At 45.8% G+C, this 143,108-nt stretch overlaps 3 protein-coding genes and 1 non-coding gene across 10 annotated transcripts; 2 read left to right on the forward strand and 2 right to left on the reverse strand.

Moving 5' to 3' along the window:
• Positions 1–16,769: 16,769 nt before the first annotated feature.
• On the reverse strand, positions 16,770–50,235 carry LOC119825330 (protein POLR1D-like). The gene is made up of 3 exons (XM_038346150.1): positions 50,110–50,235; positions 25,282–25,356; positions 16,770–17,462 (listed from the first exon to the last, which is right to left on the reverse strand). Exons 1-3 carry the CDS (start codon positions 50,133–50,135, stop codon positions 17,204–17,206), a joined length of 360 nt encoding a protein of 119 aa, XP_038202078.1. The 5' UTR covers positions 50,136–50,235; the 3' UTR covers positions 16,770–17,203.
• Positions 48,758–50,242, reverse strand: LOC119825329 (DNA-directed RNA polymerases I and III subunit RPAC2). Its single transcript, XM_038346149.1, has 2 exons — positions 50,110–50,242; positions 48,758–49,314 (listed from the first exon to the last, which is right to left on the reverse strand). Exons 1-2 carry the CDS (start codon positions 50,133–50,135, stop codon positions 48,939–48,941), a joined length of 402 nt encoding a protein of 133 aa, XP_038202077.1. The 5' UTR covers positions 50,136–50,242; the 3' UTR covers positions 48,758–48,938.
• A 1,014-nt stretch (positions 50,243–51,256) lies between these two features.
• Positions 51,257–112,303, forward strand: Lnx2 (ligand of numb-protein X 2). Of its 7 annotated transcripts, none has more exons than XM_038344756.1 (11): positions 51,279–51,413; positions 80,024–80,204; positions 86,569–87,035; positions 96,873–97,114; positions 97,982–98,181; positions 102,308–102,676; positions 104,005–104,145; positions 105,333–105,510; positions 107,193–107,424; positions 109,476–109,634; positions 110,598–112,303. In XM_038344756.1, the coding sequence occupies exons 3-11, from the start codon at positions 86,626–86,628 to the stop codon at positions 110,731–110,733; spliced, it is 2,067 nt and encodes a 688-aa protein (XP_038200684.1). In that variant the 5' UTR covers positions 51,279–51,413; positions 80,024–80,204; positions 86,569–86,625; the 3' UTR covers positions 110,734–112,303. The 7 variants fall into 7 exon arrangements, with proteins under 7 accessions (XP_038200685.1, XP_038200684.1, XP_038200687.1 ...); XM_038344758.1 differs by having other exon boundaries at positions 51,284–51,394; XM_038344755.1 differs by lacking the exon at positions 51,279–51,413 and adding an exon at positions 53,943–54,078.
• LOC119825849 lies at positions 104,671–104,831 on the forward strand. The gene has a single exon (XR_005287312.1). It is a non-coding gene; the product is annotated as a U1 spliceosomal RNA (small nuclear RNA).
• Positions 112,304–143,108: the final 30,805 nt, after the last annotated feature.

Raw genomic sequence — 143,108 nt, forward strand, 5'->3', positions numbered from 1 at the left:
CTTTGCTCATTTGTTTGTTTTTTGGGGGGTGTGCCCACGTGTGTTGGTTGCTGGGTTTGTTTGTTTGTTTTGTTTGCCAATTTGATACAATCCAGGGTCATCTGGACCTAGGAAACTTCAATTGAGAAAATGCCTCCATCAAATTGGCCTGATTGTCTTGATTAATTAATTGATTGATTAATTAATCGATTAATTGGTGTGAGAGGCCCAGTCCTCTGTGGGCGGTGCCTGAGTGGTACAAGGAAGCAGGCTGAGCAAGCCATGGGGAAGAGCCAGTAAACAGCTCCTCCATGGCCTCTGCAACAGCTCCTGCCTCCAAGGTCCTGCCTTCAGCTCCGCGCTCCCTTTTCTTCATGACAGACTATAACCTGTATGCCAAATAAACCCTTTCCTCCCCAAGACACTTTTGGTGTTTAACACAAACAAAGAATCCAGACCATCACAGTTTGGAGCTGAAATGTCTCCCATAGGTCCATGTGTTTGACGTTTGGTCTCCAGTAGGTGGTGCAGTTCCCAGAGTTTATAGGACAGACCTAGAGTCTAATTGGCGGACACAGGCTATGCATGAGGGGTGGGGCTTTGAAGATGACAACCTGGCCTTGCTTTGAGTCTGGCTTTCTTTTCCTGAGCCATCACAGTGTGGCTTAGATGCCTCAGCTACAGGTTCTTGCCCTCCATGAGCTCCACCGTACCTTTCCTACCACCATGGGTTCAAAACTTCTGTAGCTGTAAGCCCACACTTTTCTTCCTTGAGCTGTTCTAGCAGGCATTATGTCATGGCAACCAGAAAAATAGTGAGTACACAGACCAAGCCATAGTTATATTATGGAAAGGGGGGAGGGAGAGTGAGGGGAGAGGGGGAGAGAGAGAGGGAGAAAAGAGGAAGAGGGAGGGGAGAGAGAGAGAGAGAGGAGAGAGGGAGGGGAGAGGGGGGAGGAGAGGCAAGGAAGAAGGAGGGGAGAGGGAGGGGAGAGGGAGGGGAGAGGGAGGGGAGAGAGAGAGAGAGGAGAGAGGGAGGGGAGAGGGAGAGAGAGAGGGAGGGGGAGGGGGAAGGGGAGGGGGAGGGGGAGGGCAGTTACTGTTCTGCAGAGGCTCAGGTTCAGTTTCTGACAGGCACATGATGACCCACAGCCATCTGTAACTTGAGTACCAGGGAATCTGGTGTCCTCTCTTGGTCCCCATGAACACTGCATGCACACAATATACCTGCATACAGAAAAACGTTTGTACACAGGAAATAAATAAATAGAAATGACATGAATACTTACGTCAGCAAAATTTCCTTTCTTAAAAAAAAAAATCCAGGTGTGATGGCAACATGTTTGTCTCCTTAGCTGGAGATGTAGAGACAAGTGGGTCCCCAGGGCTTGCCAGCCAGCCAGTCTAACCAAACTCGCAAGCTCCAGGCCAGTGAGAGGTTCTCTCCCAAAACACAGGGTAGGCAACATCTGAAGAATGACTCCCAAGATTGGCCTCTGACCTCATGTGGACCTGTACTCTTTCTCTCTCTTTGTTCTCCCTCCCTCCCTCCCTCCCTCCCTCCCTCCCTCCCTCCCCCCTCCTCACACACATACTTTCACACACACCTTTTATAAGGTTGAATTCATGATCACGATCCCCTAATAGTGATTTAACAAAACTGAGTTTGAATTTCTAATAGGTCTTTCCACGCAAAGCCTAATGTCATTGACAAGGGAAGATAAGCCTGAACAAAAGCACTGTCACCTCAAAAATTTCACACCAGGTACATGTGGGACTGAGGTCCCCAAACACAAGCAGAGGTACCTCCAATGAGTTCGGTTCTGAGCCTGTCTTCCTGGGGACAGCATGGGTTTCCATATTAGTTCTGTGACTCTGTCCCCCACTGTAGAGGGTGGGGTGGCCCCAAGTATTTTTATCTCTGTTTACATCCAACTGACTATAAATCAGGGTTCCCAAGACCCCTCTCAGGTCCAACTCATTTATAGGATGGCTGAAGATATTCAGATAAATAATTATTGATTTTCTAAAAGGACTATTATTAAAGATATAGATGAAGCTAGGTATGCAGACAAGTGTGGCACCTCAATGCCCCATCTTACTAAGTTGCCCAGTGAATTTGTTTGTGGCAATACTCCCTCAGCCTTTTGGGATTATAACGTGAAGCCACAGAGCCCAGATTTGGTGGGAACTCTAGCCACAATCCAATGAGCACTGATGCTGTTAAAAATGTAGAGGTCCTAAGACAACATAAATGCTCACTTGGGCAACTTGATAAGACTTCATTCTGATCAACAAACCAACCAACCAATCACCTCTAAGCACTTCTCACCCCCTGCCAAAGATCAGTGGACGAAGCTGGAAACTTCAACCTACTAATAATAGGTTGGCCCTTAAAACAACTAACCCCAAGCTGAGGCTGTATAGGAATGGTGCCGCTTGCTAAAAATTCTTAAATTATTTAATTCTTATTCATGCACATCTATGTGTCATTGCATGTGTGTGCCTGTGGGGGCCAAAAGAGGGGCATTGGTTCTTCATTCCGGCCTCCCCATCAGGAGCTGGGACTGTGGGCACATGCCACTCTGCCTGGCTTCCACTGATGGCCACTTCTTTACTTCTGCAGTTTCTCTGTGTAGACCAGACCAGCTTGGAACTTGTGGTCACCCCCTCCCCGACTGCTCCATTGATGGCTTTCAACAGAAACAAATATTTCCAGCAAATGAGAATTCATTCCCTTTCCCAATCATCCTTTCTACACACAAACATTTTTCAAAGAGGTATCAGGGGGAAAAAAGTTGAATCTAATTTTGGGGCAAGAGAGGTAGGTGGCTCAGCAGTAAAGAGTACATATTGCTCTTACAGGAGACCTGAGTCCAGTTCCCAGCACCCACATGGTGGCTCACCACTGACTGTAAGTCCGTTCCAAGGGATCTGATGCCCTCTTCTGCCCTCTGCGAACCAAAGGCAGGCATTGTACATATACATACACAGGCACCCAGTAGACAAAATAAAAACAGCTCTTTTTTAAAAAGCTAATTTTTACTGGGTGTGGTGGCACACACCTTTAATCTCAGCACTCAAGAGGCAGTGGCAGGTGGAGCTTTGTGAATTCAAGGCCACCCTGGTCTATTTAGTGAGCTCTGGGCAGCCAGTCCTACACAGTGAGATCCTCTCTCTCTCTCTCTCTCTCTCTCTCTCTCTCTATATATATATATATATATATATATATATATATATATATATATATTTTAAGTGACAAAGTTTATCATCTATTTTCAGTCTTTCTAGATCTATGTTCCTGTCAGACACACCACACTGGCAATCCTTACTTCAAGAGCCAGTATCCCAATTGTAGTGTGACTGCTATCCTAGCTTAGAGGCAAGAGAGGGCATAATTGACCAGTAACAACCACATGAATAGAGAGTCAAACCAAATTCAGAGGGACCTAAGGCTGTATTCTTTCTATAGTTTAAATATTAAAGGGTCTGGAGACATGGCACAACAGTTAAGAGCACTGGATAGTCACCCAGAGGACCTGTGTTAGAGTCCTAGTACCTGCATGTTGGCTCACAATGGTCTGACTTCAGTCCCGGGAGATCTAACGCCCTCTACTGGCCTGTGAGAGCATTGCATGCACATGGTGTGCAGCCATACATGCAAACACTCATACACATAAAATAAAAAATGAGGAAAACTAAATATTAAATCAAACCAAAGAATATATTTATCAAAAAGAATAAACCTAGCAGAAGAGTTCAAGAATTTTACAAGGTATAAACCCAAAGTTAGAGAGTCTCCCAATTAAATAATCATTTTGTATTTATATGCAAAGTCGCCCACTTAATATTAATTAGATTGAGATCATTAATCACTTAAAATCATAATTATTTATAAATTATAGTTTATTATAATATATAACTACACTGATTTACAATTGTGAGCCCTCTTTTTTGATTTTTTGTTTTGTTTTGTTTTTGAGACAGGGTTTCTCTGTGTATCCCTGGCTATCCTGGGACTCATTCTGTAGAGCAGGCTGGCCTTGAGCTCACAGAGATCCACCTGCCTCTGCCTCTTGAGTGCTGGGGTTAAAGCTGTGCACCACCACCGTCTGGCTTTTCCCCCCCTTATTTCATGTGAAGAACCAGTTTCACATATTACTGGAGGTGTATCTCAGACAGACCACTTGGTCGGCATGGGTAAGGCCCTGGTTCTCCCTAGAACTTTAAAATGACAAGGGAACCACAACAGCGAATTACAAGACTGTCTTGAAGACAATCACAAGCAAGGGATTAAATCTCCAGGTTGGTGGTTTGGTTTTGTGTTGCACACGGTGTTTCAGGAGCATCTAGTTGTGCTCTGGACCCATTTTCATCCTGACTGCTGCCCTCCCTGGTGTATTACGCAGGGAAGGGCTATTGTGAAGTAGCTGTTCAGCCTCTTCTATTGGAAACAGTCAGCCCTGTGCATCCATTGTCAAGTTGACCATGTAGCGGAGTCATTTGAATGATCACTGTAAAATAGGATATAAGAGGGAAATAAATAAATAAGGAGAAAGTAAGTTGTGGGATCTTTAAAAGCTCTAAAGACTTGGGCCCCGGATGCTGTGACGTAATTATTTGACATGGGAACAGTGTATGAATTTTCTTTGGGGGAAAAAAAAAATCTGCCTTCTAAATCAAGGGTCTGCGGTCAGAGTAAACACTTAGTTGAAGACCATGCTTGAGAAACTGTGTAGCACCAGTGTAGAGGTATTGACCAAGCAAGGAGCTGGGATACAATGGCCATAAGTGTTGTGTTGGAAGCATCCATCTATCCAAGGTCAGGATCCGGAGTCCTCTCCAAGGACGTCCTGGACCTTAGGCATTTTGTGATTGTCTGGAAAGAAGTAATTATTAGGAGTTACCTCAAATGAACAAAATAGTATCGGTGACTAAGTTGGAGACGCGCGCGCGCACATCCACACACACACACACACACACACACACACACACACACACGCAACCCTGCCGCTGATTGTGGAGAGAGACACAGCCCCCTCCTGCTACTTTATTCCATTGATGGAAAACATTTACATCTCCTTTGTCAGCTGGTTTTCTGGAGTTTTCTGATCACAAGGCAGCTCTCTTTGGCTGCTCTGTTCCCCCGAGGAGTGTTGCTGAGGGAGGGGCGAGGCAGGCACATGTTTTCATTCCAAAGCCAAAACGTTGTTGTTGTTTTGAACTTTAGTCTATCATACATCAGACCTGTCAAGCCTTTTCACTAGAGTTCATGGTTTTTAAGTTCATTGTAAATAACTCAAATTGATTTTTCAAAAGAGGGCAGAATGCTTTGCCCTAATGTTGCCCATTACAAACTGTTGTAATATTCATTGTCAAATGGGCATTCTCAAGTGGATTTCTCAAGAGAGGAAAAGGGTATTTAAATAAATAAAAATACTTTGAGATTTAAATCAGTGTTTTGTGGGTTGCCTTTTTTTTTTCTTCCCCTAAGTCTAGAAGTTTTTGTTCAGTTAACAACAGCAGCAACAGCAAAGCCAGTGGCAAAGCTGGAGCAATGGCTCAGCAGTTGCAAGCACTTTCCGGTCGTGCAGAGGACCAGGATTTCATTCCCAGCACCCACACGGCCCCTCACAACTGTCTGTAACTGCAGTTCTAGGGTTTCCAACGCCCTCTTGTGGCCTCCTAGGGCACTAGGCATGCATGTGGTATGCATACACACATGTGAGCAAATACTTAAAAATAAATCTTTTAAGCCGGGCGATGGTGGCGCACGCCTTTAATCCCAGCACTCGGGAGGCAGAGGCAGGCGGATTTCTGTGAGTTCGAGACCAGCCTGGTCTACAAGAGCTAGTTCCAGGACAGGCTCCAAAGCCACAGAGAAACCCTGTCTCGAAAAACCAAAATAAATAAATAAACAAACAGACAGACAGACAGACAAATAAATAATAAATAAATAAATAAACAAATCTTTTAAGAACCCAGCGGCAACGTTTATCAAGAGATAGGCACTGAATGTCCTCTGACACCTTTAAGAGTCACTTGGTTGGAGAAGGTTGGAAGTGGCTTTCATCTGCATAAGAAGAGCCGTGGATTTGCTAATAACTCCGAATATATTTTCAAAGTAATCAATAGCTTGCATGTCCTTTCCCAAAAGCATTTCTCGGAACGTGGTCATTGCGGCTTGGCCACTTAGCGTCAATTATCATTCACTTCCGGAAACAGAAGCTCCATGGCAACACAGAGTAAGAGCCTCTTGGCACCATGAGAACAGGTGAATGCTCAGGGATGGTCACTGCCTCTGCGTTCTGAAGTTGGGGAAACTTCGGGAGAGTTGGGGAAAACCTCAGGTGTGAAACAGACGCAAGCAGCGGGCCACAGGGACGAGCTTCTTCAGTTTGTAGCCACTGGGGTTTCCAGGTCTCTGGTTGTTTCCTTTCCAAGCCTGGAATACAACAACGCAAGAGCAAAGCCAGGGAACTAACGACTCTCTCGTTGCTCCTTGGATCCAGAAGATCCCTTGGCCGTGGGACTTTTCAGAGGCATGGTCTAGTGGGAGGTAATGGGGGTGTAATGTCACAGAGGATTAAGACACACACACTTTGCCATTTGCCATTTCTTATTAGACTCTCAGTGGTTCTTTTTTTTTTTTTTTTTGAGACAGGGTTTCTCTGTAGCTTTGGAGCCTGTCCTGGAACTAGCTCTTAGCTCTTATAGACCAGGCTGGCCTCGAACTCACAGAGATCCGCCCGCCTCTGCCTCCCCGAGTACTGGGATTAAAGGAGTGCACCACCACCGGCCCGGCCTCTCAGTGGTTCTTAACCTTCCAAACACTGCAACACTTTCATAGAGTTCCTCATGTTGCGGTGACACCCAACCATAAAAGTATTTCGTTGCTATTTCAAAACTGTAACTTTGCTAGTATTATGTATCATAATGTAAATAGCTGTGTTTCCAGTTGGTCTTCTTGTGGTCATGACTCACAGCTAGGCGTTGGTTATTAAAAGGAGCAGGGTGAGGAGGGGGTGGTCCACAGATGGCTGGTGCCCCATTAAAAACAAAGAGGGGTAGGGGTCTCAGCCAAACTATAAAGCTACCTGCCTCGGGCATTTTGCAATTACACAACTCTTACTTGACTTTTATTTATTTATTATTTATTTCTTTGGATTTTCAAAACAGGGTTTCTCTGGGTCTCCCTGGCTGTCCTGGAACTAGCTCTGTAGACCAGGCTGGCCTCAAAACCACAAGGATCTTCCTGCCTCCTGAGAGACGGGATGAAAGGTGTCTACCAGTTGACTTTTAATCTGCTTTGCAAAATTAAAGTTTATGATGGGTTTGCTGATACTGGTGCCCAGCTGGTGTGTAATTGCAGTAGTAGTTACCCAGTATTGAGAGAACACCGATTAGCCATAAATATGACTATGATGTGATTTACTATATAACCATTTCTGGTAAAATGCCGCTTTTGTGTGAGTCTGTATAAATATGTTTTTGGGATTGATAGTAAACACCTTTGCCTAGAGAGAACAACATCTGTTTGTGGCTCCCTGCACCTTTAATTTCCCAGTCCCCAATGATTCTCTTTCCCTGGCTTCAGAGCTCAGACTTGACAAGTGCTTGCCCAAAGGAACATCCAGTCATTCATGGAAACAGCTGTGCTCAGAGAGAGGGAGCCAGGTTTTCTCTAATAATTTCATTTTAGGAACTCGTCATGATGGTGGGGTAGGACTGGCAGCGTAATGCTACTGGATGATCTGTGTATGCTGTGTATATGTGTTGCTCTCCTTGGTTGATAAGTAAAGCTGCTTTGGCCTATGGCAAGGCAGGATAGAGCCAGATGGGAAATCCAAGCAGAGATACAGGTGAAGAAGAGTGGAGCCAAGGAGATGCCAGCCAGTTGCCAACGAAGCAAGACATGTAGAAAATGAGGTAACAAACCATGAACCATGTGGCAAAGCATATAAGAAATATGGGCTAATTTAACTGTAAAAGCTAGCTAGTAGTAAGCCTGAGCCATTGGCCAAACATTTATAATTAATATAAGCCTCTGAGTGGTTATTCAGGAATTGGTGGGCAGGAGAGAAACCTCTGATTACAAATGATGTACCAACGTGAGGCTCTCAAATTTCCATAGGGCCTAAGAAAGCTTTAAAAAATAGATGAGAGGCAGAGGCAGGCAGACCTCTGTGAATCTGAGGCCAGGCTGATCTACAGAGTAAGTTCCAGGACTGGCTCCATAGCTACTGAGAAACCCTGTCTTGAAAGAAAAAGAAAAAGAAAATAAAAACAAAAACAAAACCAGAGGAGATGGCTCCTTTAAGAGTTTCTGCGGGACAGTGAGCTCTTGAGCAACTAGTATGTTAAACTAAGTAAAAATGCCTGCCACAACACAGTCATTGGCATCTAAGAGCTCTAGGAAAGATTTATCACAACTGAGAAATGGGTGGAGCCAACTGCCAAAGCCTTGGGCAGAGGTCCCTACCACTTAGCAGTTTAAAGGTTTGTTCACACAGTCAAAAAAGATGAAAGGTAAACAGTACAAGAGGTCCAGACGGAAAAACCTCTAAACAGGTTCCAATGTGTTTTTACAATGTGTGTAGGCTTAAGAAAGAAATTAAAGGGTATCAATAGTTACAGAAAAGAATACATAGTTCAAAAAATATAATAAAGTCTTTAAAGAGAGAAATAAAACAGTGAAAAAATAAGCTATGTAGAGATGGAAAATACACAGTGAATCTGGATCCTGTGTGTTATTGTGTTGATTTTGAATTTTTTGATGGCTGATGGGCAAGAGGCAGCTGCTGGAAGACATGGGACTAAAAGAGAAACTGATAAAATACACCAACTGAAATATTTTTTAAAATGCCTTAACTTTAAAACAGAAATAAAAAAAGTTATTGTAAGCAACCTTTAAAACTCTAGAGTTGACAGAGACGTCTTACTGCCTGGACAGTCACCCAAAGTTTTTTGTACTGTTGTGGGCATCCATCTTTATTTAGCCTATTGGCCCATAGTATCTGGCAGACTTTTTCATGAAGCAGCAAATTTTAAAGACGGTTTTGCCTATATTGACAGTTTGTCAGTCATTTTTTTTTTTGTGTGTGTGTGTGTGTGTCCTGCAGAATGTCTTGTAGATTCTTTTATAAAACAGGAACCCCGAAGAACAGTCTTACGTTTTTCGGGCAAGTTTAGCAGTCATTTTTTGTGGGTCCTGCATGTTTAGCTTATACAGCATAGCATCAAGAAGTCCAGGCAAGAACAGTTTCTTACCCAAATGGCTAGCAAACACCATAAGGAGCCTCTCTGATGCCCTAGTGCTGCCAGGAGCAGATGTGTTTCACTGTCATGAAAAGTCTCAAGTTTTAAAAACATTTTAATTGCCATATTTTGTTAGTCTTTGAAAAGTTTGAAGAATGAAGCCGGGCGGTGGTGGCACACGCCTTTAATCCCAGCACTCGGGAGGCAGAGGCAGGCGGATCTCTGTGAGTTTGAGACCAGCCTGGTCTACAAGAGCTAGCTCCAGGACAGGCTCTAAAGCTGCAGAGAAACCCTGTCTCAAAAAACCAAAAAAAAAAAAAGTTTGAAGAATGACTATCCAACTAAAATATATCTCTATACATCTAGGAAACCTAACTAACATGATTACAAACTTGACTATTATAGATGATTGTTTATTAACTTGTATTTTTAATTATATTATAATTTTAGATGAGCTATACAAACACAACACCTTAATCAAGAGCAGAAACACATATAAGATTGACCTAAAATTTGTATCAACAGACCAAGATCCATACCAATGCCAAGTATCCCTCTCTATAGCATATTTCCCTTTAAATGTAAACAAACATTTATAAACAAAAGGACTTCCCACATCAATGCTATATAAACTGGACAGGTAGGACCCACAGGAAAATGACTGCTAAACTTTGCCAAAACAAGGTGGGATAGTCCTTCAGGTTCCTGATTCACAGAAGAAGCTGCCAGACATTCTGCAAGACACAGAGGAAAGTGACTGATAAACTTTGCCAATATAGGTAGGACAGTCCTTCAAATTTCTTGCTTCACTGAAAAGTTAGCCAGACACTCTAGGCTTATAGGCTGAAGATGGATGCCCCAACATAACAGAAGAACTTTGGGTGACTGCCCAGGCAGCCAGACGTCTCTGTCACTTCTAGTGTTTTGGAAGTTGCTTGCAATGCAACAGTGATATAATAATTACTCAGGTAATATTATATCCTTCTAGGGCCTTTGATGGAGCTGAAGACTAGATAGTTATAGTTTTCCTCAGTTATGATAAAAGATAAATTAGATATGAACCTTTAGATTCACAAAGATAGGATAGATGATAGAGTATTTTCTTTAATTTTGCAAAATACAAATAGACTAAATATTATAACTAATTCTTACTTGATAAGTGTTTTGTTATATGTAATTTTAATGTTAAAGTAAAAACCTTTCTTTTTGAATAGACAAAAAGAGGGAAGTGCTGTGGGTCTTTCTATATGTTGTGAATATGTGTTGCTCTCATTCATTGATAAATAAAGCAAATTTGGCATATGGCAAGGCAAGATAGAGTCAGGTGGAAAATCTAAACAGAGATACAGGTGAAGAAGAGTGGAATAAAGGAGACACCAGCCACCAAGGAAGCAAGACATGTAAAAAATGAGGTAACAAGCCACGAACCCTGTGACAAAGCATAGATAAGAAATATTGGTTAATTTTAATGTAAGAGCTGGCTAGTAATAAGCCTGAGCTATTGGCCAAATATTTTTGGGGGGTTTTTCGAGACAGGGTTTCTCTGCAGCTTTAGAGCCTGTCCTGGAGCTAGCTCTTATAGACCAGGCTGGTCTCGAACTCACAGAGATCCGCCTGCCTCTGCCTCCCGAGTGCTGGGATTAAAGGCGTGCGCCACCACTGCCGGCTCAAATATTTATAATTAATATAAGCCTCTGAGTGATTATTCAGGAACTGGTGGGCAGGAAAGAAACTTCCAATTACAGTGTAACCTCAGGTTTTCTCAGTTTGCCTCTCCTGGCATGGAACCATCTCCTATGATCTGCTGGCATAGAATCATCTCCCATGAACCAAGGAAGTGATAAGGAAACTTGTTGATGCCAAGATGCATGTAGAGCCTTGTTCCCATCAGTGAGGACTGGATGGAATAAGGGCATGCAACTTCTTGGACACATTTGCCTGCAACAGTCTCAGTTTATGGTAGATGGAGATAGGATGACAAAGCCTGTGTCCCGCCTCATTAACGGAGCAGATATATTCTCTAGGATGCTCAGCTGGGGATCATAGTATGAGAAGGCAAGGTACCAAATACATTAGTGGATGTGTGTGAGCAACAAAGCTGTGTACAGGCAATGCTATTTAGACAACAAGGCAAAGACACAGACATCGAGTATGAGTCAGCTAAAATGTGGTTGACAGAGCACATCTAGAGATCACGAATCGGTTAATAGTGTCCAGGGAAACCCCAAGGTAAACGGTGACGTAATCTGTTATAAAACAATTTCGAATGCCACTTTTGTGTGGGTTTTGTCAAAATACAACCTTGAGCTCAGAAGCCTTTGCTTTTGTGTCTGTCTGTCTGTAGACCTGTGTACCCACCTCCTTAAGACCTGTGTATGTGTCATCTATGCTTATGTGTGCCTGGATACCTGCTGGCATCTTTCTTTATAGCTAATCAATAAAGTATGAGATATTTCCCAGCCCCTAAAATGCTCCATCCTGGCCTCAGAGCTCTCCACAGCATGCTCTCAGCTCAAGGCTGTGAGCACATCCTGCGGATGCTAAAAAGGCAGACAGACGTCCTCCCGATCCTGTCCGGCTTTCTAGAAGACTTTAGCTGAACAAAGGAAAAGGACATCTTGAAGGTGTAGTGAGAGTTTACCCCCAAAGTTACCCGCATTGCTTAAAGACAAAATAATTTTTTTAAGGAGGGCTCTTACAGCCTTGACCATGACTCTCAGGCCTGTTTCCACTGTGTCTCCTGGGTCTCCAAGTGTTCTCTTGTCACCTAATTCATCTTCCACCACTGGTAGTCCCTCTTCCACCTGATCCACCCTCTTGAAGATGATTTCTACCGTGTCTCTCATTTCTAAACTTTCAATCTGCATTTTCAGCATTTCCTTTTATTGAATTGTCTCATCTTCTGTATCGCTTTATTTCCTTCTGCTGCTTCTGTACATTCTCCTTGAACGGCAACTTTATTTGTGTCTACTTTGACTTCACTAGGCAATCGTCACCATTCTTTTAAAATTCCTCTAGAAATTTAATGTAATTTACTCTTAAAAACATTTTTTAGGCCAGGCATAGTGGTGCAGGCCTTTAATCCCAGCACTCAGGAGGCAAAGACTCCTGGGAAGATCTCACTGAGCTCGAGGCCAGCCTGGTCTACAAAGCAAGTTCCAGGAGAGCTAGGGCTACACAGTAAAACCCTGTCTCGTAAAACCAAAAAAGAAAAATATATTTTTAAAATGTATTTATTTGTCTGAATGTTTTACTTGTATGTCTATCCATATGCCTGGTGCCCATGGAGCCCAGAAATGGCATCAGGTCCCCTGGAACTGGAGTTATAGATGGTCATCAGCCACTATACAGGTGTGGGGAACTGAACCCAGGTCCTCTAGAAGAGCAGCCAGTGCTCATAACTGCTGAGCCATCAATCCAGCCCCGAAATCCACACGTTTTGGGAGATATTACTGTGGAATTGGTATTGGGAAGCAGAATTGTTCTGCTTGATTTTTCATATTAATTTATTATTACTGGGTATGTGTGCTTGAGTATGATGAGCGCACATGTGTGTGTGTGTGTGTGTGTGTGTGTGTGATGGGAATGTTTATGGATGGGTGTGTGCCTTTCTGTCTACACATGCACCACGTGTGTGTAGTGCCTCTGGAGACCACAAGAGGCCATCAGATCCTCCTGAAACTGGAATTACAGGTAGTTGTGAGCTGCCTGATGTGGGTGCTGAGAATCAAGTCCAGGTCCTCTGAAAGAACAGCTAATGCGGTCAGTCTTTAAGCCAGTGGTTCTCAATCTGTGGGCTGCAGCCCTTTGGGGGTCAAACAACCCTTCCACAGGGGTCACATATCAGATATCCTACATATCAGATATTTACATTACAATTCATAACAATAGCAACATTACAGTTAAGTAGCAGCAAAGATAGTCTTATGGTCACCACAGCATGAGCTGTCTTAAAGGGCTGCAGCATTAGGAAGGCTGAGGACCACTGCTCTAAGCCATCTGTCTAGCCCCACAGTAAACTTTCTTTTTTCAGGGTCTCTCCATGTAGCTCTGGCAGTCCTGGAACTTACTCTTTAGATCAGGATAGCCTCAAGCTAACAGAGATCACCTGCCTTCCTAGTGCTGGGATTAAAGGAGTGTGCTACCACACCTGGTGCCCACAGTAAGCTCCTTCAAAGTTCTGGTAGCTACTCAGTTCTTAGTCAATAGTCCCGGAAGACACGACAGTGGATTCTTTATGAAAAAAAGCATGTCAACTGCAAATCAAGAGTTTAAATTACTCTATTCTGATATCTTACTAAGTTTTATCGGGTTAATGCAGCACTGGGCTAGACCCTCCAGAATGGTATGTAATGGCATGTAGGAGGAATGTACCTCAGCTGGTAGGGCACTGAGATGTATAGAGCTCTTAGCACTGCATAGACCAGGTGTGGTGGTGCATGTCTGTAATTCCATCATCCCATCATTCAGCAAGGGAGGCAGGAAGATTATAATTCAAGGTCATTGTTAGCTACAGACTTTGAGACCAGTTTGGTGTATATGAAACTCTGTTTATAAAAAAGTACCAAGAATTTGCCTTTTGAAATTTTGTATTAAGAGTGTGATTTATCTGTTCATCTTTTTCTTTGTCTCTTAAGAAATAAAAACAATGTGTAAATTTTGTAACAAAAAAAAAACTGTAAAAAAAAAAAAAAACTATGTGAAAAGAAAATTCCAAGACTACAGTGCCTCTCTGTGGCTCTACTCAGTACTTCCCCACACAAGTCACAAGGGGCTCAGGCTGGTGGCAGCTGTGCCTGGAGCTGGGATTCTTGGATCATTTGAGGTCTTTTGTGTGCAGTGGCTGGGGGTGAGGGTGGGGCTAGTGAAGGCTTAAGACGAGGGCATTATCAAAGACATTTGACTTTAAAAAATTCTTCATCGGGGTGGCGAATTCTGGGCTGACAATTTTAATTTTCTCTCTGTATTTTGGTGATCCTGGCTGTCTGTTTCTGCTGTACTGATGACATTTTGTCTTAAGACATGGTCACACTCTTGTAGCCAGACTGGCCTGGAATTTACAATGTAGCTCCAGCTGACCTCAGTCTCATGGTAATCCTCCTGCGTCAGTTTCCCAAGTCCTGAGATTTCTTGTATGAGCCACCACATGCAGCTATGATATCCTTTCTCCTTCTTTTTCTCTGAACGGACTGTATTTTCCACTGGCTGTTTTCCATGTCTTGCCACCGATGGTTTAAAGCTGTTTGGATTTTAGTCACTGTATTATCAGACTGTATCACTGAGATACAGTAACTGAGCCAGATGCAAGGAAGCCAAGACTTGCGGAATCAGTTTTAGAGTTCAGTTCACTGTGGTGGGGAGGGTAAGGTGGGGCAGAGTTTGTTTCATGGGAGCCAGGAAGAGAAAAAAAATGCCTGCACCCACAGGGTTCTCCTTTTCCCATCGCCCATACCCCCACCCCCCCTACTCCCGAGACGGTTTCTCCGTGTCTCCCTGGCTGCCCTGGAACTCGCTCTGTAGGTCAGGCTGGCCTGGAACTCACAGAGATCCGCCTGCCTCTGTCTCCTGAGTGCTAGGATTAAAGGTGTGCGCCACCACCGCTACCACCTTTTCTCACTTTTATTCTATCCAGGTCCCTAACCTGTGGGGACCCTGTGTTCTCCTGTGTCTCCCTGTGTTCAGGGAGTTTCACCTTTTAGTCAACCCTTTCTGGAAACATCCTCCCACACATAGTCAAAGGTAAGCACTGATAATCTCCCAGGGGCTTCTCAAATCAATCTCTTTAATAATCCAGTGAGAGAGAGACACACACACAGAGAGAGACAGAGAATATGAAAACGAGACTAAATGAGTTGCCTTTCTGTGGGCTTTCCCCTTCCCCCTGTACTGCTGTCTTATCGGGTCCTCAGCTGCAGGATGGTACAGCCCACATCATGGTGGACTGCTCCCTTTAATCAGCCACCTCTGGGGCCGCCCTCACAGATACACAGAGGTGTGCCTCAGTAATCTCCTGGGCACTTCTCAATCTACCGAGCTGACAAACAAGATTATCACGTGTCTTGCTGTGGCTTTCTTCATGCCCTTGTGTTTCTTATTCTTAGAGTTTGTTGAGCTTTTTGTGTTTGTGCATTTACCATTTTTATTATTTGTTTTGAAACAGTGTCTCACTTATAGCCCAGGGCAGATCTAGAACTCACTATGTAGCCCAGGCTAGCCATGAACTTACAGAATCCTGCCTTATTTGCCTAAGTCCTAAAATTATAAGCATGAGCCTTCAATTTGGCTTTGATTTTGTTATATTTGGAAAACTTTTGTGATCATTTATGCAAATATTTTTCTCAACTTAGCCCTATCTTTAGAGACACCAGCTATCAGTGTATTTGGTCATCTGAATTTGCCCCAGTGCTCGCTGCTCCTGTTTCTTTCTGTAGTTTATGCTAAACATTACCTATTGCTATGTCATCCTAATACAAAGTCTTAGTCCCCATTTACTGCATCTCAGATGTTATTGTCATGTCTTTTGGTAATACTCTGGAGATGCACATATGAGTCATTGATTAGAATTTGTTAAATTGAAATTTTTGTATTTTAAGAGATTTTAAAAATTATCTACTAGTGTGTGTGTGTGTGTGTGTAGAGGTCAGACACCAAATTTGCAGGAGTTGGCTCTCTCCTACTGTATAGGTTCTAGGGATTGAACTCAGGTCATCGGGGTTTGTGGCAAGCACCTTTACCCGCTGTTATCCCGCTAGATCAAAAGATGTGTGTTTGCTTGTTTTGTTTTCTATTTTTTTTTTTCCCAAAATGAAAATGAGAGAATCCATAGCCATTTACTGGACAGCTCACGAATATGGAAGGTGGGAACCCTGGAGTGGAGGGGGGTTCGGGAGGAAGCAAATGTTGTGCTGAATAAGTCCCACACACCTTTAAAAATGGCACACACACACACACACACACACACACACGGCCTAGAAGATCTGGGGACGGTGGTGAAATAGTGCATGTGGCACCGTGTGTCGCCCGCTGGCTGAAAGGATGAGAACATAAAGGGCGGGGCTTCACACGCTACAGGACTGCCAGAGTCTTGCTGGTCTTCCCTGGAATTGGTCTGTTTAGCCCTAGTTCCCAGGCCCAGCACCCGTCATCTTCCGTTCAGCTGTGCCTGCTGCATAGAGAGCACAGCCAGGCTTGCTATCAACTGGTAAAAAAAAAAAAAAAAAATATATATATATATATATATAAATACACACACACACACACACACACATATGATATTCCTAACTACTGAGGGTTCTTTGAAAAGAACTGTCCAAACCACGTGTATTTAAAAGTCAGTACAGAAAACTAAGGGATGAGTTTGAGAATGGAACAGCCATTCTCTTACCCTTTGTGAAGTGACAGGGAGCATCAAGTCCAAACTCACGTGAAGACGCCTCCCCCTCATCACTCAGAGAGCACACGGCACAGCTGAGTTTCACCAGGATGGAGCTAGTCAGACCAAGCTTAGCTTTTGACATCTAAAGAGGAAAGCATGGCGTTTCTAAGTAGTTTATTTTGAGAAATTCTGGGAAATGACCACAAAAAGTGCAGTACATCAAAATACTGGGACTAGTTTTTAACAATCTGAAAATTTCGAATTCCAGAATTGCCTGTTTTGAAACTAACTTGCAAACAAGCTAAGGTAAAAACAACAGGGATGCGCATGGCAACGCTAAGTCAGCTCGCTCTTGCCATGCCACCTTCAGGACAAGGTAGGTAAGGTTTGTTTTAGTAAAGGCTTTTTTTGTTTCTTTTGTTTTTTATTTTTTTTGCCTGTCAACAACAACAACAACACAGTAACAACAGCCACCGTGGAGCAGAGGACGCACTGGAAAGCCATTCTCAGGTGTCAGAGGCTGCCACCTCCCTGTCCTCACTGCATCCAGTGGAAGGAAGGTGCAGTACTGGGCTGGCCCAGTCTCTCTGCTCATCGCCTGCTGGCTCGGGAGTCGCGTTTGTCCCGGGAGGCCCGCTTCCTTGGGGGTGAGCTGCGGGCTGAGTGCAGGCTGCGCTTAGAGGAATGGCTTCTGTGCTTCTTTGAATTTGTTTCTTTCTGGTCTTGGCTTTGGCCAGGTTCCTTGCTGCCCTCTTTTTGTTCGTGGTCTTGCTCTTTATGGGAGGGCAATGTGTTCTTAATTGTGTTAATTAGGAATCTTTTATTTGTACCAGCGAGAGGACACTTCATCCTGTGGAGGACAAGAGGGAGGAACAAACCATCATAAACAAGAGCGGTACATTCCCTCCCAATGTGACCCACTATCCGGATCAGTACAAAAGAATTCAGCTCCCAAAGAACCAAGTTTCTGCGTTGGTTCGGCTCTCCTTGCCACGCAGTGCTGGGGCAGGAGGACCGCCATGAATCTGAGGTCAGCCTGAGGCACATGACAATTCAAATACCAGGTTGAACTGTCAGGGTGCTACATACAGCAGGACCCTGGGAAGACGGTGCAGTGGCCCTGTGCCTGAGCATTGCCATGTCACCTCAGGAGACTTCAGACACCACTGTGGCAGAGCCAGCCCTCACACCACAGCCTGGGCACTGCAGAATCGCGGAAAACTCACTTCATTCTAAGCAGCTAGTCACCAGCAACCAGGGAAGCAACCGCAGCTGGAAGTGCATCATTGTGCTCAGAGCTAAGGTTCCTCCGTCTGGCAGAAATGAACAGAGGCACACATAGCTAAGGATGGCTGGCCACTCAGGGACACAGGCCAGTCACAGCAGAGACAGTGTTGGGGCAGAAGCATCGGCTGGCTCTGAGGTGCATACAGTAGGACAAGCACCCGGGGACTGGTGAGTCACAATTATTTTTATGGCAGACAAATGCCTTGGTCGTGAAGACAAGGCTGTGTGTGGTGCAGTTCACTGCCCCCTGGCGTAGACAAATCCATCCCCACACCCGCAACTGACTGGCAGTCCATCTGCTCCACAAAAACCCTTCACACTACAGAGGCTACAAGACTAGAATGATGTCTCTGGAAAGACAGACCGCAAGCCCTCGGTGCAGAGGTGATAGTTATCTTGATGCTATAGTTGATTACAACTCATGTGAATGCCATCACAGCTACCATGATCAACCACGGGAGTGCAGTTTATAGTCTAGTAATCAAACGCCTCAGCATGTGGCCATCTGAGAAATGATATCCCTTAATTACCTTTCATACGACACTCCTGAAGCTTACTGTGCCCCAACACTGTACCTAAAAGTGATGTGAAATAGTGGGTGCATGTGTGCAAATATGTGTGTGTGTGTGTGTGTGTGTGTGTTTTATTTTCAAAATCCAAGTCCCTTGCATCTGCGGGACATTACACTTGGCCTGTGTGGCAAAGACAAACCAGGCTATCAGTCGGCACATCTCCTCTATGTAGGAGAATACTGAACAGAAGCTGGTAGGCACACACGGGTCTGCTGAGACCCATTGACGGAAGATTCCAGCGCCTAGCACACCCTTTGTCCAGACTATGATCCACAGGAGTCCACACAGAGCCAATAAGCGCTGCAGCACAGAGCATCATCAGGCAGTAAGAGAAGAGTGGTGGCTCAGCACAGGAGCAGGCAGTGTGAGGACAGAAAGTCAGGTGGGGTGGGGGTGGGAGTAAAGTCTCAGGAAACTTCTCTGGGCTCCATGATCTTGAAGTATAAAGAAAGTATAAAGGTTTGGATCTCTGCAGTTCTAAAATAAATACTGCAAAGGGTGGTATTTCTGTGACAAAGGCACACCCTACCAGCCTTTTCACTGAACTGGGATCACCTCTGTCTATCCACCACCAGTGCGTGCCAAGCTGCCTGGACTACCTACAGCAAGTAGCAAGTATAAATGGATCTGGAAAACTGTATGTCTGCATAGAAACTGGGGAAGTGATTTGCTTTCCATAATCAACCATTCCCAGCAGTGCTGGGAATGTCGCTGAGCTGTGTGTGAGAGGCCCTGGGTCAACTCCCAGCACTTGCAAGTAGAAAGCTGATGGCATAAAAGGCAGCATCATAATGTAGATGCTCTCCTCTCTGTCTCCAGACTGACCCCAACCCCTTCAGGAAAGGAGCCAGCATTTACCACAGCACAACCATGCTAAGAAACTACATGGAGCTGCTGCTCCATGGACCCTTGAACTGTCGGTTCTTCCCCTCGGGCATCAGACTTGGGAAGGACCCCGGGCTGCTGAGAAGCTAAAGTGAATGGGGCCAGAACAAAAATGGCTTTGCAGACAAGGAAGCTAGGCGAGCACAAATGTGTGTTTGCTGAAACACATCCAAGGCCATGCACAGCACCAAATGGTCCCTTTCTGTAGAAAATAAAAATGGTGTCTCACTCCTACTTCTCTAGTTCAGCAGCCTCTGGTGCCTGCTCAAGTTCCTAGGATCATTCTTAAGGAATAATCCCAAATTAAGCAATCCCACCCAAGTCCTATTTTAAAAATTTAAAATCATTCTGGGTAAACACAGCCTTTCTATGCACTCTGGAAAACAAACCATGGTTTATAAGTGAGTAGTAACTGGCTCTCTTTTCCTTTACAGTCTGTGCATGGAGAGCCGTTCTCTGCTCTCCAGGCAAGACCTGGTGTCTGCACACCCAGCCAGGCTACTTCAGTGTAGAAGCGCTGGCTGCCCCTGGGCTAGGTGCAAGGTCATTTGAGAATTTGCCTAGCAAGTAGTTACAATTCTTTTTAATAACTAGGATTAGTGTTTTGTTAAACTACATGTGTACTTTTAGAATCACTTGAGTGTGTGTTTTGAGTAACAAAGCCCAGATCCACTCCAAAATCCTAACAGGGGACATAAACAAACATCAGCAGTTTTAAAGCTTGCCGGATGATTCCAAATATGCAGATAAAGATAAAGATACCAAATTTATTTGACTTGGCAGGTGAAATGTTTGCTATACAAGACTGACAGCATAGATCCCCAGAACCAGGTAAAGGTGGGAGCAGAGAACTGACTCCACACAGCTGTGCCCTGACCTCCAGAGTGGGCCCAAACTCAGACATCATAGATTCATACATTAATAACTTAAAACAGCAAACCATTATCAAGACTAAAAATATATCACAAATTTTCTTAGTATCTTCAAATATTCCTAACTCTTTCCTATTTATTTTCTTTTTAAGTAATGTGTATGCACGTCTGTGTACCTGCAAAGGCATGCAGTGTTCACAGAAGCCAGAACAGGGGATCAGAGTGCTTGAAGCTGGAGTTACTGGTGGTTAGGAGCCACTCAGCATTGGTGCTGGGAATCAAACTGGAACCCTGGGCAAAAGCAGTCATACTTTTAACAGCTGAGCCATCGTCTCACACCCTCATATGTCTTTAAAAGGGGTAAGGGGCAAGTCCATATGTGTACACATGCATACAGAGGCCAGGCGACAACCTTGGTTGTCAGTTTCTGAAGGTCTCTCACTGGCTGCAGCTCACCAAGCAGATGAAGCTGGCCGGCCAGGAAAGCCTATCTCTACTCCCCAGCCCACTGCCACCCAGCAGCTGTTCCTGGGTTCTGGGGCCTGAACTCAGGTCCTCAAGCTTGCAAGGCAAGGGGCCTGTCCATCTGAGCTTGTCCATCTCCTAGCCGTGAAGTGTCTTTTAATAGTTGCCTTAGTTTTCATGTGTGTAAATGCTCTGTCTGTATGTGTTTGTGCACCATGTGTGTGCTTGGTGCCCGAGAGACCAGAAGTGTGCATTGGATCCCCTGAACTGGAGTTAGGGTTGTGAGTTAGCTGCTATGTGGGTGCTGGGAACTGAACCTGGGTCCTCTGGAAAAGCAGTCAGTGCTCTTAACCACTGAGCTATCTCCAACCCCCAATAGTCATTTTAGACAAGGATTCTGGTTGTGGGATAGTTTGATAGCATCGCGATGCTCCCAAGACTGCCAATAAAGTTTGCTTTGAATCAGAGGGTGGAGCTAGCTACTAGTTGTCCAAAATTAGCCATAGAAGTTTTGGAGGACAAAGGACATAGAGACACAGGAAGTAGTAGTGCAGGGCTTAGAGAGAAACACAGTCTTTTTGGATTGAGGAAGAGAGAAATGGAAGGTCACTGGTCACTTCTCCACTGCTTCTCTGATTATTTAGGTTCTTACCCCAATACCTAACGATACCTAACTCCCCAGTTTTTACTGATAAAGAATAATTAGATAACTGCTTCAGAGCCTAACAAAGTATTATTTGATATGCTTCAAATCTATTAATTCACAGGATTCTTCTTTTCCTTGTAATCCGTTTGTTAAAGGTATTGCATCCTTGACCTGTGAAACAGTACATCTTAGATGCTGTGATTACAGCCTTTAGAGATGGACCAGACCCTGGCTCAGGGCTGACTAGGGTGCATGCGTGCGTGCGTGCGTGCGTGCGTGCGTGTGTGTGTGTGTGTGTGTGTGTGTGTGTATTCTTTTCATTGTAGCTTTTTTTTTGTGAAGAATCACCAATGTGAGGGCTGTGGCTGTGGATCAGGAAAAGAGAGCTTGCCTAGCATTGTGTAAGGCCATACACAGGCTCTAGCCCCAGCACCATAAAAAGTCATCACTAATACAGTTGGGTATGTCACAACAGCAGAAAGTGACACAAGCTACAGTTATCCAAAAGGGAACTGCAATTGAGAAAATGCCTTTTCGGGCAGGACTGGCCTGGAGGACGTTGTCTTGATGGATGACTGATGTGGAAGGGCCCTGCACACTGTGCCACTCCTGGGCTGGAGGTCCTGGGTTCTATAGGAAAGCAGCCTGAGCAAGCTTCTCCCATGGCCTCTGCATCGGCTCCTGCCCTGATTTCTATGGGACTGTGACCTGAGAGCTGTATGATGTAATAAACCTTTTCCTCTCTAAGTTGCTTTGGATCACAGTGTTTTATCACAGCAATAGAGACCTAAAATAGTATTCTACCACTTTTCCCCTGACAGATTCAGCAGCCACTGATAAGTCTTTGCATGGACACCATCAGATGCTGTCCTGGGAAACCAAACACACAACTCTACATCTGACAAGCACTTTAGCACCGCGCTAAGTCCCCACCTTCCCTCTTTAAAAATATGGTTTATGATGGCCTAATCTGAGTACAACTTATCTCTTTTTAAAAGATGTATGTGTATGAGTGTCTGCCTGCACAAGTGTACGTGCACCATGTACAAGTCTGGTGCCTATTAGACCAGAAGAGGGTACCAAGTTACCCCCTCCCCATAAGTGGCATTTCGGGAGGTTGTGAGCCACCGTGTGGGTACTGGGAACCCAGGTCTGGAAGAACAGTGCTCCTAACCACTACTCCTCCTATCCAGTCCTCCAATTTATCTACTCAAGTGACAAGTTTTCTGGACTTTGACAAATGCAAGGAATTAGATTCTATCACAGTCAAAACACAGAGCATTCTGTAGGTCCTCCTCTAGCCCTCTATCTCCCAACAACTGTTATCTATACTGTGTTCTTAGTTTGGGGTCTAAAGCCAAGCAAACAGAACCATACACTGTTATGTTGTGTGTCTCCTGAGATTCATCCAGGCAGTTTATTTATCTCAATCATTCTGTTTCTCCAAACTCTTGGGCAGTGTGGGTTTAGGGGTACAACCACAATTTGCTCATTCATATGTGAAGTGACAGCCATTTTGATGGCTTCCAGCTTGGGGCTTGTGATAATCTGAAAGAAAATGGCCCCCCAAAGGAGTGGTTTTGTTGGAGGAAGTGTGTCACTGTGGGGGTGGGCTTTGAGGTCTTTGCTCAAGCTTCTCTCAGTGAGACAGTCAATTGACTTCCTGTTGCCTGTAAGATGTAGGCTATTCTCCCAGCAGCACCATGCATGTCTGCATGCTGCATGCTCCCCACCGTGATGATAATGGACTGAATCTGTGATATTTCTTACACACTGTCTTAGTCAGTGTTACTATTGCTAAGATAAAACATCATAAACAAAAGTTGGGTAGGAAAGGGTTTATTTGTCTTACACTTCCACATAACAGTTCATCATCAAAGGAAGTCAGGAGAGGAACTCAAGCAGATGCAGAGGTCATGGAAGGGTGCTGCTTACTGGCTTGTTCTTCATGACTTGCTCTGCCTGCTTTCTTATAGAACCCAGGACCACTAGCTCAGGGGTGGCACCACCTACAGTGGACTGGGCCCTCCTCTATTGATCATTAATTAAGAAAATGCCTTACGGGTTTGCCTACAGCCTGTTGCTATAGAGGAATTTCCCAACTGAGGCTCCCTCCCTCCTCTTTGATGATTCTAGCTTGTGTCAACTTGACATAAAACCAGCCAGCACACAACCTTAAGGGTTTCAACATGTTTTAGGTGATTCAATCATTATACTTTCATATTTTTTGATCAAATTATTCCATCTTTGACTTCAAACTGGTTCCAGAGACTTCCAAACCTGATATTAGTCTTTGATAGTTTCTTTGCTTTCTGGCATGACAAGATTTTCCAGACCTCACAGTGTTTGTTCCTATGGAGTAAGAGTTTGGCTTGATCTAAAGGGAGGGTGGCCTTTGCCTTTAGCTTCTGGAAAGTAATCTACATCATACGTGATAGAAATGTCTTTGTTGAGGGTGGAGCTGGCTACACCTTTCAGTCTTAGGAGAGGGCTGGCCATACAAGAAAGATTAACTATGTTGACGTAAGGTGAGAGCTTTAGGTCATGTGATATGGGTCAACCTGGAAACTAAAAATCAACCACATAATCAACCAGTCAACGACGAAAACAATCAGTCAAACATGCCCTAACTCCAGTTCCAGGGGATCTGACACCCTCTTCTGGCCTCCCTAGGCATCAGGCATTTATATGTGGTATGAAGGCAAAATACTCACACATATAAAATAAGAAAAGTAGGCATATTTAAAAGTAAAAATTAAAAAATGGAGAGGGGTACTGTGAAATGCTGTCTTCTGGACATGACCTGGCATCCCAGTCATGAGCTCCAAGCAGCTGTGGCCACCGGCACAAGGGCAGGCCAGCCCAAATCCTAGCATAGGTGGGGTAGGTAATCTAAGTACCATACCTCACTGAGGAGCTACAGGAAGCTGACAGCTACTGGAGAAGGGGAAGGTGTCAGGCTTCTCATGCCCCAGGGGATAGTCCCAGCCCATACACATATGGGCAGCACTAACTAGACTTAGTGAGTTATTTTTAAGAGAGAGAGAGAGAAAGAGAGAAGAAGTTGGGAGGGGGAAAATGAAGTGGGTTATGGGGGAGTTGGAAGGGGAAAATTAGAGACAGATATGATCATATTTCATTGTATACATGTATGAAAATCTCAAAAAGAAGAATTATACAAAGTGTGTGTGTGGGGGGAGGACAAAACACGAAACAAGATGTAAAGGAAACTCATACTTCTGTTCTTACCCATGCTCCACCGTGGTGAGCTGTTATTGTAGAGAGAGGACCCAGCATCAGCACGTTTACAGAGCAGCTACTGGATGCCGTACTGAAGGCATGCCTAACGGACTAGAATCGGGTCTTATGGTTCAATTTTTCTGCTGCTCATATTATTTTACATTCTATTTATTTTGTGCGCATATAGAGGTCAGAGGACAACTTGAAGAAATGTCTTCTCTCCTTCCACCATGTGGGTCCCTGATATCAAACGGAGGTTGGCAGGCAAGAAGTCCTTTACCCACTGAGCCATTGCACCCACTCCCTATTATTACATTTAAACAAACTCTAGTCTGCATAGAGACTCCAAGCGTAGATGCTGGTTCTGCTGACTAAACCGATGATGGTCACAGGTTTAACACTGCTATCTGGGCCCAGAGGTATCCCCAGATCTCGGGCCGCCCTGTGAACCAGATCGTTGCTATAAACCCACCACATGTTCTCTAAACACCCCCACCACCCACTATGCTTATCTCCCAAGTGTTCTTATCTTACACTGGGATTTCCACAGCACCCAAGACTCTGCAACCTCTATTCACATTCTGGCATCTCCAGTCAAGACTTACAGGCTGGTCTCATCCTTGTGGCAATCCTCCTGCCTCAGCTTCCTGATTTGTTTTGCTTTGTTTTTTAAGTTTTAAGAAGGCTTTCTCAAGAACTTACCAGCCCATTGGTCCCATCGTCTCTGCTCTGGTTTTCCCACGCTTGGCCTCCTTTAGCAACTCTTCTATGGCTTTCCTGTTGGGAAAAGGGAAGATTTCTGAAAAGCAGCCACCAAAGCATTTCTGGAAATCATTATTGCATGAACAGAACCTTGCTGGGATCACGATCTAAAAATGACTAACAATCTTCAATACAAAACTGAAACAGAAACTCCTCTCTCTCTCTCTCTCCCTGTGTGTATGTGCATGCATGCATGTGTGCATGTGTATGTGTGTGTTGCTGTAGATCAAACTTAGGGCCTCACATGCTAGGCAAGCACTCTACCCTAAAGCTACATCTCCAGCCCTGAAAAACAAAAGTGCTTTATGGGGAATGGTGGTGGGGACAAACTGGAAATTGCAATATAAATTATTAAATCATATATCCTTAATAAAGAAATCTGTCTTGTCTCAATTTGAAATATAACCAAAAGATGTGAATTGCCAGATGAATGTATGTGTGCATTCGAAATTTTCATACTAGTAAAAAACGAGAATCTGAGGCTATAGCTCAGAGCCAGAGAACCTGCCTAACACGCATAAAGTGCCAAGTGCTAGGTTTGATCCTGAGCACTGTTCTTACACATGCACGCACGCGCACGCGCACGCGCACACACACACACACACACACACAAAACTGTCAAGCCAGGTGTGGTGGAAGGCTGCTGTGAGTTTGGGGCCAGCCCAGCTACAATGAGGCTGTGTCTCAGAAAACAGAGACCAAGAAACTAAACAAGCCTGTAATGTCAGTTGAGCCAACAATGGCAATCATTTCTGTCCATCATTAGCGAGGGTGTACGCTTTTCTCCACACATGAAGAAAAGAATTGAGGGGGGCAGGGCACGGTGGCATACATCTTTAATCTCAGCACCAGCTGGTCTACATAGGGAGTTCTACATTGGCCTGCACTCATTTTAACCTCAGGCGCAATACTACTAAGTCTTCTATGATGGCAGCCTGGCCCCTTCACTAAAGAGGAGACTACCGTGTCAGAATCACCTAACACTCAAAGTCAAATCAATTCATTTTGAGATAACTTGGTCTGTTTTTCTTTTAAAATATTTGAACATTTATTTGTGTGTGTGTGTGTGTGTGTGTGCGCGCGCGTGCGCGCGCGCCAGTACCCCAGTAATGATCAGAGGACAACTTGTGGGAGTTGGTTCTCTCCTCCCACCATGTGGGTTCTGGGGATCCAACTCAGAACAGGTTTGGTAGGCCTTCCTCACTGAGCCATCTCACTGGCCCCTCCCTTATTCCTTGAGTTAGAATGATGTCAGTCTATGCAGTAGTAAGTATTTAAGGCAACTAACACGAAGAACCAGAAAATAAAGAACAAGGAAAAAAGAGAATTTACAAGAACTCAAGTTGGAGCAGCTGTAGTGCAAACAATAGCTCAGAACTAAGTCAGGTGACCTGCAGACATCCAGAGCCGAGGGATAGCAAGAACACAGGCTGCACACACAGCACTTTCCCTGCTTGTGCCTTTGATCAACTAACTAGAAAGTAAAGGATATGTCACAGGGCGGATGGAAAAACAGGTTCAGATAAAGGATGTGTTCAAACAAGCAAGGCTTAGTGACAAAACACAGGTATCTTAGAGAAGTGGCAGAAACTGCATCGCTCACGCACACTGAGGAGCTGCTGCGAGAGGAGTTTCGCTGTTGCCATCTGCCTTTCTTCCCAGATGGAGAGGAAGGGACAATCGCTACATCTTCCAAAAAGGCTGGACGGGGGAGGGGAACTGGGTGTTGTGGCTCATGCCTGGAATCCCAGCACCAGGGTCTGAGACAGAAGGAGCCCCACAATTCCAAGGCAAGTACTAGACTGTTTGGGCTACAGAGAGAGGTCCTGTCTTGAACAAACACAAAACCATGAGCAGATGATTGGATTTCCAGAGGACAGCTGCAAACAGCTGCCCACAGCTACTGACAAGCCAGCAGCGACAGGTTGTTTAGTGACAAGGTTGTGTGGATCTGTAGAAACAAGACAGAGTATGGATTCTTCATGTTTTACTGTCTAAAAACAGGATATTTGAACTTAATTTCAGAAAACCATTCGATTATCTGGGGGGGGGGGGGAGTCCCCTGTTAGCAGCCAAGGAGGAAAGTTTACATCAGGGAGGTTTGGAAGATGCGGGGGTGGGGGGTGGGGGGGAGAGACACTTAACTGGAACACTGAGGTAATTTGCAAAGAGAAAAGAATTATTCAGAGATACAAGATGATGGTCTGGGCATGGTGATTCGTGCCTGAGGCCCCAGAATTCAAGAGACTGAGAAAGGAAGTTCCAGTCCAGTGAGTGTGAGGCTAGCTTGGGAAACATAATAAAACTCTGCCTTAAAAACACTTTTAATCTGTGAGTTCGAGGCCAGCCTGGTCTACAAGAGCTAGTTCCAGGACAGGCTCTAAAAAAGCTGCAGAGAAACCCTGTCTCGAAAAACCAAAAAAAGAAAAAAAAAAAAGAAAAAACACTTTTAATTCCAGTATTAGGTAGACAGAGGCAGGCGAATCTCTTTGAGTTTGAGGCTAGCCTTGTCAACAGAGCAAGTTCCAGGACAGTCAGGGCTACACAGAGAAACCCTGTCTCAAGAAACCAAAACCAAACTAACCAACCAAACAAACAAAAAACCCCACAGGAACAAATGAATAAAGCGCACACCTATAATCTCAGAATTTGAGAGGTAGAGGCAGAAGGAGCAGGAGTTCAAGGCCATCCTCAGCTATGAGGACATATATGAGACCCCAACTCATAATCCCCTAAAATGACCAAAAAATGAAGCACAAAATAATTTCTGTAAGTTGTATTAAATTTAGTCATTAGTTGGTAAATACTACAGATTCCAAGGTAAGCCAGGCCTTTCCCTATGAAGGCTATCAGGGGTACTGCAAAGGGAGACCGACACATGAGCTCTAAAGCTGAATGTAGTGTGCACTTAGGAAAAGGAGGCAAGAGGAACAGGAGCTCACTTTGTAGGCGCTCCTTGTAGCCCTGGCTGCCCTGAGCTCCTCATGTAAAGCAGGCTGTCTTCAAACTCAGAGATCCCCCTGCCTCTGGTTCCTGGGTGCTGGGATAATAGGTATGTATGCCACTGTGGCAGACCTGGTTTTTAAAATACTTGTGTCGTGAATTTGAATGCATACTTCTGAAACCCTTTCATTCATGTCCATGTGGCCCAAAGAGAAAGAAGAAAAGTACCATTTAATCAATGCAGAAAAACCAAACAGAGATATAGAGAGAGGGCTGCTTTTTATAATGATGATGATTGTCTCAGCTGCCTCACAAGGTGGTTCATTTGGATCAAACTGTCCTGGATTTCACAGGAAATATGAAGGCCAATTTTTTTTTACCTTCCTCGGGTCAGGGGACTCACCTCTTACAGCTGAGCTCTCCCTGAGCCTGGTGTGTGTGTGTGTGTGTGTGTGTGTGTGTGTGTGTGTGTGTATCGGAATCTCAGTTTGATATGAGCAATTTGAATTAGGACATGGTAAAATACAAAATTCACAAGAACTAAAATACCTCAGAAGCAGGACCCAAAGAGACACTTCCCTAAGAAAACACGAGAGCTAGGAAGACAGCTCAGTTGGGAGAGTGTTTGCCAGGCAAATATGAGGATGGAGTTTGGATCCCAGCACTATGTGAACAGCCAGGCTGCTTGTGCTGTTTTGGGGGAGGTTATGCAACCTTTAGGGGTTGCAGCCTTGCTGGAGGAAGTATATCACTGAAGGCCCCACTTCTTATTCTCTCTCTCTCTCTCTCTCTCTCTCTCTCTCTCTCTCTCTCTCTCTCTCTCTCTCTCTCTCCCCCTCTCCCCTGCTTTCTGTGATCTCTCATCTTTCTGAGTGATATGGGAGGTGATGTATACTGTGAATATGTTTTATTGCCATTGTTTAATAAAAAAGCTGCTTTCGGCCAAAGACTTAACAGAGTAAAGCCGGGCTGAAAGAGATACATAGAGAGAGTAGGTAGAGTCAGTGAGTAGCCACCACCAGGGACAGATGCCTCTGCTGGAGCCTGCTGAAACTTTGCTGGTAGGCCATGACCTCGTGGTGATACACAAATTAATGGAAATGGGTTAGTTTAGGATATAAGAGCTAGCTAGCAATACGCTTAAGCTATTGGCCAAGCAGTGTTTTAATTAATATAGTTTCTGAGTAAATATATATTTCTGGTCTGGGCATCCAGGAGCAAACGAGTAGCCTCCACCCACACCTGGGTCTGCCACCATACCTTTTCCACCATTATAGACGTTTAACCTTCTTGAACAGGAGCCAAAATATATTCTTCATAGCACCAGAAAAGTAACCAATACATTCATGCTGAGAAGGTAGCTCTACCCACATGCTCAGTACAGAATTTTTTACAATAGCTAAATTTTGAATGTAATTTGTGCTCATCCAGTGCAAAAAGGGACAAGGAAAACTGTGTGTGTGACACACGTTACCCACACAAGAATTCTCAGTTTTAAAAGAAGGCATACTGCTATTTGTGACAACACAGGGAAGACGCTGACCAGGAAAATGGGCAGGGCAGCCAGGAGCAAATGTTCTGTCATCTTATTTACACTGGAAGCTAAAAAAATTAAATTCAGAAGCAGACAGCAAAGTGGTGCTAACCAGGGATGGGGGAGGAAAGGAGGGAGAGGAGTCTGGGAGATGGCACAGAGGAAGAGTTCAACTGAATCCTTGATCTCAAGAGTTCTCATAAAAAGAAAAAAAAATCACGTGAAGTAATGTGCAGCTAATTAGCTTGACTGCACCATTCTACAACTTTCCTAACGCTGTGACCCTTTAATACAGTTCTTCACACTGTGGTGACCCCAACCATAAAATTATTTTCACTGCTACTTTATGACTGTAATTTTTCTACTGTTATGAACTGTGATGTAAATATCTGTGTTTTCTAATGGTCTTAGGTGACCCCTGTGAAAGAGTCGTGGCCCACAGCTTGAGAACTACCACTTTAAAGCATGGCATACAAAATGTTTTATAATTTTTTTGTCTTAATAAACTATTTATATTTTATTTATTTAAATAAATATTGTATCTGTAGTAGAATAGTGGACAATAGGCAACATGGAAGTAGCGGCAAAGCAGACAGTGAAATCATGGGCCAGAGATGAACAACCGTGGCTGCTGGCCGAGCAATTGACTACAGTGGCCGTGTATGGCAGCCACACAACCGCATCACTGATTCTGGTGACTACAGATGCAGAATGAGGCCGAGCTAGAGTTCTTCCTTCCATGGTAAAGTATTCTGATCTTCTAGGGCTGTCCAAAAGTCTCAGCAAGAACACAGAGGACCACCCTTTTCCTGGCAAGTGAGAGACCCATGACAGAGAACGGGTCTCTGCTTTGGTTTAGCTCACTATACAGAAGTGGAAGCCTCATTTATACATGCAGACACTCCCCAAACTCCATTTCCTAGAGAGGCTGCTAATGAAAAGCAAGCATAAGGCATCAGCTGACTTGTGACAGTCCAGGAGCCCAGCACAGCTGTGCGGCCTTGGCTACCTGCAGCACTGTGCCTGCTGTCACGGCAGGTCCTGCTGCTCTTAGGTCCATGGGAAGTGGCACAGATGGTGACAGCAGGCAGTAAGGCACGGTGAAGCAGAAAGAGAAAAGGAAGGGACTCAGGTCCCAGCACACCCCCATGGGGGTACCACAACCCAGTTTCCACTAAGCTCCATCTCTTAAAGGTTTTTCCACCTCCCAAAGCACCAAGCTGGGAATCAACCCTTCAACAGGTGGACCTCTGTGGGGGCATCTAAGATCCAAACCATGCTGTATATTAAGTCATGTGTACCTCCGGGACTACGAACTACAATGGCAAGAGAAAGAAGGCTGGTACTACTGAGAATTTCTTTCCTTTTTGTCTCCCCACCCCACCCTACCCCCAATACATTATGTAGCTCCAGCTGTCCCAGAACTCACTAAGTAGACCAGGCTGGCCTTGAGCTTACAGAGATCTGCCTGCCTCTGCCTCCCTAGTGCTGTGTTAAAGGTGTGTGCCACTATGCCTGGCTAGTAATGTTTTCTTAATATAAAAGACTCTTTTCATTCAAGGATACAGATCAAAATGTGAGGGGCCACACAGTTTTGGATGCATTCTATCTTGATTAAAGGTTGAAAGTTCTCCTCAAGAACAAATAACAGGATGTTTGTCCAAAGGCTACTGGATGTCTTGCTCCTCAAAGGCCAGACAACAGGATGTTTGACTTAGGGCATGGTTACCAGGTGTTTTGAGATGTTAGGAGGTAATTACGCTTGTTTTTTGTATCATGGAAGTCTTGTGCCCTCCCCTTTTGATTGGGGGTACATAAGGACGGTGAGTAATAAACTTGGGGCTTTTGTCACAGTATTCACTGGAAGTTCCCTGATATCTGCTGTCTCTTGTCTATTTCTTCCCCCAATCCACACTCCTCTTCTCAGGAATGAATAGACAAGTCGGCCAGTCCCGACATCAAAACACCATGATGGTGTTTCCTATGTTATAAACTGCATGAGCACAGGACCCCAGTGACAGTAATATTACATTTGACATATGGAGGTACCCACTTTGTTTTAGGCAAGTTTTCTTCGGATACTGACCTTATACACACTATTGGGGATGTGATACAAAAATAATGGCAATAGTACCTATGTACTATCTACCAAGTGTCTGTGCCTAACCCTCAGCTCCTCTGTGCCAATCAATAGAGGAGGAAGTAAGAAGAAACAGAGGAGGTTGCAAAATTTACCTAATGTCACAACAGCCAGTAAGCGATGGTACTGTGTGTGATATAAATCCAGGTGGGTAAACTCTAGGACCCAGGGAATTAGCGCTTTTATCACAGCTTTTCTGCAAGGTATGGAAAACATCTAGAACTTAGCCTAGTGAGCCACATAAAGGGATGCTCGTGTGTGTGTGTGTGTGTGTGTGTGTGTGTGTGTGTAACTTAACAGCCTAAGGTGAAACACGGCAGGGCTGTATTTACGACAAGAACTGCTTAGTGAAGACAGAGCACCGAGCCCTTCACCCGGACTCTGCATTCTCAGCTCACCACGGCTCCTCACTTGCAGGTGACTGCTCAGAGTGGGCTGGTACACACAGATGACTTGTACAGCTAATAGTTTATGTGGGCTGGTTCTCACTACCTCAGCTCTTAAAAGAAACATCTCTCAGTTTATAGGCCACCTGCTTCACCACATGTACGCTGACCTCATTTTCAAAGTAGAAGGATTCTTACAAATATTTATCCCTAAACCTTGATAAAGAAAATGTCATTAATTTTCACCTCATGTTACAAGACCTGAGCAAGCATGCCACAGTATATATGAAGAAAAAACGTCTCTTACTGAAAATAACTGTGAGGTGGTGTGGGGACTGCTTAGGAAACAATAAACTCAAAGTCGAAAAGCTCATGGATTATGAAATCCCAAGGGCAGCACATCTGTTTGATAGGCCAACTGTTAGGTTGAAAAATGTATGTATATGCCCTATTAAAATACTAGTTGGGAGAAATAAACCCAAAAAGAGAAGGAGGTCAAAATAATTATTGGACTTCTTATTCAATAAAAATATGTGTTTGCTCTTCAAGAAGACAGATGAAAAAATAGTGCAGACAGGATAAAGGATTTATAGTCTTGAAAAATGAATGTGGAAGGGAGCCAATATCCTGCCCCCCCCCCAAAAGCTAACAGCTAATATGGCAGCTGCCTGAACCAAGAGGAAGATAGGAAATGTGACTAATGACTGAAAAGCACAGACACAAAATAAAATGCCAGCTCTTACCAAACAGCAGCTCAAAATGCAACCAGGAGAAAGGTACAGAAACTGTGACAAAAAGAACACCACAGTGGACAGTCTCTCTGAGTTTCTACTCCAGCTCCCTTCAACCTGGGCAGAGGTTTGGTGTACTCCCTTGATACACGAACCAGACATGAGAAAACCACCCCACCGAAATCTGGGTCTGTAGATCACTCTCCTGACCCTAAGGAGCTCTGTTCTCCAGAGAGCCCTACAGACTGTCCTCACTGCTGCAGAGCTCTTGGCTCTTGGCCTTGAGGATGGCAATCAGTGCAGGTCTGGTCAGCCTGGGGAAGGTGTCTTCCTCAGCGTGTCAAGGCTATGGCTGGCCTACACTAGAAGACAAGTTGTCCACCCCACAGACCTCGGTCACTGATTCACCCAGTGATTGTAAATTATACCCAGAGCTAAAAGTCCAGGAATGAAAACCAATGAAGAGAAATATCCAGAACTACAGGCTCCTTAAAAAGTGTTTTCATGATTTAACACATGTAGAACCTAATTAGTCCCTTGAATCTGAGTTTTAAAAGGGAAATAGTATACCTATCATTAACTGAACTGAGGGTTTTAAAAACTAAAATATAAAACATTTGTACATCTCAAGTTTGGGCCAGAGAGATGGTTCAGTTGTTAGAGCACTGGTGACTCTTACAGAGGATCTGGGTTTGGTTCCCAGCATCCACATGGCAGCTCACACCCACATGTGACCAACACGCTCTTCTGGCCTCCATAGGCACCAGGCACACATGTGGTATACTTACATATATGCTGGCAACACTCATCTACACAATAAACAACAAACTGATTTTTAAAAACAAGCCTAGCTAAACACCATGAGAAGAGAGGAGGAAAAGTCCATACTCTATACCCATTACCCAGGATTAACTATCTGGCTAGGCCTAACAGTACAAAGCAGAACGCAGCTTAGGAGGAAGTAGATGACAAAGAGACACAGAAGCTGAGAACGTAGCCCACACCAGGACAAGGGTGCCTTGTTCTGCCACACGGACTGCCAGGAAGGACCTGGTCTCCTCCTGACCACAAGACGCTTCTATCATCCATATGTTAGGCATCAAACACTGCTTTGGGAGATTATGATTATCTCCTCTACAAAAGCAGCAGAGATCAACAAAACAGAACACACACACACACATACACACAATCATTTGTACACCAAGAATTAAGGACAAACTCCTACACTACAAATAATTTACTAAAACAACTCAGCAAATTCTTGACTCTTTAAGTTCTTCATTGTCAGGTTTCAAGTCTTATTCAGGTATTAACTCATACAGAATGAACTTAAGTAGGGAAAGGCAATTCAAAATCCCCCCCTCAATTAAGAAAACATCCTACTTAATACACATACCAGGGCCTGGAGAGAGAACTCCATTCCTATAATATAGTAGGTTAATAGAATCCAGAAAGTAAACACACACACAGGATGGGGGGTGGGGAGGGCATCTAATGGAGAGCAGTGGCCCTTTGAAGGTGATGTTTTTAAAAAAAAGCTCAAAGTACTGAACTGAGGTGGTTCACTGGACAAGTAGGACAGGACTATATGACTAGAAAGTAAAGTGATACATTTACCTTCAAACTGAGGGGTGCTGTGGGTTCTGATGCAATGCAAACATGCTCTCGTGCGCACTTAGCTCAATGGCAGGGCTAGTGGCTCACACCTACAACCCCAGCACCTGGGAGGCTGATGATGAAGGACAGCTTCAAGTCTGTAGCCAACCTGGTTGACATAGTGAGTTTTAGGCTACACAGTGAGTGAAACCCTTTCTTAATTAAAGCATAAACACTAGAAAGGATACAGAGATAAATAAAAGGAAGGAACTAGCTAACGTGAGCAAGTCCAAGGCAGAAGCTTCCATTAGAGGTTGTGTCAACCTTTATGCTTCTGTCCCATCACACATCAGCTGCTAAATGAAGAGCCCACCAGGGTCACGCATTCAGTGTTTTTGGCATCAGAAAGCAGCAGTGTAAGAACCAAGACCCAGCATACACTAAGGCAGAACTGCATTATTCGGAGACACTGTCTTACAGGATATCAAAAGGCTTCAACACATCTTCTAGCCTTCATTAATGCCAAGCTTTAAATAGCTGTACCCCCTAGAACCATCTTCTCTCCTGCTGAAACACAAACTGTCCTTAAGACAGAAGAGCAGCTGTAGCTAAACTGGATGGAGCCATGCTAGCACAGAGTCTAGGATGGAATTAAAAATAGAACAGGTGTACAACTGAGACCACAGGGGACTTCTAAGTGGAAGAGCACACTGTCCATTCCGATGGTGCACCAGAGCTTCATCCAGTCATAGACTTTATACTAGCTGACCATTTTTACTGCAGATGCTGGCCCATGTATCAAACTTCTGTTTGTCCCTATACACACTGTGTTTCAAGGCTCCAAATCTAAGTATTTATAGTTCTCTGTTTAATATAATTTATAATGAAAAAGCCCCAGATGAACTAAAACACTCTGGTAAAGACCCATTAAGTAAAATCGTATGTGTTTTTAAAAATGCAAGGTGAAATTACTCACATGTCAGCATTAGAAGTCAGCTAGCTTAACTTGTCATACAAAGCCAAGGACATTATGGTTTAGAGACATTAACTTTCCTAAGACTAAATAATTATCTGACTTGGGGTGGTATTTTGATGTGGATCCCCCTCTGTATGCTGTGAATACCACGGGTGACTAAAGAAACTGCCTTGGCCTGTTGATGGGGCAGAGTAGAGCTAGGTGGGGAAAACTAAACTGAATGCTGGAAGAAAGAAGGCAGAGTGAAGAGAAACCATGTAGCCCCACTGGAGACAGACACCGGAACTTTACTTGGTAAGCCACAGCCATATGGTGATACACAGATTAATGGAGATGGGTTAATTTAAGATATGAGTTAGTCAGAAATACACTTAAGCTATTGGCCAAACAGTATTGCAAATAATATGGTTTCTATGTGATTATTTCAGGGCTGAGCATCTGGGAACAAACAAGAGGCCTCTCTTACAATAGTACTTAATCCAAAATTATCAACAGTATACCTCCCACCACCAAGCAAGGATGGCCTGCCAGTCACTCTCGGGGGAAGACAAGAAAGGCTAACCTAATGTGATATTTCGGCACAAGGACTGGCATTAACTGCCCCAGTGTTGTGCCATGGTCATTATGGGACACTATAAAACACAACCTGCACAGCCAAATTTCTTGTCCAAATTACCCAGTAACTGACCCTAACACACTCCTGATGCTTTGAGACGAGGTTTCTATTAGTCTTGAACTAAGGACCTACTGGAATTGCCTAAGAAAAGGAGACAGTAGCCACAATACTGGTGAGACAATGAGTCCAGTTTGGAGATTTGATAGCTTTTGTGGCATTCAAGAGCACAGAGCTATGGGGTCTATTAAATGGGGTCATTCTCATAAGCCTCTTAGAACTTCTGTGGGGACTAAATATAATCATATATATAGTTATGCAACAATAAGGCACTGAATAAATATAAGGTGCTATTTTAAGATTTTTCAAAGTAGATTGTACCTTTGTAAAGAAAAGCACACAAATATTACCTAATACCCATCACATACACAGTGATTACAGCGTGTCACTTCTCGGACTCCCAGAAGAACCCTTGACCTTGTCGCCGCCCCCCACCCCTTTTAGTGATGAGACAACTAAGACTTCGGGGTGGTGGTACTGTATATTCTAAGTCAACACAGGGGCAAAGATGACTCTAAGCTCAAGTCTATGACCTTGTCCATACAAATATTTCTTAGTTTTACTCATCCATAAAGATAATTTCCATATTTTTGAAGCTGTTCAAGATGTGTTTTGGAAAATGTAAGTGAAAAAGTTAAAATGAATTTATTTAAAGATGATGCCCATGAAGTTTAATAAGCTGAAAAATTCTATTTTCACAAACCAAGTCCTACTAGTAAAGGTTCTGAAGCAGACTCTAAGCCATGGTTAACACTTGCTAGCTGTATAACTTAAGTCAGCCTCCTTAACTTTACAGACCTCAGTTTCCTTTCCTACAGGTGGGAAGCTACCAACTCTGAAAGGAGGGTGGAGCTGGTTCCCCACTTGAGCCAGTCTCACTTTACAGTCAGAGCTGTGTGGAGGTAGGCCATCTGCTTTTGGCTAGAAATAAGCCTCGTTGGCGTTCTCAAGTCTTAGCTTGCTGGGAAGCACACAGCTCGGATAGTCAACCCATTAGAACCAGCCAACAGGAAGAAAACCTGCTTTTGCCTGCGTCAAGTCTGGGCAGCAGACAGTGACACACCCATAGGCTGACAGTTCCTAATCATAAGCCTCTAAAGCCCCCATTTTCACCATCCATTTAAGGACAAAGTATAACCTTCACATGCAGACAGGAGCAAAATTGAAACATCAAGCCTGAAAGCTTAGATCACAGAATCTGATACAGAACATAGATCAACTTGTTCACTCTGACAAAGAAAACGATGGCCGCACTCCACACCTCATCTTTGAAATGCAGTGCTAATTGAAACTTCTGTCTCCAATTTCATAGATAAATCATTTTTTGAAGAAAAATTCTACTAGGTATTTTTAGCACCAAGATTTACGCTTAAGTATGCAGAACAGTAAGCAAGCCAGGATCTGAAACCACTTTAAATGAGGAATCTCAGTGATGCATGATCCTTGAACTCTGAGTTCCAATTACAACTTATTCTGGGATCCCAGTTGGTTAGAAACTAACACTTATGCAATGCTGCTCCCAGAAGACACGGGTTATTAAATGAAAATTGCAGTGCAAGGCATGGAATACCTCCCTATGAGTTACTGGTAAGGCAGGCCCCAGAAGTCTCCAAAACAACACAGACTATTACCATTGTCCTTGGCTACCCTCCATAATAACTACGTGGTAAGACCCTATTTGACTGCAGGGCTAGAAAAATCAACCTCAAACCAACCAAGAAACCTTCCTGCTAGTTGGTAGTGCTGGAAGGTGCTATGCAGGCTGCTGGGGAAGACCTCAGAGTCCTTACCCAGCACTGGACCCTGCATGCAACAATACCATCCTGCCTAGGCAAGATGTGCCTACTGGTGCAGTAGCTGCAGCACTGTGAGAGGGTCACTATCATTTTCTGATTGGATTTGAGGTCTGTTCCACAAGAGGAAATTTTGTACCTGGTACTATCATCCTGGTCAAAAGCCTACAGCTGAGGAGAACCTGCTAGTATTGTTACTTCACTAAATGGTAATGTCACATTGTTTCTTAATATTTATGTTTCTAGCTATAGACCTGGGCTGCTCTAATACTTGTAGGAGAGGCTTCTCATGTGCAGTGGGCAGCAATCAATGCAGACACATTAATTTATCAATGCACTAACAGACTGAGTGCTCAGCCCTAAATGGGAAATGTTTATCTTCACCACCCCGGTTTCCTGCCCAGGCTCAGGGACTATCTTGAAAAAGGAGGCAGGAAGGATGTAGGAGCCAGAGCACAGGGAGCAGTGCAGTGAAAAGCTGCTTCTGGGCATGCCATGGCTATTCCTTTTGTGAACTCATAGCAGTTGTGCTTACTCATGCAAAATCAAGCCAGTCAAGATTCTGGCATAGCTGGGAGTGGGTGCTCGCCAGGCCTCGCCTCGGTGTGGAACAATCAGCATTTAATAGCTACTGGGGGAGGGAGAGGCATTCTTTTGTGAGGATGTCCCCAGGGGTAGGCTGCTGCTCACGCTCCAGTGGATGGACCCACACTCATGCACCAATTAGATAAACTTAGTGGGTTATTTAAAAAACAAAACATGAAGTTGGAAGGGGAACATGTTAGGGGAAATATGGGGAGGGTGAGGGCATATATATTCCATGACATACATGTATGAAATTCTCAAGAATAAGAAAATTATAATTAAATAAATTAATATCAATTGACTAAATGTCTATGCGGATGCTAGTGAGGGCTACAAGAGCCTGTTCTTCTTGTGAAGCAAATGTGCCAAGATGGCACAACAGACACCCATCACAGAGTACCCCACTGGATTCTTGCTTGTCTTTTGTAAGGTTCAAGACTGTATCTAAAAGATGGAATATCTAAAATTCCACACTACAAAGCAAGGACAAACTAATACTTGAGTAGTCCTATGTAAGTTTGTCATCTAGTTTTATTATTTTTTGCAATATTATTATCTGTGAGTCCCCCAACTCTGAGACCAGATTGTGCATATATAAAGTAGAAAAGACATTCAAAATCCAAGTGTGCTTCCACATCAGCTCTCATTAACATGAGAGAAACTCATTTGCCTTGGTGCTGCAAATCTAGAGACTGGACCTCTTGGAGTTCTGTTTGTTTGTTTGTTTGTTTGTTTGGAGACACGGTTCTCTGTGTAACAGCCCTAGTTGTCCTGGAACTAGTCCTTGTAGACCAGGCTGGCCTCGAACTCACAGAGATCTGCCTGCCTCTGCCTCCCAAGACTGGACTTCTTAGAGATGATAAACACATCTAATTCTCCTCAGCTCGGGCTAAAATCACCTAGCTGCATCTGGCAGACTATGGAGCTACAGACATGTGGCCATAAACTGACCCAACAGTTAGTTAGTTTTAACATTTGAAATTCAAGTTCAGCTCTTAAGGTATTTAATAAAGAAAAAAAAAGTTCATCTTATCAAGCATCGCCTATGGGCCAGGCACAATTCCAGGGGCTGTGGATAAGTATCATTTAGACAAAAGTTTCTGTACTCACAGAGTTTATGCTATAGTGTGCACCAGATTGTGTGTGTGTGTGGGGGGGGGGGGTTAGAGAGGCAGCAGACAATAAAAATATGTAAATTGTATATATTGTTATATATGTCTGTATATACGTACACACACATATATTTAAGGCAATAAGATTATAGAAGGAAAAACCTGCAGGGAAGGGTTTGGGGAAAGAGCTTACAATCAAGAGTTAGAAGAAACGATAGCTATCGTTCACCTGCATATTACTCTAGCGCTTCCTGCACATAGGTATGATTCATTGACAAACTCATGCTTTTGTCTTCCTGAGTTCACAAGTGTCAGCTGATGTTAATGTAGAATCAGGTCATTATGAGCTCTCAGCCCTCTTTGGGCTTCATTCTTTTCCTCCCTGTGTAGAACTGACAATCACCATACACACCTTCCTTCATCCCCAGCAAACAAGGATACTCGGAGTTCCTTAGAGTTCATAGTTAGAGTTAGTCAGTAAACAAGGCCATCCCAGCTTAGTGAGCGACAAGTGCTATGAAGGAACACTTCTAAGGAAAGGAGGACAAAGCAAGGCATGGATTTTAGGATATTTAAGATCGTTTCAGAGGGGACTATAACAGGTTGCCTACAAGGTGGTCCCGAGGCTTCCACTACCCAACGTTCCGAGTAACCCCAGAAGTGGAGTATGACCGCACTGAATCACATTTAACATCAGGACTGGTGAGATATCACGTCTGAGATTAGGGTACACAGAGATTTCTATTGCTGTGATGAAATACCCATGACCAAAAGCAACTTGGGGAGGAAAGGGTTATTTCATTTCACTCACACTGCTATATCACAGTTCATCATGGAAAATGGGGAGGGAACCTGCAGGCAGGAGCTGATGGAGAGATCACGAGGAATGCTGCTTACTGGTTTGTTCCTCATGACTTGGCTCAGCCTGCTTGCTTTTCTTTCTTTCTTCCTTTCATTTTCTTTTTTCTGTTTTGTTTTGTTTTGAAACAGAGTCTCACTATGTAGCTCTGGTTGTCTTGGAACTCACTATGTAGACCAGGTTGGCCTTGAACTCATAGAGATCTACTTGCTCCTACCTCTTGAGTGCTGGGATTAAAGATGTACATCACCACCATTCAGCTAGCCAGATTGCTTATAGTACCCAGAACCACCAGGTCAGGAGTGGCACTACCCACTATTGGCTGGGCCCTCTAATACTTCACAGTCTGATCTTACGAAGGCAATTCTCAATTGAGATTCCCTCCTCTTAGATGACTATAGCTTGTGTCAAGTTCATAGAAAACTAGCCAGGACAATGACCAATGGTACAGTTACAATGACAGATACACCCATAGATAACAAGACACAGCCTGTGAACATCATTATTTAACCACCATTATCTGGCTTGACCAGCCAAAACAACAACAGATGACATCTGAGAGTGTGTATCCACTAGGAATTGTGCTACGTATTTTAATTAATTTATTCTTTATAATAATCCTACCAAGTGAGTGCTATTATTCACCCAGTTTACAGATAAGGAAACCAGAGGTTCAGAAAAGCCTAGTTACTGACCCATATTCACAAGCTAGGAAGTGGTAGAACCACCAGGCCTTCTTACCTCAGAGTTCTCACTCTTGGCTCTTATATAATACTGCCCTGAAAAAGAGGGCTCTACAGAGCCGTCTCTTCTGCCCTTGAGAAGGGAAAGAAACTCAAGTCCACATAGCTAAGCAAACTGGTTTATCTCTTCCTCCTTAAATATTCTAGGCAGTTTGATTTTCTCATGAGCACTTTATATAGATTATAGGTCTTCTTTCTTCCTTTCTTTCTTTTTCTTTCTCTCTTTCTCTCTCTCTCTCTCTTCCTTCCTTCCTTCCTTCCTTCCATCCTTCCTTCCATCTTCCTTTCTTTCTCTCTCTTTGTTGTGGAATATTAGTTGAAGATGTGATATATTTATTGATACTGTGGAACATTTCACTTTTCAATGATGCAAAGATGTGTTGCGTTCTTTTATATAGCATTAGGTTAACTCTGTGAAGCTGTGTTAACTTTACCTGCCTAAAACACCTGATGGTCTAATAAAGCGCTGAATGGCCAACAGCAAGGCAGGAGCAAGGATAGGCAGGGCTGGCAGGCAGAAAGAATAAACAGAAAGAGAAGAGTGGAAAGGAGAAAAGAAAAGTGGGAAGGAAAAAGTGAGAAAAAAGGAGAGAAGACAGCAGGGGCCAGTCACCCAGCTACTAAGCAAGTCACAGAGTAAGAAGAAAGGTATACAGAATAGAGAAAGATAAAAGCCCAAAGTGAAAAATTAGATGGGATAATTTAAGAAAAGCTGGCTAGAAACCAGCCAAGTGAAGGCCAGACATTCGTAAGTAAGAATAAGTCTCTGTGTGTTTGATTATTTGGGAGATGGGTGGCAAGGCCCCCAAAGAGTAAGAGTAAAAACGAGCAAACAAACAAACAAACAACTATCTTCCTTCTCTCCTTTCTTTTGAGACAGGGTCTTTCTATGTAGTTGATCTGGAACTTGCTCTGTAGATCAGGCTGGCCTCAAATTCAAAGATTTCTGCCTGCCTCTGTCTCCCAAGAGAGAGCTGGTGTTAAAGTGTATACAGAACGCCCAGCTGGAGCTTTCCTTTGATGCAGGTAGAAAAGGTCATTTACTAGAAACAGGAGTTATTGACTAAGGCATACATATGGTTATGCAGTTTATGATCACTGGCCTAGATCGAGGCCTGGCTTCCGACCAGCATTCCAGATACCTGGCACTGTACCAGGTACCTACCCATCTGCTACGGACCTTTATTTGCTTTGGGTCTTCACCTTTAAGTGTGGGGAAGACTTTGAATGCTCCAGCAGAGTCTTCATTTCTTTTTGAAGAGGAAAAACCCAACCCACCTATTTTTGATTGTTATGTATATTCTATTAATAGGGATGCTATTTCAGAATGGCTTATTTAGAAAAGTTTTAACAAACTGGGAACCTAGCATACTTCTTTCCAGTGCTCCCTGGGGCTAAAAGATTCACAGAAACTACTCAGTTTTCGTTTGTTCCAAAATCTTCACTCAAGAAGATATATAAACCAATCAATTTGTTCAACATGCCTAACAATATTATAATAATCACATTAATCACTAATATTGACTGACAGCATGCATTTATTATCTCTCTGGGCCATTAGAAACTAAGCTGCATGCAGGTCAACTTGTTTCCTGCTATATCCCTGTGCTCAGTAGTTATTTAACAAATGAATGAAATGATTTTATATTTTGAAGACAAGGTCTTGCTGTGTGAACCTCAAACCCTCCATCCTTCTGCCTCAGCTTCTTAAGGGCTGGAACTAGCTTTGTGTACCACCATGCCCAGCTGGACTGTTTCCTTTGAAGACAACCTCATGGTGTCAACAGGCAATAGCAAGGCTCCTCCCTCTTCCTACCACCAAGTCTTACACTCAGAATCCCTGGATTTGCATCTTCTTTAAAAGGTGCCAATTGTTCTGACATGGTTGCCAGGGAGATGGATTTAGTACAGTTGATTCTTTAACTCCTAGTAGTAGGATACACCAGGGGAGAGGTTAATCTTGCCTTACTGGTTTTTGGTTAAGGGAGTGGCTGGAAAACCTCAGAGTAAGTGAACATGGATATAGGCCCCAGAAGTTTGGGTTCACTTCCAACCTTTCTCTCTGTATCTTTACCATGATATAGGATCTCTCTAAGTTTCTTTTCTAGAAATTTCTTGTATTCATTGTTATCAAGTCTCCAGTCCTACATCTATGTTGGTAGTCAATCACACCTGCACTATTATACGGTCTGAAATCACTGCTGGCTCGACTGTTCTCTGACAACTCACCCATTCTGCACACAGATATGGGACGAAAACCCATCATTTATGGAATATATTGACTCAAGACTCATTATTGCTCCCCTTTGGAAGGGGGTGACCAAACTCTGGACCTACATAGGCTAGGGCAGGAATTCTACCACAAAGCTGCAAGTGATGCATCTCATTTATTTGTTTTGAGCATGGTCTCAACAAGCTGTTCAAGCTGAGCTTTGAACTTACTCTGTAGTCCAGTCTGTCAATGAACTTGAGGCCCTCCTACGTCAGTACTACTTCCATGCAGCTGGGATTATAGGCATGAGAGAGTGTGCCCAGCTAATAGCTCCTTTATACTGCAAAGAGGAAAGCCATACATCTTTGAACATTGGTATTTCTTTCACAGTCCACTAGCTTCAGTATTGCAAGAGTTCCTGGAAAGCAGACTATGCCTGCCTTCTTTGCTGTCCTCAGCACCTAGAATAGAGTGCAGCTATCAGAGCAGGATGGTGCCCTGGAAACAGCGATTGCCTCAAGCCTGCCTTATCTGTTCTATTCTATATTCTGAACTTACCTATGCAACACCACACATTAGCACAAAGTCTTCTTTTTCATATATACAACTCATCTGCCCTGCCCCAAATCACAGCTTTGTTGGAATGACTCATTACTCTCGTGTCCATCATTTTTCAGGGTGGTGCTAATAGGTGCATACTTGCTGGTAGACAGTGTGAGGTTCAGTGTGGGCTGGGTGTGATAAGCATTCCATCCTTGAAGTAAAAGGACCTACAGAGCAACTGTGCCACAATATCTTATAAAAATCTAAAGAAAATACAGTATTAAGAATTTGGCCTGAAAAGGGAAAGATCTGGAATCTTTGAAAACAAGCTGATGGATCTGGTGGCATCTCTTAGGGGATCTAATTGAAGAATGTTCCAAAGATCACCTGAATTTATAACCAAAACATGACTTTTGTCTAAGACATGGAAGACTATAATCTTTTTTAAAAAAATATATTTGTATTAGCTGAGTATGGTGGCATTACAACTTTAATCCCAGTACTCAGGAGGCTGAGGCAGGTGGATCTCTGTAAATCTGAGGACAGCCTGGTCTACAGAGTGAGTTCCAAGACAGCCAGGGCTACATAGACATACTTTGTCTCAACTCCCACCCCCAAATATTTGTAACTAAATTTTTTTAAAATATATTTTGATTATGCTCTTCTTCTCCTGGAGACTACAATCTTAATAAATGAACAGGAAAGGGTGGTCAACCATGGGTAAAAGAATCTGATGTACTTTCCTATCTCTTGAAGTGCAGGATGCTCTTGAACTAAATGGATCACTTTTTATGTAGACACTTTTTCTTCTCTACAGAGATACTGCACAAACCTGTATTATGTCAATTAGGGCACTTAGATGTTACTGCTATATGTAATTTAGAACTAGTTTGTAAAGTGCTTTGAAAATGGCAAGCGCTAAGCCAAATACTCAGAATTATTAGATATTAAAAGCCTTTGGCATGTAGGCATATTATTTAATGATTGGCTCTTTAGCAGGCACAGGATTTTACAGCTGAACACAACTTCTGATCTTGAATCATTAACACTGCAGTGGTTTGGGTGCAATGTTATTAGAGAGTAAGTAAGATAGTGAGGTTTTTATCCCCCTGCCCCATTTTTATAAATAAATGATTCAAGTCCAAGTCTGTCTCCCACATTCTTCTTCCTGTCCTTTTTTTCATGGCCTTGGCCTTGAACTCATTCTGTAGACCTCAAACTCAGTTCTACCTACCTCTCTCTACCTACAGGTATTAAAGGCGTGCACGACCACACCCAGATCCGGCCCAACCTTCCTTCAATTTCTACTGACTCTAGGCAACAATTCTTTCCACACATGGGGGGGGGGGCACAGACTCCTGATTACCCTCTTTTCTCCCTTCACCCATCTGCCTTCAAAAAAACGTTTCATGTGAACCTGTTTATGGCCACCCTGAACAGATTCTGACTGCATGCCCCAGGACTGGTGGTAATTAATCCTTTACTGCAACGATACTGTGAAATGTGGTGCTCACTAGTGGAACACTTTCTGTGTGTGTACTAATTGGGCTCCCCCCCTTTTTTTTCTTTTTTGTTTTTTGAGTCAGGGCTTCTCAACAGCCCTGGCTACCCTGGAACTCTCTCTGTAGACCAGGCTGGCCTTAAACTCAGAGATCCACCCATCTCTGTCTCCAGAGTGCTGGGATTAAAGGCATGAGCCACCACAGCCCAGCTTAATGGGCTTTCTTACATCTTCCAAGATTCCTTACTTTTTGAGATTGGTTTTCTAGAATATTTGCCACCCTATAATATTTTTTCTTTATACCCTGACTCCAAACTTTCATCATCCCTGTTGCAACCTAAACACCCCCCTCTAAGGGTTGTGTGCATTCTATCTTTGGAAAACTCAAACCAAGCCATTCTTCAGCAAAGTCCTCTCCTTAGATCCCAAAAGAATGCTGCTACAAGCCATTCTTCAGCAAAGTCCTCTCCTTAGATCCCAAAAGAATGCTGCTACCCACAGCCTAGTGACCTGGGTGCTAACTCCAACAGACCCCCCCCCCCCTACACCCGTTGCTCGGCTGACTTACTCATCACTTTCCCTGGCTTCTACAGCTCCACTTTCTGCAGAATTTGCCATCTCTTCAGTTACTCCTTTCGCCACACTTTACCACTGAGGTTGTCCAAGGCTTGGTTCTCGGGCCCCGTCTTTGTCTCTCTGCAGCCTTTGTTTATTTACAGCTTTATGATTAGCACTCACAAAGTTTATTTTTAGCCTAGATCTCTTCCATGGCCCTCAACTCATGCCCTACAATATCCACAACAAAACATCTGATTTCTTTTAAGCTCCTGGTAGTAATTGGCCCCAGTCCTAGGTGGAAGATGGAGTCATGTTTGTGTGACTTCCACATCCCGTTCCTGAGGACTTCACCCTTCTCTGCATTGTTATCTTAACACTTTTCTGGGCCACCTTGACTCTTCCAGATGATCTCTGCTTCTAGTCTGATTTTGTTACATCTACCCCATCATCCCACACTGTAATCAAAGTAACATATCGCTTGAGCTCCCCACCACCCAAATCCAGAGAACAGAGTCTTCTTCTGGCCTGATACAAACACTAAAACATGCAAATCTTTCAACTCTGCAACCTTTAGGACCAGTTCACATTGTCCCCCAAGCACACATTTGCTCACCTGGCTACATAGCTACTTCCTTTTTTCTCTATAGCTCTGGACAACTTTCCCATTCTGCCCAAAGCAGTTCCCTACTTGACCCTGAATTTGCTTCCTCCAGAGAATTTAGACTTAAAAGTTCCTATTGTCAAACTGGGTGTGGCAGGACACGCCTTTAATCCCAGCACTTAGGAGGCAGAAACAGGTGGATCTCTGAGTTTGAGGCCAGCCTGGTCTAGAGAGTGAGTTCTAAGACAATCAGGGATGTACGGAGAAACCTTGCCTTGAAAAACAAAGTTCTTACTGTTATCTGTTCTCAAGGCCTGGCACAATGCAGACACTCAGTGAGTACAAAACTATCTTTTAAAAAAGTGGGCCAAGTGTGGGAAATATAGGCTCTTGGCAGGATAGAAGAGGTCAAATTTAACTAAAAGTTTCCATATCTTAAGTATATCGGTGATGTTTTTCTGAGGCAAGCTTTTGCTATGCATATTTAGTCTGGTCTTCAATTTGCAGTTCTCCCAATTCAACTTCTTCAACGCTGAGATTAGGTGTGTACCATCATCCCCAGCAAACAATGAAGTTTTGACTGAAGACCCCAAAGCACAATGCTCTAGAGAATGGGGTGACTGAGCTCAAGGGCTCCAGATATTTAGGGTGAAGTCATACTTGGGTAGGACATACTTACAAGATAGGACTGAAGAGAAAAACAGGATGATTCTTGGATGTGACATATTTTACTAATATTTTAAGTTTCCAAAATGTCATTTCTTCCATACAGATATCCTCCTCCAAATTCTGACTTTTTATCAATAGTATCTCTTCTATGTAACCCTGGGCTCTATTTGCACAACCACCTAAGGACTGGTAATGTTACCTGGTAATCCCAGTTTTTCCAATAATTAAAATTGGGGCAGAGTAGACAGCTCAGCTGGCAAAAGACTTGCTGTGAAAACCTCTCTAGAACCCATAGACTTAAGTGAGTAGGGAGAGTGTAGGTCTGTAATCCCAACGCTCAGGAGATCACGGGTGGGTCCCTGGGGCTTTCTAGTAGGGTAGCCTAGCCTAACTGACAAACTCCAGTCCAGTGAGATTCTGTCTCAAAATCTAAGGTAGGGCGGGGAATAATGGCAAATGCCCTTAATATCAGCATGTGGGGAAATTAAGGCAGAGGCAAGGTGGAATCTATGAGTTTACAAAGTCAAGCCAGGCAGAGCTATTTAGTGAGACTGTCTCCAAACTAACCAAGCATAAATAGGTAGGTGGTTCCTGATGAGCCATGCTGAAGGCTGGTTCATCACATGAACATGCCCACATACAACACAATAAAACTGGTTTAGTTGTCCTAACCTGTATTTCATTGGTGTTCAAGCAGTAAACAGGTATCTATCCTACAAATGTTACAAAGATGGAGCTTGAGACCAATTCAAATTCTCGTTAAAAAATTATAATTCTTAAAGTGTTCTTCAAGCCATCCTCGCCCTTACTCAGTCTAGCAATCATATGAAATGATGCATTTACATTAATAAAAATCCAGGGCTGGCAAGATGGCTCAGTGTGTAAAGATGCTTGCTGCCAAGCCTTGACAATCTATGGATCCCATATGGTAGAAAGAGAGAATCGACTCCCATGGTTGTCCTCTGACTCCCATGTGTGTGCCATGGCATGCTTGTGCACACACAAAGTAAAACGTAAAAAACAACAAAACACAAGTTCCCTCTGCAATCTCTTTCCTGCATTTTTAACTACAATTTATCTTCTGATCTATCTCCACTTTCCTCAGCACTTCAATCATATAGAAATGAATAACTCTTTAATATCCATGATCAAAACCCTCAGCTTGGCCCAATTATCTGTTCACTTGCAGTGTTGGTTCAGTTAAGGAGTGACACCATTCTTGGGGGATCACCTATGTGCAAGGAAGAGAAACCACTCAAACTAGTTTAAACAAAAGAGAGAATTTATTAGGTAAATATACTTGCAGAGATTCCAACAGCTGTAACGGGTCAACAGCGGGAACCACACCTTTCTATAGGACAGAGCACGCTGCAATCACACACTATAGTTCTGGGTTCTGCACCATCATGAGGGTGGTCCTCCTTGTAACCTTGCACGAGGGACTAGACTGTGGGTTCACTTCTGCTTGCCTTTTGATCTTTATAATCCTTTATGCTGGCCTCAAACTTGTCAAGCACATGCTGGCAGACATTCATGAGCTCATTCAGGCCTTTCTGAAACGGCTCGACAGCTGGAAGTGTACCCCGTGTCTGAATTCGCAAATTAATTTTGCTCTCTGAAGGATGGGTCGTAGTGTAACCACAAAATTCCACTTCCGGGTTCTTCATAATCATGTACCGCAGAGAATTTCCTAGGGTATGGTCCTCCTCGTGCAATACAAATGTCACACACTGTCTATCTGTTCCAGCTGCCTGGACCATTTCCAAGGCTGTCTTCCTCTCGCCTTCAGCCATTGAGGTCTTCAATCCTGATATTTTTCTACACACATATTTTTTTGTAAGAATGAGATCATATGGATTTTGTGATTAGCTTTTAAAGATTCACTACCTCATTTTCCTATCTCCACAGCATCTATCCATAAATATTTAACTCCATTTTCTCTCTACTCCATTTGACCAAGTATACTGCCCACAATGGGCAAAAAACCCACAAAGTTAAATGTTTGCAAAATCTTTCTTTGAATAGAGCAAAAGAGGCAGAGTTACAATAAATAGGATAGGCCCTGCTGGAAGATGAAAAGGGAGTTGACAGGCATAAAAAACACGATTATTTTGGCATAAAAATGGCAACCACAAGTTATCAAGGTGACAGGCTCAGTTACGGCTTCCATTTGAAAGAGGTAAGGAAACTAGTAAGCGAAAGGAAGTGAAAAGTTTAATAGGAGGAATCTGGCGAACAGAGAGAATTTACGTGCAGTGTGAACAAGCGGAGTTGCAGGAACTTTAGGCGACTTAACACGCCAGCACCGCCCGGTGCGTGACCTTACACGAGGCAGTTCTAACGGGGGTGGCAGTTTGGCACTTAGAGCTGGATTCCCAACTTCTCTCCCCTCCCGGATGGCTAGTATCCCTCTGAGCTTTTCTGGATAAATAAGGCCACAGCTTCTCCTCCCTCTTCCCAATCCAGCCCGGCTCTACTCTCGATCCTCCCTCCTCTGCGCCTCGGGTCAGGCCTAGCCGCCCCTCCGGGCCGCAATCGGCCGCGTGCCCTTTCGCTACCCGCTTTGCTGGCCCGCCCCGCTACCTCCGCTCCCCTCTTCCCCTCCAACTTTACCTCTCCAGCTCCTGATCCTCTTCCATCGCGGGGGGAAGGGGAGGACGGCTCCAGGAAACCCTCAGGTGGTGCTGGCGAAAAGGACGCTCTTCCCCATGTCGCGAAAGATGCCGGCGAAGCAGGAAGGAAGACACCACCGACGGAAGGAGCGGGTGACGGAAGAAGGGAGGCGGAGCCGCAGCGGCGCGGCAGGGCCCGATTGGGGGGCGGAGCGAAAACAGAACACGCCCCCGGCCACGCCCCTGCGCGGGCCGGCCCGCTCACCTGGAACTGCGGAACCTGGGCGGCTGCGGGGCACCTCCAGTCCCCGTGTGCTGGCGAAGAGCACTGTCCCTCGCCTGTCGCCCCAAGATACCCGCTATTTAGGGTCGGAGTTGGATCTCTGATCTGCTAGACGCTCCAGGGATGGGACTGACCCGGGGTTGGCTTTTCCCCGGACTGGAGTCCTCCGGAGCCTTTCATAGGGCACCTTGCAACCTTGAAAAAGCAAGAGATTTGTGTGCAGAGCTGACTTTCCTGACCACACTGTGGTTGACGGGGCGCAGTTTTCTCCCTGGGGTTCAAACTCACAGCTCCATTAGGTGCAAGGGCAGCTTTTCTCTTTCTTTGGGGAGAGAAGTGTGAGTTTGGAGCACCGCCCTCCTTCCTCAGGAACTCACGCTCACCCAGGGCTGACCCGCGGTTCCTTTTTTCCTTTGATCCCAAGGAACCGCCCTTCTCTTCCCCTCAGGTGTGTCCTCCCAGCTCCCACCTGACTCCGGCCGGGCTGGCTCCTCGCCCCACCCCAGCCGTCCTCTCGCACACACCTACACGTCAGCCGCCCCGCGCCACCTGTTCGCCCTCAGCCTGCTCCCGCAGCCCTCCCCTCCCTTCAGCTGTCCCACGCCCGGCGCGGCGCTCCGGGGTGCACGCAGACACTTCCCGAGCGTCTTCTCTGTGTCTAAAGGGAGAATCCGGCCGGGAGCGATGGCGGAGGGCGGAGCGCGCTCACTCTAACTCGGGAGTGATGGGCAGAACCGGCCCGGCCCCTCGAGCTCCTTGATTGGCCAATATGCTCAGAGCCCGCCCTTAGTCCCGCCTTTCCCCGCCACTGATTGGCTCAGGTGCGTGTCGGGTTGGCCCCTGCGCTCGCCCCCGAGGGGAAAGGCAGCAGGGGCGGTTGAGAAGTGAAGTCTTGGCCGGACTTTGCTTCTCGCCAAGAAATCGGCGGCGGCGCGTCCCGGCGGAGCGGAGCCGGGCGGCGTCCTCGTCAGCGCTCCCCCGGGGAGCCGGCCGCTTTCCCGGAGTGAGTTTCTTCGCCTCAGGTGCGGGCGGGGATGGGGTGTGGCGTCGGGATAGGGGGAGCCCCCTGGGGAACCGGCCGGGGGCCGCGTGCAGTCCGGCCGGGCCCGGTGCGGGTGCCAGCTCCGGGCGCCGCGGTGCGGGTCTGCGCGGCACTCGCTGTTTAAGACCGGGAGCTTCGGGAACGAGTTCTTGCACTTCGCGTCTGCACGTTGTCGGGAGCCAGAGCAGCGCTAGCTAGCTGCCCTCTGGTTTTGTTCCCTGGAAGGGATGAACGGAGATCTTCCTCCCCGCCCCAGCCTGTTGCGGGAGAATTCTCACCTTTCCCTTCAGGCTAGAGACAGATTTGACATGTTTGGGGGGAAGGGGAGGATCATTTCCAAATGCATCTCGGTTTGAAAGCATTTGCGCACGAAGCACCGTTTGGGAAACATCGCTAGCTTTTCGAAGCTTTCTGCCACGTTTCACACAAGGACTTTTAAATGGAGTGGTATAGTATTCCCGTTTACATTTAAGATTGTGTGTTTGCCAGAAGCCTAGGGGCACTTCCGCATGGCTCTATCGAATCAATTTTTCTTTTCTCACAGTGTAGCCCTGGCTGGCCTGGAACTCCCAGAGATCCGCCTCCCTCTGCCTCCTGGGGGCTGTGGGATTAGAAAGACATGCGTCCCCACACCCCGCCAATTTTTCTTTAAAAAACAAAAACAAAAAACCACAGAAACCAATGGCAAGGACAGTTGGAGGAATCTGTGAGCTCCAGTTTATCCAAACTGCCTTCACTTTAAGAATGTCACATTCTTGTAGTCACAGTACTTAGAAATTGGCCTCCTTCCCAGGACACATTTTGCTTTTTCTCTAGCCTGTACAGTGACACAGCACAGATGAAGTTGGATCTCAGTAGGTCAATTCTGTTTGCTTTGATAGATTTGAACACCCTCCCCCATACCTTTGGACAAAAGGACTTTGGCAGGTAAAGAAGGAAGGGGGAATCTAGTGTCCTATTTGGCTGTCTGATCGTTGTTGAGCCAGAACTAACAAGGTTTTGCCATTTCAGCCTGTCCAAATTCCACGTGAGTTTTCCCATAGGGGTCAAATGTAGGCCAAGTCAGAGCAACACTAGACTCACATTGCTTTTAATTCAGTCCACTGTTCAATTCTAATTCTGTACTTTGTTTCTCTAATCTTCAAGTTTGAACCCTTTCGTTGTATATACATTTATCCACCTAGTGTCTTACAGCATGCCAGGAATTAGTTGGATCTTTTTGTTTTTGTTTTCGAGACAGGGTTTCTCTGTAGCTTTACAGCCTGTCCTGGAACTAGCTCCTGTAGACCAGGCTGACCTCGAACTCATAAGATATCGCTTACCTCTGCCTCCCGAGTGCTGGGATTAAAGGCATGTGCCACCACCACCCGGCTATCTCAGAGAATTTTGAACAAAATGATGTGGGAACTTGAAAATATATCTGCCTAGAAAGTGTCAGAGAAATCCTAGGCAATCTTCAAATTGGTATGGGCTATCTCCAGGAACATCCTAAATGCTTGTCTATAGAATGTGACATCAACTGCCGTGTGCATGGCTGATCTAAAGGGCCTAATGTTTGGGGTTGAAGTAATGGTCAGGGCTGGTTTGTTGTTCATCTTAGGGTTCATGGCACTTTTTACAGTGGACACTTAGATATTTGATGAAATGATAAAAAAAAAGAAGGGATTGTGTAGAACACATTAAGACATTTGGACCTCATCCAGTCAGTGATAGCGAGGTGTTAATTTCAAGCAGGGAAATGCTGTGGTAAGATTTGCATTCCATAAAGATAACTGCAGTGGGCTGGAGGATGGTGGGGTCCAGATGAGAGGTGAGAGACAGAATGGGGGGGGGGGGCTCTACTGTAGTCCCTGTGCAGATAATCACAAACCCAGGGCAGCCTCTTTGCTCTTTAGCGTTTTTGTCTGGTAGGATTTGGAAGCTTGAAAGAATAAAAACAACTGTGGCTATGGCTTAGACTAGAGCTCGGTGCTCGGTAAGAAGTTAGCCAGGGCTGGTTGTCAGTTTGTGCAGGAGCTGGTGTGGTGTTCTGGAGGTCTGGGCTTCTAGGCGAGTGACTAGATGTTCTTTTTTGTTTATTTTTGGTTTTTGTTCTTGAGATAGGGTTCACTGTGTAGCTCCGTCTCGGAACTCACTATGTAGACCAGACTGGTCTCGAACTCACGGAGATCTGTGTGCCTGCCTCTGCCTCCCCAGTGCTGGGATTTGTGCCACTACACCCTGTGATTCCTGTCTTTTTTTTTTTTTTTTTTTTTTTTTTTTTTTTTTTTTTTTTTTTTTGATTTGGGACATGGGTGTGGACTGAGGCAAAGAGGGTCAGGTTCTTTCAGTTGACTTTAGAATTACTATTCCATCTGAGTTTTGATTCCCTAACATGAAGGAAGTAGTCACAGTACCTGCTTAGTAAGGTTCGAGGATCAAGTGAAATTACGCATGTAATGCCCTTGACACAGCCTGTGGTGCAGTCCAAGTGCTGAATAAATATTAGTTGTTCCTTTGGTGACGACAGTATTAGTGAGATACTGGAATGTTAGAGGCTTGAGAAGGAACAGTTTACCACGCCTGATGGTGGAGTGAGAGGAAGGGAAGTGGAAGGAAGATCCAGCTTGTGGGGTACCTCTGGGATGATTGACATGTCAACCTGTGTAAGTTGGATAGACATTGAGAGAAAGGCAAAGAGTCTTTTTGGGTGTGCAGTGAGCGCTGTGTGAGCTCTAGTTTAGGAGAAGGGGAGGTGGGCTTTATAGAGCAGTGATGGCGGAGGCGTTAACTTGGAGTGGCAGGGGTCTGAAGTGCATTTTGGAGCTGGGCATGGGGACACACATCCATATTCCAGAGACTCTGACTCAAAGAAATTTCCATGGGTTTGAGGCCAACCTATGGGTGCAAAGTGAAATCCTGCCTTTAAAAATTATAAAACCCCAGCACATGGAGGCAGGGGCAGACTGATCTCTGAGAGTTTAAGACCAGCCTGGTTTGCATATCAAGTTCCAGTCCAGCCAGAGCTACATAGCGAGACCCTGTCCTGCCACTCCTACCCTGCCAAACTAATTTTGGTCATCATCAAAAGAGAAATCCAAGTTCTCACAGCCTGTGGGCTCTGATTCCTTCTCTTTCTCTGCTTTCTGATCATCTCTCTCCCATTTTCCATCTGCCAACCCAAATCCTTCTTACTGTGCAGAACTGTGTAACATTTCACCCCTGCTTCCTGAGCTACATTTCCTTCCAGATCTGCCTTCCTATAGGCAAGAAAGGTGGAAGACGAGTCTGAGGTCTTATTGCATAGGCTCATGTAAAAGGTGGTGCTGGCTGAGAAAATTACACACACACACACATACACGCACCCTCACTAATACATACATTTGTGCGCATGTGCACACATACACACTCATGTACACATGCATGCATACACACACTCATGTACACGCTCACATGTGTGCACACACTCTGCCCACATGCTCGCACGTGTGCACATATACTTTCACTCATGCCCACATGCGCGCGCACACATCATGCACGCATGCGTGTACACACTGGATTGTAATTGTGGAGTTCTCCAGGTCTAAACTTGACTGTTAAGGGACCCAGAAGTTTCACAAAACAAATCTCCTTTATTTTCCTGTCAGGTTTCTTTTCCTTAGGAAGCAGAAACAGCAGGAATATCTGAGGTTGAGTAAACTTTTGGGTGCTTTGGTCCAAAAGATGAGAGCTGTGAGCTGAATGAGAAGTTATTCTTCTAGTACCCCACTTCATAGTGACTCCCCCAGCCCAGTTTGTGTGACTGGAAAAAGGCTAAGTATTGTAGTTCCTGTCTGTGAGAGTGTATGCGTTCTAGAGCAAAGGTCTCCTCTGTTTTGTTGGCTGTGATTTCCCCAGGTATGTAAGAAGAATTTCAATGTATGCGTACATGGGTGAAAGGTCCACCAGCCTCGGTCTGTCTTCCTCCCCGTCTGGTCAGAGGGAGAACAGAAGCGAAAGCGAGAGTGGATGCCGTCCTGAGCCAGCTGTGTCTGTGCGGGACACTGTAATTACTCACTTTCACGGTCCACTGCCGTGGCGCTGGGGTGTGGGGAGTTCCCCAGCAGTGGAGATGACCCGTGTGTCATAGTTCAGTCCTGACTGCGTGACACACAGGGTATATAACTCTGTCCATAGGTTACTGACCGAGGAGAGCTCCAGGGCAGAGCCTCTGACATCGTGCTGGGGTAGTTGGGGTGTAGACAGAAATGTGTCCAGAGAAGATAAAGTATTACATGCTTCTAGTCCCCCAGCCTGGGCACTTTAAAGGGTTACCTCAGCAGGCCATCGCCTTCAGAGGAGAAAATTTGTTCGTGGAAATTTTTTTTAGTGTTAATCTGGGTAGGAGAAGTGAGAAGTAGACACAAATGCTGCGTTCCAGGACAGCTAGAGCTAAATAGAGAGAGAATATCTGAGGAGGGATGGAGGGGGCATTCTTTTAAATAACAAGGTTCCCTAAAGTGGAGGTGGAAAGTTTATAATCGGATATCGAGGGCCGTAATCTTGGGTTTGCATTTCACAATAATAAAGATTTTGTGTTGGCTGTTAGTAAAACTGAGAAATATTCACACCCCCCCATCAGGATTTTGGATTTAATTTCAATTAAATTTAAATTTAATTCTTCATCAGAATCCTTATCAGTTAAATTATTGAAGTCACCATGGGACAAATCATGTGGACATGTCACTTAAGTCATCTTTAAGTGTTCTCAGCACTGCCATTTTTCCTCTGCATGATTTCAATATTTAAACTTCAGTTATTAATTTAATTCTGTCTGCCAGATCTCTAAGCTTATGCCATGTGGTTGGTGCTGAGCTGCAAAACAAAAAAATTCCTTTCTACCTTTGGAGCAATTAGAATCCTAGACCTTCAGTGGAGGAGAAGAAATCATTGAAAGCCGGGCAAAGAGATACCCTTGGCTTCTAGTTCCTTGGCCCTTCAGCTCCACTGTGGTTTAACAGTCATTTGGTACCTTGGTGTTTTCCCTGTTAGAAACTCATATCCCATTCAACCTGTGTCCCATTGTGTCCACAATCACCCACCTGTCCTTTCTCAGTCCTGCCCCGCAGCTCCCTCCCTCCTCAAAGAGACAGGTTGCCTGTCTGTCTGCTCCTCTCCCATCTGCCCCTCCCTGTGGCAGTCATATCTGCTAGGCTTGCTGTCTTCATGGTCTGATCCTTGGCCCGAGCTTAAGCATCTGGCACGGCTGTCACTGGCACCTTTGCCCCTCTCCAGCTTGTCTTCGGCCCTGCGCTGCCTATTCTCAGTTCTGGGAATTCTCTCAGCTGCCCTTGCCCCTCATTGCCCGTAGTTTGTTGCGTATCTGCAGAGTGTTCTGACATAGATCCGAGACAGAATCCATCAAAGAAGAGAGACATCATCACACAATTCCAAGCCAGGACGTGCTCTGAAGAAGTAGTGCAGGGTTGTGCTCTCAGAACTGGAGTAACTAGCCATATTTGGCCCTGGAGCTTTGAAACGTGGCTGCTCTGTGCTGAGAAATACAGTGGGGTAAAATCCAAACCCCATAAAAATCTCAATAATTACATCTTGGAATGGCAACATTTTGTATATACTGAATGAGATAAAATACTAAATGCCGTTGCCTGTTGTTTTTTTCAAAGTGTGGGTATTGGAGCTCTTGAGCTGACAAAATAGGCTCACGTACTTCTGGGGGACAGTGCTGTGTAAGGTGTTATCTTCTGGTGATGTGATTGAGGGACACTAGCCTTGTTTTCTGCAGAAGCCTTCCCTCTGTAAGTTTACTTGAAGGGATATGTGGATTGTTGGCCTTAGAAAGATAACTCTTCCTAGAGGAAGCAGTTGGAGGTGGGTGTCAGTCTGAGAGAAAAGGAACAGGAGTGGCAGGGGATGGGGCTAGGAAGGTGGGCGGGGCCTGCTCTTCTGTGCGTGGTTAGTGGTAGTGAGGGTTTTCTCTTTGTCACTCATGAATTAGTCCACCCTCTAACCCACTCCCTAGGTCTGCTGTACTCCGCAGCAAGCTGAGCGCTATTTGAGGTGGCCTGCTATGATCTCTCTCAGGTTTGTTTTTCCCCTTCCCAGCTTCCCTGCTGAAGTCTCAGGTCTGCTGAAGGCTGGCTCTGAGCTGGTCCTCAGTACCATCCTTTTAAATCTCTTTTGGGAGGGCTTCATGGTTTAATTCTGCTCATTTTCCTTGTTCCTTTTCCACACCAGTCTGTAAAAATGCTCTAAGACTGATCGTAAAGCAGTCAGCTCCACTGACCCCATGTCTCCCCATTACTGCTCCCAGTAGCACAAGTTCTTAAAGTCTTTTGTAAATTGAAGTTTGTATGGTGTCTCATGAAATGCATTAATTGCTATCACAAACTACTACAGAGATTTTACTTTTTTTGTTCTTTGTTATTTGAATAATTTAATTAATATTTGAATAACATAGTAATTTTAAGTGCTAAGTTGAAGAGGCAGAGGCAGGCAGATCTCTATGAGTTCAAGGCTAACCTGGTCTAACAGAGCAAGTTCCAGGACAGCCAGGGCTACACAAAAGAAACCCTGTCTCAAAAAACACACACAAAACAAACAAATCTTCAATGATTTACTGAAAGGAATGCTGGCAAAATTAGTGCAAATTTAGCAAAAACCTCCACATTGCTCCGTTTTTTCCCCCTAATCATTTGTAAGTATATTTATCGTGCTTAATGTATTAGGAACCAGATCTCTGAAAGTTTTTTGTTGTTGCTGGTAGAAACTATTTCCGTGTACAACTTTCCACCCCCTCTCCCAGCCCCTGGACACATTATTTACTTTCTGTTTCAATGCCTTTGACAACTTTAGGTATCTCATTTGGGAGATGGGGAATGTTTCCAAAGAGATTGTTTTGCCTAGCATGATGACCTCAGGGTTCATTTGTGTTATAGCATGTGACAGAATTTCCTCCCTTTTTTTAATGACAGAAAATCTTCCAATATAGAATATATGACATTTTGTTGAGCCATTTATGTGCATAGGAATTTGGGCTTCTTTCACCTCTTAGGTGTTTTGCATGACACTCCTATGAGCATAAATCACAAATATCATATACCCAGAAATGGCATTGATAGATGAAGTGTCAGTTCTATTTTTAATATTTTGAAGAACCTCCTATTTTCTACAGTAGTTGATGATAAGTATTAGATCCCCCATTGCTGGGTTCCTCTGCTGCCAATGCAATAAGTCAAATCAAACCTAATTAATAAATCCAGATTTAATAAACGGCATTGCAAAGCAGAGCCCCCCAGGTGGCTCCCAGGAAGGCAGGAGACAGAACACAGAGATCCCAAACAGTTGTGCCACTGTACATCCCACCAGTGCTGTAGATCCCATTCCTCTGCAGCCGCAGCAGCTGCATTTGCTGCTTTCTGTCTGTTGGTGATGGCCGTCTTAATGGGTGTAAGGTAGCAGCTTGCTGTCTTGATCTCATTTCCATGACAATAAGTGAGGTTGTACATCTTCCTACTTTTGGTGGCCTCATGTATATCACTGTAGAAAAGTGCTTCCTCGTTCTTTCCTCTTTTGAGTAATTGGAGCTCCTTACTCATTTTGGATATTATCCCCTTGCCAGGTCTGGTTTACAAATACTGTCACCCATTCCATAGATTGCCTTTTCACACTACTGGCTGTGTCCTTGGGGCTGCAGAAGATTTTAAGCTTGATGTTATTCCATTGGTCAATCTTTAGTTGTACTTTTGAGGTCATGTATGTGTATATTTATATAGGTGAGGTCACATTTTTCATGAAGCTTTTACCCTGTGTTTTTCTTCTGAGAGTTGTATAGGATCAGGTCGTTACACTGAAGTCTTTAATGGATTTGGAGTCAATTTTTGTATATGATGTAAGATTAAGGTCTAAACTATTTTACCCATGTCTCTTAGACCTTGGCCCTAGAAATAACGGAAGTTCTAAAATACATAGAATAGCTTTAACTTGGAATGGGGGTGGTTGATGGCAGGGACTGGGCTAGGACATAGCTCCAAAACCACACATCACAGTATACCATTATTATAAATTTCTCTGTCCTCTTTTTTTTTTATATGGGAACAAATGTCTAGGTTTAACTGAAACTAAAACAAAATTAGTGAGGACCAGCTAGTTATGGGGGAGTCAGTGCTATGTCCTGTATCCCTGTTGCTGGGCATTTAATGTCTTTGGTAGCATTTACATTTCTGAGCACTGTTTAGTTGATTTCAAATTATCCTGAGCAGGTCTCATATGAAGTATGTATTGACTCCATTCATTTCTCTAATTTTAGACTTGGTACTTTCATTATAGATGGGATCTTTAATATACTTAGACTGATTTCAGATTTTATTAAAAATGGGTACAATGTTTTTTTCTGAATCATTGCTTAGTCTTTTTCCAGGTATCGTATCATGTTTGAATGACTTTGTATCTTTGAGGAAATATAATAGCATGAAAGACCTTCCAAGGTTTATTTTGCAAACATAATTTTTTTTTTTAAATGGTAGGTGCCTTAGTTACTTGACTGTTGCCATAAGGTCTGCTGACAGAAGCAGCGGCATGAGAGCAGCAGCAAATGTCTTTTGGCCCATAATCCTAGGGTGTGGGTGTCTTCCGTCATGGCAGCAGGAGCGTGAGGTGGTGGTTCTGTTGCCTCCATAGTCAGGAGGCAGATTGAGCTGAATGCTCATGCTCAGCCCCTTTCTCTTTCTGTTGTTCAGTTTAGGCCCACACTGCAGTGCTCCTGTTCGTAGGGTGTGTCTTCTCATCTCCACGCACCTAGTTTAGAGATGCCTCCCAGACGTGTTTAGAGAAAAAGCCTAGACTAGACATGGTGGTTTGACTGAGCCTAGAGGCTCGTATGTTCAAATGCTTGGTCCCTAGTTGGTGGAATTGTTTGGGGCAGATTGGGAGGAGTTTGCCTTGATGGAGAAGGTGTGGCCTTGTTGGTGGAGATGTAGCCTTGATAGAGTAGGTAAGGCTTTCTCTCTCTCTCAGTTCAAAAGTCTACAACAGGCCCAGTAGTCGTTCAGTCTGCCTGTCTGTGTGTCTCTGCAACTTTTGAATCAGATGTGAGCTCTCAGCTGCTACTCTGGCGCCATGTCTGATGCTTTGTTTCCTGCTGTAATGATAATGGACTAACCCTCTGAAATGGTAAGCAAACTCCCAATTAAATGCTTTCTTTTATAAGTTCCTTAGTCATGATGTCTCCTCACAGCAATAGAAAAGCAAGACAGCAGATAACCCCTCATCTGTGCTTATGCTGGAAGCTCATTTCCTAGCTTGTTCTAGACCTGTCATGTTGATAGTATCAGCACCACAGTACGGAGACTATAGAAAAGATTTATTTTTATTTTTTTAACTATGAATATACGTTGGAGAATACATAAGGATGGTGTTGTGTGTCATTCAAAGGTTTGTGAGTTGAGAGCTTGATACCTAATTAGGTGGTACTTAGAGGTGGTGAAGCTTTTAGGAGATGGGGCCTAGTGGGTGCTCACGAGGTCAATTGGAGACAAAGGGATTGCTGTAAGTTGCGCCTCTCTCTCTCTCTCTCTCTCTCTCTATATATATATATATATATATATATATATATATACCTATCTCTCTCTCTCTCTCTCTCTCTCTCTCTGTGTGTGTGTGTGTGTGTACATGTACATGTATACACATTCATGAGTACTTATGTGTTTGGGAACCCACACATGAAGGCTAGAGGACAACCTCGACTCTCATTCTCAAGAATACCATCAACCTCTGAGTCAAGGTATTTCATTACCTTGTGGGGCTCACTAGGTCAGACTAGCTGACCAGCTAGCCCCAGGAATCCTCCTGTCTCAGTTTCCAAAGTGCTGGGATTACTAGTGCATGCCATCATACCCAGCATTATTTTGTAGGTTCTGGGGATCAAGCTCAGGTCCTTGGCAAGGCATACACTTTATAGACTGAGCTGTCTCCTCAGCTTTGGAGTGGGTTTTCTACGACATCACATTGTCATAAAAACTCGAGCCTGGTCCTTGAGCAGCATTTCTGCCTTCTTGTGAGCTGGTCTTGCCCTCTTTCAGTTGTTCCTGCCATTTTTTTTTTTTTTTTGAGATCCTCATTAGAGTCATGACCTTGACTTTCCAGAACTAACTGTGACTCTGAAATAGGCAAACCTCTTTTATTCATTTTTTTAAAGGTAGCCTACTTCAAGCATTTTGTTATCGCTATAAAAGGGATGATAAATACAGATGGTCAAGTCAGAGCACTCTGTTTTTAAATGTGTGAGTGTGTGATGCACGTGGAAGTTACAGGACAACCTGTAGGAGTTGAGTTACTCCCCCTCTGACTTGTGGGTTCTAGAGATTGAGCTCAGGAGAAAAATTTGTTGAGAATTTCATTAGATAAACCCTTCTGTCCTCATGACTCCTCCTGAAGCCCCTTCCCTACATCTCCTTCTCAAATTCATGTCCTTTTCTATCATGATGATGACGACCACAGTGGTGTAACCTCTGTGAGTCCAGTCAGTGTTGCCCACAGGCACCCGTGTACAAGGTTGACCCCTGAAGTCTGCACAGCCTACCAAGGGGCTCATCTCTTTAGAAAACTGCCTTTCCCTCCCCCAGCAGCTGTGACTGCCTGAAGCTGTTCCCGTTGGGGTGAGGCCTTTGCGACTCCTTTCCTCACCCACACTGCAAGCTGACTGGTGAGATCTGTGCAGGTCTTGAGCAGGTAGCCGTGGCTGTTGAGAGAGTTCATGGGTGCAGCATCCTCATCATGTCCAGAAGACATTCACCGTAGCCCTCCTGGTTCTCTGGTTCCTAGACGCTTCCTGCCCCTCTTCCGCCATGTTCCCTGAGCCTTGGATGTACGAGTTGTGTCACATATGTCCCATTATGGATGAGCACTCCACAGCCACCTAGTCTCTGCGTTTTGACCAGTTGTAGTTCTTTGTGGTAACCTCCATTTGCAGCAAAAAGATGTCTCTTTGTTGAGGGGCGGGAGCTGCACAATCAAGAAAACCCTTCAGTTCCAAAACCAGAGGACTCCTAAACATTACGGCCAACTGTCTAGTGATGTTTATAGGTTAACTGCTCCTGTTATCGAATATGTGCCTGTGATCGAGTTCCTCGGTATGACTTTAGCTTCCAAATTTGACAGCATGCTTCAAGTTGCTTTTTTGTGGTTTGATCCTGAGTGAAACTTGTGCAGGAGGAAGCAAAACAGACCATTGGGTAGTTCAGTCCTTACTTGGGATGTAGCACAATGACCCTAAATGCAGATAGCCTTGCGGGGCTGAGATAAAGGTTAGGAACTGTGAGTAAAGAGCAATCTTATGTGGAAATCAATTTCATGATTATGCAAGTCCTAAGGCAGCTACTTATCTGATTATATTTTCCCTGCTACTATAATGGCATTTTCCCCATTCTGTTACTGGATATTTATTGAATATGTAGTATGTTCCAGTCTGTGGTGAGAATGTGGCAGAGTGAATCAAGGGTCCCTTTATATAATTTACACACTGGGGGTGAGGTGGGGGCAGCCGTGTGCTGTTTATTAGACACATAAACAGATAATTGCATTTATGGAGGGCTAATGATAAATGTCACATGGATAAAAAGGTGGTGTGTTAGATCTGGGCCATCTGTTCCTAGTGGCTGGAGTCTATAGTGCTCTCCCCATTTCCTGCTGATTGTCTTTTTCACCAGGGAACCTTGTAATCAGTTCTGCCACAGAGAGTAGTGTGTGGAAGCCAACATAGGGCCTTGTGCATCCTAGGCAAGTGCTCTACCACTGAGCCAACCCAGCCCTGGCCATATCCTCTTCCCCTTGCACACCCTCTCCTAGAGGTTTTTCCCCACACAAGAGCAAAAGTAGGAAGACAGGAAAAGAAGCCAGGCATTTGGGGAAGTCGGTCTTGAAGAATTTAGCTTTCTCATGGGGGTGGGAGTTTGTGTTGTCAGCATCTCAGCTGTATTTATCTTCTTCTCTTATGAATGAAGAAAAACAAAACCCCGCCAGTTATTAGGGGAACAAGGAAGCCATGTTGTCAGTCCTTGAATTTGCAGTTTGTTTTGAAGTTTCTCGCTGTTTACAGCTCATCTCTGTCGCTGCATTGGAAACTGCAGACTGTCTCAAAATTGGTGTGTAAAACTTTTGTGCTCTGCTGTCTTTGGGAAGGAGGAATTAGAGTGTGGTCCATGACTCATCCATGACTGACGTCCTGGTGCAGTTTTAGAAACAAAGGAGGTGACAGTAGATTTCCCCAAGCAACAGGGGCAGAAGTAAATACAAGAAAAAGATGACTTTGTACCCATGCTGGTGGTTAGAGCTGTGCACTGAATGAGTCTTAGAAACACGTTGGTTCTAGATGCCTCCATCATTCTGAATAGACCCAGTAAAAATTTTTCTCCTATAAAAAGGTTCGTATTAGCAGCGAGCTGGCCGTATTTCTCCCAGTTTTGCGTATGAAGTGAAATAACTTGGCCAGTGAATGTAACACTTGCAACTTAGTTTTCTGTATTCATTGTTAAGCCAAAGGGCTGAATCACTGATAAAGTAACCTGGGCTGGGGCTCTCCACATTATCAGCATTCTGGGAAACTCTCTTTTTCTTTTCTTTTGATATGGACCTGTCTGTCTGGTTTGTCTTTAATTTTAACCATGTATGTAAGGGCCAAGTTCAGCCGGTTTACATTTTATTTCTTTTTGTGCACACTCCTTTGCCCCTGGGCAGTATATTACATGAGAAGCTGATGTGCACAAACAGGTATTTAAGAGTTCATTCTCCCTTCTGGGCCCCAGCCACTTACTTCCCACAGGTGACCACTGTTAGGGGGTCCAGCAGGCTTGTTTGGTGTATGATATCTTGTGTGTACATCTCTATATGTGTAAATGTTTTAAGATGTATTATCTCATACCTCAATTTAAATTAGCTCAACATTTTTTAAAAATTACGTGTCCTTTTGAAATTTCACTTGGAAACCTTTTAGATTCTTGATCACAACTAAATTACATAGCTTTTTTAAAAAAAAAAACAGCGTTTATCTCTTTATAGCATGCAGGTGTTACCATGTAGAGATTTTCTTTGTCGGATACAGACAAGGATGACTGTTTGAACTTTTTTGGGTGTGTGGGGGGACTAGTACTGAGAATTAAACCCAGCGATCTTGGGCACCCTAGGCACTACAGTGCTATGTCCACAGCTCTTTTTTGATATTTTGAGGCAAGGTCTTGCCATATATTACACATACTGCCTTGACTCGGTGTAGCTCAAGCTAGCCTCACACTTGGGATCCATCTGCCTTAGCTTCCCAGGTGCTGGGACTATAGGTGCATACCACTGCACAGAGATGCTTCCTTCTTTTTAAAGGAAATGCTGAAGGCAAAGGCCATTGCACACACCTGCTGTGGTCAGATGATCACCAAAGCTAAGGCCAGCCTGAACTGTGTAGTGAGACTCTCTCAGAAAAGGCTAAGGAACACTGAACACAATACATAAAAATTGATTTTAATTATCTGTATGATAACTCAGAAGAAAATAGAGCATTCATGGGAGAAAATGCCAGATTATTAGAGAATATTATAGTACAAATTGTGCCTACCTAAAGATTTGCTTGTTTGGTACTGTTACACAGCACAATGTGTTATACAGCGCTCACTGAGCTTGCACAGCGTACCTCTTCAGCATGCATGCTGTCATGGACACTCAGAATGTCTTTTGGTTGTAACATTGTCGACTGCAACCATTTTGTAACTAATAGAAGGTAGTCTTTCTGCCAAATTCAATCAGAATATGTAGATCTGGAGGGGGTAAATTATTTTCAGATATGTACAAGTCTCACTGTAGAAGGTTTGGGTATTTTCAGTGTTCTATAGACATATCTATAGATGGAGATATCTGATTGCTGGTATTAATCATATTAGTAATTACCATTTCCATGATTTCTCTAAAATTGCTGTTAGTCAGCTAGAAGCTCTGCATTTTGCCAGCTAGCTGTCAAAGGCATCCTGGGAGGTCAGTACTCCGCGCCAGAGGACTGGGGTTGAAACAGCTGGGGAGACAGCCTGTAGTTTGCACAAGGTAAAGGGGCTGCCTGTGTTTAGAAACCAGAGCTGCTTTCCACGAGCTGCCTTCCTCTGCACTGTACTGGTTATGTGAGAAGTGAAGGTTTTTGTAGACTCATAACTCTGTCTTCCTCCTTGCTGGAAAGGACATTGCTAGCTAGTGAAAAGGACCCTACCGTTTGTATTCTTTAACTCAGAACAAGATGATTTCCCAGAAGAAACTCAACTAAACTGAACTAAAAGTTGTTTAGTTCAGATCCATCAGCCTGACTGGATATGATGGCACATCCTGTAGCCCCAGCGTTGGAGAGATGGAGGCAGGAGGGTCAGGAGTTCAAGGCCAGTCTTTAAGACTTTAAGGTCAACCAGGGCTACTTGAGACCTTACCTCAATTTTTTTTTCACCCTGAGACAGGGTTTTTCTTTGTAGCAGCCCTGGCTGTCCTGGAACTCACTCTGTAAATCAGGTTGGCCTTGAACTCAAATATGCCTGCCTCTGCCCCTTGAGTGCTGGGATCAAAGGCATGTGCCACCACTGCCCAGCTAACTTTTCTTCTCTTTCTCTCCCTCTCCCTCTTCCTCCTCCTCTCTTCTTTCTTTCCTCCTTCCCTCCCTTGATTTGCTTTATTTTTCTAGGTAGGTGTTCTCAGTGTAGGCCAGGCTGACCTCCATCTCAGAGATCTGCCTGGGATCTCTAGGATTAAAGATGTTTGTATGTCCCACCACCTGGCTCAAATGTCTGGGAATTTGCTTTGTAGACCAGGTTGGTCTGGAACTCAGAGATCTGCCTGCCTCTCCCTCCATAGCGCTGAGATGAAAGGCATGCGCCACCACTGCCCAGCTTCCCAAACAATATTTTTAAAAAGAGAGGGAGGAAAAAGTGAAAAGTTTTATGAAAATGGCAAGTGAATGTGAGTTCTCTCTTGTCTCCTGTTACCTTCTTTATGTTCTATGTTAGCTCATTGCCTAATTTTGAAATGGTGCTTGGGAGGGTGAATGGGGAAGGAGAGCAGTTGTTTCTTTGTGTCTGAGGCTGTCGGCAATAGCTGTTTTCAGTTCATCGAGCCTGGCTTGCAACACTTTGATGAGATGTGTACCTGCGTAGTACTGTGTTTTATGTGGAATTTTCAGAAAAGACTCCCTCACCAATCCAGTAGAAAATGACAGCATAGTAACAAGCAACAGGCCCACCAGCATCTTAGCCGAGAGGTTCTCTTGAGGCCTGTCCTCCCTTCTCCTTCCCTCTCTCCCTTCCTCCCTCCCTCTCTCCCTCCCATCCCAGTTAGTTTGTGGAGCAGTAAAAATTTTTTTCTCTCTCTCTTTTTCTTTCTTCATGAAGTAATCCAACAATAAAACATTGGGCAACGGATCTTCATAGGTGATTTTTCAAAAGAAACTAGGGAGGCTTGTGTTGCAGATGCAGTATAGACAGGCAGTGGAGAGGAAGAACCTGTCTGCTCACACTGTGTTCTTGTTCCCATTCTTAGTTCTTAAACAGTCTTTCTGTGTTCAGTGACATTATATGACTGAGATTTGTGTGCTTTTTATGGTGTGAAACTCCCACTAAGCCTGTGCCTGTCCACTTCCCTGGTGTGTCCCGCTTCCCAGAAGCTACCTAAGCTTGTGCTCTGGAGCTTTCTGCATAGCCTTTGGCTGTGGCATGTGGGCCAAACTGTTGCCCAGCTGTTAGGCAGAAAAAGAGAGACCCCACATGAGGAAACAGTTGGTCTTGCTGATCGTATAGTGTATAGGATTGGCCTGTGTGCTCTTAAACTAAGAAGCATTTGCACCAGGCAGCAAGATGTGTTGGAAGTAGCTCAGAAAATAGGTGGTAATTGTGTCTGAGGTTTTGTTTGTTTGTTTTTAGAAAAAAAAATTTCAGAAAACGTGGAAAAGACAAATTGGCTATTTGCAAAGTGGTATACTAATAAAATGTTTGTGTTAAAGTTGGGTTTCTGCTTTCAAATGGAGGGAGTACAGTAAGTGCAATAGTTTTCTTTTTTAACTGAATTAAACTTTATTGTTCTATGGTATAATGCCGTTAGGCTAGTCAGCAGTCATGTCTTAAAACTGTGCATTCAATCATTGGCGTTTGTGTAGAAGAAAAGCTAAATCTTTCTATTGAGGGGCGAGCTGCCCCTTGGCATGTAGTATTGGTAGCTGTGTGAAAAGAGAGGTCCAGGTTTGAGTAACCTGCTGTTGCCACTATTTCTTTGTTATCGGGCAGATGGCACTTTATTAATTTGGACAGTCACCCACTGGGTTCAGTAATGACACTGGTTATGTAAGGCCCTATTGAGCATGGTCATAATGTGTTCCGCAGTGATTCTCTCTTAGTTTTAGGACACTCTGCTGCTTTGTTCAGAATATGTGGTTGTTCCAAAGTGCTTTTTAATTTTCAGGTTGACATCAGGTGTTGTTAGCCTCATTTTCCTAGAACTTGATTAAAATTATTAGCCTCAATTCTAAGAGAGTTGTGTTGAAGAAAGTGTCAGTTCTTTCAGTGTAGAAAAAAGAGATTCACAGTGTCCTGCTCACCGTCCAGCTCTCAGTTCATGTCACAGGTCTAAGTTATGGACGAAGCAAGCCAAAAATTGTTGGTGGTTTAAGTAGTAGAGAGAGAAATAAGATATTCTAATGTCAGTTCCCGAGTAACCATGATAATATTCGGCAACATAACTTTTTAATGAGGTACCTACTGGAAGTATAGTCTCAGTCACATGACTTAAAAATTATTAAATTATTAAGGTTGGGGGAGGAGGGAAAATTGTGGTTGATCTGTAAAATGAATAAAAAAAAGAATTGAAAAAAAGTTATAGCATAGCTGGAGCGATGCCTCCATGGTTAAAAGCACTGGCTATTCTTCCAGAGGACCTAGGTTTGTTTCCCAGCACCCGCTTGGCAGCTCACAGCCCTCTGTCACTCCAATTGCAGGGAATCTGATGCCCTCTTCAGGCCTCTGCAGTCAGGCAACAGCACTCACCAGGTGGAGAGACACACATGCAGGCAAACAACCATATACATAAAATAATGAGCACAATGTTTAAAGGTTTTAAAGAATTTTTTTAAGTTATAACATAATTTCTCTTTTTGCTTTATATCTTATATAATTTATGCTTATGTCATATGGTCTTAACAAACATTCAACTCAAAAATAATCAAAATATCTATTGCCCACCTGTGATACAGTGGCTAACCTTTAAAAGACTGACGACAGCAAATATTGGCCTAGAATATGAAGCAACCAAAGCTTAGTCCTTCTTGGAAATACAAAAACATTACAAAGACTCTGAAGACAGGTCTTGCTATTGCTTAGGAAACTAAGTGTATCTCCTGTGACTCCACCCTTCCACTTTTGAGTACTCACCCAAGGGAAGGAAAATATAGGTTCATGGAAGCTCTTGTTCATAATCACCAAAAATAGAAACAGTCCAGTTGTGTATCTGTAGGGAGCATATTGTCATGGGGCACTCCTGAGCAGCTAGAGGGAAGACATACTGATGTATGTCAGAAATAGCAGATCTTACACATTTGCTGTGCGGGGAATTGCTGGGCTGCTACAGGAAAGCCCAGTGTGGTCCAGTAGAGTGTGCCCGGTGTTTCGAGTGATGCTTGGGAATGAGAAGAGACTGAAGTAGAACCTCCAGCCCCAGTCCTTGATTTCCATCTTTGTAGTCTGTCCTTTGCTATTTGTGCTCCTGGGAAGGTCGTCATGGTGCCCTGCTTTGGAAGTAGCCTGCATCTGGCCCCTTAAAGCTTCTCGTGTTCCTGGCTGCAGAGGTTGCTTTAAGTTGTCTCCATGACCCGAGTAGAGTCAGGAAGCTATGATTCTGAGGTGTTGACAACATCACGGAAGCTGAGCAAGGGCTGTGGCTCTGCATTCCCGAAGCTACCAGAGCAGCAGCCACTCTCCGCTCACTGCACGCACCCAACTCAGAGGAAGCAGAGTTGCCCGAATCAGCCAAGCCTGTCTTATGTCGAGTTTTACTCTGGTCTTCTGGCATATGAGACTGAACGAGAGCCCTGGACACACCTCATCACCAGGCAGCCTGGCATCTCTTCGTGGCAGTGCTCAAGGCTTCCTGTTGCTTACCAGTTCTACAGTGTACATCTGTTTCTGTGCACACGTGTTTCACTTGTCCTAAGTGGTTAATCTGGTGGTCAGTTTTGAGTTTATTAAAAGAAGGGACTTCTCTCTCCTGTGCACGGTGTCTTCCCCTCTGTGTGTTCTGTCCAGGACAGTAGCAGAGCCATAGAGGATTATCCGTGTTTGGACTGTAGCTAGTCCAAGTTGGAATGTGACATAAGCACAGAAATAAGCAGTGTGGTGCTAGAGCGGTGGCTCAGCACTGTAGAGCGTGTGTTGCTCTTGCAGAGGACTAGGTTCAATTCCGAGCACCCATATGGTGGCTCACAACCATCCATAACCCCAGTGTCAGGGTATCCAACAGGCACTCACATGGTGCCCATACATGCAGGCAGCCAAAACATTGATACACATTAGATAAATCTGTAAAAATTTAAATAAACATTGAATTCCAGAATCCTAGCATGAAGTGAATATTAATCCAGTTCAGTATTCTTTTTACATGTTGATTACATGGTAACTGATACTTTCGATTTTACTGGATTAAAGCATTGTTACATATTGTAATGGATACCATCTGCTTCTTCTTAACGTGGCTACTGAAAAGTTTAAATTGTATGTGCCTTACGTTGTCTTCCTGTTGTGTCACTGACGAATTAAAGTCTCAGTACCAGACTAGTCTGTGCGAGGGCAGGGACTATTTGTTTAGCCAGAGTAACCCTATCTCTAAGCTCGGTGCTTGGCCTGCAGCATATAATCAACAAATATTTGTCGAATGAGCTGTGACTGCTCTGGCGCTTGATTTCCGTCCCTGCCACGTACCGTGCTAGTTAACTGATAGGATAAAACGAGATAAGGTGGTTTTAAGAACACATTCCATGTTATGTTTTCTTCATCCCGAAGTTTCCATGGAAACAGTAACCAAAAGATTGCCAGGATTTCTGTAGTAGTCTTCAGATTGTATTTTCTCCTATTGTTAACCAAAGCATGAAAGCTTAAATATTTGGAGAGATGTTTCTTGAGTTTGAAGTCCAAAGTCTAAAATTTTAATTTGAACAAAAAAGCTATTAAATACTCAGTTTCCCTCTATATTTGTGAAATTCTATTAAAATAATTTTTGTTCTAATTTTTATCAGTTTATGTTAATTATACATGATAATTGGTTTTGTTGTGATGTTTTCATGAGTGTATTTATTAATATATTTTGGTTCCCTTCATGGCCTTCCCCTGTCCCCCTCCCACCCACACTGGTTCTCCTCCCTTCTCTGTGTATTTGCTGACTTCTGCTCATTTGGTGACCAGTGCGCTCAGGAAGATGGCTTACATAAGCTCAGGTTTACTTAAGGGAGCATGAGCACCCCACTGCCATCCGATGTCCTCCGTCAACCATTAACTGCCTGTAGGTCCTGGAGGAGGAGGGTAGGGACTGGGAACCACCCTGCCCTCTGTCATGGAGTATCGAGGGAGCCAACTGTGTAGGCTTGGACAGGTAATCACAACTGCTGTGAGTTCCAGAGGACAGCACTCGCAACGTGCCTGAAGATGGTGTTCCACATCTCTCACCCTCCCTCAGGCTCTTCCTGCTGTCTGCAGAGTCCCCTGAGCCATGGAAGGTGGGGATGTCCTGTTAAGACCCGAGCTGTCTCTATTGCCTGGATTCTCTTGGATCTGCTCTCTGGCTCTGGAGTAACAACTGCCGGCTGTGTAAAAGGCTTCTCTGACCCACACTGCAACCAGCGCTGATCAGGTTGATTCCAGGCACTCGGCTCTGTGGTGGATGGTCTCAGTCATTCCCAGTCTCTCAGCCCTGCTGCAGCCCAGTTCTGAGGCTTCAGATAGAAGGCATTTAAGAGAGGAACCATTTGGCTTATGATTTCAGAGGCTTCAGTCTTCATAGTCAGGGGGGCACAGCCGTTCAGATCACGGTGGTCTCAGAGTGTGGCTGAGGCTGTTGACGTCACAGTTGACCGGGAGGCAGAGCACCCACAAAGTAGCTGGCTGGAAAAGTAAAGGACTGCCAAAGACACACGCCAGCTGCTTCTAAAAGATGCCTTTATGGCTTCCATTTTTCCTCTCTTCACTCTTTCCTAATGAATGCTTAATACATCCACACTGCCACTTGATTTTCATGTAGTTGAGACACAATTGAACGTTTGTTAGAAACAGAAATTCAGATTGCACTGAGTGTGCTGGGAGAGGTCGAGGTAGCGAGGACCATTTCTGTGTATAACCTGGAGCCACTAACAGAAGACCAGATGAGACTCCAGATGTTGAGTGGTTAAAGCTAGGTGGCCAAGATGGTGGTTTTGTTCTAAATGAGAAAGCACAGCAGTCTCTTTTGATTGATGTCTGTGTGTGTAAAGCGTAGGAAGAAATCTTAAGCCTGGTTAAAACCTTTCCTTGCAGACCCTTTTGTATATGGAGGTTGCGTTCCAATCCTTATAGAAATCGTGTACCTTGAAACAATACAAGTGAATGCTTTTAAGATGATTTTGGAGAGACTGGCCTAATTTCAAAATTTGAGCTGTCACTAAGTTTTTCAGTTTTATTCACATTTATTTTGCTATCTGAATGTAGAAATGGCTATTTGAATTTTATGATTATAAAATAAATGTCAGTTTCCGGACATTTGAGCTGGAGCTAGCTCAGCGGCTAAGAGCACTATCTCCTCTTGTAGAGAACCTGATTTAATTCTCAGCACCTGCATGGTGGCTTGTAACCATCTGAAATTCCAGTCTGTGATGTTTTCTTCTGGTCTTCATGGGCGCAGGCATGTACATTGTACACAGAGATGCATGCAGGCAAAACATACACATTTTAAAAGTGCATTATTTAAAATAAGTAATGTTATTTATTTGTTTGTTTGTTTGTTTGTTTATTGAGACAGGGTTTTTCTTTGTGACTGCCCTGGTTGTTCTGGAACTCGCTCTGTAGGCCAGGCTGACCTGTCTCTGCCTCTAGAGTGCTGGGTTTAAAGGTGTGCGCCACCACCACCTGGCTTAGTAATGTGTCAGTCACAGCAAAAATCAAAACCTAGAATGACAAAACTGTGGGGAACGCCTGCGGAACTGAGAGATGAGGCCTTTCTAGCGTGTGGCCTTTGTGTAAATAGGAGTGTGCGGTTTCTTCCGAAAACCCGTTTCCCAGATGCTGACTATAGGAGAGAAATAATTTCACTGTGGACCTGCCATCCATTTATTTATGTAAAATACATACTTATATGTCTATACGCAGGGGTGTGTGTGTGTGTAAAACATATCATGTGCAACCTCTGTTGTTTGTATAATGTGCGCGTGTGAGTGTGTCTGTGCGCACACATTTATGTGTAATCTCTGAAAGTAGACTCCCTGATCTGAGTCCCATTTTCATGGTTACGGCTTTGGGATCTTAGAAAACTACTTACTGCTTTTTACAGTTTCTTCATCTGAACAATAAGGGAGAAGGCCACAGTGATCCCAGCTTGAGTTGTCACGAAGGTTGAATCAGTAACCTTGTCTGTCTCACCAGGCCTGTCACACAGGTGTTAGTCCCCAACTCTGCTCCTTTGAGAGCTTCCCCGGGTGGGTGGGGCTCATCCGGTGTCACACCTGCAGAGGAGGGTGCTGCCTTTCCCCTGGTCAGCTCCTTCCGGTATCACACCTCTCATTGCACTTCTGCCTCAGGACGGTAAGGCAGGGGTCACTACAGTGCATCTCCACAGGTCCGCATCCTCGGCTTTCCAGGGGCTGCCCCACAGCTACTGTGGTGAGCGAAGCTAGTGACTGCTGTGTCTCAGGGAGGCCCAGTGACTCTGAAGCTATTGGCAGAGTCACAGTTTTATAACTTGGTTTTCTCATTTTCCTTTGTTCCCGTCAGTCTCTTGAGGACATACAGGTTCTCTTATGCTGGTTGCCTCCCTTTGCGTGCTGATTCTCTTGGTTGGAAAACCGTCTCTTTGTCATATACCATGAAACAGGAATTAGAAAGGCCTCAAGGTGACCTTGAAGGGATTGACAACGTTGGCTTTTACTTTTAACAGATCAGTCTACGTTGAGAATAAAATGAAGGGTAAAGGTAGAAGCAGTAAGAAGCTTCCTGAAGTATTCCAAGCATGAGACGAGGTAGACTGAGCCATAGTGGACAGAGCTGAAACAATGAGAAATAACTTGATTTCAAATCTCTTTTGAAGGCAAATTCAGCATGATTTGCTGCTGCTGCTGATCGTTGCCAATGGCAGGAGAAAGGTTAAGGGTGACTCCAAGATTTTTGGCCTACACAGCTGGGAAGGTAGAAATTGAGACACAGACAGAAGTTTGATAGAGCATATTTAAGGGGAAGCTCGGGTTTAGATGCAGGAATCGAAGTTCCCATACAACCTCTGGGAGACACTGGCTAGACAGTTAAGTCTACAGGTCCAGTTCGGAGGAGAGCCAACGGAGAATGACTGGAATCTAGGAGGGGGCTGCCCCAGCTGCATGGGTGATCATTAGTCTAGAAAAGTTCCTGAAAGGAGAGAATGTGAGTTGTGGTCCAGTGTCCCGTGTTGGAATTTCCCAGTTAGAAGGCCTTGGAGGGGAAGAGGAAGCCAGGGAAGAGCAGCCACTGTGGCCGAGAGGAATTAGGAGAGATCAGACACAGGCGCTTCTTGTGGGAGGACATAATCAGTTGTGTCAAATCTTGCAGACAAGGCCAGTTAAATAAGATTAGGACTGAGAATTAAGCAATGGATTTAGCAACATGGAATTCACTGACCTTGACACAGAGTTTTAATGGTGTGGTGAAAGCCACAGCTCCTGGAGTCAGTTCAAGAGACTCAGTAGAGAGGGACTAGGGCAGAGAGCAGTCTTTGAGAGACTGCATGTGTGGGAAGAAATGAGACTATAAGACATGACGGCCTCTAGCCCACCACAGCAAACCATACTTCTCCCCCCAAAATAAAGCTTTGTTACTTACATCTCTGTATATCCTTAGGGGCCTCCTAGCACCCTTGTCTCCTATCCCATCTCCCTGGCTAGCTGTCATTTATCTCAGCTTTCTTCAGCTTCTTTTTTCTGGTCATCTAAAGAAAGTTCATGTATTAACAACTTCAAAAATGAAAGTGTTCTTCCTCAGGGTTACCCTTCTGCCACCTTGATTTCACCCCAAATATTTCTGGAATGTTAGACCTGCATGTAAGAGTCTCCAAAAGGTTCCCTACAAGCCACCACATGACTTTGGTCATGAATGTCATAACGTGAACAGAAGATGAATTCCCCAACCCCCGTCCCCCCCCACTTCTCTCCTCAATTCTGCTGACTTTATTAGACCCCCACTATTTTGGTTCTTGAGTTACTTACTGGGTTTTTTTTTTTTTTTTTTGAATGCTGTCCAATTACTTTCTGTGGATAAACTAAAAACAAAACATGCAAAAACCTCAAATAACCAGGCTAAAGTAAACAGGGTTAACATCACACAAACTACCCTCTAGATTAGTGGTTCTCAAACTGTGGGTTGTGACCCTTTTGAGACGTGGGACAACCTTTGCACAGGGGTCACATGTCAGATATCCTCCATGTCAGATATTTACTGATTCATAACAGTAGCAAAATTACAGACTGAGGTGATGAAGTAGCAAGGAAAACAGTTTTATGGCTGGGGGTCAGCTCCGCATGAGGAAGTGTAGTAAAGGTTGCAGTGTTAGGAAGGTTGAGAACATTGCTCTGGAGAATAATACAATTCTCATTCCTGTGAGGCATGTGTTCTTTTCCAAAATGTTTCAATCCTGGTTGCTTTTATGTTGATGTTTGTATTTTTCTGGGTCTAGAGAGATGGCTTAAGAGCACTGACTACCCTTGCAGAGGACCCAGGTTCAACATGACAGCTCCCTAGTTTGTAACTCCAGTTCCAGGGAATCCAGTACCCTCTTCTGCCCTCACCAATACACGCAGTGCACAGACATATGTGCAGGTAAAACACCCATACACATTCATAAGTGGCAGATCCCATGAAACTATCTGGCAGCTTGTTTTGATTTGTTCATTGTTTTACAGTTCAAAACTCTCTGCCTTTCTAGGATTCTGTTTTCCTTGCTTCTGTGTGTTCTGGAATGCTTTACTTTGCAGCTAGAGATGCAGTTCAATGGGAAGATCATGTGTGCCTGAGGCCCTGGCTCTATCTATATCCAGCACTGAAAAAAAATGGCAAAACGTATATTTTATTTATCTCCACCCAAATGTAAACATCACAACGTCTGGAGTGTTTTGGTTTTTTAAATGTTTGTCAGTACTGGACCAGAAGCCCCCAGAGAGTCTGGGTTGGTTTGGTGGGGGAGGGGCTTTTGAGGCAGGTCTTGCTTTCCAGCTTAAACTAGCCTTGAACTTAGTCCTTCCCGAGCCTTCCAGTGCTGGCACTGCTGGTGTCCACCACCACCACAGACTAGGGCGTCTTCGTAAATCCTGAGTGAGTGGGAGGAGGGCAGGGAGGGAGGGCGGAAAGCAGGAGCGACAGACAAATATTTTGCTTTTGAATATATTTTGGTTGTGAAAAGTTACCTAGAACTGTCAGAAAAGTAAATTGGTGTAGTCATTTGTGAAATAATAGCATAAAACCAAGAGTTTTGATTGGGTTCTGAAAATTGAGAAATTAATATAATTACGGATGCAGACAGCCTCTTTGTATTTCTGGCCTGACAGCAAAATGTTGCATTTCCCATCAATACACATTAGTCACGTGTGTTTTGAAAGGATGATGTACCTGTGGTGTGTCTGCATGGATGCTGAACTGTGGCATGGTGAGGATTTTCTGCCCCAGCACTAGAGCTGCCACTCCCACTGCTCACTCTTCTCATCCGCAGGCCCTCTGGTGGCATATGCGAATTATTCAGAGTAAATGCTAGGCTTTGGGTCCCTGGCCTGAGCTGTTTACTGTGAGTAATCACAGTGATGCCTTTGATATCTGGCCCAAAGCCAGTTTGGTCTAATAATTTCCATCTACATTAAGCTATACCTGGAAAAACTGAATAGTGTAGGTCTGTTCTTTTAATTATCAGTGCCTTTGATTCGCCTGGAAAACTGTGTCATTTCAGTTTAGATCTTGCCCATAGTTAGGGTAATGAAGTCTTAATGTGACTTTAATTATTACTGACATTGCCACCATGAGCCCATCTTGATGGGTTTAGTTCCACCTCATGTGTTTCCTTGTGTGGTTCTGATTGCAGAGAAGCACCTTCCTGCTGATTCCTTTGTGTGTGTTGGGGCAAGTTTGTTCCCCTGTAGCTCTGGTACTTTCTGTGGAAAATGTGAGGTTGTCTGGTAAATTCTGCCATGGAAACCCATCTGTTTATTCTGTTACAGTCAATCATCACTTGTGTTGAGATTGTGTTTTGAGACCGATGCAGCTGCATATTCTACAGAGCACCTTAACTGGAAGCAGGAGAGAAAATTATTTGTTTCATTTATTCTTATTCTTATTAATTACTATTACTGGTTATTTTCAAGACAGGGTCTCACTATGTATGTAGTTTTGGCTGGAAATCATTATGTAGACCAGATAAGCCTTGAACTCTTGGAGATCCACCTGTTCCACCTCCCAAGTGCAGGTATTAAAGGTGTGCACGACTACACCCGGCTGAGAAAATTCTCTTTGTTTACAGGTTGTAGTCTCTCACTGCTGTGAAAGTAATACTATACCCCCACCATTCCTTTAGTATGCGGCTCTTTCCTGGGAAGATAGGGATTTTCAGGTCAGATGTTTAGTGACAATAGAGCAAGCACAAGAAAGAAACAAAAGCCCTATACAGACTGGACTTAGAGTGGGTCTGTGGTGAGTACAACAGTGGCAGCAGTAAAGACAACTGTGCTCCTCTGGGGCCAGAATGAAAGGAATGCGTGCGGGCAGCACGTTTCTAGCGTCATTCGGATTTGTGAGTGACAGTCCTCTAGATAGATCAGTGGCTCCTATACAGGTAAAGGCGGGAAGGAGCTGGGGAGGCCCAGGTGAGCCTCCTGGTCACCAGTCTAGTGGGGCAGCACATCTGCCTAGCACTCCATCATCCTCTCCCTTCAGGAACTTGGAGTCAACTTCATCTTAAGATACTTAGTGACAGTGAGAAGTTACTCGCTGTTCTGGTAGGATGCTATCTCTGCTTCCCAGGGAGAGGCCGAGGTTTGCAGGTATTGTAGTGGCATCAGTGGCTGGTGAGTGACAGGGCTGGATTCTGAACTAGGACTCAAACTCAATCAGTGCTTTGTTGATGACCTTTCTTGCCTTAGGTAATTTTGACCCAAAATTATAGAAGGTAGAAATTAAGAAAAGCTTTGAAAGAAATTTATCGGTCCCTTGAGGATAATTTTAAAAGGATTTCTTCTAGGAATAAAACATTTGAAAGCTTTCATCTGTTAAAAGAAAATAGGCAACCATTTGATTAAAATCTGAGCCCTTGCCTTTGAGTGTATTTGAAGCAACATTTAAATACCTGTGTATCACCTCGGCTGATAATAGTAATGGAACCAAGGTACCAGATGCCATAGCTCCCTCTCCCATCCCCACTGTTTGTCTGTGTGTGGTGCTGGTAAGGCTGTGGCATTCCCCGAGACGTTAGGAATGCCACTATTCAGCAGGCTGACAAGGCGTGCCCTGGGAAGGAGCCATGCGCTGTAGGCTGTTCTGCAATGGAGTTCTTTCCACAGAGATCTTTTTTTGCGTTTTAAAGATAAGATCTAATATGTAGAAGACTGGCTTCAAACTCGATATATAACTGAGTTTGAACTTCGGCTCCAAGTAAATCTTTTTTAAAAAGATACACAAATGAAGCTGGAGAGATAGTTCAGTGGTTAAGAGCACTTGGTACTTTTGCAGAGGACCCAGACAGATCCGCTTCCCAGCACCCACGAGGTGATTAAGAGCCATCTGTAACTCCAGTTCAAAGGGAGCCAAAGCCCTCTCCTGGCCTCACACATGTTGCATACATAAAAAAATGACACGCAGACAAAAACCTGAGACACACAAAATAATAAATACAATCCTTTAAAAATAGATAAAATGATAGGAGTTTCCAGATTAAATTGCTATGGAATGGGCTGGTAAGATGGCTCAGTAGCTCTTGAGTGCAAAACCCAGATCCAAAGGTGGAAGGAAAGACAGATTCTCAAAGTTCCTCTGGCCTCCATATATTCCTTGTGACCCAAGTGCATCTGCGTGCACACACACACACACACACACACACACATCATGGTGATAAGTAAAATAAAAACAGTTTAAATTGCTGTGGAGTGTGTCTGTGAGTATGATCACTAACTGGGCACAGCTGATGTTTAAAGACAGGAAGCCAGCGCTCAAGGGTACCAGCACTCTAGGGTACCACACAGTGGACACTTGATGAACATAATGAATGAAAGAACATGCTATGCACTGGCCTGGCGACCCAGCTGGCCTAGAGCTGGCTTCCATTTCAGCGTGTCTAGCACCTTTGTTTAGCTTAACTAACTTTGTAGATTAGTAAATAGGGATACATCTAATGGCAAGCAGCAACTTAAGAATAGGTCTAAATGATTTTTCAGATACTTGCTGAAAGGGGACAGGAGATGAGTTTTGTGTCCATGAGAAAACTGTAAATGTGGGCTTGTCGGAACTCACTGTTGATGGCTTCCTAGTCCTAGTCCTGTGTGTTAGGATAAAGGTTGATTAAAAGTAGAAGCTATCTGAAGCTCCCATATAACGTGCTAAGTATTTTTATGTAGCCAGTGATCCAAAGGCTTCTTCAGGTAGAAAGAGGCCCTGGTGTTCCAGGAAGGCCTCCTCCATCAGCGCGTTGAGTTCACTGTTACCATGCAAATGCCTGTGGCAGTTGCTCCATTCTATTGACACAATTTCAAAGTTAGACTTCTGTCCGAGTGTCACTCTGGGTAAAGGGGTGGGAGTTCCGTGACAGAGGGCACCACTAGACCCTACCTTGTAAAGGCCCTGCATCTTCCTCTAGCGCCACGCTGAGGCCCACTACATGGGCCTTTCGGGGACATTTTAAGATCTGACCTATAGCAGGCAGGGCTTATCCCAACAGCTGCTCTTTTCAGTTTTCATTCTTGTGAAAGAAGAGCCGCGGTATCCGCACCCATCATCCACCCTCCCGTTCCCAGGCAAGGTCGAACCCCTTTCCTAACACCTTGCCTACTTCTTCCAAGTGTCCAGCATGTGTGATCTCATAACGGGCTGGAAACCGGAGAAACAGAAACAGAGGCGAGGCTCCCAGAACTGCAGAAATGCAAGGTTGCAAAGGAAGTGGAACCCAGAGAGGGGAGTGTGTTGGTCAGCAAGGCTGGCAGGCAGGGCCAGCTAAGTAAGCCCTTCCACATCAAACACAGAGCAGGATTTGGAGTTTGCCCTGCTGGGTTTCAGTCCTGCTTTGTTCCAATATTTCCTTACCATGTTTCCATTCCTCCCTTTTGGAATGTGTATTCTTCACTATTGTATGTTGAATGAAAGTATGTAATTTGCTTTTTTAATTTTATAGGGGATTGCAGTTAAGAGAGATCGCCTTGAACCTCAGAAGAGACTTTGAACTTTGGAATTTTAAACTGAAAGATTATGAGGATTTTTGGAGTTGGATTAAGTGCATTTTTGCATTATGATATGGCTGCAAGCCTATGGGGGCCAGAGAGGAGAATTTAATGGTTTGAATGAGACTGGCCCAGGTAGGCTCATACATTTGAATGCTTGCTTCCCAGTTTGTAGAACTGTCTTGATAAGGATTAGGAAATGGCTTGTTAGAGGAAGCATGTAACTGGGGGTAGGCTTTGAGGTTTCAAAAGCCTGTCCTAGTCCCAGTTAATTTCCCCCCCCTCTCTCTCTCGCTCTCTCTCGCTCTCTCTCGCTCTCTCGCTCTCTCGCTCTCTCTCTCCCCCTCCTAATTGTTGATAAGAATGTAAACTCTAAGCTACTGCTCCAGCACCATGCCTGCCAGTCAGCAGTTGTGCTCCTTGTCATAATAATCATGGACTCACCCTCTCAACTGTCACCCCATTAAACCCCTTCTTCTCTAAGTTCCCATGGTCATGGTGTCTCATCACCGCAATAACGTTTATTTGAGACAGGATCTCATGGTGTAGCACAAGGTAGCTCAGAACTATAACTACACATTTTTATTTTATTTTTAATATGATGATTTGTAATTTTCGGAGAAGGCAAAAAAAGGTTCACAGAAAGGTGAGTGATGGACTTACTGGTTTATAAACACATGAATGTTTCAGTTTGAGCTACCAGTACAGTGGACGTGGATGTTTGGGGTCTTCAGTGATGCGTTGAACAGCTTTCTCCTTCAGGCACATGTAGGTTCACGTGTTGTTGTAAGAAGAGATGGCACAGAGCTCACTTCCCCTGTGATTGCTGTTTACAGACCAACAGTTCAGGAGTCCACCCAGGATGGGTGTTAACAAGATACAGACCATGTCCACCCCCACAAGACCCTTCATGCTCCCTTCTCCCCACCTTCAAACCTCAGCAGCCATTGAGCTAGTTTTATTTGAATTTTGTCATCTCGGGAATGTTATGGACTCATATAGACTGAATTTTTTTTTACCTTATTTATTTAAAATACAACTTTAAAAAAATACGTGTTTACAATGAACCTGTATGAGTTTGTGTGCAGGAGCCCAGGGAGGTGAGAGATGGTATTGGATTCCCTGGAACTGGAGTTGGAGACAATTGTGAGCTGCCATGTAGGTGCTGGGACCTGAACCCAGGCCTTCTGCAAGAACAAGTGTTCTTAATGCAATTTCTTGTTGTTTTGATGTGCTTTTTTGTTTTGTTTTGTTTTGTTTTGTTTTTTGTTTTTAGATGGGGTTTCCCTGTGTGGATCTAGCTTTTCTGGAACTTGTTCTGTAGACCAGGCTGGCCTCAAACTCACAGAGATCCATGTGCCTCCACCTCCTAAGTGCTGGGATTAAAGGTGTGTGCCACCACCCCGCCCCAGCTGAATGTAACTTTTTAATATCAGCCCCAGTCACACTCTTAAATCTGGAGATTTGGTGGGTTGCATCCGTGCCTTTTTTTGCTGAATAGTAGTTTATGGTACAAGTGTGTCACGGTTTGCTCAGCTGGTCAGTTATTGAAGGGTCTGTGATGCCCTATCATCTGCTCTTTGACATTCCTGTGCTGGTTTCTGTGGGAAGCGAGTGTTTTCTCTTCTCTGAGATGATGTTCAGGGATGTAGGTGTTGTGTCCTATGGTAGTTGTGAGGTTTTGTTTGGATCCGCTTTGCTTTCATACACCGTTTTCATTCCACAACTTCCAGAGTGGCTAAAGGGATTTTGAGGTCAATTTCACAAGCACTGCCTCATGAAAGGCAGCTGTCAAAGCTGACCTGCGGTGTGGACTGTAAGGATGCTTTGTGCTGGCATCATGAAGAGCATTTTTCTTAGCCTTTGAGATGATGAAGGAGCAACATTATTTGTTCTTTGTCTGTAAATTGCAGGCTCACTCCAGCATGGTCATTGCTCGGTGGAGCCGCAGTTTCCTCCTGTAGAATCACAGACTCCAGGCTCGCCTGAGTCTCCTTTCAGTGCTTAGTGTGCCAAGAAGAGGAAATGGGAAGCGGAACTGCTGTTGTTTGTGTTTACAGTCACAAACTGGTGCTTGGCACTGAGTGCCAGTCAGCGCAGAGACACAGGTCTGCAGGTGCCCAGAATAAGAGACAGCTGAGTGCTCTTCTCTACATGGGACATTTATGCCACCCCCTCTCAAAGCCTCAGGGGACATTGCTGAGGAGGAGAGGGAAAGGGAGAAGGGCTGTGAAGTGCTCTGCTGCAGGGCACATCCAGTGTGGTCAGGATTTCCCAGCACTGTGGCTTCTGCAATGGGCTGCACAAGATGGGGCCACTGGGGAGGGGTTCCTGGGTCTCCACCCCTCCCTACAGAGCTGTTGGCTACGACAGAGTCTGCAGGAGGTGCGGTGCCTTTAACTGTGTGCTCACTGATGAGCCACCCAGGCTCCAGTGGACAGTTCTAAACACAAATGACTCTGGTTAAACGCAGTGGGTCACAAAGTGAAGCAAAAAGACGTGGGTGTGGGAAAAGGACTAGTGGGGGGGGGCGGTTACAGAAATGGGAGGGAGATAAAGAGGGTAGGACAGAGAGTAACCAGAATGTTTGAAATTGTCCCCAAATTTAGTGAAGTTTACCAAAAAGAAAGAAAGAAAGAAAAGAAAAGAAAGACACCGCCCTTCCCTTCCAGTAAGGGATGAGATACATAAGCAAATGCCCCACACAGAAGTTGTTAGGATGAAGGTGTGTGAAGAGCTGATGGGGAAGGAGTCACACCAAGAGCTGGCGGGGTTCCAGAGAGGAGCCTCCACAGGGAGGGCATGGTGAGAAGAAAGGAGGAGGAGAGGAGAGGGTTTTCTCCGTTGCTGGGCCTTGGTGAGTCAAAGGGACTACAGATGTTTCCCATGTGACATAATCGGGAGCACTGATGTTTGCCAGCACTTATGTATGTGCACCATGTGTGTGCAGTGCCTGCAGAAGTCAGAAGAGGGAATCAGAGCCCCTGGAGTTCAGATGGCTGTGAGCCACCACGTGGGTGGCGAGGTCAGAACCCAGGTACTCTGCAAGAGCAGAAAAGCTCTGAACCGTTGCTGCATCCCCAGCCCTTCATTCCACATGAGCTGAGCTGTGTTCTCTGTAGCAGACATAACAGATAAAAACTATCTTAAGTCTGTTTTCTGTCATAACAAAACACCTGAAGCTGACTACTTTATAAGGCAGGAAAGGTTCAAGAGCAGCATCCTTGTCTGTTGGCCCTAGTTACAGAACAGCAGAGAAAGGACAGGAAGTTGGTGACATGAGAAGCCAGAGAAATTCTGGACCAGGCTTGTTTGGACCCACTCACTTTTGTGGGAACTAGCCAGGCATCTGTGAGGGTTGTGTTCTACTCTCTCCAGGGTGTGTCCTCAGTGACCAGAACGGCCAACACCATCATGCTGAGACCATGCTCCCCGGTCGGGGCCTTTAAGGGACGGACACTGAGACAGTGACTGGGCTCTGAGTGTGTAAGGCTCATAGTGGACGCCACACAGAGCAGGGAATGGACCCGCTGGGCTGGCAGACTAGAGAGCAACAGGGATTGGAAAGTGGGGCCAGGCCACCTTCCTTTGCTCAAAGCTCACCTCATGTCACACTTCTCTTGCTGAGATCACTTCGTTCAGCATCCACCAGTTGGAAGTGAGAAAGAATTGGGGTTTCTTCTCTTAGTAATTGTTAATTGTTAGTTGTTAGAGCAAATGACAGCCTGGTCCTGCCGTTCTATCGTATTCATAGCTCATGCGTAAGGAGTGCGTCCAGTGCTCACTGTTCTTTATACGGGCCCATTGCCACCACTGTCAGGGAGTCTGGTCAGTGTCCAGCAAGGGCTTGACCCCTTCCCCCAGGCCCACTCAGGCTCTGTGCTCCTAACTGGTTGTGCCAAGTTCAGTTTTGAGTGAGTGTTTATTCTGTGGCAGCAAAGACAAGTTTCGTGGGTGGAGGTAACGTAGTTGTTATTATGCTTAATTTTCCCATGAAAAGATTTTGTGATAAAATGAAAATAAGGAACTGAAGATATTTAGAGACACAGGGAACAGCTAAACATAATAGTCTTAAGATAAGTGTTTTCTTAGTCATTATGTGGGAGGCTAGCAGTACCATATATTTTCTTGAGGAAAAGAAAAATTAGAATAAGCACTATCACATGAAAGAAGAGCAAAAGATATGTGAATTTTCTTGCAGAGTAGGTGGAAACAAGAGGCTGTAGGAATTCTGAGTTAGTGGTATTGTTTTCCTTCTTATGCCTCCTGCACTGACAGAATAGCTGCCGTATTCAGAGGATAAAGAACAAGACTCAGGAGCTCCCTCAGGAAGAATTTGCTGTCTTGATCTCAGTACGGAAGGAGGGGGGCACGAGTACTATTATTTTACTGGTTTTCGGGGAGAAACGATTTATCTGAGGTTGGATCAAGCTGACCTGACTGAATCTGTCTCCCAATCCACGGCCATTCTTGTTAAATCTCTTAGAATGCTGGTGTTTGCTTTTGTTGGTTAATGTAGGTGTATTTGACATACAGTCGTCTGATGTCGTCCAAGCCAGCTTTGAACTTGCCTCCATCTCCCAAGTGGTGTGATGAGGAGTGTGTGCTACTCTGCCCAACTTTATGTTGTTTTAAAATGAGTACTCTGCATAAAATAGCAGTTTCGGGGCTAGCAAGATGGCTCAGCGGGTGAAGGGATCTGTCTCCAAGCTTGGAAACCTGAGTTCAATCCCCAGGTTCCACATGGTTGAAAACTGACTCCCAGCTGGGTGGTGGTGGTGCACACCTTTAGCCCAGCACTTAGGAGGCAGAGGCAGGTGGATCTCTGTGAGTTCGAGGCCCGCCTAGTCTACAGAGTGAGTTCCAGGACAGCCAGAGCTACACAGAGAAACCCTGTTCCCCCCCTCCCCCCAAAAAAAACAAAATAAACCAAACAAACAAAAAACTGATTCCCACAAATTGTTCTTTGATCTCTACATGTACACATTTGTGTGATTTACATGTATACACACATACACACATTTATGTTCACACTAAATAGATAAACGTTTCTTAAAATAGCAAACACTAGCACAGACCCCATAGTCCATGTGGCACTGCTCCTTCTGTTCTTGGTAAGGGGCTCTCAGGCTTAGATTTCCAAGACATGTTTTCCTGCTTCTGTTTCCTGACTGTGCCGTGTGCCCCCTTGCCTCTCTGCCTTGTATGGTGTGCTTCTCTCCTGAGATGCCCTTATCCCACACCCACATCCCTGCTCTGACTGATGTATTCTGTCACAACACAGAAGTATGGGGGGGGTTGTTTTGTTTTATCCTTTTGAAATATTTCCACAAAGCAAAACAGAGTTAAATGCCAGTTTCTCCTTCTCCCTTGCATTCTTAGCCTATCCTGTGCTTGACTTTAAGTCTTCATCACGTGCAATTTTAATGATGGGTTTTCATAACTATCCTCCCTGCCTGAGTGTTCACTGCTCAGCACACATTGGAGGCTCAGCCAGTATCTGCAGAAGAGAGGCAGAGGACCTTTGCCTTTGGAGTTGCATTTTTAACCCCTGGTGCCTTAACAGTAAAAACAGAAGCTTCAGAAGGGCAGCATCCTCTTGGAGCCTCACCTCCAGGTGGAGGGTGTTGAGAGTCTGCACACACAGCTGCTCCGTTAAACATGACCAAAACAGATCTAATTTATAACCTTTCCTCTGTTTAATTGAATTGTAGCATTCTTTCCTTTGGAATAAGTATTTAGAGAGCTTGCACAGACGTTATTTTTATGTGCTGCGGGATGTGACTTTCCCTTTATTTTGCGTAGGGAGACTATTCAAATTCTATGTGTTTTGAAATGTATTTTTCCCATAATGTGGAGCAAAGTTTTTTTTTTTTTTTTTTTTTTTTTTTTTTTTTTTTTAGTTGACGAACAGAATTAGCCTTGACTGCATTTAAGAAACACGGCTTTTATTAAAGTCTGTAAAGGGATCCGCTCAGAACAAGGTGGTGGTAGTGAGATGACAAAGCCGCGCTGTTGGTGCGCTGGGGGATTGAGATTCCCAGTGGGCAGTGGGTGCAGGGGGCCTCCATTCAGTGGAGAAGGCGGCATAATTGATTAGTTAGACTTGAGATTCCCAGTGGACAGTGAGGTGCGGAGGTTTGGAGGGGGGATCTAATCAGTGGAGCAAGGCAGTGTAATTGATTAATTAGCCTTCCCGCTGGACAGTGGGGTGTAGGTGTAGGGGAACTCCAGTCAGAGGAAGAAGTCGGCTGTTCTCATGTTGTTCTGGGTAGCACACGCTGCCTTCACTTTGGCTCACAAGTTCTCTCCTTGCCCACATCTTGGCAGAGTGAATCATTCTCACCCAACTGGCAAATTAATTTCCTTTATTATTTTTATCACTGTTTTGTATCCTATAAATTTTTTTTTGCTGAAAACTTGTCTACTATTTTATTGATCCTTTTTTACCTACCTTAATTAATACTAATTACTTTTGTTTGTTTGTACTTGGCTTTAGTCACAGGCGAACTCCCAGGAGTTGGACCCATGAGCCTGCTGACTCTGCTGATCCAAGATGGGAACAACCAATGATGAGATGGTGCCTGTGGAGCAGGCCTCCTCGTCCTCCTCCCTAGACCCCCTGTGCTTTGAGTGTGGCCAGCAGCACTGGGCAAGAGAAAACCACTTATACAACTACCAGGGTGAAGTGGACGACGACCTTGTCTGCCACATTTGCCTTCAGCCCCTGCTGCAGCCGCTCGACACACCCTGTGGACACACGTTCTGCCACAAGTGCCTCAGAAACTTCCTGCAAGAGAAGGATTTCTGCCCACTGGACCGCAAGAGACTTCACTTCAAGCTGTGTAAGAAATCTAGCATCCTGGTCCATAAACTTCTGGACAAGTTACTGGTTCTGTGTCCCTTTGCTTCTGTGTGCCAGGATGTGATGCAGCGCTGCGACCTGGGGGCACATCTTAAGAACCGGTAAGCACAACAGAGCAGACAGGGCACTAAGGAAGGGTTACAGAAGCGTGGCTACAACAGACAGTCAGACACACGGCTCAGGAAGGGTGCCTCGTGCCTGTAATCCCAGCATGAGATGCAGAGGCAGGGGGATTGAGAGTTTGAGTTCTGGCTGGGCTACATGGTGAGACCCTGTCTCCAAAAATTCACAGCAGTAAAAAATAAAGCACCAGTGAATACATGAACCAAATCAAGTGAGAGATGCGATAAATAATAAGTTGCATTGGTCCGTACTTAATAATACATCTCAAGCATGAGTGTGAAAGCCACAGTGTACAAGTACCACTTAGTAATATTTTCTTCATCATACCATGCAATTTAAGCTCAAATGGGTGACAGGTGATAATACTAGATTCCTTTTACAAGGGAGTAAGGGAGTTTGGCATTAAAAAAAGAAACTAAATGAAACATTCTTTTCTCTGGCTTATTTTCCTAAGGAAAAATTGTACAGGAAGATTCGTATTGCAACACTGTGCATGGTTGGTGCATGGGAGTCAGTCTAAGAGTGGTGGAAGGCATTTGAGGTTGCACGTGACTTTGGCAGGCAGACCTCTGTGAGTTCCAGGCCGGCCTGGTCTAGATAGTAACTGTGCCTGTTTCAAACAAAACAAACAGCGAAAAGAGTGGTGAAGGGTTAAATACACCCCTCATAGAACACCAACTCACAGCCAGTGAAAATGGCAATTTTATCGGGGAAAGTATAGAAATGTGTTGACTGTTTCAGTTTGCTGAGCTCTCAAAGATTCTGTGTTGAGAGGTTTGACTGAATAAGAACTAGCAATTAGAAAAGTAAATATTTAGGGGTGATTTTTGCTCTGATAAACATTTGTTTAAAATGTTAAGTAATTTATTTGTATAACTAGTTGGTGAGTCCTATAATTTGATTTTAGTAAGAAATGACCTCCAAAATAAACTATATAAACCTGAGTTGGTGCCATAGCTCATTGAATAAAGGCACTTACCACCCAGCCTGACGATTTGAGTTTGACCCCTGAAATCCACAGGGTAGAAAGAGAGAGCCGACTCCTTCAGGCTGTTCTCCGACCTCCTCATGGACACCCACACATAATAATACACTCACTCACACACACGAGCACACAAATAACAGCGCATGTCTGCAGACTCACTTGAAGCGTCAGAAATACATGGATTTGTTTCAAATATTAGTTCAAATGGCTTGTCTTGTATTGACTCTAACCAGCATTAGTCATGTGCATTGCACATCATACTGGATCCTGATGAAACACAGGTCTCATGTAGAATGACACACCAAATCATGGAACTAAAGATTAATCCAGTCCTTTCATCTCCCAGTGCATGACGATTTAGAGCTAGTTAATATATGGTTAGGCTTAAAAACTCTGTTATCTTGTGTATGTATACCACATTACTCTACCCTGGAGTCTGTTCACTGCTCTGCTGGAGGGAGCATTCAGCATTCCATAGGCACCAGACTGGATGTATGTATTCTGTTCTAGGATAACAGTGTTATAAAGGAATCTCATTCGTTAGAAATAACTGAATCATGAGAAACTGAGGCATGGGGATTGAGAACATCATGTTTTGTTGGCAGAGAGCTGGGGGCGAGGCCCAGTAGTAACAGTCTTGCTCAGCGTGTACAAGGCCATGGTTTCATTTCCTGCACTGAAGTATTTAAAACTTGAAGTGTGGAGATTTACAGAGAAATTGCTTGAACCCAAGCTATATTGTCTAACACAGGGAGCCAAGAGAAGGTAGGATTATTAGAGACTTGGAAAAGCACATAACATGGCTGTATATTCTGTGTCTCCATCACAGCAGGCATCTGAGCGACCCATCAGAGACTTTTGAATGTGCTAACCTTGGTCAAGCCCAACTGCATGAATAGTTTCTTCTCCTCTTCCTTCTTCTCTGTAATACATGTTTTATTTTCTTCTTAAGTTAGCATTCAAAGTACTCGCATGTGACCTTTAGTCGGCTTCTTGTCTCAGAACTAGTGTTGGATTCTTTTGTGTTATACTAAATATGATCAAGCAGTTGTGAAATTTTGCCATCAGCATCATCTATAAAGCATTTCCCCCTCCTACTCTCTCCTATCTCCCACACCTAATATCCAAAACGAGTGGTCATGCTTATTTGGGGGCAAATAAGTTGTGCACTTGGGCGCTGGTTTAAGACGAGGTTCAGAACTGGTTTTCTTTGCTCCAGCCTTTTAGGAAGAAAAGAAAGCCCCACTGGAAAGCTAAGAAGGCCTCAGCCTGGATAATGTCAAGCAGCCTGTCTCTTGAGTGTGCCGCCTGCTGTCTGGGCTATCGAGCTCACTGAATTTCCCATTTCATTCATCGCGCTTTTTAACTCTGGGGTTTCTCTGTCACACTACATGTTTATTGATTATTGTTGGTGAGGTGTATTCTCCTGTTCGCCTTCAGTCGCTCAGACGCAGTTTCCTTTAGTTCTTGGATGTTACAAATTTAAGTCATTGCCTCTTTGTCCAGTAATGGGGCTTCCTTCTGTCTATTTCCCTCCATTCCGTCTTTTCCTGTGCGTGGGCCTCACTTGTTTCTCTGGCTCTTCATTTTGTGTCGAGCACTTACGAATTGTAGTGTGTCAACTCAGTGAGTTTCAGGCTTTTTGTGGCAGGCTCCTACTGTGTACCACAGGCTGGTGTGAAATCCCCAGACCTGATTTAGTCTCCAAGTGCTGGAATTATAGGCATGGACCACCATGCCTAGCTTTATTTTATATAAGTACTGTGAATTAAACCTAGGGCCTGATAGGCTAGCTGAACACTCTGCCAGTGAGCTGTTTATCTCTAGCGTGTTTTGTTTTTGATTTTGAGGACAAGAGTAATTATTTGCCCATGCTGGCTTTGAACTTACTCTGTAACCCTAACCAGCCTTGAACTTGTGATCTCAACCTCCTAAGTATTAGAGGTCTATGCCACCAAGCTGTCCCCCACCCCTGCAATCGAGACAGAAGTTTTGGGGGTTTTTGGGGGAGGGTTGTTTTATTTTTCAAGACAGGGTTTCTCTGTGTAACCCCAGCTATCCTGGAACTCACTCTGTAGACCAGGCTGGCCTTGAACTCAGAGATTTGCCTGCCTCTGCCTCTCAGTGCTAAGATTAAAGGTGTGCACCACCACCACCAGCTTGGGGTTTTATTTTTTAACAAAAGCAGCTGGGCAGTAGTGGCGCATGCCTTTAATCCCAGCCCTCAGAGGCAGGAGGATCTCTGTGAGTTTGAGGCCAGCCTGGTCTAGGACAGGCTCCAAAATTACATAAAAACCCTGTCTTAAAAAACAAAAACAAAACAAAACAAAACAAAACAAAAAGCTACTATGAGATGCCTGGGCTGTTTTTACTGGGCCAGTGCTGAGTTGGTCTGGTGGGCAGCGGTACAGGGGAGTCTTCTAGGAAACCGACAGGCCCACGAATGACATTTCTCTGAGCATAGGGCTGTTGAAGGTGCTGTGACCTGCTGGTCATTGCTCTCGATTGCTACCGAAGGCCTACAGCCTCCCTGTGTGGCAGGCAGCTGTGGAGCTAGGGCTAGTAGCAAGGCTAATCATGTCCGGAGCCTTTCCTTCTTCCTGGGAGTCAGGCACCTTGAGAGAAAGAGTGCACGCGCACACAGAGCTCAGAGGATAGCCTCAGGCGGTAGTACTCACCCCTGACCTTCTTTCAGACAGGGTCCTCTCTTTGTCCACTCTGGTGAAGGCCAAGCTTGCACGTTTCTGATGACTCACACACACACACACACACACACACACACACACACACGCGCGCGCGCGCGCGTCCTTTCTAGGATTACAGACACTCCCCCAGTGCTGGGCTTTTATTAGGCTGTGGGGATCTGAACTCAGATCTTCAGGTTTGCCTGGCTCAAGCACTTTACCAGCTGAGCCATCTCCCCAGCCCACCAGCCACCTTTCTTAAATAAATGCTTTCTTGACCGCTATCACCTTTTGCCTTGTTTCCAGAATTCAAATGTAGTTGGTTCTGATGATTTCTCCAGTCTTCTCATTGCTTTTATGGAGGGGAGACTTCAGACACCCTTACTATGCCATTTTTGCTATCTGTCACATTGATTTGTTTGTGTTATCTGTCTTTATTACATTCTAAGCCACTCACACTATTTCATATTCATGAAGGACCTGGAATAGCACGGACCTTAACAAGTATCCCTTTACCATCTCACGACCATTGCTACTGATACTGCTGATACTTCATAGGGCCTTCTGCCACACTGTGCCTCCTAATGCCCCTGTGCACCTCATAGCAGGGAATGGTGTTTCTGTAGCATAAAACAAGTTACTTTACATGTGATTTCTTCAGAGAGCTAAAATAATGAAGCAGATGCATAACCTATAGGAAAGGAAAATCCCTCTGTTTTGGCTCTTTTCTGCTAAATGAGCCCTTTGGTTTTATTTTAATCAGGGGTTGAGGTAGACCTGTGCATTTGAAGTCCCCGAGGAAGGGCAGCCCTCAGCCTTTGGCTGACTGCACTGCTCCTACCCACTACTGCCTCAAAGCTCTGCTCATATATCTCCTGATCTAATTCAATGCAGCATGCATTTCTAGCCGATTGGTTTTTCTTACTGTTTTAAGCCCTCTATACTAGTTTCCTGCCTTCACTAGGTTATCCCCTCTAATGCTAGTTGGTGTCTGCATTATTGTTGAGTGCTCCATCTCCAATGATACAGAGAGGTTTTGTTGTGTTACCAAAGCCAGCTTTAGCCTGGGACTTAAACATCCTCTTGCCTCAGCTACTAATTAGCTGGGTTGACCCTCTCCCACACCTGACTCTGCTCGGATGACCTTCTCCACACCTGTGTCTTGGAGGTTTGGGGTGCTCTTGTTTTGGTTTGTGTGCGTGTGTGTGTGTGTGTGTGTGTGTGTGTGTGTGTGTGTGTGTGTGTAGAGCCAGACAGAGGACAGCCTTGGCTCACCACCCAGGGCACTGGCCACTTGTTTTTTTGTTTGTTTGTTTGTTTGTTTTTCTTTGTTTGTTTGTTTTATTTTGTTTGCTCGATTTTGTGGCAGAGTTTCTCACTGGCCAGCAAACTCCAGAAAGCTGCCTGGCTTCCTGGCTTCCTGGCTTGCTATTCCCAGCACTGGGGTTATGAAAGTGCACTACCACACCCATTTTGTTATAATATGGGTTCTGGGATCTAACTCACATCTTCCCTCTCATAAGGCAAGCCCTTTACCAAAGCTTTCTCATTCCAGAACTAGCTTGGCTTTCTCTCCTGTTTGTTTCTTTGGAAACAGGATCTCCAAAGAGGGAGACTCTGACTAGCCTGGAATTCCCTTTCTAGACCAGGCTGGCCTTGAACTCAGAGAGCTGCCTGCCTCAGCCTCAGTGCTTGCTTGCTTCCTGCGTGTGTTGAAAGGAGGTCTCCCATAACCTACCAGCCTTGAGCTAAGTACAGCGAGGATAGTCTTGGACTCTTGATCCCCCTGCCTGCACCTCTTAATGCTGTGATTATAAGCACATGCCACCACACCCATCTTGGCTTTTTGATGATCCCTTAGGTCTGTTTAGCCCTAATATTCCATGATGGTGTTTTGAAGTACTTGTTAGTAGAACAAACTCAGTTTGTTTTTAAAGGACTTAAAAAGAATTCCACACAAATAAACTTAGTATTGCTGTTGAGAAAAAAAGCTGCAAGCCTTTGAAATCTGATCTGAGTGTGCTTGGACTGTATCTCTGCCATTCAGTTGCTTTTGTGATGTTGGCTTAGCTGAGTTTTCAGTGTCCCGTGAACTAATAGAGCAGTTGTGAGGATGCAGGAGTTGGTGGACATCACGGTGTTACACAGGGACTACCCGTGTGCGGCCTCCTTGTGCTTCCGTACTGTGTAGCAAGGGAGGATGGCTCTGACCAGGCTGTGGTTGTGAGCCTGCTCTGAGCTGCTCGCCCCTTGGGCTTTTAACAGCTTTGCTGTGCATTTCGCATGTGAAATTCACCTCTGTAAAGTGTATGCTTCAGCGCCTCTTTTGTGTATTCCCAGTGCTGCGTGTCATCCAGATTCTAGAACATTACAACAACTGGAAAGGAGTCTGAAGCCCATTAGCAGCCCCTCCTCCTCCTCACACACCCAGGATTTGATCAAGCTGCCCTAACTTAAGCTCTCCCCTTGTATCTGTAATGTTCAGTGCTTATTTTTTGGAGGATGTGGTTGTTGTGCTAGTTATGCTGGCTAGTGTTTTACCAGCTTCATACAAGCTGAGGGTACATGGGAAGAGAGACCCTCTCTCTTGAGGAACTGCCTCCATCAGGCTGCTCTTTAGGCAAGTCTGTGCAGCGTTTTCTTGATTAAGGATTGATGTGGGCAGTGCCACCCCTGGGCAGGTGGGCCCTGGATTGTATAAAAGGCAAATTGAGCAAGCCGTGGAGAGCGAATGTTTCTCCATGGCCTCTGCTTCAGTTCCTGCCTCCAGTGTCCTGCCCTGACTTCCTTCGGTGATGGACTCTAAGCTGAAAGGGGAAATAAGCCCTCTCCTCCCTGAGTTGTTTTTGGCTGTGACAGAAACGCTTGTGTTAGCCAAGCAGTTCTGAGCTGCTGCCCCCTCTTTCTGTGGCACTCCCTCCTGATTGTCAAATCAGACTGACACTTTTTGATCCTTGTGTTTTGCAAGATTGTGTCCCTTGGATTGAAACTAGGACCTCAGCCATGCTAGACAAAAGCTCTGCCTCTGTGCCACACCCCAAGCCACTGAGTCTGTCGTTTGTCCCTTTGGAGCACTTGTCTCATGTTGACTTTTTCTTTGTGGGCCCTCTTTTCTGCCTTGATTACTTTGCTGTCTTCCGCTCACAGTCTCCTGCATGGTGGCTCTGTCGTGGTCTCCTGAGCTATGGCCCATCCTGTTAGTGTGGGTGTTCCCAAAGCTTCTATCTATAGACTTCCTCCCCTGACGCTGGCCAAACGAAGTTATTTTCCCATGTTTTTACGTGATACCATTTTAGTCTTTCCTGTTCTGTGGGTGGCTTCCTGTTGTTAAACGTTTGCTGTCCCATCAGAAATGTGAGCATGCTTGCCTCTTCCCTCTAGCAAGCTTAACTTTTCCATTTTAAAATTAATTTTTATTGTATTTAATAGCTATAGGATAGGTGTTGTTTTCCTTGTACGACTCTTAGCTTGGCTAACTCTGTTCATGTAGACCAGGTTGGCCTTCTGAGTGTGGGACTAAAGGCATGCACTGCCATTGAAGACTAGCTATTACCCGTGTGGGTGCTTGCGTGTGACGTGTATTTTGGAAATTAAATCTTTTTTATTTTTCTCTTTGAGATTAGAGTCTCACTATGTAGACCAGGCTGGCCTTGAATTCAGAGATCTCCCTTCCTCTGTCTCCTGTGTACCTGGATTAAAGGCATCCATCATTCCTGGCTTTAAAAAGATGTTTTAAGTTATCATATAGAGTAGTGGGTTTCTCATGGCATTTCCATACTTGAGTAGTCATAAACAGAAGAAAATATAATGGTATGTTATTGTGTTTTGTTCTTATTCATATCCCTCCAGGCCTGCCCTTCCTGGCTTCCCTCTCCTGTTGTACCCCTTCCTGCCAAGTAGTCCTGCTCTCATGCCACATGTATTCCCTTACGTGCCCTTCCTTCCTTCCCCTCCCCTAAGATCTCTGGCTACCTTCTCATGGCCTCTTTTTACTGTCGTGACCTATATGTACACGGGATTCTACATGGAAGAGAAAATGGACTGAGTTTGTCTCTCTGCATACGGCTTATTTCACATTATGATCTTAGTTCCATCTATTTTCCTGCAGATGTCATGATTTCAATGTTTTATGTCTGAATAAAATTTCATTATTTGTACATACCATTTCCTTTATTCATCATTGATGGATGTCTAGGCTGGTTCTGTGTCATAGCTACTGTGAATAATACAGCAATAAGCATGGATGTGTCTTTTGGGTGTGTATCAAGAGGGTTGTATCTGGCCAGGCAGTGGTGGCACAGGTCTTTAATCCCAGCACTCGGGAGGCAGAGGCAGGCGGAGCTCTCTGAGTTCAAGGCCAGCCTGGTCTACAAGAGCTAGTTCCAGGACAGGCTCCAAAGCTACAGAGAAACCCCGTCTCGAAAAACCAAAAAAAAAAAAAAAAAAAGAGGGGTATATCTGGGTTCTGTTTTTCACTTTTTGTTTTTGTTGGTTTGTGTGTGTGTGTGTGTGTTGTTTTGTTTTGTTTGAGGCACCGCAATACCGACCCCCACTGTGACTGCACAAATTTGCATTCTCAGAAGCAGCAAATGAAAAGCCCCTCTTTCTCCACCCCCTTCCCAGTGTCCCCACTTGTTTTCTTGGTGGAAGCCATTTCCAGTTAGGTGAGAAGGAATCCCGTGTTCCATGAGGGTGCTCAACACTGTTTTGAGTACTAATGGCCATTTGTGTTTGTCCTGTGGGAACTACCTATTATTTTCGTCAGCCCATTTATTCTTCGATGATTTAAGAGTTTGCTCTTTAATTTTTGCAGTTACTCGTGTATTCTAAATAGGAATCACCTATCTTACGTGTTCTTGGTGAAGATGTCTTCCCCCTTCTGTAGGCTCCTCCTCACTCTTGCCGCCTCTGTGGGGAGAAGCTTTCTAATCCACTGCGATCACATTCGTCAGCCCTTGAGTTGAAGGAGCTCGAATCTGAGCCCAGCTTTTCGGTCACGACACTTCAAGGTAGCTTTCAAATGTGTCGCCAGTGAATCCACATCTTTGACAGAAGTCTTGTGTTCCTTGGTCTCGTTGTCAAAAATATTTGCCAGGTGTTTTCAGTAGTCCCTGGAGTATTGTGCACCTGTGCAGAACGGAGACTCAGCTGTGTCCCTCCATCACAGGGTGTAGGGAACAAGAACTAAGAGAAAGCAAGCCGTGCCTCCATGATTATCTTTTTCAAAACTTGAAAGCCGAGTTGGAAGTTTAAAAAAAAAAAAAGTGTTTATTTCTGGGGGAAATGTCCTGCTTTATGGCTTGGGCAACTTTCCATTTTAACATTTGTGGTGGTGCAAATGTTGGAGTTTTTAAATGTTGTCATTGAAGGCCAGACTGTGACCTCCAGTGTGTGGTCTGGTGTGTCTGTGGCCCTTCCCTGGTCTTCCCTTCTGCATCCACTTGTTGCCGTGTCCAGTCAGAGCATCAGGCGAGAGGCGTGTGCATGTGCTCTGGCCTGCTTCCCAGAAGGCCAGCAAGGGGAGCTTTGTTTGAGTCGTTGGTCTTGAGTTTAAACGCACCTCTACCCGGAATTCGCTTAGATAAAGCGGGATAGCAGTTCTTTGAGCTCACGTAGCCTATCTTAGGGTTCTCATTTTACAGGCGAGGCGATCCATTTCGTTCCCTGTGTTAGTTAACAAAGGCAGATTGGCTGGGCCTTGCTGCCAGTTGTCAAGCTTCCTGTGTCTACTTGTCTGCCGAGTGTGGAGAGGCCCAGTGGCACAGTCACATGATGAAGCCTGCAGATCGCCACCCCTAGCTGAGACATCTGGCCTGTAAAAAGCGCTGTTGGTGCAGATTTCACACTCATTCTTTCATAGAGCCAGCCATGACTCTTGGGGTGTTTCCAGGTGACTAGTGTCTACAAGTATTGGGTTTTGACTGACTCTGTCTTCATGTCTTTCCTGAGTCTGCCTGCCAGGTAAAGTAGTGAGGATTTAGTCTGGACAGAGATTAGGAGCTGCATTGTGGCAGCCTTGGGCTCTTTTGGCGCATGAGCAGTTGCCGTGCAGTTAGGATGTACACTGTTAATTAAACACACCCTCACCCTCCGTCCCACCCAGCTTTTCCTTTCCAAACCATCTGAAAATCACCTGCTGTTTGTAGGTGTCCTGGAGCCCGTCACCGGAGAGTTGATCTAGAGAGAAGGAAAACCAGCCAAACTCAGACACAGATTGAAGGTGAAACTGGATCCACTGTACTAGATCCTCCTGGCACCTGCCCCCCAGAAACGGACTGCTTGGGCACTGTGCCTGCAGAGCGAAACTTGACACCTGCCTCTCTTCCTGTGTGGCCTGAGGAGCCCGGCCTGGACAACCCTGCCTTCGAGGAGAGTGCTACGGCTGACTGTACGTGCAGCTCACCCCTGCTGTCTTTTTGTCTCCCTTGCCTTTCCTCCACTCCTCTGACGTCTGTTTAAATGGTTGCACTGGAGTTCGGTTTGCATGCCACACCGTCCACCCTTTGTACCGTGCAGCTCTAGCTGGCTGCAGTCTGGAAAGAAAGGAGTCTTAACCTGGAGGAAGACGATCCTCCCTCCCTCCTTCCCCACTGCAGAAACGTGCCTGAATCGACAGCAAACCACAAACGCAACAACTCAAGTAGTCACCGTTCCCAAACACTCTGTGTTAAGTAAAGTTGGTGTTTGTAACGTGAGAACGCTTTTTAAAAAAAAAAAAAAAATCTGAGCCCTGAAAGATGACAGCTCAGACAGCTCCAGTGTGACTGAGAATGCATCATCCGAGACATCCACACCCTTGTTCTGGGCACACGTGCTCAGAAGCACACAAAGGCCAAGGTGGCGGTCCATTTACTGGTAGACCTCATTTTCTCTTAGAAACCACAAGTCACCCTCCGTGTTCATACAGTTCCTGACACATCTGCGATGTTTTCACCCCTTAGGGCTCAGTGCAGCTGTGGCCTTCCTCAGCTCCTCTCGGCTCCCCCCAGACCAGAGTTTTCTTTCTGCGGCCTTGCACGATCTGTGCTTGGTTCATGGCCGTGGCATCTCATCTCTGAGAGCACGGTGGCTTTCTGTTAATGTGTGCTCCCTGGTGACCTAGTACATAGCAATTTTTTATTGATGGTTACGGAGCACCTGTGGAAGAAGAGAGTGTGGCTAGTTTTAACAGTGTTTTTTAGGTCTGTCATTGTTCACCTTTAGGGCCCGAGCCGGAGAGAATCTGAACATACACTGTTCTTGTTTCACTTGGCAGCTGTGCAACAGCCACTCAGTTTACCAGAAGGGGAGATCACCACCATTGAGATCCACCGCTCTAACCCATACATCCAGTTAGGAATCAGCATCGTGGGCGGCAATGAGACACCACTGATCAATATTGTCATCCAGGAAGTCTACCGGGATGGGGTCATCGCCAGAGATGGAAGACTCCTTGCCGGAGACCAGATTCTTCAGGTAACACTAACCGCTCTTATTGGTTTGTTCCTTTTTGTTTTACAACTTAGACAATTGTCATGGTATAGAGCCCGGACTATACAAAAGTTGGTTTTGCTGGATTGATTGATTGATGGATTGAATTGAGACTAGGTAGCTCTGACTGGCCTAAACCCTGATATGTAGACCAGACTGGCCCCAGACTCAGAGATTTACCTGTCTTTGCCTCCTGAATGCTGAGGTTAAAGGTGTGTACCACCATACCCAGCTATTTTCATTTTAATTTTGTTATGCTTTGTTTTTTGAGTCAGGCTCTTACTATGTAGCCCAGGCTAGCCTATAGCCTAAAATTCTCTGTTACCCAGGCTGGCCTTAGCCTCTCAAGTGCTGAGGCTGCAGGTGGGGCCATCACGCCCAGCAAATAGCTTTGCTCTTTATGAGTGCAAAACAGGGCAGGGATTGTGTGTCATCTGCTTTATTCCTTCCCGGTGCTAATTTTCTTCTCTCCCTTGAATTATCAGTCCTATGTGTGACTGGGCACTTGGTACAGGGCTCTCTGGGCTTGTTTGACCCTGACACTTCTGACTTGGACTCTTGCTGGCTCTTCTAGGGACACCATTGAGCAAGCTAGATGTTTCTTTCCTGTTGGTTCATCATGCCCAGTTTTCCATCCATCTCTTCCCCCACGTGTTTGATTGATCCCTGCGTTTATTGATGGCTAGAATGTGAGTGGCAGACCCGCACAGCCCTGGTCATTGATGATATTCTTTCTTCTCATCATCCTGGGGAGTCTGTGCCCATGCTAGGCAAGCACCGTACCACTGAGCTACAACTCAGCCTGAGGTAAAGAAGTTTGTAGCACAGACTGTTAGGTGTAGTTGGGAACTCTTGATCCCGATGTCCTGCCAGTCTCTGTCTCCGGGGTTTCAGTCAGCCCTCTCGCCGCCCTCCCTTCTGGACCCCAAAAGCACCAGCTTAGGACCAGGCATTTTCTTTCAGTAGAAGGCATTACTGAAAGGATGGAGACAGTAAGCATGCTCTTTGACAGAACCGGGGTCTGAAGGAAAACTGTCCTGGGCATTTGAGTCACTGAGATTTACAAAGAAAAGAAGAAAGTGGGGGAGGGGGATAATTTCTAGGAGAAAAAATACAAACAAGGGACAAACCACCTTCTCAGAGCCCAAGCACAAGGGCCCTTCTCGTCCCTCTTCAACCCTCCGCCGTGATCTGCCGAGGCCTCCCACCTCCCTGTTCCCCGCTTCCTCTCTAGTCTAGGCCTTCACCACTTCATTCCCATTCAGTGCCACACTCCCTCACTATCCTGTCTCCTGCTCTCCTCCCGGGAGTCCAGCTTGTTCACGTCAGGGTAACGCCGCCGCTGTAACCCACATTTGCCAAGGACAGTCGAGGTCCGGGCCCAGGTGCTTCGTGAAGCCTCGCTTCTTAGTAGGAGTTCCTTCCTAACATTTTGTCCCTTTCCTGCCATGCTCCAGGCACCATACTAGCTACTGGGGACACATTTCAAAGTGAAAGTCTGTCCTGCTCTCATAGAATGCCCCTTCCCCTGGAAGAGCTGGGCATGCCAGCCTTCCTGCCTTCCTGCGGGAAACCAGCCCTGTGCTCAGCCTGCCTCACCTTGTGCTCCAGTCTTACTCTCTCACCTACAAACTGTCCAACCATCCTCCCCACACTGATCCTGCTCCCTGGGTTTATGGCTCGCACTTGTTGATGAAATCCACCGCAGTAAGAAAGGTAGCCACAGTGTGACAGAGAGGTTCTGAGCCGACAGAAAAGTGAGCTTGGCTATGACAGACAGCCTGTTGAGACTAGCCACCTCCTGGAGCAGAACAAAGCAGATCGGGCCAGGCTGCAGGGCAGCAGGGATTGGGGTTTTCACTGGAGGTCCTTGATCCTGGTGTGTCCAGCCGCTGGACCACGTGTTGCTTTCTTTTTAAGTCCCATCCCCAAACCCTTTCAGGGCCACTGGTATGGCTGAGACTCACTGAACTTCCCGCTGTTTTTGAAATTCAGTTTCTAGTCTGTGGTTTCTGTGTGCTGTATCTTTGCTGTTGTTTATGTGGGGGCTCTGGGTGCACAAGGCTGGCACCACTTTGAGGACACTTGCCTGTATTCCTCGATTCCTAACCCGTGTGTGTCCTCTACTTAGAGGGAATCTTACAGCTGTTTCCCCAGGTTCACCCCTCCCAGGCATCCTGACTCCTTGGTCTCTACAGCAGCCCTTGTGCTGTTCCCGCTCCTCATCTGACCTTTCTAACAGTAATTTAAGTGTATACATCTGTCTTCTTTGCTTTTTAACCCAGTGTACCAGTTTGAATATCCCATGCCATAAGGTGGTTCATCTGCAGACTACACTGTGCTTTTGTATTAGTAGACGTGTAGCCAATGGGAGTAACTAGATTTTTCCACATAAAAAATGGTTCATATTGAAACACACACACACACGCAATCACATATTCAATGAAGTAGCATCTTTACAAAGGGAACCCATGTTCTCATGGCTTTATGCACTCTTCAGAGGCTCATATGCAGCCTTTTGAGCAATTTTAGAGGAAAAAAATGCTTCTCTTTATAAATTATGTCAGTAATATTAAAAGTGATACAGATTTTAGAACATTAAAATAAATATTTTTAGTTTGAGCAGAAACATCGGCGTTTTACATCGCATTGGTTCACAACAAAAACCATAGTCAAAATACGTGCTAGTTTACCATTGTGCTCTTTTTTACAAAATTGAGAAACAGTATGTTACAGTCTACCTTCTTTGGAGTTCACTGACAACCATGCGTCCGTGGAGAATGTGTCTTTTCATAGTTGAATATCCCCATCCTTCTCTACGGAGAAAGTAGGCTGCATGCTTGCATGCTGCTGGAGCACAGAGCTGTGTTTCATTCAGCCAGGCATTGTGTCCTTTGCAACTGTCTGAAGATGCAGAATGTGAACATGGCAATAGTCTGCTCTTAGCTGGACAGCTGAGATGATGATGGGCCCACGAGTGCTGGCAGCCTGGTTTTCTGGAAGATGCCTTGGCGTTCTGGTCGCGGACCACCGTCAGCTATCTGTCAAAGCCCACATGAGTACTGAAAACATGAGAGAATAGTAAGCTCGTGTGTGATGCCTCCAAATTTGATGACTGGATTTTAAAAGGAATCCATAGACAAAACCAACAAAATTCAAGGTAGTACTGGTCCAACCTATCAAACCCAGAAAATAAGCAAAGAAAAAAAGCAGCCCAAATTCAGAAAGAAAGAACTGTCCATCTCAGATATATAAGAAGGGGAAGGCTTGGTTAATGTAAACTTGTTGGAGAGCTGTAGGATTCCAGTGATCACACATTCCTAACCCAGAGCTATCTCATTAGAGATGCTCTGTGAGCATTGGTTTTATCTCAGATGGATTCAAAGAGCTCTAATTGTGATAAATAGGAAAATTATGCTCAGCTCCTAGGTGGATAATTGAAGCTGGACTATTTTCCTAAGTGATGTTGCGTGTTCAAAGATCAGTCATTGTAATTGTATCAAGGCTGTACATTCTAATGAGACATGAATATTGAATTACACTCGGCATATTAAATATGTATTATATGTGTATGCTGATAATTAGAATGGACTTGTAATTACATACTTTAAAAGTCACTCAGAATATGCAACTTTTTAAGAAATGAAACCATTTATTTTGTCTATCGTAAGTGTGCTTCATTAGGGAAAGCAGCTTTGAAATCCAACAGAACCTGAGCCTGCGAGCCACTAGAGCTGTGCTAGTTGCAGGCTTGCCCTGGCGTGATGCAGCCTGCTCCCTCCCACCCTGGTCCTGTGAAGAAGTGTCAGACCCAGAGGAGCGGGTGCTGGATGAGTGCCCTGTTCCCCTGAGGTTATCAGTATCTAGCAGAGCCAAAGACTCTAACATCAACACTCGGGTTCCTACTACTCCTCTGCACTGTGCTACTAGTTCATTTTTAAATTCTATGCTATAGAAACCTTTAGAGTGGTTTTCTTTGTAGGTAAGGGATCCTCTGGCATTTTCTCCATGTGGGTTTTCTTTGGAGATGTAGACATTTCTTCAAGTTAGGAAAATAAGATTTTGTCATGCATTGGTCATGGGAGTTTTGTTTGTTCATTTGATGTTTCAGGTCAACAACTATGATATCAGCAATGTGTCCCATAACTATGCCCGGGCCGTGCTTTCCCAGCCGTGCAGCATGCTGCATCTCACTGTGCTGCGGGAGAGGCGCTTCGGCAGCCGAGCAAACAGCCATGCCGACGGCAGCTCACCTCGGGATGAGGTCTTCCAAGTGCTGCTGCACAAACGCGACTCAGCGGAGCAGCTGGGGATTAAATTAGTCCGAAGGACAGATGAGCCGGGCGTTTTTATTCTCGACCTTCTGGAAGGGGGGCTGGCAGCTCAGGATGGCAGGCTCAACAGTAATGACCGGGTACTGGCCATCAACGGACATGACCTGAAGCACGGGACTCCAGAGCTGGCTGCTCAGGTCATTCAGGTAAACAGTGCCCAACACTGGCCCCGGGCCGTCAGTCACACGGCTGTGTCTGTTTTCACTGGCAAATAAGAATTCCAGGAAAGTCTTCAGAATCCACACTGCTATATATAACTTCCCCAAATAGAACTGTGTTTGTTAGGGTTCTTTTGCTGTTGTTGACGGTTTGCTTTCCTGAGACCTGTGTCCCCGAGTAGTTTGGGGCTTGTGTTTGTGCAGTGTAGGCACCACGGCTTTACCTCTTTTGGGAGAGCAAGGGTTTGCCTCAGCCAGTAAGCTTGTCAGAGTAGCTTTCAAGGAAAGTTGCAATGCGGATTTGGGGCTCTGAGGTGTTAACAACAATGGCAGTGAGCGTGTATTGTAAGGAAACCCCAAGTAGCCGTTGACACCTCCCACAGTATAGAAGTCATCAGAGCTGTAAATGTCAGGATTCTAATTGTCACCTCAGCATTTACCTGTTGAACCCTGGAGATGCAGCCAAAGTGACGAAGGATTAATGGATAGTATGAAAGTTGGCTTTCCCTTACTTTCCAGTTGAAGAGCCAAAACTGAAGTAAATTATTATATGTTATTAGTGTGTGCGTGTGCGTGTGTGCCATCCATGGTACATGTGGAGATCTGAGGACAGCTTGCTATACCTAGCTCTCTTCCACTATGGAGGCCCCAGGGATTGAACTTGGATCATCGGACATGGCAGTGAGTGCCTTTACCCTCCGAGCCACCTTTCCAGCCCATAAAGGAGTTTCTTAGCATCATTCATTTAATCACAGGGAAGGTTTTTACTTCTTACCACGGATCCTTAAAGCAGGCTGTCAGTTTCTGTAGGAGAAACAGTAAAGGTTTATGGTGATGACTGAGGAAAAAAAAAAAAAAAAAAGCATCGGGTGTCAGATTACTTTAGAGAACATGACCTTATATATAATATATGTGTGAACCTTTATGTTTAAACACAGATAGCAGACCACGAGCCTCCAAATATTCAACTCTTAAAAGACGTGTGTGTGTGTGTGTGTCCATACACCTGTGTGTTTCAGTGTCAGAGGTTTGAAAACGTTAGCCTGTGACCTTTTTTCTGCCACCAGTTAGTGACTGTCCAGATGAGGCTTTGGTACAGTGACTAAGATGTCCATAGATAGTGTCCCAGGCATTGTCTACTTAGAGCATTCGTGGGACTGAGTCGGGAGCCTCTAGCCTGTGTTACTTAATGAGAACCTGCTTCAATGAGGGGAGGGAAGGCAAGAGGGAGAGAGGAGAGGACAGGGAGTTTCACTTAAGATCTCTAAGCCACAAACATCATTTGTGATGGGTAGTGATGAATGTGTCTTCTCCAGGCCAGCGGAGAGAGAGTGAATTTGACAATTGCCAGAGTGGGGAAACCCCAGCCCAGCAATGGCACCCGTGAAGCAGGAGCACACAGCATCAGCCAGCAGCATGCACAGCCGCCTGCTCACAGCCGACCAAGCTCACACAAGGTGAAGACGCCCCCTCCTTTAGTTCACATCCCCCTCTCCTGGTTACAGCCTAAGAAGATGTGGGGGTGGGGTAAGATTTTTGTGTACGGGTCATAAGGCACTTTAAAGTTTTGTTTGTTTTTAAAGCCTGAAACGCAGGCTGTCATGCTGCTGGGAACCCTAGGTGTTTGTGGTGTGAAGCCTGAGAGTGGCCTCCGGGAGCAGCCTCAGGTGTTTGTGGTGTGAAGCCTGAGAGTGGCCTCCGGGAGCAGCCTCAGGTGTTTGTGGTGTGAAGCCTGAGAGTGGCCTCCGGGAGCAGCCTCAGGTGTTTGTGGTGTGAAGCCTGAGAGTGGCCTCCGGGAGCAGCCTCAGGTGTTTGTGGTGTGAAGCCTGAGAGTGGCCTCCGGAAGCAGCCTCTGTAGTTTTTTGTCAGGGAGGCTTCCTCTGTGAAGGGATTGACAAGAAGAGATCTTCCACGTGTAAGTCGGATCTTCTCGGGTTGCTTGTTTAAATGTGATCACTGGTTTTACGGTTAAAAATGCATCATGACTTACCTGGCAGGGGAGATACCATGTTCATGAGGTGGTTTTCCCAGGACGAGACTTCTCCATTGCTCTCAGGATGTGCCGACCCCGGAGATTTCCCCAAATGCGGGGAAACTTGACTGCATAATTTGTGGTGGGGGACTGCAGTCACGCTCTCCTCTGTTAAAAAAAAAAAAAAAAAAAAAAAAAAAAAAAAAAAAAAAAAAAAAAAAACCATCATGAAAAGGTGATTAAGTCTGTGGTTAGCAGTTAGGCATGTTGCCTGCAGTGACAGAATTGGCTATATGAACACTGAATTGAGGGATCATAAGCTTTGGCAGGCACGCGGATAGCATGTGCTATTATGGTTTTAAAATCCCTATCGCATATTTTAAAGGTGTGGTGGTGCACACCTTTAATCCCACAACTCAGGAGGCAGAAAGAAGCAGATCTCTGTGAGTTCGAGGCCAGCCTGGTCTACATAGCTAGTTCCAAGACGGGCTCCAAAGCTACACATAGAAATCCTGTCTCAAAAACAAAAACAAACAAACAGAAAACCAAAGAGCTATGTACTATTTTCAGTCCTCACTAAGGAGTAAAATATACAATCCCTTTATATCCACCACCGACCCGTCACCTTGTTTAGCCTGTTTTCACCCCATGTTTTCCTCTTTCCCTGTGCAGGACCTCACGCAGTGTGTCACGTGCCAGGAAAAGCACATCACAGTAAAGAAGGAGCCACACGAGTCCCTTGGGATGACGGTTGCTGGGGGCAGAGGGAGTAAGAGTGGTGAATTGCCCATCTTCGTGACCAGCGTGCCACCCCATGGCTGCCTTGCACGGGACGGCAGAATCAAGAGAGGTGAGACAGGCTCTTGGAAGATCTGCCATGTGTCGTCTCAAAATTAAGGTCACACTTTTAAAGAGTAATTACTGTGTTTCATGTTAAACACGTCTTTTTAAAATCTTTTTAAGTGTCCTTACGTAGAAAACATAATATTTTTCTGTAAGGTTAGGAAATTTAACCCTGATGATGGGTGAAGACCCCGCAGTTGCTCAGACTCTTGGCTTATTTTTATCTTGGAAAAGATCCAGCTTGTGGCAGATGATGCTGAAGGGCCTTCTCACTGAAATGCAGCGCCGATTGTGATCAAGTGTCAGGGACCTGTGTGATGCTGAGTGGTAGAGGCCCCTGCTGCCCAAGCCTGATGCCCCAAGCTCTATCTGTGGAGATGGAGCTACAAGGAGACAAGGCTTCGGAAAGTCCTCTCTGACCTCGTGCAGAAGACAAGAGGAAGTAGCGGAGGACAAACTTGATTTAGAGATTGAGTCCTCATGCCCTTTGTCCCCTCACAACTCTGTTAGCGCATAGAGAGGACGCGTAACCCAGCACTGTTGCCATGGCAGAGTAGCTGTCTCTGCTGATGGACCTCATGTGGAGAGGAAATTGGAGCTGAAAGGTTATTTTCCCAGGAACGAAGGCAGGCTCCCCTTCCCCCCTCCCCTCACTTGGGAAAGCCCACATGAAAGTAAAAGTCCTATGCCTGTAGTTAGCAGCAGTGTTTTAGGTAACCCACAGAGTGGGGGAAAGCGTTTACAAGTCCTGCGTTCATGTATGGGTGCATAGCATATCAAGAAATTGTGAAGAACTTTCCCAACTCAGTAAAAACGTAAATTACCTAATTTAAAGACAGAAATAGACATTTCTCCCAAGAAGACAGTGGCATGGAAATCTGCTCGGCATGGCTGACTTTCAGAGCAGCGGCCTCAGGCTGCCCTGAAGGGTTCTAAGTCATAGCGGTGCTGCTCCTCTCATAGCGGTGCTGCTCCTCGGTCAGCTAATGAGCCCAGAGCTGTGTGTGTGTGTGTGGGGGGGGGGGGGTGGTTTTTGGTTTTACAAGACAGGGTTTCTCAGTTTAACAGCCCTGGCTGTCCTGGAATTCAAAGTTTGCCCGTGTCTACCTCCCCGGTGCTGGGATTAAAGGTTGTGCCACACCACACAGCCTTTGCAGCTCTTTCTCCTTGTGTTACTCAGGAGACCAGCAGACATGCTGTTCCCACTCAAGCAAGGGATGTTCAAGTCATGTTTTATTTCACTAAGCGGCCTGAGGATGGCTGTTCTCAGATCCTAGCATGCATGCCCTCACTGGGGCTCTTTCTGTATATCAAATTGTGTAACATTGGATAAAATCTGCTAAGGTTATTTCTAAGAGTAAAGGATCAAATAGTTTGGGGATCAGAAAGAACCGTAGAGCTCTCTGGAGCTCAAAGGAGAGAAGCAGTGCTCACCCCGTATACAGCTACAAAGGCTAACGATTTGGACTCAGACCTCACAAGGTGCTTCAAGACACAGTCTTTCCCTCTCTAGTCTGACAGTATTTTGAGTTTTGAATTGTTTGGAATGTTCTCCGTGCCCTTGGTGGTACAAAAAAAAAAAAAGCACAAATAAGTAAAAACCCATCCTCATCTCTTCTAAGTTCTTGGAAATGACCTGTTGATTGGTTGGCAAGGGAGAGTCATTCTCTGGCTTCCCCAACGGCACAGGTGATGTGTTGCTGAACATCAACGGCATTGACCTGACCAATCTGAGTCACAGCGAGGCTGTGGCCATGCTAAAAGCCAGTGCTGCGTCTCCAGCCGTCGTCCTCAAAGCCCTGGAAGTCCAGATCATGGAGGAGGCATCCCAGACCTCAGAGGAGCAGCCAGGCGCTTTCAGTGAGAATGAGTACGACGCCAGCTGGTCCCCGTCCTGGGTCATGTGGCTCGGGCTGCCAAGGTACCAAGAGCGCTCTGCTCCCGTTGTCTCACACAGTGGTCATCCTCGTAACCTTTGTCAGTATGTTCCACAGTTAGCTCACCCAGTGGTTGCATCAAATTATGAAAGCAAGTTTTTAGGTAAATTGATCAACATCTAAGCTCAAAAGATTTGTATCTGCTTGTAAAAAGAAGACAGTTTTGCCAGATCCCATTAAAGGGGGATTGGTTTGGTTTTGTTTGGAAGGGATAGAATATGTACATGTCCACATGCGGGGATGGCAGACACACCCCCACACCTGGTTTTTCTATGTGGGTCCTGGCTGTCCAGACTCGGGCCTCATACTTACACCGCAGGCATTTATCCATTTATCCACTGAGCCAACTTTCCTTGAAAAGGCAGAATTTTGGGTTTCTAAGGCAGGGTCTCACTCTGTGGCCCAGGCTAGCCAAGAACTTTTGATTGTTTTATAAAAAGGTAGTTAGAACTCAGTCTGAATTGGACTCAGGACACATGACCAGTGACATGTTCTGTGACTGGCTGACGGGGTCCTGGAGACATTGGAACCTCCACTGGCACCCCAGGGTGCTGACCTTTCTCTAGATGGCCGATGTTTGGTGTTGAGATAGGAAGAGTGTGTGTAACTATGGTTATTTGTATCTAAAATAATTTAGATTCTTATCTATAAAAAGCAGTGGGAATCATGTTTGACTATTAGCCAAATATGAGACTGCTGGTTCTTAAATAAAAATAGACCAGAAAATGCACAGTTTCTGAGTCATCTGACTCATGTGGGTGTAACTTACAGTGAGGAGCGTTTACACACAGCGCATGCCTGGTGAAGTTCTGTCACGTAAGGACAGCAAGAATGTCAAGTATTGAATTTTACTTGTTGATAGCCAAGTTGACCAGCTTGTTCCCATGAATTTTTTTTTTTTTTTGATTGTCTCATAGACATCGCAGGACCTTATGGAATGAGGTTGATAGTAGTAAAAATGATGTCATACATGTTTATCAGTGCATCGAAAGTGGAAATCAGGAGCTAGGGAGATGGCCCAGTGGTTCAGAGCACTTGCTGCCCTTGCAGAAGACCCAGGTTCAGGTCCCAGCACCTATATAGCATCTCACAACCATCTGTAACTCCAGGTCCAAAGGATACAACACACTCTTCCTGGTCTCCACTGACACTGTACATATATGTGGTGCACAAACATCAACGTAGGCAAACACCCATACACATGGAATAAAAGTAAGTCCTTTTTAAAAAACAGATGTAAATGGTTATTATTGAACTGCTGCAGAGCTACAGTCTAAACCGGGGAACCTCACACACCTTGTTCAGCTGATACCTAGGTCATCAGAGCTCTCTAGAGCAATGGTCTTGTTGAGAGGGCCGGGACAAGGTTTCTCTGTGTAGTCCAGGCTGTCCTGGAACTCGCTCTGTAGACCCAGACTAGACTTGAACTTACAGACATCTACCTGCCTCTGCCTTCCGAGTGCTGGAACTAAAGGTGTGCACCACCATGGCCAGCTGAGCAGTGGTTCTCAACCTCCCTAACATTGTGACCCTTTAATACAGTTCCTCATGTAGTATTTTCATTACTACTTCATAACTGTAATTTTTCTACTGTTGTGAATTGTAATGTAAATATCCTTTGTACCTCTCTGTACTCAGTGCCGGGGGTGCGGTTAGTACTAGAATCGCAGTGCTGTTGATGGTGCTGTGAGGAGTACCAGTCCATGATCTCTGTGCACATTTCTAAAGTATAACTGGCAGCCAGGCTGTAGGCTTCCTCCATGTGTTCATGTCTTCACCTGGCAAGAGAAGCCGAAGAGAAGCTGGAGGAAGTGAGCCTGTCTAGCACTGCATCATGCTAGAGAATGGGTTATCAAAATAATAACACAGACACATGTGGGGCTCTGGGCTTAATCCCTAGTGTGCAGGTACACAAACACAGAAGCACTAACCATGTAGTCAAAGGGAAGTAGCCTAAGCCCTTCTCTACGCATGTTGTGACAAAGATGGAGAGTGAGAAGCCTCCGTATCAACTTTCTCTGTGTGTCTTTGACAGTGCCCTTCACAGCTGCCATGATATAGTCCTACGAAGAAGCTACTTGGGAAGCTGGGGCTTCAGTATCGTGGGCGGATATGAAGAGAACCACACCAATCAGCCATTCTTCATTAAAACCATCGTCTTAGGAACCCCTGCATACTACGATGGGAGACTAAAGTGAGTCTGGTATTCACTGACGATGTGGATTGTGTTCTTCGTACTAGAAGATGATCTAGCTCGGGGTTCAGCACTCATTCCTGTGTCGGTTTTATAAACAGTGTTATTTCAGCACAGCCACACTCATTTGTGTGCCCACCGTCAGTGGCTACTTCCACCCCACAGCTAAGTTGTTTTGTACGGAAACTGTACAGTGGGCCACAGAGCCCGTCACGGGATCTCTGAGTGAGACTGAAGCTGTCGCTTTTGCCATTCTAGTTCCTGAGAGCAATGCTTTACTTACCTAGACCAGATCTGAACCCGGGTCACCTATCTGAGTGTGTTGCAGCATTTTCCGCACAGCTCGTGCAGGTCTCCTGCTGTCAGATAAATCCACTTTATTTTTCCTGAGGCTCAATGTCTGCCTGACTTTGTGTTCATGGGAGATCCATGAATGGGCAGCCATAGCAGTGAACCAGTGGGTAAATGTACCCTACCCAGCTTAGGGTTGTCAGGCGCACCCCTGAGAGCTGTGTATTTATTTTAATGCATGTGGAGTGGATATGTGCACATTAGTGCAGGTGCCCACGAAAGCATCAGACCCCCTGGAACTGGAGTTATAGACGGTTAAGAACTGCTTCATATAGGTGCTGGGAACTAAGCCCAGGTCCTGAAAGAGCAGCAAATGCTCATACAGTGAGCCATCTCCCTGGCCTTGATTTGGCACTTTTTAGAGAGATGACCTCACCAAATGAAGTTGTTCTTCATGTCCTTAAGTCCCTACCCATTATGGGCAGGTTGGCTCAGTAAGTTTTGGTTGGTAAGGAGAAAGTACTGGCTTAGAAGTTTCCCCAGAGGTGGTAATATTTCTAGTTGCTGACAGCTAACCAGAGCAAAATTGTGCTTTTGATGCTAACCCACTGGGCCCGTGTTCATGATGCCACTGAGATAGTGACACTCTGCTTCTCTTTGTGTCTTGTTCAGATGTGGAGACATGATTGTAGCTGTAAATGGCCTATCGACTGTGGGCATGAGTCACTCTGCTCTGGTCCCCATGTTGAAAGAACAAAGGAACAAGGTCACTCTGACAGTCATTTGCTGGCCCGGCAGCCTCGTATAGAGTCTTGACGCTGGTTTCCAGTCTCGCTTCTTCCTGCAGTCTCTTGAAGGAAGTCCCTCTGGTGTGGCACTTCTACAATCACCCCACGCTTCTTCTCTGCTCAGAGATCAGCTCCCGCTAGCCCCGGGAGCTTACATTTTGAACACACTCAGCGGCCACCCTCTGGGGTGGTGCTTGGATCCTCCCAAGACTGTCACCAGCTGGATGGAAGCAGCTTCCCGACCTACAGACGCTAGGTCATGAAATGATTTACATCTGCAATTCCTGCATCAGCAGCAACTTACTGCAGCATTTGCAGCAGCCTTCCTGCCCTGTAAGCAGCCCTACAAGTGGCTGCATTTTGGGTTTTGCTCGTTTTCCATTGGTGCCAACATTTCAAAACTTTTATATCATTTATAAAGCAACTTTTGGGTTGTTTCTACCTTAATTTTCAGTACTTAAATGAAGACATAAGTCTGACACCACTAATGAGATTTCTTTTTAAATAATGTAGAAAAATCAAAAATAATGCTATTCAGGGACAGAGCAGCCTGAGAGGTGACTGTCCTCAGGCTGGCAGAGCTGCATTGGCTGGAATGGCCCAGGAGCACGAAGATTCTTTTCCACAGGAATGCTTTGTTATGTAGGAAAAGTTTGAAGATGTTCTTCTAAAAGTCATTTCTAGAGTTTATATTTATCAGCAATCTTGTCTGGAGATGTTTCTGTGATTTATGCAACTGAACCAGGTGATTAAGAACATTACTGTGTTAAATACACACACAGCACAGCCAAGTTGGAGAGAAGACTTTAACTTTGTTCCTGTGTGTTTTAGAAGTCCTTAGTTTCCCCAAGAGACCAAAAAGCTCTGTTTTTGTTTTTGTTTTTGTTTTTTAAATCTGAAGTAGTAGATTTTAGGTGTTAATATCTTCAACTGTTGGTCACTAAACTTTCTTTTTCTTTCTTTCTTTCTTTCTTTCTTTCCTTCTTTCTTTCTTTTGTTTTGAAAACTATGTCCTTTATTCAACACAGTCGTCCCTTACAAGGCATAATGAGAAAGTAAGTCAGAGGAAAAATATTTATACTTGAAAAGTTTTGTTTAGAAACCTAGTCTAAAATCAGAGCTAACTACAAGTGACCTGAGATAAATGGCATTGATAATCAGAATATGGGCTTCTGCGTGGCCCTGGGGTGAGCTCACCTCCTTTACAGTCATCGCTGGGCTTTGTATCCATATCACTGATTAGTCCACTTAAATTTATATTAAAAAAAAATATCTCTGTGATAAAGCAACAGTAGCTGCTACTGGCTTCTTCCCCGCTGCCCCACTTGGCTTCCCATGGTCCCCTTGCTGCCAGCCCACCAGGGAGGGATGCCCGGGGTGTAGCTCTGTTGTGGGACAATCGCCTGTGAAACAATTTGATACTGAAGTGCAATTGATGTGAAGCAATGTTTCCTGCTCCCCAAATACAATTTTGTAATCAACCTTGCTACTTTTGAAAGACTTTGTAAAACTTGTCATTTCTCTGGGGCGGGACCATCCAACAGTATCATAACTGCCACTTTGTTATACATAAAAATATGTCCAACCTGGTGGTCTGGTGAATTTTTTTTGGGGGGGGGGAAGGGTGCTTTTCAATGTTATTTTTCTCATGAAAATCTCTCAGAAAACACTGGCTTTCCATCTGTAAAGGAAATTTGCCCCGATCTGTTACTGTTGAAATTCTTGCACTTTCTCATTTAAGTGCCTGCAGTTGAATATTTTGGTTTGTTCTGTGCCTTCAGTTTACACTATTCTAGAATTTTTCAGATTTGTTTAAATAATGGTGTGATAATCATTCTGGATGGAAATAAAAGCCATCCTTTTCAGAGCAGCGCGGCCTTCATCTGAGAGCAGTGTTCTTGTTGGCAGCTGCCGACCTCACTGCTCGCTGCACCTGAGCCCCCCACACCCACCTCCCGCTCCTGCAGACAGAACACACACCATAGAGCCTGCCCCGACCGACTGGCACAGGACCTCTGGCGCTGTGCTGTCCAGCGTGCGGCTGTTGAGCTGAAGCCTGGCATGCAGTGTGCAGAAGTGCCAGCATTGTGGACGCACAGGGTTATATCGGGTTACATAAACTGCAGTAAGATTAACTTGCATTATTAAGATTGATTTCACCGGTTTCTTTTTTACTTTTTCACATGTGATCTACTAGAAACATTCTGATTAATTTTAGTTACATCGGGAGCCCAGTTCGTGTTTCCTTGGCACAGCGTTCACCGTGTCAGGCAGGCCTGGCAGAAGTGTGGCTTCTGTTTCCGCTAATGGTTAAACCACATGCTCTGGGGGAGATGACCGCCGGGCAGGTGCGCTGTCCTCGCACTGAGGATGTGTGCTGTCTGACATTTGGTTCTGTCGCACCGAAAGGTGACGTTGCACCTTCGTTTTACACTTGCTCACTTTCTGATGCAGACATGCATGTTCCAGATGTTCAGCCACCCTGGAAACCGGGGGAACAGCCTGTTGGGCAGTTTTTCTCACGAGCCATTTATGTTTCTCTGGCCTTATAGAAATCCCTAACACTGTGTAGTAGATTATTTTTGGTGCAAATAGCTCACCCCACTTTGTGACTTTCCTCTATAAATTTTTATTTGTTTTTGAGACAGGGTTTCTCTGTGTAGTCTTGGCTGCCCTAGAACTCACTCTGAAGACCAGGCTGGCCTTGAACTCAGAGATCTGCCTCCCGAGTGCTGAGATTAAAGGTGTGCCCCGTTCCACATCCATTCTCTTTAATTTTAAAAACCGGTGATCATCTGAGTTCCTCATCATAACCCTGACAGATGTGTAACAAACACATGAGCAGATCCCTTTCTCCCACATCTGCAGGGCTTGGCCTCGCAGGGTTTTTTGATTATTGGATTTTTTTTTTCTTCCATCTTAGGTGTGTTTCTGGTTTACTCCAGGCATGCCACAGTCTAGCTGGTTGGTCTAATCAGCTCCAACAGTCAATTTGGCACAAACTAGAGTTACCTGGGAAAAGGAAGCCTCAACTGAGGAAACACCTCTATGTAGGTTGGCCTTTGGCCATGTCTGTGAAGCATTTTCTTGATTGATTGATTGATGTAGGAGGATCCAGCACAGCGGATCCATTGATTGACGTAGGAGGAGCCAGCCCAGTGGATTCATTGATTGGCGTAGAAGGATCCAGCCCATTGATTGGCATAGGAGAATCCAACCCAGTGGATTCATTGATTGGCCGTAGGAGGACCCAGCACTAAATAGTCCAGGCCTCCAGTGCCATCCCTGGACAGGTATAAGACTCTATAAGAAGTCCAGCTCGGCAGGCCTGTAAGCAACCTTCCTCCATGGTCTTTCTCCAGGTTCCTGCCTTAACTCTTGCTTTAACTGCCCTTGCTAATGGACTGTAGCCTCTAAGGTGAAATAAACCCTCCCCTCTCCAGGCAGTGTTCCCTACAGAGCACAGCAGGAACTCAGAGGAAACATTGTGGCAGTTCCTGCTTGTCCCATCTCTGGGTTAGGTGCTGGGTCAGATTGTTTCCAAACCACATGAGTACTGGAAAAGGGACACAAACACAGTTCACGAGGTGAACACACCCATGGCATCCCACAGAGTGGAACTGAGTGGATAGTTGGCAGCCCAGGAGGTGACAATGTGTTCCAGCCCGAAGGGGCAATGTCATAAAAGCCCAGTATATAGCCACAGCCCCACGGGTTGTCTGGTGCGTGTGTTCTGAGTGTGAGGGTCACTGATGGAATTTCTTCTTCAGCAGGTGGTGTGGCAGAGAGTACCTGTACCAGCTTTTTCATCTCTTTAGACACCGGAGAAATGGAGGAAGAATCGGCATGCCTTAGCTTTCTTTGACTGTTATAAAACGTCCCAGAGCCACTACTTCAGAAGAGGAATAGTTGACTTGGGCCCATAGTCTCAGATTTCAGACCATGGTTGGTTGGGCTTTGGGGCCTGTGTTAAGGCAGCATATTTCGACAGGGAACATGTGGTAGCGTGATGCTGTTCACCTGGCATCAAGATGGTAGCAAGAAAAGGATAGGACCAAAGTCCCGCCATCAAGGGCATACTCCCCACTGATGTAAAACGTCCTGCCACCCCCCAGAGCACCAGATGCCAGGCACCACGTGTCTGAGGACATGTGGGCCTCTGGGGACACTTACCCGAGCCACAGCAGTTGGTTTAAAGGGTTTAATTTCCTTAGAGTACTGTGCAGTGTGGTTCGGTTTTCAAATGGCCAAATCCTCCCTTGGCCCCAGCTGTTCATCTTTTCCTTCTAATTCTGGAGCTTCAGAATTGGATCTCTAGTTCTTTGTACTTTACAGAGGACTGCAGTACAATCCCTCGGACGTTTGAAGCTTTAGTCGGATAACTGGGTGGTTAAAATTCAGTCCGAAGTTTCCACACCTGGGTTTCAGCTTCCCCTTTTCTCAAGCCCTGTGCCCACATCACAGTTCAGTAACATCTTAGGTTGTGGTTTGAAAAGCTCAGAGTTGAAGCAATGAGTATCTTTTGTTTTGAAATATTTTTTCTGTTTTTGTTTACATGGATATTTGTGTGTCTTTGTGTATTGTGCTGGTGCCAAAGGAGGCCAGAAGAGGGCGTCTGACCCCCTAATGCTGGAGTTCCAAGTGGTTGGGAGCTGACCAATGTGGGGGGTTGGGAATTGAACTCCAGTCCTTTGCAAAAGCAGCAAATGCCCTTAACCACAGAGCCGTATCTCCAGCCAACAGTAAGTTTCTCAAATAAACATTAAAAATAATGAGAGTTGGCCAGGTATGGTGGCACACATCTTTAATGCCAGTCCTCAAGAAGCAGAGGCAGGAGGATCTCTGAGTTCGAGGATATCCAGGGCTACAAAGATAAACCCTGTCTCAAAATAATAATGGGGGTGGAGTATTTAAGGTGCATGATGACGTTCCTCAAGTGTCCACAGACGCGGTCAACCCTTTTGCCGTCTCAGCACCCTACCTAGGGCCTACTGTGCGTACTGCGGAGAGGTCACGACTTCATCACAAGGGGTGATTTTATAATTCAGCTTTTCCTTCATTCGTTCGGCTTTGGTGATCAAGCTATACAACCAACATGGTGAACTTAGGAATTCTGTAACCTGAATTTGTCTCGAGTCTTCTCTGCCTGCAGAAGGAATGATTTCAGCCCTTGGGAGTTCTTATCTAAAAGCCCTTTGTCATTTTGTAGCATAAATCTGTCCCGTTTAACTACACTACCAGTCCATTTCTATGGCAACTCAGAAGCTCTTTAGAAGTCAAGTTATGTGCCTAAGAACTACCAATTCCCAAGAGAAGCTGAAGTGTCAATCACACGCAAGAAAGGCCTATGCCATGAGACCTGACCTGATGCCTCACGGCACTGGCAGAGCAGGGCTCCCTCCAGCCGGAAGCACCCCGAGGTTTCCCACAGGCTGTTTTGCAGGCTTGAGTCAGTACTTTGTTTCTTCAGGAACTTTCCATTTAAGTCAGTGAATCCGACCACAACCCATTTCCTTGAGCTACCCGAAAGACTGAGCTTTCTGATCAAGACCATTGATTGCTTGGGCTCTGACTGAGAGTGGTAACAGCTGTCCAACATCAAGATTGGGAGGCTGGAGGTGGTGGCCATTGATAGGGTTTTTCCTTTCTTTGCTTTTTTTTCTTGTATTATTGGAGATTGAACTGGGGGCCTCACACATGCTAGGCAAGTGTCCTACCACTGAACTATGCTGCCAACACCATTTTTAGTCTTTATTGACTAGTAAACTTTTAAAATGACTTCTTTAACAATTGCATGTGTGTGTGTGTGTGTGTGTGTATATATATATATATATATGGCACAAACATATATATGCTTATATACCCCTAATGCACTTTGATTATATTAATCCCATTATTCTGTCTTCTTATCTCTCTCCCACCTCCCACTAAACTTCCCAAGAAAGTCCCCTTTCTTGTTTTTAGGGGTGGGTGTGCCCTATTGCATTTAACTAGGACTGCTGGCATGAGAGTCATTTACTTGAGTAGGGGCAACTTACCCTTGGCTGCTGAATTGAGCAGTAAGACTCCCCACTCCACTCTAGCAACCATTAACTGTCGCTAGCCTGGGCCTGCAACTCACTTATGTAGACCAGGTCACTCTTAAACTCTGAGCTACTCATCTGCGTCTCAGGTGCTGGGATTAAAGACTTGTATCACTACTCCTGGCCCTTTCCCATTCCTTTTCTTCAGGATGTTTATTTTCAAATTTTCCATTGTATTATCTAATTTTTTTTTTTTTGAGACCGGGTTTCTTTGGTTGTCTTGGAACTCAATTTGTAGACCAGGTGGGCCTCAAACTCACAGATTCTCCTGCCTCTGCCTCCCAAGTGCTGGGATTAAAGGCGTGCACCACCACCGCCTGGTGTATTATCTGATTTTTTTTAAAAAAAAAATGTTTATTTTACCTCTCCAAGAGCAGTCAGTGCCTTTAACCACTGAGCCATCTCCCTAGCCTCTATTTTAATACTAAATGGGAAGTTACTTGGAGGCGCCTTCTGCCTTCACTTGGCAACTCTTAAGTATACAGCAGGATTCTTCAACTGCTTAAGTTCAATTTGGACAAGATTTCTTTGGCTTCGGTTGTTCCACTTGAGAACTGACTACGTGCCAAGTGCTGTTCGCATGCAGGGTTGTCAGTGCCCCTCACTGCAGCCTCCCAAAGCGAGCGTGGCAGTTAGCCCATCAGCTTGGCCTCCAGCAACATCCAGCACCCTTGCTGTATTCAATCCCACGGTTACTGTAACATGCACTCCGGGGTTCCCTTTGCTTGATGGTGTGCAAGCACCACAGAGAGTCTGCAACCAGCGGTTTGGTCCCAGAGCGTCACCCCAATCTTCCCATTGCACCTCAGCCTCCTTATCTGCCAAGATCTTGCCACCACTAGACTTGCCTAGGCAGCCCCAGGAAGATGGCAGTGGTGCCCTCCAGAGATGACACTGTGGCAGAAGCAGCCCCTCCCTGGAAAGTTCCTGTCTCGGAAAGAATTACTGCCATGCCAGGCTGTAGTCCCTAGCGGGCTCAATGCTCCATTGTCTCCACCTGATCTATAGACGAAGATCCTATTTCCAAGACTAAATGTGAGGAGACCGGGCTTCTTAAAAACACTGTGTTCTTGACAAAAGTGCCCATTCTCCAGCCTGCAGGCAGCTGTTGATGGTCAGACTCCCCCAGGAGTCTGACATATATATATGTCTGTCTGTCTGTCTGCGGAGGCCTCATCTGTGCTGTGTGTAAACACACACGCCACCTCTGAAGACTGGTGTGTGTGTGTGTGTGTGTGTGTGTGTGTGTGTGCAGGAAGCAAACAATGACCAAACCACAAAAGGGTTCGCCAGGCTGCCTTCCTGCCCTCCACCACAGGTTCCTCTCTAGCTCGGCCTGCCTTCTGCCCTTCCTTCATCTTCACTTGGCACTTGCCTTCCATTCTTTCTGTAGTTCACTTTCTGTCTGGAGAGCACATTGCTTCTAACATCACCTTCTAGAGCAGTTTGTCTCTATGCTGCAGCTTTTCTGGAATTCGTAGGGTTTTCAAGTTACTTTGGCATGGATTTCCAGTGCTGCTGTATGGTCTCTCCCCAGGGAAACCTGCACCAGGACACTTGGCCAGGACCCATCTGCCCCCCAAAACCCCATCATCCAAGCTGGATGACCCTGAGCCCTGACACCAGTCCCCATCATTGCCATGTCCCTTTCCATGTTGCAATGGGATATAGGAATGGGCTTTGCTGTTTAAACAACTTTGGTCCTCCTTGCTGCCTGCCAATCAAAAGGTGGCAGAAGCAGCTACTACAATGGCTCTAGATGCACATCTCAGGACACAGGCACATCCCATGGCCCCTGTGGTCCTACCAGGCCTAGTGGGTGCCCAGCACAGCCTTCTCTACTGCCAGATACACAGCCAGGGCAGCGGGGCCACCCAGGGACAGCCAGAGGCCCAGCCGTGTGACCCACCAAAGCAGGGCTCCTAACTCCTCACCAGCTACTGCCTCTTCAGAAGGAATTAGGAGTGCTTCCCCTCTGGACAGAAAGGTTGGCACACTGGTTTTGTGTGTCGGCACAGTTGGTTCTCCCCTCACTTGTGAGGCTCAAGCACAATGATCCAGCCCTGTCTGAGCCACACGGGGAGTCTGGGGTCAGCCTTCGCTGCAGGGTCAGATCAAGCAGATAGCTGGTTGCCCTGAAAGTGCGCCGCTGGCCGAGCTTGGTTGTCCTACTCACGTCTATCTGGCTGCTGATTTTATCAAGTACTGTTTCAGCTTTGCAGAATTCTCCATTCCTCTGTGTCGGTCCATTCTCAAAAATTAGTCAATAATCAGTGTTCCTCCATGGCCTCTGCCTCAGTTCCTGCTTCCAGGTCCTGCCTGAGTTCCTGCCCTGCCTTCCCCCAGCAATGGACTGTGTTTGAGACAACTAAGCCAAACAAACCCTTTCTTTACCAAGTTGCTTTGGGTTATGATCTTTATCACAGCCGTACAAGCCCCAAGATGTGGGCATAGTCCTGTCTTGTATGGCACAAGGAACCTCAGATCTGTAATCAAACTCAAAAGTAAGGCGTGTAGACACCACTGCCCTTCTCCGGCCATGAGTAGCCATGTCTGCCATCTACCTGATTCCTGTAGGTGAGTTTAGCATCTATGGTATAGGGCTCTGTGAATGCCATTGTCATTGAGGTTTGGATAATTATGCACCTTCAAAAGATGCCCAATGTAATTCTGATCATTCTCCTCTAAAAAAGCCCCGGATTAAAAGCTTTCGCTGGCTCTTTAGACCGCAGGCCTGCAATTACAGAGAAAGAACTGCATTTTAGCTTCCCATTGAAATTAATAACAACGTCTCCCCAGTTGACTCTGTGAATAGTTAATGGAACAAATAGGATACTTCAGCGCAATGTGGGCTGGAAAGCCACCTGAGTGAAAGTCTGGGCTTCAAATGGGAAAGTAATTCATGCGCCGCAAACCCGCACCACGCGTCAGTGTGCAGGGTGTCTTCCTCCGTAGCAGAAATGGAGCTGGTTAACGAAGGACTGACCACACCTCAGTGAGTGAGTACCTGCTGAAGACAACTGTTTAATAACAAAGTCACCAAGGAGGCAAAAGGTGCACTGCAGAAAACTATAGCGTGCTAAAGGCAGGTCAAACGACAGGAAGGGAAAGAGCCTGTGTCCACAGACGGGACACTTGGGGTATCGGGAGACTCATGCTGCCAAAGTGATCTGCAGGGTCCATGCCATCCACGCCCAAACCCCAGTGGTTCTTTTTCTTGCAAAAATAGAAAGACTGGGCAGGGGAGAGTGGGGTCCTAGATCGATGACTTCAGGGTTAAGAGCACTTGCTGATCTTTTCAAAGACCCACATTGGGTTTCCCAGCACCCACATGGCAACTCACCACCTCTGTAACTCCAATCCCAGGGGGACCTGATGCCACCTTCTGGCTTCTCTGTGTACTGCCATCCTGAACTACACAGTAAGACACTGTCTTAAAAGGAGAAAGGAAAAAGTTATAGGAAGGAAGGTGAGAGGGAAGGGGTGCACGCACAGGATAGTGAGAAAGAAGAGGTGCACACACGGGATAGTGAGAAAGAAGGGGTGCACACACAGGTTAGTGAGAGGGAGGGGGTGCACACACGGGATAGTGAGAGGAAAGGGGTGCACACACGGGATAGTGAGAGGAAAGGGGTGCACACACGGGATAGTGAGAGGGAAGGGGTGCACACACGGGATAGTGAGAAAGAAGGGGTGCACACACAGGTTAGTGAGAGGGAAGGGGTGCACACACAGCATAGTGAGAGGGAAGAGGTGCACACACGGGATAGTGAGAGGGAAGGGGTGCACACACGGCATAGTGAGAGGGAAGGGGTGCACACACGGCATAGTGAGAGGGAAGGGGTGCACACACGGGATAGTGAGAGGGAAGGAGTGCACACACGGGATAGTGAGAGGGAAGGGGTGCACACACGGGATAGTGAGAGGAAGGGGGTGCACACACAGCATAGTGAGAGGGAAGGGGTGCACACATGGCATAGTGAGAGGGAAGGGGTGCACACACAGCATAGTGAACACTGGAGGGGCTCACAGCAGGTGGTGATGGACACAGTGGCATTTAGCACAGTGCAGACATACCGCACAAATAACACCCTGGCTTGTCTGAGCTGGGCCTAAAATTACCTGAAAGTCCATCTTCTAGGATTAAAAAACATCATTTGGGGGCTCAGAGATGGCTGTCCTTGCAGAGGACCTGGGTTCAGTTCCCAGCACCAACATGGTGGCTCACAACCATTTATCGCTCCAATTCCAGTAGATCTGATGCCCTTTTCTGGCCTCTTTGGGAACTGCACACACTCATACATATTAAAAAAAAAAAAAAGCTGGGTGTGTTGCTGTACACTTAATCCCAGCACTCAGGAGGCAGAAGCAGATCTCTGAGTTCAAGGCCATCCTCCTCTACAGCCAGGGCTACACAGTGAAACCATGTCTCAAAAAAAATAATTTGTAAAGTATGGAATGGATATTATTAATATGTTCTTGACTAGTCCCGAGTGACTTTTTATTTCAAGCAGGTACAAAGCAGGGTGGAAAAGCTGAAAGGCTCGCTGACGCGCTTTATGAGCTTAGACAAGCCACTCCTCTGAGCTTGAGACACTCGCGTTTTCCTAGGGAGGCATGTGTGTGTCCGTACGACACTGCTGTGTGCTCACCTGAGAGAGCCGCCATTCCCCTTTACCCCCTTCTGATCCCCTTTGTCCCTGTGCCCTGCCCTGGCCTGTAGGTGGCCATGCTCTGCCTATCAGAGCTGCTCAGGGTGGGGGTGGGGTGGGGAGTCGGAGCAGGAGGTCCAAAGGAACCATAGTGAGGGAAACAGGCACAGACAGACCCAGCCCTGCACTCCGGGCCTTAGCTTCCCTGTCCGCAGTTGGGACCTTTTGAGACATCTTCGTGAACCAACGACTGAAGGAAGCAGGACATTGTGCTGTACTAAAATGCCGCAGGCCATAACGTAGAGGTCAGAACACCAGCCGGCAGTTCCGCAAACTGGGGAGTCCAAGGTCAGGGAACCAGCAGGCCAAGCATTCTCTAGTCGGGGTGGCTCATTGGATGCTGTGTCTCCCAAAGGGCAGGGACACTCAGTCCTCTTCAGGATGGAGGTAGAATGGACAAAGAACCAACGGGTCCAGCTCACCTTTCAGGAATGGCATCAATCCCATCCAGGAAGGCGGAAGTTTCATGGCCTCAACATGCCTTAAATGGCCCTCCTTGGAAACTGTTCCAAAGGTAAATGCTGTGTGGATTCCGTAAGGGACAGACACGATGCAACTGCAAGATGTAGCAAGAGTTCCTGTGGGGGTGGGGGTGGGGGTCAGCTGCTAGGCTCTTGGTTAAGCACAGCTCCAGGCATACCAGAGCTGCCAGGACACCGGGGGAGTTGACTGTGTCTGCCCTGCCTGTCTCTCCAAAAAAAAAAACGCTGCCTTCCTCTTTAGCCTCGGGCTCTGGGTGAGCAGTCTGTGCCGGCCCCACTGGTAAAACTGTTCCCGCGACAGTATGCCTCTGTCATCCCACTGAAGATGACACTAGAGTAAGGCATGCGGCCCTGCCCTGTTAAACAATCAACCCGGGTGTGGCTTCTTACCCGCAGTAGGTGGATCACCACTGTGTCCTTCTACTCATCTGTGGTGGGCTCATGGGTGGAACTTGCTTGCCAGTGACATACACTGAACTGCTTCTGATGGGGTCCTTGGGGGGCTAGAAGTTCTTGTGGGTGATTTCTGCTGCTTCCCATGGTATCCATGCACCCGGTGGCCCATTCAAACTGCTGGTGTCTTGTCACTGAACAGAACTGGTGAGTTGGCTCTTGGTCACTGATTGGCCTGAGGAAGTGTAAATGAAGCGCACCCCCATTTATGTGTTATCAGTGTTTGCCTGCAGGTGTGTATGTGCACCACACATATGCAGTACCCAAAGAGACTAGCAGGGGGCGTCAGACTCCCCTGGTACTGGAGTTACACAAGGTTGTGAGCCACCATGTGGTTGCTGGAACTCAAACCTGGGTCTTCTGGAAGAGCAGTCAGTGCTCTTAACCCCTGAACCATCTCCCTACCCCCCCCCCAAGTATGACAATTTCTCCTACACAGCTTCTGCTTTATTGCACTGATAACATCTGCCAGCTAAGAACCCGTTTCCAGAATGCCAACTCTAGCTTCTGTGGGTTTGGGTTTTTGGTTTTGGTTTTGTTTTTTTTATTGCTGTTCTGTTTAAGTCTGTTTAAAATATATAACGTTAAATTACCTCCTTGACCGTTTAAAAGGTGCAGTTCGGTTGGGCTGGCCACAGTCACAGGCTGCGCCATCATCACAGCTCTTCCCCTGAAGGTGCCGTGTTCTTACTAAAACAGCGTCTTCTTCTCCCTTCCTACTGTGACCACCATGCTGCTTCCTCTCCCTCTCTGAGCTGGCTGGCTGCCCCCACGTGTCTCATTGTTCCAGTTTGGACCGGATGTCCCTTAAATGCCCTGTAGCTTTGGTTCCCAACATGATGCTATTGGGAGCTGATGGAACCTTCATAGACGCTTAGTGGAAGGCCTGCAAGATCATTGTGGACGCATCGTCAAAGAGAACTGTCAGACCCCAGGGTGGTCTTCTCTCGCTAGGAAACGGCTTTGCCCTAAGTACCGGAACATGGACCTCACAGCCGTGAGCCAGAGCAAACCTGGCGCTCTCTCTCTTTTAAGATTTTTTTATTTTTAGGTTTTCATATATGTGTGGGCACTCATGACACAGCACGCATGTGGCACGCATGACAGCGTGTGTGGAAGTCAGAGCACAGCATCCCTCAGTTCGGCCTTTTCACCACTTGGGACTCACTCAGATGTCAAAAGCGGGTCACTGGGCTTGGGGCAAGTACCTTTGCCCACTGAACCGCCTCGCCAGCCCACAACATGATTGGAGACAATCATGGGATCCCCAAATTCTGTACTATAGCATATGCACCCGAATGCCATTACTTTCTAAGATCCAAGGGATACCAAGGAACACAGAAGAGGAAAAGCTTTTGTTCACAAGGACACAAAGGAAGATGCTTAGAAATTGATGTGGTACGTTACCTTCAATAACAGAAACTTAGAGGGTTTTGGTTGGGACTAATGAGTCCTGGCCTTCAGCTGGATGTTGGGACTAATGAGTTCTGGCCTTCAGCTGCTCTTTCCTCCTAGAACCTCCTAATTAAAGTTACTAGAAGCTGTGCCTAGCTTAGAAGATCAGAGGATGGGATTTTCACCTGTTAGCCATTGACTGCAGTGTACTTAAGCCTACATGGTGCTATTAAAGATGGGCTTTTGGTACCAGTGTTGGAAGGTCTGTGTGTCGGTCTGTCTCTGCGTTTGTATTCTCAACCTCCAGCCCCTTGCCCAAAGCTCGCGAACTGGGGTCTAGCGCACAGAGCACAGACCGGGGCCGCGGTGCGCGGCAGGTTTTGTTGTTGTTGCTGTGTTGTTTTGTTTTTTGGGTTTTTGTTTGTTTGTTTACTGATTAGTTGGGAATCTCACATCAAGCAGCCAGTTTGCCCTCCCTCCCCCAGGAGCCCCACACCCCCCAAAAAAATGGAAAAAGAAAATTTAAAGTCCATTTTGTGTTGTCCATACACTCATCAGAGCATGGTCAAACTCCCAGGGGCCAGTTCCCCAAGGAAAGCTGTCTTTCTCCACCACCCAGAAGCCATCTACTGTGGAGAGCCATGTGGCAGCTGGGGACAGACAGCTCTCCTGCATCTACTCCACGGCTGGTGCCATTGGGAAGTGGCTGGTGCCATTGAGCAGGGGGTGCTGGCAACAACCAGGGTCAACTCATCCAGCTCACCCAAACTGGCTCATTCCAGCAATTCTGATGAGGGGCAGGACCCGCTCTCCAAGCTGGTGGGGGGGGCGGGGCCAGCTCTGCCATCCAGGCCCCCACCTGCTATGCAGCTACTGGCCAGGGGCGGAGTCAGCCCTCCAGAAGGGCAGGGCCAGACCGAGCATGATCTCCAATGGTAGTGCTTGCCACCGATCCACTCCTGACCCTCAATGGCTGCACCAACCACGGGTCTCTCTTTCTCTCTCTCTCTCTGTTTTTTTTTGGGGGGGGGGGAGTTGGGGTTTTTTGTTTTTTGTTTTTTCAAGACAGGATTTCTCTGTAGCTATGGAGCCTGTCCTGGAACTAGCTCCTGTAGACCAGGTTGGCCACGAACTCACCTGCCTCTGCCTCCCGAGTGCTGGGATTAAAGGAGTGTGCACCACCAAGCCAAGCACCGGTCTTAACATGGCTACCCATTCCATTCACATCCAAAAGGTCCTCTGAGCCAGCAAAACCCAGTGGCATCAATCAGCGGCACAGTGGATCTCAGGCTTCTTCAGAGCCTGTGGCGGCACCGTGGACCACAGACACCAACACGGCCTCCGAAGAGAGAAACTTTTTCCTCATCGTGGTTTTCACGGTGGCCCAGAGCCAGGGCAATCCCACATTCAGGCAGAGCCAGGGCAATCCCACATTCAGGCAGAGCCAGAGCAATCCCATATTCAGGCACTACATTTGCATAAACCCCAGGCTGCTGTGCAGTACTCAGTCGATACTGTGCTCTGTTTTCCTGTTTTTCCCAGAGTGGTCTGGTTGGCTTCCGTCACCCACGCTGAGAAGGCAGGTGGCCTGGAAAGTATAAAGTTTTTATGAGAGAAATGAGATATTCCAAAATTGGGCTTGGGGTTTCTTCCTCCTGATGAGTAGGAAGATTTGAAATAGTAAAGGTCATGACTGAGAGATGTCAAAGACTCCAAATCGCCACAGGAAGTATAGTTAATATTTTTTTTTAAAAAAAAAGTGCAATCAGATAGATCTTTGTGTTAAGAAAAAACATGACCAAAGGCTTTGACTTCTCAAATAATTATTGCATGGTGAGCTGGAGAGGTGGCCTAGCAGTGAGAGCTCGGACTGCACTTGCAGAGGAACCAGGTTTGATTGATGGGATTCCCAGCACCGGCATGTTGACTCACAGCAATCTAGAACTCTAGCTCCAGGGACTCTGACGCCCTCTTCTGGCCTCTGCAGACACTGTATGCACATGGCACACAGACACACATGCAGGCAAACACCTATACACATAAAGTAAAAATTGTAAGTTGTATGATAACAGCTTAAAATAGAAAACCTTAACTAATGGAATTAAGCATAGAGCCCTAATACATGCCCAAACTGTGTGATTGCTATCAGTAGCAGTACCGTAAGAAAACAGGGAAGGAAATGGCCTTCAGAGGGTGTCTCTGAGGAGACTGGCTGACAGGCATGGCTGGCATTTAACCAACATTGACTCTGCACGTGCAATGACCTAATCCTAACATGTTCTATTGTCCTCCCAGCTTCAGATATGAAAAAAATGGAGGTTCTAAAAGCTTGTTCAAACTTGCCAGAAGCCACACGGGCAAGTTAGCTAACCCCAGGCCACAGCTCCCCTTCATGCTGTGGACGTACTTGTTCTCTAAGTCAAGAGTTTCTGGGATGGAGAGACAGCTCAGTGGTTAAGAGCACATCTTGCTCATGCGAAGGATCTGGGTTTGGTTCCCAGCACCTACGTGGTGGTTCACAACTGCCTGTAACTCCAGCTCCTGGGGATCCAGCTACCTCTAGTGGCCTCTACAGGCACTGTACACACATGGTGCACATAAAGCCACCCAGGCAAGACACCATACACATGAAATCATCTTTCTAAAGGACAGGAGAAGAAGAGATTTGGCCCAATTGTTCAAATGCTTTTAAAGATCAACTAAAGAAATTATCAAAATGGCATTTAAATGTCTATTTCTAAAGTGAGACATTATCAATGATTTTCCTGCTTCATCCTCCAGAGTGGCTAGGACTATGGGTGTGTACAACCACACCCAGCCTGACCCAGTGATATTTGAAATGCCATTACAAAATTAAAATTTTTTTTGGTTGCAAAGACTAAGTTGATATTAAGTAAGAGATAATAAAAGCTTTGAACTCCTCGTCTGCCGCTGTAACAGACGGTCAGACACTACTGGGAAAGACGCGCATGCTATGGTTTCAGGACTTAAAGCAACCAAGCTGGCACTGGTCTGGAAATGTTCTTCCTTCTGACTAGTTTCCATAATGCTGGAAGGGGCTGTGGAGACATCTGGGGGAGGAGAGACCCCCGGTGGATTTACCCGGTGATGAGCTTGGTGTGCTACAATACTGACTTAATAGGCAGAATTTGCCTACTGCTTGCGGGCAGGAGTGGCATGATTGCTAATGGGGTAACAAATTGCTTTCAGTTTGGATTTGAGGCCTGCCCCACAGGAAGGAATTCATGCCTGGTACTGTAAACCTGGCCAAAAGTCCATGGTCAGGGGGGAGTCAAAGGTCCTAGGGGAGAAACCTACCACTGTTTGATTTTGCTAAATGGACATGTTGTCCAGCTGCCTTCTGGTGATTTACATTTCTACTCACAGATTAGTACTGCTCTGAGCCTTGGCCAAAGAATTGGTTAATGCAGAGACTTACAACAGATCAAAAATGCTGGAAAATAAGTGACCATTTGTCATTGAGCCCTAAATGATACGTGTATATCGACCCCCTTAAAGCCCAGGGAACACTGAGGAATAAGAGGCCTAGGGGCAGAAGAGTCAGACGACTGGAAAGAAGGAAGTCTCCGGGACATGACATGGCTGTGGCACTCAGGAACTCACTGCTCCTATGGTTTCTCACACAAGACCTACACCAGATCAAACCAGCCAACGCGGTAGCTCGGCTGGGAGAGGAGCGCAGACGCTGAGGAGTCGTTGGCAGCTGATGGCAGCTGGGACAGGAGAATCGTTTTCCTTCAGGAGAGTGGTTGCTGGTAGGTCTCTCACGCTCCAGTGAACGAGCCCATATACTCATGTGCGTGCTGGCAGCATTCACTGTACTCAGTAGGTTATTAGCAAAGATGTCATGAAAGCAGGAGGTGGGGTTTGAGAGTTCTGGGGAAGTAGCAGGCAAGATTTGGGGCTGATGTGATCAAGATACATTGTATACATGCATGAAATTATCAAAGACTACTTTTAGAATATTATTTAAAAAAATAAAAGGTGAGTCCAAGCACCACAATGATAGACATCAAAAGACCATGGTACCAAACATTGATAACACGGGGCTATGAGACACAGTGGGGAGCTAAAGCAATAGATATGGTCTGACCCAGAACTCTTCGCTGAGGCATATACACAGTGCATATACTTCTCACACTGAGGCATATACACAGTGCATATACTTCTCAACAGACACAGTTATGACATCTTTGTCCACACTAGCCAAAAAAAAACAAGCCACAGCCTAGGTGGGTGTCCGTGGGTTGAGGGGTGGTGTCTGATGAGAGACACGAAGGAGCTTCTGAGGCTGGCTGGGATGCCCTGTGTCTCTCTACACTGTCAGCTCGGGAGTCCCTATGTAGGCTGTGGTTATGGTGGATGAAGCTATGCATGAAGCCAGAGTACCTGGGATGGGACCCATATTCTAAGGGCAGGGGGAAAGGAGAGAAGGGTAAAAATGAGGCGGTCGGAGATGCCATGGGAATGCTGAGGAAAAGGCAAGAGGGAGAAGGAAGATCAGTTCCAAACCCAACAGGCGCTGGAGACAGGTTGGGGGCAGGGTAGCAACAGGCCACATCAGTGGAGCCAAAGGGCACCCCTACACCAGGGAGTGTGGGCAGAACATCTGGCCACTAACAGAAAAGCCAGTTCTGTTAGGAGAGAGCAAAGCTGAGGCAGCAGGCGGTGGTCAGGATGGCTGTAAGATCATTTTTAAGGCGTTAGAACAGAGCATGTCATTACAAATATTGTTTCACATTTATTATTTGGGGGAATGTTGCTACGGGACAACTTGTGGGAGTCAGCTCTCCTCTTCCACCATGCACGATCTGGGGATTGATCTCCTCAGGCCTGGAGGCACGTGTCTTTATATGCTGAATGATCTCACGGTCCAACTAAGCGTAGCTTTTCCCTCAAGATGTATTCGTTTCTATTTTATGTGCAGGAGTGTTTCACTGGTACATATGTGTGTGCATCGGCACTGGCAGATTCTGGGAACTTGTCCATATTCGGTTTCATGGTCTGAGTTGATGAGGACAACCGACTAGGTCTCTTCCTCTTCGTGCAGTAGCCTTTAACCACCAGCTGGACCTCTTTCCACCCACGTACTAAATTCCCCAGGTTTCCAGAGGACCTAGCTGGTCGTTTCCAGTCGCACCATCGAGGAGGCAGCTACCAGAAGACGGTGGAACCTTGGGTATGACAATAACATACGCATCTAGGACTGCCCAGGATAGGAACAACTGGAGAACCGCCATAAACGGGCTGCCCATGCATGCTTAAATGTAAACCATGATAATGATCTATGTGCACTACACGCTTGCAGTACCCATCAAGGCCAGAAGAGGGCGTCAGTATTGAGGCCATTGTGAGCCTCAGTGTGGACCCTAAGAACTGACCCAGATCCTCTGCTGGAGCAGCCGGTGCTCTTAACTGCTGAGCCACCTCTTCAGCCTTCCCACCACCCCCAACTAAGCTTATCTTGAGGCTAACACAAAGGTATAAGGAAAATCCATGACAGACTAGTCAACTCAATTCAGATTGACTGAGTCGAAGATGCCAAAGAGCTGACAAAGCATTAGTTGTGGGTTTGTCTATGAAGATGTTTTTAGAGAAAACTGGCATGAAGGCATTGAGGGTGGCGTGACGCTTGGAGGGGGGACGAGCGTTGTTTTGTAAACAGCACTGCACCCCCCCCCGCCCCCAGGGGGCATTCACAGAGACGCCTCTCCTAAGACATCTCTGAGCGCCTGCCCAGAAGCCTGAGGACCAAACTGCAGTCAGATGTCAGCCCTATCCCAGCAGAGCTTGACTGGTGCTCACAGGACTTGGGTGGTCCAAGTCCCTCTGTATCCGTGACCCATAAGTTCCCCATCTTGCTTCCTTCGGTACCTCCTGGAGAGCCTCCCCCGCTTAGCTCCCCGGCTGGCTCTAACTTCCAGCCCCAGCCACTGAAGTGGAGGTTTCTAATGGAAACCCTGAGCCCTTTACTTAGAGACTCGCCGGTGGGTACCACTCTAATTATTCCATGGCCTAATTCCATTTATCTTTTGTGGTCCATTATGTGCCCCTGACAGGCTGTGTCTTCCTCAGCAGGTACACAGCCTACTCTAATGCACTCCGGGTGACAACAGCCACATAGGCAGAGGGACTTGGCTGGCACCTAATTCTCCTCAACTATAATTTTATAAATGAACAAGGCAGACACATTTTCTGCTTTAAGATAAATATTTTATGAATTGCCCCTCTGATACATTACATTATCAGTACATTATCCTTCATTCCTCCCGAGCCGAGAAGAACGACATATACACTCAGGAGGACATTTGGGTGATATTATTGAATACTCCGCTTTTAAAATCTGTTTGTATCTGTGGGGAAAAAACATAATTTTGTCTCATGGAAAGGAAAAGTTCTTTAAATGTTGTTTGGCCATTTCACTGGGAAAGTTGTCATAAGGGACTTTTTGTCTGGCCAGTGTGGAGGGTCCTACTTTTTAAAAAAGACATCAGATTACTTTATGTTTCTCCTGGAGTCAAACAGCCGCACGGCAGAGCGCACGGGAAAGGAAAGGCACGCAAAGCCAGGAGGGGTCTTTCTCACTGTCAGAACTGTGTGTTATTTTTCTAAAAGGCCCTCTTTTCCCTCACAGAGTCTTGCTATATAGCCCAGGGTGCTCCTGAGTATCCTCCTGCCTCAGCATCCCTAGTGCTGAGATTCCAGGCATGGCATGTACCATACCAACTCCATCTTTTTGTTTGTTTGTTTGTTTTTTGTTTTTTCTTTTTTCTTTTTCGAAACAAGGTTTTTCTGTAGTTTTGGAACCTGTCCTGGAATTAGCTCTTGTAGATCAGGCTGGCCTTGAACTCACAGAGATTTACCTGCCTCTACCTCCCGAGTGCTGGGATTAAAGGCGTGTGCCACCACTGCCCGGCCTGAGTTCACATTTTTAAATATCAATTGTACCATGCAAGCCTTATTATTTACTGTATTTTAAAAACTAAATGTGCTGTGCCTCAACCCCCCTTCATCCTGTGGGTATTTTAACTTGTGATGGTGGCAGTGGGTGGTGGCAGCGGGTGGTGGTGGCAGAGGGTGGAGGCAGCGGGTGGTGGTGGCAGCGGGTGGTGGTGGGAGGTGGTGGTGGCAGCGGGTGGTGGTGGCAGCAGTGGGGGTGGCAGCAGTGGGGGTGACAGCAGCGGGTGGTGGCAGTGGGGGGTGGCAGCAGTGGGTGGTGGCAGCAGTGGGGGTGGCAGCAGTGGGGGTGGCAGCAGCGGGTGGTGGCAGTGGGGGGTGGCAGCAGTGGGTGGTGGCAGCAGTGGGGGTGGCAGCAGTGGGGGTGGCAGCAGCAGGTGGCAGCAGTGGGGGTGGCAGCAGCGGGTGGTGGTGGCAGCGGGTGGTGGTGGCAGCAGTGGTGGTGGCAGCAGTGGGGGTGACAGCAGCGGGTGGTGGCAGTGGGGGGTGGCAGCAGTGGGTGGTGGCAGCAGTGGGGGTGGCAGCAGTGGGGGTGGCAGCAGCAGGTGGCAGCAGTGGGGGTGGCAGCAGCGGGTGGTGGTGGCAGCGGGTGGTGGTGGCAGCGGGTGGTGGTGGCAGCGGGTGGTGGTGGCAGCAGTGGTGGTGGCAGCAGTGGGGGTGACAGCAGCGGGTGGTGGTGGCAGCGGGTGGTGGTGGCAGCGGGTGGTGGTGGCAGCAGTGGGGGTGGCAGCAGTGGTGGTGGCAGCAGTGGGGGTGGCAGCAGTGGGGGTGGCAGCAGCAGGTGGCAGCAGTGGAGGTGGCAGCAGTGGGGGTGGCAGCAGCAGGTGGCGGCAGTGGGGGGTGGCAGCAGTGGGGGGTGGCGGCAGTGGGGTGTGGTGGGAGGTGGTGTTGGGAATGGGGGTGGCAGGAACGGTGCAGGTGGAGGCACCCAGTATGTTTGAACATTGAGCTCCCAATGTTACCCTGCTCTAACTGCCAAGAAAAACTTGCTTTGAATAGCAATGGCTGTTACGTGCGTGAGATATATTGTGTGTTTTCATGGTTATAAGCCAAAGGATGTGTATTATCTGAACAAAAGTCTCTTACCATGCCTCTTACTCTTGGTGGCTTTGCTCTCCAGGGCAGATACACTAAGACCATGCTTGAAGGCTGGGACAGCCAGTTTTGTGGCTAAACAGGATCTATGATGAGATAAAATTTTTGGAGCCGAAAATGAATTTACTAAATTCTAAGGGTTTTGTTTTGTTTGTTTTAAATGAGAGCTAAGCCTTGCTGGTTTGAGATGCCAGGCCAACATGTCCACTTACAGAAATGAAATTAACCATAATACCTTTAGTGACTAATTAGAGCTGAACTCGTAGAGAACACTAAATAGCCTGACAAAATGCTGTGGACGTTGGGACAGGAGTGTGTGGGGAGGGACGAAGCGACCGTCAGCGACAAGCCTGCATCTTCCTAGGCTCTCCTGCGGGTGTTTTACCTTTGCTGCAAATGAAAACATTTAAATTTCTTTAAAATTACATTTGACTTAATTATACCCAGGCCCTGATACTGAGAGGCACCCATTTTGCCTGCTTTCCCAGAGGATGGAAGCGGCAGGCTCCTCACCCCAGAAAGACTTGCTTTTCTCCAGGATGCTCGCTATGTGCAGAATGTTAACAGCCGGCTGAGCATGAATAGCACTGTGGCTCCACTTGAAATATAGAAAAATGGCCCAGACATTAAAAAAGATAAAAGCGAAAAGGGCAGTAATGAATTTAGAGGAAAATGAACATTAATGGCACTAGCATTACCCGTGTTCCCACGTAGCAGATTATTGGAAATCTGTCAAGCACACCAAATTATCTACTCGTCGGCTGCTGCGGGCCCTCTCCAGCCATCCAAAACCAGCAAAAGCAAGACAATTTAAGCTAATTTTACTATTTATAACAATAGAACAGGCCATTAAGATAAATTAATGTCATTATCAAGTTTCTATGAAAATGACAAATACCACTATCTGGAGCAACTGAGGGGCTGTTGACTATAATGAAACCCACCGCACAGGTACTAAAGACAGACACTCCAAGTAATTATATTCTAGTAGCCTGTTTGTTTCCTGACCATTCATTTGCTTTCCCCACAATTAGTTCTGTACACAATATGGTGGAAGCTAAACAGTCAACACCATGAAGCATTAGGACTAATTGGGCCATTAGGATGCAGTTTCTAGCCCTTTTCTTCCTAAAGGAGCTGGGAGTAAACAGAGCAGAGGGACAAAGGCACAGATCGTCTTAATTTAAGGAAGATACAAACAGGATAATCCATCAGACAGGTGAAGGGGCCTTGCACAGAATTCCCCGAATCTGCCAGTGTTCACCAGCTCCACAGCGAGGGTCCCCTGCTCTACCCTCCTCCCGGGAGGCTGTCATACCAGGATGACCCAGCAGCAGCACTGTGGGCTGGAATGGAGCCACCCAGAGGTGCCAAGAATTCCTATTGAGAGCTGGACCTGGCAGCCCTACCAGCCGGGACGATGCTGAGTCACTTGAGGTTTTGCTATGAAAGAGCCCAGGCCTGCAGCAGGGCTGTGTCATCTGATCACTGCCTTGGGGACAAATTATTGTGAAATCGATTGCTCAGGAACCGGCCCCAGCACAGGTTGGCTTTCCCTAAACCAGGGATCAGTGGGAAGGAATTGTCCCTAGCCGTCCAATGAGAGGTTGGCTGAGCAAAGATGGTCTCAGAATCACAGTGCTTAGACACCACCGTGCACCGCCAATGTGGGTCACATCACAGGCCACCCTGGAACTGCAGGTGCCATCCTGATAGAAAGGGTGGGACTCACGAGGGCTCTCACGGTGGTGTGCAGCTGCCAGGGCCACATCGCCATCCAGGCTGGGGTAAGTGAGCAGCGGCTCTTTCCGGACCTTGCAAATTGTCTGCCAGCCCATCCATCCTTGTTCTCTCTCGGTCAGCCGAATCAACGGTGCTGGTGTTGTGTCCTGCTTCAAAAAGCCTGTGATTCTCAGGAGACAGGAAGCATGGCAGATAAAAACTTCGAAGATCTCCATGTACAAAGGAATTAGCGCAAAGGAACTACCAATGAAAGGGAGGGGGAGCAAAACCAGCAATAACAAATGGGAGCCGGTACATCAAAGCACCAAGGAGACATCTTGGAAGCCACATCACATGAGACTTTGGAGTGGCAGCCACCTTATCATACGATGTCTGCCAGAGCTTGAGAACATAACAACAGAGGTGACCTTGGAGATCAGCTCTATCTGCAGGTGGCTGAGGAGCCGAGAACCAAGGACCAGACTGTAGGGGGCTGGACTCTTTCGCCTGACTCCTCCACACAGGTGCGTGTGTGTGTGTGTGTGTGTGTGTGTGTGTGTGTGTGTGTGTGTATGTGTTTACATATGTCAGTATGTTTGCACACGTGTGGCAGTGCCCAGCTAAAACACCACTAACTATCATCATGGGTAGACCCATTCACAACTGGAACTACAAAATCAGGGTTCTTCTAAGAAAAAGCATGCCCCTGCCGCCACTGTGAGCCTGCAGATGCAGGTGGGTGGTTGTCAGTCTCTGGTTCTTTCCCAGACCATCCAACTCCCATTCCCTGCCTTAAAGGACCTGCCACTGACCCACTGGCCCCAGAGTCACTACAGCCACACCCACTCTCTGAAGGCAAGGCAGGGTGCTTACTTTCCTTCCTGTGTCCTGGGCCCCAGGGAAAGGTAATAAGGTCTTTCCCAGACCAGGGAATGGGCTTTCGTCCTCCTTCTCCTCTTTAATACCACATACCTACGTAACAATGGGTTGCATTATGACACTTGTACATATGAGCATCGTGTTCTTTGACGAGACTCAAGCTCCCGATGCTCATGGCATCGACCCCTCCAGCTGACCTCTTTCTGCTTCCTGAGTCATCCCCCGTTCTACTTTCATGCCTGTTCTACTTTGCTTTCTATGACCCTGACCAAAAACAACTTAAAAGATAGATTTGTCTTAGAGTTTCAGGCCATAATCCATCATCGAGGGAAGTCAGGGACTGAAACGGAAACCAGGAGGAGAGCTGCTTGTTGGCTTTCTCAGCCTGCTTTCTTATAGAACTCAGGTACACTAGCCTAGGGATGGCACCACCCACAGTGGGCTGGGCCCTCCTAAATTCATTAACAATTAAGAAAATGCCAGCTGGGCATGGTGGCACATGCCTTTAATCCCAGCACTCGGGAAGCAGAGGCAGGTGGGTAGCTCTGCAAGTTCAAGGCCAGCCTGGTCTACAATGAGAGTTCCAGGACAGCCAGGGCTGTTACACTAAGAAACACTGTCTGGGGGTGAGGGCAGGGAGAGAAAAGAAAGAAATGAAAAAAAAGAAAACGCTCCCACAGTTATGCCCACAGGACAATCTGTCTGAAAAAGCCCCCAGTTGGACTTCCTCGGATAACTGTGGCCTGTGTCCAGTCAGGTTGATATGTGAAGCTAACTAGGGGAGTTCCTTTATTGTATTTGATCTATATTTTACATACAAGAGAAGGCATCCTTTTCTGTTTAGCCTAATTTGCTTGACACACTGATGCCCAGTTTCATCCATTTTCCTGCAAATGACATGATTTTGCTCTTCTTGATGACCAAACAAAACTCCATTCTCTCTGTGTGTGTGTGTGACATTTTCGTTAGATGACGACCTCTTGATGGGCTTCAGCACTGGTTTCACACCTTGGGATGTGACTAGACCTAGTGCTCAGTTGTCTCTACGAGGCAGACTAGGATTTCTTCAGGGATGTGCCCACGAGCAGCAGCCATGTCTGGGGCATATGGCGATTCTAGCTTTAGCTTTCTCGGGGAGCCCCATGCTGGCTCAGGGTGCTAGCTTTCTGATAGCAGTGACCTGGAGAATAAAAGGCACATAGCCAGGGGCTGTGGAGTGGAAGAGGGAAGCAGGGGGCCCGGGATTCTGAGAAGAAGCTATCTGCAAAGGGATCTCAGCCACTGTGTTCAGAACTAAGGTCCCTAAGGGAGACACACTGCTTCTGCTTCCCCAACACCCCGGGATGCTCGGGCTCTCGGGGACTTGGGATGCAGGTTCCATCCCATTCTGATGGGTGTCATCCAATTAGTAAATTTATTTATCACTAGTGGTTTTTAAAGACATGGTTTCTGAGCAAGTTAGACAATGCAGTAATTATATGTACCAGCTGAGTGGTGGCGTTCATCATCACCACTCCAAGTTCAAAGCACTCCAAATGATGAGATGGATCGTCCTCAGCTTCCCAAGAGGGTGGCCACAGTATTCTATCAAACTTCCCGACGAGGAAGCCAAGTGACCCAAAGGTGAAAAGTCCAAGGGAACAGTCTGGAAGATACAGCCCGCCACATTGTGCAGGAACGCTCCCCAGTGGCAGGGCTGTCTTTGCATCCTGCAGCGTCAGGCCTCACTGGGCCTCTCTGCTGTCCTGCAAGCCTGTGGTTGCCGAGCCTTGCACTGTGCAAGGGACTCTTTTCCCCTTTTAGTTAGACCAGATGGCAGGCACTGGGTTAAGCGTATTTTCTGTTTTATGCTTTCTGTGAGGCAGGTTTTCTTACAAGAGAAAATGAAACGTAAACAAATCAGGAACCATGTTGGTGCCTGGCACTGCTGCCATGCTGGGCCCTGGCACTGCTAATGGATACAGAGATTTTGGGTCAGAATTCAGGGCGCCTGTCCAACCAGCTCTGTGCTTTGCCCCCCTCCCTTCCCGGGGCAGGGCACTTCCTCCCATAGGCAGAATCCTGGCTCCATTGCCTCCCATCCTTCACCTTGGCCATGTTTTATAAAACACTGAGCCTCAGCTTCCCCATCCATGAAATGGGGGTGAGCGCTAGCCCCATCTGGTCATTAACGAATGTTAAGACGAGACATTTCCACTCCCAGAGCCTCTTTGACCCTCTCTGGTTGATTTCAAGGCTTCTAGTGCTGCGCTGGCCGATTACGGACGGTGGCAACCTCATTCTGCAAAAATCACACAGGCTTTTACAGATCTTTACGGGGAGGAAATGGGCTAATGTGCTGTTTCCCGGCATGTGCCGGCACCCGATCTCTCTCTAATGGGCTCAAATTGCTGTTTTAAAACCTAAACCATGAACTTAAACCCTCCCGCAGACATGTACAGGGGCGGCGTCCTCACTTCTTATGTTTCCCAGAGAAAAATGAAAGCTGAGAAAAACATCAGGCCTTCCCCTGCCTTCGAAAGGTGGGTGACGGGGATATCTCAGGAGACCCTTCTGATTTCAGCATGGGTTATAACTTCAAACTCGGATTGATCTCTCCATGACACTGTTCCCCTGAAATCTTGAGAAGGGCAAGACAGTCTTAGAGTCTCCCCAAGGGGCAGAGGCCAAGGGTCATGGGTCAGGGACACACTCTGGTGGTTGCAAGCCTCTGGCCTGCAACCTACCCAAGCTGGCCACACCTCTGACGATTGCTACCAAATTCCTACCCAGGCCCTCTGTGTGGTTTAAATTCTTGAGAACCAACCTTGCTTTTAATAAATACTTTCTAGCCGGGCGGTGGTGGCGCACGCCTTTAATCCCAGCACTTGGGAGGCAGAGGGAGGCAGATCTCTGTGAGTTCGAGACCAGCCTGGTCTACAAGAGCCAGTTCCAGGACAGGCTCTAAAGCTGCAGAGAAACCCTGTCTCGAAAAACCAACAAAACAAAACAAAACAAACAAACAAAAAAAACTTTCTAGGCAAGAACTGGTAAGTCAGCCATGAACACCTTGCACGGCCCAGCACCGTGCGTGGTTATCTGTTCCCTGGAGACCTATAGAGTCCTATGAGGTAGGCACTGTCGGTGCCGAAATGAGGGGCTTTGACATTCATTTGCCACGCCCACATCATTGCTGATTGGCAGGACAGACAAGACAGCAACTAAGTCTCTTCAAGTTCAGCTAGATTCTGGTTCTTCCTTCCTTTAGCCTCACTGACCTGCTCTTCCTGTGAGCACCCAGGACACACCATGAGAAAGCCCTGGTGTGCCGGCAGAGAAGGCAGGAGCGATACCGTGACTAAAAGATTAAGACCTTCACCGGGCAGTGGTGGCCCTCACCTTTAACCCCAGCACTCCGGATGGAGGCAGAGAAGGCTGAGCTCTGTGAGTTCGAGGCCAGCCTGGTCTACTGAGTGAGTTCCAGGACAGGCTCTAACGCGACGGAGAAACCCTGTTAGGTTGACTCTCACGGCTGTTTTGTTATAGTAATGGAAAGTTGTGGCTGTAGTCTCCGTGAAGACAGGAAAATCTCCACAGGACACGAAAAACATCAACTTTACTCATTATTTTCTCCACAGCATGAGTTCCTGGCATAAAAGAGTGATCGGTTAAAAATGTGCACCGTAAATGAATGAATCGCTGGACTGAACTGCTGGCTGCTCTTCCAGAGGTCCTGAGTTCAATTCCCAGCCACCACATGGGGCGTCACAACCATCCATAGTGGGATCTGGTGCCCTCTTCTGGCGTGCAGATGTACATGCAGAGAGAGCACACACAATGTAAATAAATAATTTTTTTAAAAATTAATAAATTGCTGATGAGGTAAAAGCCCGTGGTGGGCCTCCCCTAGAACCATGGACAGGGTATGAGCACCTTCCCTGGTGCTTTTTTTAAAGATTTATTTATTTATTATATATACAGTGCTCCGACTGCATGCATGCCTGCACGTCAGAAGTGGGAGCCAGATCTCATTACAGATGGTTGTGAGCCACCATGTGGGTGCTGGGAATTGAAGTCAGGATCTTCAGAAGAGCAGCCAGTGCTCTTAACCTCTGAGTCATCTCTCCAGCCCCCCTGGTATTTTTTTAATATTTATTTTCTATGTAAGAACGTTTCACCTACATGTATGGATGTGCACTTGTTGTGTTGTGTACATAGTGAGAAGAGGAGTCAGCTCCCCGGAACTGGAGTTACAGACAGTTGTGAGCTGCCACGCAGCAGCTAGGGATTGAACCTGGGTCCTCTGCAAGAGCAGCCAGCTTATTTCCCTTAACCCTAGCCATCTTTCCTGCCCCTTGCCTGGGATTTTTGAGTGTTGTGTTGTTCACAAATGATCCCCCTGTGCTCCTGAGGCCATCAGAACTTTCCAGAGTAGTCCTCACCGCACTTGAGACCAGTTGTCTGTGAGGCTTACTGTCCCCTAAAAGTGTGGAAGAGAACACACTTGGCTCCTGTCAGAGCCCCTAAACAGGCTCCAGCTGGAACTGTGGTGAATAGCTATGGCCCTGCCCCCTGAAAGGTTACTCCTAAATCTTAACAAGAATTTTTTTTTTTTGTTTGTTTGTTTTTCGAGACAGGGTTTCCCTGTAGTTTCTAGAGCCTGTCCTGGAGCTAGCTCTTGTAGACCAGGCTGGCCTCGAACTCAGAGATCCGCCTGCCTCTGCCTCCCGAGTGCTGGGATTAAAGGCGTGCGCCACCACTGCCCGGCCTAGAATTTTCTTTTTTTAAAAAAATGTATTTATTAGGTATACAATATTCTGCCTGCATGTATGCCTGCACACCAGAAGAGGGCACCAGATCTCATTATAGACGGCTGTGAGCCACCATGTGGTTGCTGGGAATTGAACTCAAGTCCTCTGGAAGAACAACCAGTGCTCCTAACCTCTGAGCCATCCTCCAACTCCAGCAAGAATTTTCTTTTTTTTTAAGTATTTATTTATTTATTTATTTATTTATTTATTTATTTATTATGTATACAATATTCTGTCTGTGTCTATGCCTGCAGGCCAGAAGAGGGCACAAGACCTCATCACAGATGGTTGTGAGCCACCATGTGGTTGCTGGGAATTGAACTCAGGACCTTCGGAAGAGCAGGCAATGCTCTTAACCACTGAGCCATCTCTCCAGCCCCCTCTAGCAAGAATTTTCTAAATATATACTTTTGAGATTATCTACAACCTGTTTATAACAGACACAGAGTTGGGTTTTTATTGCTGTGTGAAAGGCAAGGGTTTTATAAAGAGGGAATTTGAATTTTGGTCCAGAGGAGAAAAACCATTCACCTCATAGCCAAGAAGTAAAAAAAAAAAAAAAAAAAAAAAAAAGAGGAAGAGGGAAGTGCTGAAGAGATCATTCAGTGATGAAGAGCGCTTGTTGCTCTTGCAGAGGGCCCAGGTTCGGTCCCCAGCACCCGTGTGATGGTCTCACAACCATCTGTGACTCCAGTTCCAGCCTCTACCAACCTCCTCAAGCACTGCACACTGGAGAGTGGTTATATCACTTCATGGGCATGCAGACAGATACCTAACTTACCAGACCACCATCTACTCTTAAAAGTTCCATCCCCAGCCCCAACTCCCCAGGGTTTGGACCCTAACCTTTATTATGCAGGGCTTTAAGAGAGCCTTTCTCAACTGCAGTAACACCCAACCAACTTCAAGGAATGAGATGATACGCATATTTTTCCCTTAGCTCATTTATTAAATAATGTATGATTTGGGGTTGGAGAGACAGCTCAGAGGTCAAGAGCTCTGGCTACCCTTGCAGAGGAAGCTGGGTTCAGTCCCAGCACACACATGGTAGCTCACAACCATCTGTAACTCCAGTTCCAGGGGATTTGATGCCCTATTATGCCCTCAGTGGGCACTGCACATGCATGGAATGCATACACACACACACACACACACACAGACAGAAAAAAAACATAGATATAAAATAAGTAAATCTAAACAGTTAAAATACAGAATGCATGGCTTGCCCTTTTCCTGCCTTCCTCAGACCCATGAGTTGGAGCATGTCCACCAGACATGGAGTAGACCCTGGGAGAGCCTTGCAGGCCCTGACATGGTGGTCTACCCTGGACCCATGAGTTAGAGTATCTCCAGCAGACACAGAATGGTCCCTGGGAGAGCCTTGCAGGTCCTGGTGTGGTAGTCTAAGCCTGGTTTATCATATATAGTAGCCAACTATTCACTCCAAAGACCAGTAGTATGGTTTAATTGTGGATTGGCCTCGTCAAAACTCTAGTGGAGCGTGGGAGGATGCGGGTTGTGGCAAGTGGTCCTTGCTCTTTGGGCTGCGTTTCCGTTACCTCTGCGTTGTTGCAGATCAAGGCTGGATTATGTGCTCTTTGTCTTCTGTGGGCCTGCACTTGCTCTTCCACTTTTCAGATACGTTAGGAGCATGCTAACACCAGGCTGCTGGGCTTCCCAGTCTCCAGCACCGTAAGCAAATCCCTTTCCTTCAGGAGTCATTCAATCTCCTTTTCCTTATAAGTCACGGGATGGCATTTTGCCAGCACAACAGAAAACAGGCCAAGTCAGCGGAATTCGCCCAGGCCTGAAGCAGCAACTCCAGGGAGTCACGGGGGAGCCCATCACAGACACCAAGACCAAATGCCTGCAGACGGACACTTCACACTGAAGCTGGGTGCTTCCCCAGGCCAGTCAGGAGCCGGATCTGGGAGGAAGCCTGAGGTATCCACTGACTTTGATCAAGTTCCCTAACCCTGCTGGGCCTGGCTTTTCTCATTGGGACCAACATCTGATTAGGGCTGATTTTAATCATTATAGGGTAAGAAGGAAGAGGAGCTTCCTCCCCTCCAGAGATGCCACCAACAGAAGGGGGGGCTCTGTTTATAATCACCCGATTCCTCTGAACCCCAACACGAATTTACAACACACGTGCTGGCGAGCAGCACACGTAGCAGTCAGCCAGCGACACAGGAGTTGGTGCATACGGGCCACCTTGTCCTCATCTCTTTCAGGGAGCTGTCCCCATCCCGACTCCCAGGGCAACATCATAGGCCAAGTCGTTTCTATTTACTTGGGATTTTCCTACTGGTTTGGGTCCAGCTTATTTGACAAATTAGGATTTTATTGTCAAGCTAATGATTGCAACAAATTGTGACTTGCTGTAATTTTGAAAGGCCGGGATCCAGAGCAGTTGAATAATTCTGTAACAATTATGACTTACCACGGGAGTCTGGAGCGGGTACTTCCTGCGTCTCAAGGGAGATTGTGGGGAGGCCTGGGAGCTGGCACTCACACTGCCCATCTGCCTGCTTGCCTAGGAACAGGAGGAATGAAAACCTGCCGCAGGAGAGAATTCCTTTGTCCCATAGCTCCTGGCCATCACCTGTGTGTTTAAATAGCTGTCACCGAGGTTCAGCTAGGTAGATCCCACAGTAGTGATGATTTCGGGTGTTACAGAGTCTCTTTCATTCCATTTCTACTTGCCCTTGAGAGATGGCAGAGGCAGGCATCAAGGTTTGGCTTGGGGTGAAAAACTGAGACAGGAAGCCTACAATAAAGGTGATGTCTCCTAGTCCTAGTTCCTCTTGTTTCAGGACACTGGGAAGGACAGAATGCCTCTGGCTGCTGTGGAAGTAGAGAGGGTAGCGTTCCCTGGCTGTGGGGACCGATACAGTACAAGGGAAAATGGGCATTATTTCTTTTCTAATCAGTATCATGAGGCATTTTTCAAATTAACCACTTTCCTCCAACACTTACCATATTGAGTGGCTCGAGGTACAGCCATCAGGGAGGACTCTGCCATCTGCATTTAGAAAATTGCCTATACATTTATTAAAGTGAAATTCACCCATTAATTAATGCCGTCCCCCCTGAAGACTCTCATTAGCACATCGAGCTAATTGCTGAAGCCGCAGGCCTGGGGCTGGCGGCGTGGGTTGTGCCTTTCTTTCCTTTTGCGGTAAAAATGTGCTCCAGCTCTGCCCTTTGTGCGATTTGCACAAATTCGACAGTACTGAGGGCGACCTTTGGACGCAGGAGCTGAGGCGACTTTCAGAGAGCTTTCCCTCCACGTGAGGTACGGACAGCTGTTTCTCCAACAAGAGATCCTCCCAGCATTAGGGACGGGTCTGGCTCAGCAGTCTGTCAGGCTCTGGGATGGTCAGGAGACCAATTCTGGGAGGGATTCCAAGTCCCCTTTACTGAGTTCTGCCATACACTTGGTCTCCTCTTCTCCTCCCATCACTCAATGATACTCTCACCTCTTTATCAGCAAGCAGATAAGAAGCAGGACTCACACAGATCAAAGGGCTTAGGTGTATTTCTATCAGCGAAGCCATCGGGAGGAAGGCACCAATCAGGTGGGGGAGAGAGAGAGTCTTCCACCGGGGTAACAACTGTGGTACAGACCCGCCTTGTGCAAAGCTTTCTGCTAGCCTTAGTCCTCAGTGTTCCAAAGACAATCTTTATTTGCTCTTCCAGGCACTGGGTCAAGTCCTAGCACCAACAAAAATCAAAACTACGGACACTGTTTGGCTGGGCAGGATCAAGACACGTTTTATTGCTTACACGTCACAAGGATGCCT

Source organism: Arvicola amphibius, chromosome 10, assembly GCF_903992535.2.
Source record: "Arvicola amphibius chromosome 10, mArvAmp1.2, whole genome shotgun sequence".
Lineage (NCBI taxonomy): Eukaryota > Metazoa > Chordata > Mammalia > Rodentia > Cricetidae > Arvicola > Arvicola amphibius.

Excerpts from the sequence above, each read along its gene's own strand:
- LOC119825329 (XM_038346149.1), bottom strand. The coding sequence starts at position 50,135 with ATGGAAGAGGATCAGGAGCTGGAGAG. Across the intron at positions 49,315-50,109 it reads GAGGATCAGGAGCTGGAGAG|AAAAATATCAGGATTGAAGA; the intron begins GTAAAGTTGGAG and ends ATATGTGTGTAG.
- LOC119825330 (XM_038346150.1), bottom strand. The coding sequence starts at position 50,135 with ATGGAAGAGGATCAGGAGCTGGAGAG. Across the intron at positions 25,357-50,109 it reads GAGGATCAGGAGCTGGAGAG|GAAAGCCATAGAAGAGTTGC; the intron begins GTAAAGTTGGAG and ends TTTTCCCAACAG. Across the intron at positions 17,463-25,281 it reads ACGATGGGACCAATGGGCTG|GATGAAGTGTCCTCTCGCTG; the intron begins GTAAGTTCTTGA and ends TGTCCTCCACAG.
- Lnx2 (XM_038344757.1), top strand. The coding sequence starts at position 86,626 with ATGGGAACAACCAATGATGAGATGGTGCCTGTGGAGCAGGCCTCCTCG. Across the intron at positions 102,677-104,004 it reads TGGCTGCTCAGGTCATTCAG|GCCAGCGGAGAGAGAGTGAA; the intron begins GTAAACAGTGCC and ends TGTCTTCTCCAG. Across the intron at positions 105,511-107,192 it reads GGACGGCAGAATCAAGAGAG|GTGATGTGTTGCTGAACATC; the intron begins GTGAGACAGGCT and ends CCAACGGCACAG.